Genomic DNA, 144179 nt, shown 5'->3' on the forward strand with positions numbered 1-144179 from the left:
ACCGCTGCTACGCTGCACAAGAAGTCTCCTTCAACACTTATCAAAGATACACTGTAGCAATTATCCGTGCTGCCCAAAAGAATTGATGACTTCAAACGGGGAGCTGCCAGAGTGGCGCCCTAACTGCCTTAAGCCGGGCAAAGGCATGGCAAGCCGATCTTGACCCGAAAGATTTGGCCAACGGCTGCCCCAGTGTCAAAGAAGACGGGTCTGACTTCACTGTTGACGATTTTGCAGAAATAGCAAGAGCCATGCGTCCTTTAGCAGGCAAGCTGGCTGATGAAACCAGTCTATCCTCATACCAGGCGGCTTATGACGCTAACAACAAGAGAGTTAGCGCGCCGGTTCATGAGCCAACAGATCTCATCCCGCCGACTCGTAAGCACACCTTCTCTCCTGACATTGATCCATCAAACCTCATTGATGACGAAGCTGTATTTAGAGTGTTGACCGGTATCAACTGGGCTACGCCTGACTTCCAGCTGGTGGACAACCAAGGAGCTGAAGATGAAGAAGAGGTGCAGGAAGACCAGGAGGCTTCAACCCGCCAACAATCATAAGCTAATGTTTATTAGGCAGAAATACTTTGCTGTATTGACAACTCCCAAAACACTTATTCTCATTGGGCCGTCAGATGCCTTGTAATAGGCTAGTTAAACTTTTGATCTGCCATGCCATCGTGCATGTTTTATTTTGTCTTATACTGCTAATCCACCAGTTGAAGATATGCAATTTTTGATAATATCATTATGTGATCAGTTGTGTATCCCTTTTTCCTGCACACAAACAAATCACAAGTGCCCTGGCAGTTTACCGCAGGGCGGGTGTCGGTGTCAAAACCGACAGATCTCGGGTAGGGGGTCCCGAACTGTGCATCTAAGGATCGAGGGTAACAGGAGGCAGGGGACACAACGTTTACCCAGGTTCGGGCCCTCTTGATGGAGGTAATACCTTACTTCCTGCTTGATAGACTTTGATGAGTATAGAGGTTACAAGAGTTGATCTACCACGAGATCGTAATGGCTAAACCCTAGATGTATAGCCTGTATGATTATGATTGCCTCTACGGACTAAACCCTCCGGTTTATATAGACACCGGAGGGGGCTAGGGTTGTACAGAGTCGGTTTACGGAGAAAGGAATCTTCATATCCAAACGCCAAGCTTGCCTTCCACGCCAAGGGGGGTCCCATCCGGACACGGGGGAAAGCCTTCCATCTTGTATCTTCATGGCCCACGAGTCTGGCCCACGTCACATAGCCCGGACGCCCGGGGACCCCCTAATCCAGGACTCCCTCAGTAGCCCCTGAACCAGGCTTCAATGACGATATGTCCGGCGCACAGATTGTCTTCGGCATTGCAAGGCGGGTTCCTCCTCTGAACACTTCAAAGTAGTTGATCACCAGTACTATATCCGGCTTTGTACAATAGTCACAACCCTGAATCACAAGGGCAAAATACTTTAAGCGAAAATAAGTTCTGTCTTCTCACGATTTTACTGGTGAGACGTTACACCCGGCCACTTTATTATTTCGAATCGTTTTTGTCCTCCCGTTTCGCGTTTCGAGACGCAGCCTCCGGCGACACGTCTTGTCAAAGCAGAGATTGTGCCCCCTTATTATAGGATTCTCATCAATACGGGTTTGGGAAACCTAACCGTGCCGTTTCGCACGACCCCTTGGGAATAGGCGAGCTTTAAGGCTCGTGTGGGACGCATGATATTCACTGCCTTTATAAGGAGATAAGGTTCCCCGTTTTCACCCCACGCCTTCCTCTTCCCCAACCCATCCGCCCTCAAGCTCCAGCGTCCAAGCTTCAATCCTCTCCATTCCCAGAAAGTACTCCAGCCATGTCCGGATCCGGAGCGCAGGGCAAGTGGATGGCTTCCTCCGTCATGGAGAGAAACATCAAGGAACTCCGGGAAGCGGGGTACCTGGCCAAGGAGATCGCCCACCGGCTCCCGGCCAAAAAGCAGATCATCCCCACACCAAAGCCCAACAAGAGGGTAGTATTTATCCCTCATTTCATCCACGGACTGGGGTTGCCCCTTCATCCTTTCGTCCACGGCCTCATGTTTTACTACGGGCTAGATTTCCATGATCTAGCCCCAAATTCCTTCCTCAACATTTCGACGTTTATCGTTGTATGCGAGGCATTCCTCCACATTCCCCCCCACTTCGGCCTATGGCTCAAGGTCTTCAACATGAAGCCGAAAGTGGTGGACAGCCAGCACGTGGATTGCAGAGGCGCTATGGTGAGCAAGCTTCCCAACGTCACTTGGCCCAAGGGCACCTTCGTGGAGACCGTGAAGGGATGGCAGAAGGAGTGGTTCTATGTCACGGAGCCGCATGACTCCACGTGGTCCGCTCCTACCGAGTTCAAGTCCGGACCTCCAATGCAGCTGGCATCCTGGCTCAACAAGGGCCTGGACTGGGTGTCGTCTAATGAGGTGATGATGCTGCAGAAGCATATCAAGAGCATGGTAGACAAGAATACCAGCCTCGCCAGCGTGATCCATGCGATGCTCTTCCGCCGGATTCTCCCCTGTCAGGCGCGTCAAGAGTTCATGTGGGAGTTCAACCCGGCCGGTCCCCGGACCCTGCAGCGGTTCTTCGGCACGAAGCACGAAGACATGTGGAAGCTGCTTTTCAAGACCCAGAAGTCGTGGCCGGAGACAAACGAAGAGCTCGGCTATGACTGCACCCATGCTGCGACCCCTGTAAGTTCTTTGATAACCTTACCTTGCAAGTCCAAGGAGCATACTAAACTCCCCATTTTCTTCACAGGGCCGGACGAAGAAAGCGGAACGGATTCACTGTCCGGCTGCGCTGCCCGAAGACTCAGCTATTCCTCTGTTGACGAGGATGCTGGTCCCGGCGCCGTACCAGGCGCCAAAAAAAAGGCCAAGAAGAAGGGCAAGGAGGCCAAGAGTGGCCTCCGCCGTAAAGGTGCTTCGGACGTAGTGTCCGAAGACACAGAAACTCTCTCCTCCCCTGACGAAGAGGAAGAGGAGGAGGAAGAGAGCAATCCCCCCCTAAGGGGGAGAAGAAGAAGAGGGCAGCTTTCGCCGATCTAGAGGTGGAAGCGTCCAAGAAAGGGAGAACCTCCCTTACGGATGACTCCGAGTCGGACGCCGACGAATGGTGCCCCAGGCCGAAGCCCCTGGCCGGATCGTAAGTATTCAAAGGTACCGTATATATGCGCCTTTTTGCCTTGTGGTTGTAACACGTTTTAAATTGCATACCGTAGTCCGGTTCATGACCTCCCCCAACGATTCTCATCTACTGGGAATTCGCTGGGTCCGAACATGATGGAGAGCGAGTCACCTACACCAGCCTCCTCCCCCACTGCTGCGGATAACACCGAGGTGTTGTCCCGAAGGACCCTTCCGGGACGGGGAGAGGTGCAGGATGCTGCCAAGACGGCGCTGAAGGGTGATACCCTAGCTGCCGAGAACATGGGGGAACCCACCCCCATGGAGACTAGAGACGGGGGCCATGTCCAATTTGGCCCCCAACTAAATGTCGTTCCGGAAACCCACACAGTTCCGGAGTCAGATGAGCAACCCCCTTCGCAAGAAGGAGGCGCGCCTAGCCCACCGGCGACCTCTATCAATGCGGAGGCGCCGAACACTCTAGTGAGAGCGCTTCAGAGCGCCACCATTGTGGAAGAGCATCGTACCCTTATGGGTACGGTGATTGAAAGGGTTCAGTCCGCGAAAAGCGGTTTGAACGAAGCCTACACTAGCCTTTTAAGAGGCTTTGAGGTATGTGCTTTACGATGCCTTTTAGCTGTATAAGAGGAATGCGTGTGTATGGATAGTAGCCCCTGAGACTCTGTTCGGTGTTCGAAAAGAAAGACCGAACAGAGGATCTAATAACTCATGTCGGAGGTTAACATACATATCTGTTTGAACAAACAGGCTGCGATGCAGGCGTCAGCTGCCCATGCCGCCGAAGCGTCCGAGCTAAGGCGGAAGTTAGAGGAAAAGCAAGGTATGTGATACCGAAATACGTCTAAAATGATGTCAGCTCTAATGTGTTATCTGAATGAGTTTTATAATTATGCTCATAGCTGAATCGTCTGGGGTCGAGGCCCTCAAGAACGCGCTGGCCGAAGCCAAGAAAAGGGCGGAGGAGGAACGAGCAGCCCGCCTGAAACATGAAGCAAGGGTGGAGGAAGTCCAGCAAGAGCTCAAGGATGCGATAAACAAATATGAGTCCTTAGAGCGCCAGATTTTGGAGCAAAATTCCGAACTTGCTAAGGCCCTCTAAAGTGCACAGGAGGCCCGGACTGAAGCCCAAAGCGCTATCCGGGAGATCCAAGAGGCAAAGCAGATTGCGGCGGGTAAGGCCTTTAACATGTAGAGCAAATTCATGAGGAAAAGGTATATCTTGCTAACCCAGATTTGGAGTTATCCAGGAGTGTTTGCGGACCTGCCCCGGAGTATTGCTGATGCTGCAGAGTTCTTCCAGGCCGAAGAGGGGAGCTCAATGAAGAAGCCGTTCTGGTCGCAGTACCTTGCGCCAGAGCATCTGATATGTCTCCAATGTATCTATATTTTTTGATTGTTCCATGCTATTATATTATCTATTTTGGATATTTAATGGGCTTTAATATGCTCTTTTATATGATTTTTGGGACTAACCTATTAACCGGAGGCCCAGTGCCAGTTTTTGTTTTTTGTGTGCCTATTTTAGAGTTTTTCAGAAAAGGAATACCAAACAGAATGAAACCTTCGCAATGATCTTTCTTGGACCGAAAGCAAACCAGAAGACTTGGAGATGAAGTCGGAGACGCAACGAGGCGGCCACGAGGCAGGAGGGCGCGCCCAGGGGGGTAGGCGCGCTCCCCCACCCTCGTGGGCCCCTCGTAGCTCCACCAACGTACTTCTTTCGCCTATATATACTCTTATACCCTAGAAACATCAGGGGGAGCCACGAAACCACTTTTCCACCGCCGCAACCTTCTGTACCCGTGAGATCCCATCTTGGGGCCTTTTCCGGCGATCTGCCGGAAGTGGAATCAATCACGGAGGGCTTCAACATCAACACCATAGCCTCTTCGATGAAGCGTGAGTAGTTTACCACAGACCTTCGGGTCCATAGTTATTAGCTAGATGGCTTCTTCTCTCCCTTTGATTCTCAATACAAAGTTCTCCTTGATGTTCTTAGAGATCTATTCGATGTAATACTCTTTTGCGGTGTGTTTGCCGAGATATGATGAATTGTGGATTGATGAACTTGATTATCTATGAATATTATTTGGTTCTTCTCTGAATTCTTATATGCATGATTGTGATATCTTTGCAAGTCTCTTCGAATTATCGGTTTAGTTTGGCCTACTAGATTGATCTTTCTTGCAATGGGAGAAGTTCTTAGCTTTGGGTTCAATCTTGCGGTGTCCTTTCCCAGTGACAGTAGGGGCAGCAAGGCACGTATTGTATTGTTGCCATCGAGGATAAAAAGATGGGGTTTATATCATATTGCTTGAGTTTATCCCTCTACATCATGTCATCTTGCTTAATGCGTTACTCTGTTCTTATGAACTTAATACTCTAGATGCATGCTGAATAGCGGTTGATGTGTGGAGTAATAGTAGTAGATGCAGAATCGTTTCGGTCTACTTGACACAGACGTGATGCCTATATTCATGATCATTGACTTAGATATCTTCATAACTATGCGCTTTTCTATCAATTGCTCAGCAGTAATTTGTTCACCCACCGTAATACATGCTATCTTGAGAGAAGCCACTAGTCAAACCTATGGCCAGGGGTCTCTATTTTTATATTGCATCTCTTTTATTTACATCGCATCTCATTTGCTATTTTGCAATCTTTACCTTCCAATCTATACAACAAAAATACCAAAAATATTTACTTTACTAGCTTGATTAGATCTCACTTTTGGGAGTGACCGTGAAGGGATTGACAACCCCTTTACCGCGTTGGTTGCAAGGTTCTTGATTGTTTGTGCAGGTACTAGGTGACTTGTGCATTGTCTCCTACTGGATTGATACCGTGGTTCTCAAAAACTGAGGGAAATACTTACGCTAGTTTGCTACATCACCCTTTCCCCTTTAAGGGAAAACCAACGCATGCTCAAGAGGTAGCAAGAAGGATTTCTGGCGCCGTTGCCGGGGAGATCTACGCCAAGTCAAGACATACCAAGTACCCATCGTAAACTCTTCTCCCTCGCATTACATTATTTGCCATTCGCCTCTCGTTTTCCTCTCCCCCACTTCTGAAATGATTTTCGAAAACCTTTTCCTTTTCTTTGCCCCTCTTCCGTTCGTCTCTTTTCGCTTGCTTCTTGTGTGCTTGTGTGTTGGATTGATTGTTTGTCACGATGGCTCAAGATAATACTAAATTGTGTGACTTTTCCAATACCAACAATAATGATTTTATTAGCACTCCGATTGCTCGTACTACAGATGCTGAATCTTGTGAAATTAATACCGCTTTGCTGTATCTTGTTATGAAAGATCAAATTTTGGCCTTCCTAGCGAAGATGCCGCTACCCATCTAAATAACTTTGTTGATTTGTGTGATATGCAAAAAAAGAAAGATGTGGATAATGATATTGTTAAATTGAAGCTATTTCCGTTTTCGCTTAGAGATCGTGCTAAAACTTGGTTCTTTTCTTTGCCTAAAAATTGTATTGATTCATGGAATAAGTGCAAAGATGCTTTTATCTCTAATATTTTCCTCCCGCTAAGATCATCTCTCTTAGAAACGATATTATGAATTTTGAGCAACTTGATCATGAGCATGTTGCACAAGCTTGGGAGAGGATGAAATTAATGATACGTAATTGCCCTACACATGGTTTGAATTTGTGGATGATTATACAAAAAATTTATGCCGGATTGAATTTTTCTTCTAGAAATCTTTTAGATTCGGCCGCCGGAGGCACTTTTATGGAAATCACTTTAGGACTAGCTACTAAACTCCTAGACAATATTATGGTTAATTATTCTCAATGGCACACCGAAAGATCCACTAGTAAAAAAGTTCATGCGATTGAAGAGATTAATGTTTTAAGTGGAAAGATGGATGAACTTATGAAATTGTTTGCTAATAAAAGTGTTTCTTATGATCCTAATGATATGCCTTTGTCCACTTTGATAGAGAATAATAATGAATCTATGGATGGGAATTTTGTTGGTAGGAACAATTTTGGTAACAACGCGTATGGAGGAAACTTTAATTCTAGGTCGTTTCCTAGTAATTCCTCTAATAATTATGGTAATTCCTACAACAACTCTATGGAAATTTTAATAAGATGCCCTCTGATTTTGAGACTAGTGTTAAATAATTTATGAATTCGCAAAAGAATTTCAATGCTTTGCTTGAGGAAAAATTGCCTAAGATTGATGAGTTGGTTAGGAACGTGGATAGAATTTCTCTTGATGTTGATTCTTTGAAACTTAGATCTATTCCACATAAGCATGACATCAATGAGTCTCTTAAATTCATGAGAATTTCCATTGATGAGTGCAAATAAAGAACCACTAGGATGCGTGCTAAAAAAGATTGCTTTGTGAATGCGTGTTCTTCTAGTTTTCATGATAATAATGATGAAGATCTAAAAGTGATTGATGTGACTCCTATTAAATCTTTGTTTTCCAATATGAATCTTGATAAAGATGGGACTGGAGATGAGTCAACTTTAGTTAAAAGGCGTCCCAATGATTTGGAGTTTTTAGATCTTAATGCAAAATTTGATAAAAGTGGGATTGAAGAGGTCAAAACTTTACATAGCAACGAACCCATTATTTTGGATTTCATGGAATTTAATTATGATAATTGCTCTTTGATAGATTGTATTTCCTTGTTGCAATCCGTGTTAAATTCTCCTGATGCTTATAATCAAAATAAAGCTTTTACTAAACATATCGTTGATGCTTTAATGCAATCCCGTGAAGAAAAGCTTGAACTAGAAGTTTCTATCCCTAGAAAACTTTATGATGAGTGGGAACCTACTATTAAAATTAAGATTAAAGATTATGAATGCTATGATTTATGTGATTTGGGTGCTAGTGTTTCCATGATTCCAAAAACTTTGTGTGATGTGCTCGGTTCCCATGAATTTGATGATTGTTCTTTAAATTTGCATCTTGCAGATTCCACCATTAAGAAACCTATGTGAAGGATTAATGATGTTCTTATTGTTGCAAATAGGAATTATGTGCCCGTAGATTTCATTGTTCTTGATATAGATTGCAATCCTACATGTCCTATTATTCTTGGTAGACCTTTCCTTAGAACGATTGGTGCAATTATTGACATGAAAGAAGGAGATATTAGATTCCAATTTCCGTTAAGGAAAGGCATGGAACACTTTCCTAGGAAGAAAATTAAATTGCATTATGAATCTATCATGAGATCCACTTATGGATTTCATACCAAAGATGACAATACCTAGATCTATTCTTGCTTTTATGCATAGCTAGGGGCGTTAAACGATAGCGCTTGTTGGGAGGAAACCCAATTTTATTTTTGTTCTTTGCTTTTTGCTACTGTTTACTAATAAATAATTCATCATGCTACTGTTATTATTGTGTTTTTATGTTTTAATTAGTGTTTGTGCCAAGTAGAACCTTTGGGAAGACTTGGGTGAAGTCTTTGCGATCTTGCTGTAAAAAATAGAAACTTTTGTGCTCACGAGATTAGATGCCATTTTCACCGGGGAGTGCTTTTAGGTTGATTATTTTTGCAGATGATTAATAGAAAAATTCCTCACGTCCACAAATTTATTTCAGAATTTTTGGAGTTACAGAAGTATTCAAACATTACATATTTCCACAAACTGTTCTGTTTTTGACAGATTCTGTTTTTCGTGTGTTGTTTGCTTATTTTGATGAATCTATGAGTAGTATCGGGGGGTATGAACCATAGAGAAGTTGGAATAAAGTAGGTTTAACACCAATATAAATAAAGAATGATTTCATTACAGTACCTTAAATTGGTGGTTTATTTTCTTATACTAACGGAGCTCATGAGATTTTCTGTTGAGTTTTGTGTTGTGAAGTTTTTAAGTTTTTGGGTAAAGATTTGATGGATTTTGGAATAAGGAGTGGCAAGAGCCTAAGCTTGGGGATTACCAAGGCACCCCAAGGTAAAATTCAAGGACAACCAAAAGCCTAAGCTTGGGGATGCCCCGGAAGGCATCCCCTCTTTCGTCTTCGTCTATAGGTAACTTTACTTGAGGCTATATTTTTATTCACCACATGATATGTGTTTTGCTTGGAGCGTCTTGCATGATTTGAGTCTTTGCTTTTTAGTTTACCACAATCATCCTTGGTGTACACACCTTTTGGGAGAGACACGCATGAATCGGAATTTATTAGAATACTCTATGTGCTTCACTTATATCTTTTGAGCTAGATAATTTTGCTCTAGTGCTTCACTTATATCTTTTAGAGCACGGTGGTGGTTTTATTTTATAGAAATTATTGATCTCTCATGCTTCACATATATTATTTTGAGAGTCTTTTAGAACAGCATGGTAATTTTCTTTGGCTATAAAATTAGTCCTAATATGATGGGCATCCAAGATGGGTATAATAAAAACTTTCATATAAAGTGCATTGAATACTATGAGAAGTTTGATTCTTTATGATTGTTTTGAGATATGAAGATGGTGATACTAGAGTCATGCTAGTTGAGTAGTTGTGAATTTGACAGATACTTGTGTTAAAGTTTGTGATTCCCATAGCATGCACGTATGGTGAACCGTTATGTGATGAAGTCGGAGCATGATTTATTTTTTTATTGTCTTCCTTATGAGTGGCGGTCGGGGACGAGCGATGGTCTTTTCCTACCAATCTATCCCCCTAGGAGCTTGCATGTAGTACTTTGTTTAGATAACTAATAGATTTTTGCAATAAGTATGTGAATTCTTTATGACTAATGTTGAGTCCACGGATTATACGCACTCTCACCCTTCCACCATTGCTAGCCTCTCTAGTACCGCGCAACTTTCGCCGGTACCATAAACCCACCATTACCTTCCTCAAAACAGCCACCATACCTACCTATTATGGCATTTCCATGGCCATTCCGAGATATATTGCCATTCAACTTTCCACCGTTCCGTTTATTATGACACGCTCCATCATTGTCATATTGCTTTGCATGATCATGTAGTTGACATCGTATTTGTGGCAAAGCCACCATTCACAATTTTTTCATACATGTCACTCTTGATTCATTGCATATCCCGGTACACCGCCGGAGGCATTCACATAGAGTCATATTTTGTTCTAAGTATCAAGTTGTAATTCTTGAGTTGTAAGTAAATAAAAGTGTGATGATCATCATTATTAGAGCATTGTCCCAGTGAGGAAAGGATGATGGAGACTATGATTCCCCCACAAGTTGGGATGAGACTCCGGACAAACAATAAAAAAAAATAAAAAAATAAAAAAGGAGGCCATAAAAAAAGAGGAGAGAAAAGGCCCAAATAAAAAAAATGAGAGAAAAAGAGAGAAGGGGCAATGCTACTATCCTTTTACCACACTTGTGCTTCAAAGTAGCACCATGATCTTCATGATAGAGAGTCTCCTATGTTGCCACTTTCATATACTAGTGGGAATTTTTCATTATAGAACTTGGCTTGTATATTCCAATGATGGGCTTCCTCAAATTGCCTTAGGTCTTCGTGAGCAAGCGAGTTGGATGCACACCCACTTAGTTTCTTGTTGAGCTTTCATACACTTATAGCTCTAGTGCATCCGTTGCATGGCGATCCCCACTCACTCACATTGATATCTATTGATGGGCATCTCCATAGCCCGTTGATACGCCTAGTTGATGTGAGACTATCTTCTCCTTTTTGTCTTCTCCACAACCACCATTCTATTCCACCTATAGTGCTATGTCCATGGCTCACGCTCATGTATTGCGTGAAGATTGAAAAAGTTTGAGAACATCAAAAGTATGAAACAATTGCTTGGCTTGTCATCGGGGTAGTGCATGATTTAAATATTGTGTGTGATGAAGATAGAGCATAACCAAACTATATGATTTTGTAGGGATAGCTTTCTTTGGCCATGTTATTTTGAGAAGACATGATTGCTTTATTAGTATGCTTGAAGTATTATTGTTTTTATGTCAATATTAAACTTTTGTTTTGAATCTTTCGGATCTGAACATTCATGCCACAATAAAGAAAATTACATTGATAAATATGTTAGGTAGCATTCCACATCAAAAATTCTGTTTTTATCATTTACCTCCTCGAGGACGAGCAGGAATTAAGCTTGGAGATGCTTGATACATATCCAACGTATCTATAATTTTTTATTGTTCCATGCTATTATATTATCTGTTTTGGATGTTTAATGGGCTTTAATATGCTCTTTTATATTATTTTTGGGACTAACCTATTAACCGGAGGCCCAGTGCCAGTTTATGTTTTTTTGCCTATTTTAGAGTTTTGCAGAAAAGGAATACCAAACGGAGTCCAAACGGAATGAAACCTTCGCGATGACCTTTCTTGGACCAAAAGCAAACCAGAAGACTTGGAGATGAAGTCGGAGACGCAACCAGGCGGCCACGAGGCAGGAGGGCGTGCCCAGGGGGGTAGGCGCGCCCCCACCCTCGTGGGCCCCTCGTAGCTCCACCGACGTACTTCTTTTGCCTATATATACTCTTATACCCTAGAAACATAAGGGGAGCCACGAAACCACTTTTCACCGCCGCAACCTTCTATACCCGTGAGATCCCATCTTGGGGCCTTTGCGGGCGATCTACCGGAGGGGGAATCAATCACGGAGGGCTTCTACATCAACACCATAGCCTCTCCGATGAAGCGGGAGTAGTTTACCACAGACCTTCGGGTCCATAGTTATTAGCTAGATGGCTTCTTCTCTCTCTTTGATTCTCAATACAAAGTTCTCCTCGATGTTCTTGGAGATGTATTCGATGTAATAATCTTTTGCGGTGTGTTTGCCGAGATCCGATGAATTGTGGATTTATGAACTTGATTATCTATGAATATTATTTGGTTCTTCTCTGAATTCTTATATGCATGATTTGACATCTCTGCAAGTCTCTTCGAATTATCGGTTTAGTTTGGCCTACTAGATTGATCTTTCTTGCAATGGGAAAAGTGCTTAGCTTTGGGTTCAATCTTGCGGTGTCCTTTCCCAGTGATAGTAGGGGCAGAAAGGCACGTATTGTATTGTTGCCATCGAGGATAAAAAGATGGGGTTTATATCATATTGCTTGAGTTTATCCCTCTACATCATGTCATCTTGCTTAATGCGTTACTCTGTTCTTATAAACTTAATACTCTAGATGCATGCTGGATAGTGGTCGATGTGTGGAGTAATAGTAGTAGATGCAGAATCGTTTCGGTCTATTTGACATGGACGTGATGCCTATATTCATGATCATTGCCTTAGATATCTTCATAACTATGCGCTTTTCTATCAATTGCTCGGCAGTAATTTGTTCACCCACCGTAATACATGCTATCTTAAGAGAAGCCACTAGTGAAACCTACGGCCCCCGGGTCTCTTTCTTATTATATTGCATCTCTTTTATTTACATCACATCTCGTTTACTATTTTGCAATCTTTACCTCCCAATCTATACAACAAAAATACCAAAAATATGTACTCTACTATCTTTATTAGATCTCACTTTTGCGAGTGACCGTGAAGGGATTGACAACCCCTTTATCGCGTTGGTTGCAAGGTTCTTGATTGTTTGTGCAGGTACTAGGTGACTTGTGCGTTGTCTCCTACTGGATTGATACCTTGGTTCTCAAAAACTAAGGGAAATACTTACGCTACTTTGCTGCATCATCATTTCCTCTTCACGGGAAAACCAACGCATGCTTAAGAGGTAGCAACATCTGATACGTCTCCAATGTATCTAGTTTTCCAAACACTTTTGTCCTTGTTCTGGACTCTAACTTGCATGATTTCAATGGAACTAACCCGGACTGACACTGTTTTCAGCAAAATTGCCATGGTGTTATTTTTGTGCGGAAATAAAAGTTCTCGGAATGACGTGAAACTTCATGGAGAATATTTTTGGAATTAATAAAAAATACTGGCGAAAGAATCAACACCAGGGGGCCCACACCCTGTCCATGAGGGTTGATGGCGTGCCCACCCCCCTGGGGTGCGCCCCCTGCCTCGTGGGCCCCCTGAGGCTCCACCGACCTCAACCCCAACTCTATATATTCACGTTCGGGGAGAAAAAAAATCAGAGAGAAGGATTCATCATGTTTTACGATACGGAGCCGCCGCCAAGCCCTAATCTCTCTCGGGAGGGCTGATCTGGAGTCCGTAGGGGCTCCGAAAAGAGGGGAATCCGTCGTCATCAACCTTCCTCCAGCACCAATTTCATGATGCTCACCGCCGTGCGTGAGTAATTCCATCGTAGGCATGCTGGATGGTGATGGGTTGGATGAGATTTACCATGTAATTGAGTTAGTTTTGTTAGGGTTTGATCCCTAGTATCCATTATGTTCTGAGATTGATGTTGCTATGACTTTGCTATGCTTAATGCTTGTCACTAGGGCCCGAGTGCCATGATTTCAGATCTGAACCTATTATGTTTTCATGAATATATGTGAGTTCTTGATCCTATCTTGCAAGTCAATAGTCACCTACTATGTGTTATGATCTGTTAACCCCGAAGTGACAATAATCGGGGCCATTACCGGTGATGACCGTAGTTTGAGGAGTTCATATATTCACTAAGTGTTAATGCTTTGGTCCGGTACTCTATTAAAAGGAGGCTTTAATATCCCTTAGTTTCCAATAGGACCCTGCTGCCACGGCAGGGTAGGACAAAAGATGTCATGCAAGTTCTTTTCCATAGGCACGTATGACTATATTCGGAATACATGCCTACATTACATTGATGAACTGGAGCTAGTTCTGTGTCACCCTATGTTATAACTGTTGCATGAGGAATCGCATCCGACATAATTATCCATCACCGATCCATTGCCTACGAGCTTTTCACATATTGATCTTTGCTTAGTTACTTTTCCGTTGCCATTGTTACAATTACTACAAAAACTACTACTGTTACTTTTGCCGCCGTTATTGTTACTTCCATACTACTTTGCTACTAAATACTTTGCTGCAGATATTATGTCTTACAGGTGTGGTTGAATTGACAACTCAACTGCTAATACTTGAGAATATTCTTTGGCTCCCCTTGTGTCGAACCAATAAATTTGGGTTGAATACTCTACCCTCAAAAACTGTTGCGATCCCCTATACTTGTGGGTTATCAAGACTATTTTTTGGCGCTGTTGCCGGGGAGCATAGCTCTATTCTTTGAGTCACTTGGGATTTATATTTGTTGATCACTATGAGGAACTTGAAAGACGAAAAAACCAAGATTTATCCCTCAACTACGAGGGGAGGTAAGGAACTGCCATCTAGCTCTACACTTGATTGACCTTCTGTTATGAGTAAATTTGCGACACCTACACCTGCTATTGATTCTGATATGTCGCATGTTATTGATGATGCCACTTCTGCTATGCATGATGCTTATGATGAAACTACTTCTATGCTTGATAAATACTGTGCCACTAGGTGAATTTCTTGATGAACAACTTGCTAGGGTTAGAGAGAATGAAATTATTGAAACTGATAATATTGATGAAAGTGATGATGAAGATTCTCCCCCTAGATATGAATTGCCTGATGTGCCTGAGGGTTATGTTATGGATGAAGAAACTACTAGAGACTTTTTTGCTTGCAAAGATAGATATGATCTTAAGAAACTGTTAGTTAAGCTGAAAGAATAGTCTTTGAATGCTAGAATGAAATATGACCCTGCTTTTGCTACTTCACCTATTTGTATTTCTGATAAGGATTATGATTTCTCTGTCGATCCTGAGTTAATTCCTTTGGTTGAATCTGATCCTTTTCATGGCTATGAATCTGAAACTGTTGTGGCACATCTTACTAAATTAAATGATATAGCCACCCTGTTCACTAATGAGGAAACAATTCGTTAGTACTATATCCTTAAGTTATTTCCGTTCTCATTAAAGGGTGATGCTAAAACATGGTTTAATTCTCTTGCTCCTGGTTGTGTGCGTAGTCCCCAGGATATGATTTATTACTTCTCTGCTAAATATTTCCCCGCTCATAAGAAACAAGTTGCCTTAAGGGAAATATATAATTTTGTGCAAATTGAAGAAGAGAGTCTCCCACAAGCTTGGGGTAGGCTTCTCCGTTTACTTAATGCTTTGCCTGATCATCATCTCAAGAAAAATGAAATACTTGATATCTTTTATAATGGACTAACCGATGCTTCCAGAGACCACCTGGATAGTTGTGCTGGTTGTGTTTTCAGGGAAAGAACTGTTGATCAAGCTGAATTGCTATTAAATAATATGTTGAGTAATGATAATAATTGGACACTTCCTGAACCAATTCCTAAGCCAACTCCGAAGAAAAGGGGTATTCTATTTCTCAGTCCTGAAGATATGCAAGAGGCAAAACATCTATGAAAGAAAAGGGTATTAAAGCTGAAGATGTTAAGAATTTACCACTTATTGAAGAAATACATGGTCTTGATAACCCGACACAGGTAGTAAAGGTAAATTCTCTCTATAGATTTGATGAAGGTGATATTCCTCGTTATAAGTCTGCTAGACAATGCTTAGATGAGTTTGATAATTTTATAGTTAAACAAGAAAACTTCAATGCTTATGTTGGTAGACATTTGAAACGAAATGCTTATATGATTGAACACTTGAGTGATTATATGTCTAGCGTTAAAGGTGAACTTAAACTTATTAGTAAACATGCTTCTATGGTTACCACTCAAGTAGAACAAGTGCTTAAAGCACAAGATGATTTGCTCAATGAATTAAATAATAAGAAAAATGATAATGATGTTAGAGTCATGACTAGAGGGGGTAGAATGACTCAGGAACCTTTGTATCCCGAGGGCCACCCTAAGAGAATTGAGCAAGATTATCAGAGAACTAATGTTGATGCACCTAGTCCTTCTAAAAAGAAGAAAAAGAAAAATGATAGGACTTTGCATGCTTCTAGTGAACCTATTGTTGACACACCTGAGAATCCCAATGATATTTGTATTTCTGATGCTGAAACACAATCTGGTAATGAACATGAACTTAGTGATAATATTAATGATGATGTTCATGTTGATACTCAACCTAGCAATAACAATGATGCAGAGATTGAACCTGCTGTTGATCTTGATAACCCACAATCAAAGAATCAACGTTATGATAAGAGAGACTTCGTTGCTAGGAAGCACGGTAAAGAAAGAGAACCATGGGTTCAGAAACCCATGCCCTTTCCTCCTAAACCATCCAAGAAAAAGGATGATGAGGATTTTGAGCGCTTTGCTGAAATGATTAGACCTATCTTTTTACGTATGCGTTTGACCGATATGCTTAAAATGAATCCTTATGCTAAGTATATGAAAGATATTGTTACAAATAAAAGAAAGATACCGGAAGCTGAAATTTCCACCATGCTTGCCAATTATACTTTTAAAGGTGGAATACCTAAGAATCTAGGAGATCCCGGAGTACCAACTATACCATGCTCCACTAAAAGAAACTATGTTAAAACTGCTTTATGTGATCTTGGAGCCAGTGTTAGTGTTATGCCTCTCTCTTTATATCATAGACTTGATTTGAATAAGTTGACACGTACTGAAATATCTTTGCAAATGGACGATAAATCAACTGCTATATCTGTCGGTATTTGTGAGGATGTGCCTGTTGTGGTTGCAAACGTTACTATTTTAACGGACTTTGTTATTCTTGATATTCCCGAGGACGATAGTATGTCGATTATCCTCGGTAGACCCTTTTTGAATACTGCAGGGGCTGTTATTGATTGCAACAAAGGCAATGTCACTTTTCATGTTAATGGTAATGAGCATACGGTACACTTTCCGAGGAAACAACCTCATGTCCATAGTATCAATTCTATTGGAAAAATTTCAACTATTACTATTGGAGGTTTTGAATTTCCTCTTCCTACTGTCAAGAAGAAATATGACATTCTTGTTGTTGGGGACGTGCATATCCCCGTTGAGGTATCCTAGTGTTATTCAAAATTTCCCCGATTCCATGTTATTCGAAAAGAGTTTGTTAACAAGACTTGATCAACCTTGTTAGTGGATTCCTTTTGATGAGCATGAGATGGATGAAGTCAGAAAGCACAACTCTCCGTACCCTCCTTTTACTTTCTGTTATTTAGATTAAATAAAGCAAAAATAGTATTTTCTGTCTGTTTTCTGAATTATCCTTGCAATAAAAAATACCCCAAAAATAAAAGTTCTCCAAATGTCCTGAAAATTAAATATGTTTTTTGTAGAATATTTAAGAATATCTGGCACTGAGAACACACCAGGGGGAGCCACTACCAGGCCACGATGGTCTAGGGCGCGCCCCCCTGCCTCGTGGGCCCCACGTGGCTCCCCTCCACTTATTCCTGCACCCACTCACTCCTTCTTCCTCCAGAAAAAAAAATCCTCCCATAGCTCAAACCCGTGTTCTAGCTCTTCCTGCTGCCATTTTCGATCTCCTTGCTCAAAGCTCCATTCACAAAACTGTTTTGGGGGATTGTTCTTCGTATGTAACTCCTCCAATGGTCCAATTAGTTTTTGTTCTAGTGCTTTATTTATTGCAAATTTTTGCTGCTTAGGTGACCCTGTTCTTGAGCTTGCATGTCAAATTTATATGGTCCAAAGTAGTTTTAATGCATGATATAGCCTCTAGGCACTTGTGGGAGTAGTTGCTATCAATCTTGTTGAGTTTGGTTCACTTTTATTTTGAGTCACTAAAAATTTCAGAAATTTTTCAAAGGAAGAAATATGTTTAGGAAAATATACCAAGGTGGTTCCTCAAGGAAGCAAGGACCAAGGCCCGCGATACGTGAGCCGGATGATGAACCACCAAGGGAAGCTCAAGTGCGGCCTTGTGAATGGCCGTCAAAGAAATTTATGGTCCGGGCATGCATCAAGGAAGAATTTGACGCGTATGTGCGGAATGCTGATCTTGAGGGCTTCGTGTCAGATAAGTGCCCGCAATACCACTACCTAACTAATTCCTTTGTGAGAAGGTTTAAATTTACATCCCCGCACAATTCTACACTGTTTTATTTGATCTATATGATAGATCATATACCATGGACCTAGAAGATTTTAATGCTGCTTGTAAACTCCCGCAGTGGGGTAAAGTTAGTGAACCTCGCAAATCCGAATATAAAGATTTTCTGGCTAGTATCACTGTGGGGGAATCTAGAGAAATCACATAAGCTACCATAGGGAGCATTCATTTTCCTTCCATACATTATTTTGCTCTCTTTATAGGTAGATGCATTAACGGTAAATATGAGGCTTGTTACATGTGCGTTCCAGATCTTTATGTCCTCAAAAGTGCGGTATTAGGTGATAAACAATATAACTTGGGGGCTATTGTTGCACGAAGGTTGCATCTTAATGGTTTAAGTGGAGATTTTTTTGGTGGAATTTATGCAACTCGTGTAGCTAATTATCTTGATGTACCCATACATGAAAATGATATGGAGTTACCGCCTGCTTATCTAGATTATAATGCTATGATTCGCATCAGTTTGTTGAGAGGAATGAATAGTCCCTCCAGTACCGCCTAATCTTTGACAGACGTCGCACTGTCCATATTGCTCTCCCTGCTCCTACTTTCTCTTTGATTTTCACGCAAAAAGGAGATATGTTATAACCAGGGAGGAGGCGAACGAGTACGAAAGGAGGACGGAGGCAGCTCTCCTCCAAGCTGCAGCTCTTGAGGCAGTAGCTGCTGCATCTCAGTACGACCCCAGCTACAACTTTGGATATCCGCCAGGCCAGCCGTGGCCATAGACCAACTTAGGCCAAAAGCCTAAGCTTGGGGGAGTACGTATTTCTCACCGACGTTACATCCATGTTCACACACTCATTCTAGTTGTCGATGCTCATACTTTTTCATTGCACTATCCATGCTAGTTTATTTTCTTTTCTAAGCCTTCTTCTTGTGTGTTTGGAAAAACCTTAAGAAAAACCAAAACAAAAAAATTAGTTGTAGCTTTTAGCTAGTTTACTTTCCATGCCTGTAGTAGTAGTAATTAAAAGAAAACCCAAAAGATTTCTTGTTCTTCTTTTGCTTGTTGGGAGCTTTCCCGTGTAAATAGTTTTATTTCTTTTCTTTTCTTTGGGGGTCGAGAGGAGAAGACCATGATGAAAATGTTGAGTGGCTCTCATATGCATTATTGTTAATTTAACAAAGAGCCTATATTACCTTGTCTTCTCCCTTGTATTAAATGCTTGCAGATTCCAGCTTAGTCCAATGCACGTGCACTATTATTATTATCCACACCATTCGATCGTGCGAGTGAAAGGCAATAATGACGATATATGATGGACTGATTGAGATGAGAGAAGCTGGTATGAACTCGACCTATCTTGTTTTTGTAAATATGATTAGTTCATAGTTCCTAATTCAGCCTATTATGAATGAAACATATTTGCAATGACAATTAGAGATTATAGTTGCTCATGCCATGCTTAATTAGCTAGGAGTTTATAATGGTTTACCTTGCGTGCCAACATGCTATTAAAATGGTTATGATGTGGTATGATAGGGTGGTATCCTCCTTTGAACGATTCGAGTGGCTTGACTTGGCACATTTTCACACATGTAGTTGAAACAAAATCAACATAGCCTCCATGATATTTATGTTCATGGTGAATTATATCCTACTCATGCTTGTACTCAGTGTTGATTAATTTTAATGCATGTTCATGACTGTTGTCGCTCTCTAGTTGGTCGCTTCCCAGTCTCTTTCTAGCCTTCACTTGTACTAAGCGGGAATACTGCTTGTGCATCCACTTCCATAAACCCCAAAGTTATTCCATATGAGTCCACTATACTTTCCTATATGCGGTATCTACCTGCCGTTCCAAGTAAATTTGTGTGTACCAAAGTCTAAACCTTCAAATGAAATTCTGTTTTGTATGCTCGAATAGCTCATGTATCAACTAGGGCTGTCTATATCTTCCATGCTAGGTGGGTTATTCTCACGAGGAGTGGACTCCGCTCCTCATTCACGAGAAAATGGCTGGTACCGGGATGCCCAGTCCCACGCTTAAATCAAAATAATTGCAAACAAAACTCCCCCAGGATTGTTGTTAGTTGGATGCCATGGATTGATGCTTGTTGGTGGTGGGGGAGTATAAACTTTACCATTCTGCTTGGGAACTGCCTATAATGTGTGTAGCATGGAAGATATCGAGATCTCTTGGTTGTTATGTTGACAATGAAAGTATGCCACTCAAAATATTATTTATCTCTATTTCAAAACTTGAGCTCTGGCACCTCTACAAATCCCTGCTTCCCTCTGTGAAGGGCCTATCTATTTACTTTTATGTTGAGTCATCACCCTCTTATTAAAAAGCACCAGCTGGAGAGCACCGTTGTCATTTGCGTGCATTACTATTAGTTTACATTGAGTATGACTGTGACCGGATCTCCTTTACAATGAATTACAATGTTTAGCCAGTCCTTGATCTTTAGGAGTGCTCTGCATTTATGTTTTGCGGTCTCAGAAAGGGCTAGCGAGATACCATATTGTTATATCATATTATGATTGTTTTGAGAAAGTGTTGTCATCCGAGATTTACTATTATTGCTTGCTAGTTGATTATGCCATTGATATGAGTAAACATGAGACCTAAGTGTTACTGTGAACATGGTTGGTTCATAATCTTTGCTGAAAACCTGAATGCTGGCTTTACATATTTACAATAAGAGCAAACAGAGTTTGTAAAAGTTTTTCTTTATCACTTTCTGTTTGTCAACTGAATTGCTTGAGGACAAGCAAAGGTTTAAGCTTGGGGGAGTTGATACGTCTCCAACGTGTCTACTTTTCCAAACACTTTTGCCCTTGTTTTGGACTCTAACTTGCATGATTTGAATGGAACTAACCCGGACTGACGCTGTGTTCAGCAGAATTGCCATGGTGTTATTTTTTTGCAGAAATAAAAGTTCTCGGAATGACTTGAAACTTCACGGAGAATATTTTTGGAATTAATAAAAAATATTGGCAAAAGAATCAACACCAGGGGCCCAGACCCTGTCCACGAGGGTGGAGGGCGCACCCACCCCCCTGGGGCGCGCCCCCTGCCTCGTGGGCCCCCTGAGGCTCCACCGACCTCAACTCCAACTCTATATATTCACGTTCGGGGAGAAAAAAATCAGAGAGAAGGATTCATCGCATTTTACGATACGGAGCCGCCACCAAGCCCTAATCTCCCTCGGGAGGGCTGATCTGGAGTCCGTTCGGGGCTCCGCAGAGGGGAATCCGTCGCCATCGTCATCATCAACCTTCCTCCATCACCAATTTCATGATGCTCACCACCGTGCGTGAGTAATTCCATCGTAGGCTTGCTAGACGGTGATGGGTTGGATGAGATTTACCATGTAATCGAGTTAGTTTTGTTAGGGTTTGATCCCTAGTATCCATTATGTTCTGAGATTGATGTTGCTATGACTTTGCTATGCTTAATGCTTGTCACTAGGGCCCGAGTGCCATGATTTCAGATCTGAACCTATTATGTTTTCATGAATATATGTGAGTTCTTGATCCTATCTTGCAAGTCAATAGTCACCTACTATGTGTTATGATCCGGTAACCCCGAAGTGACAATAATCGGGACCACTCCCGGTGATGACCGTAGTTTGAGGAGTTCATGTATTCACTAAGTGTCAATGCTTTGGTCCGGTACTCTATTAAAAGGAGGCCTTAATATCCCTTAGTTTCCAATAGGACCCCGCTGCCACGGGAGGGTAGGACAAAAGATGTCATGCAAGTTCTTTTCCATAAGCACGTATGACTATATTCGGAATACATGCCTACATTACATTGATGAACTGGAGCTAGTTCCGTGTCACCCTATGTTGTAACTGTTGCATGAGGAATCGCATCCGACATAATTATCCATCACTGATCCATTGCCTATGAGCTTTTCACATATTGATCTTTGCTTAGTTACTTTTCCGTTGCCATTGTTACAATTACTACAAAAACTACTACTGTTACTTTTGCCCTTCCATACTACTTTGCTACTAAATACTTTGCTGCAGATATTAAGTCTTACAGGTGTGGTTGAATTGACAACTCAACTACTAATACTTGAGAATATTCTTTGGCTCCCCTTGTGTCGAATCAATAAATTTGGGTTGAATACTCTACCCTCGGAAACTGTTGCGATCCCCTATACTTGTGGGTTATCAGCATCCCGTGCCCCTCAGCGATCAACTAAAGTAGTTGACCGAACTGCATAGGGTAGCCGAATTGGCCATGAGGGATTTTATTATCCGTCTTTGGCCCGCCGAACCCATGCCCAATAGCTACTTCGGCCTTGTGAAGCGGCTGGCCAGTGCCTGCCCTCGGCTCGATGCCGTAAAGCGGTCGGTCTGCATCGAAGGTGCACGGATGGCCTTTGCCCGTGTCAAGGTCCAGTTGGCGAAGATGAACGCCGTCAAGCTTGCAACCGAGGGGCCGCCCGCCTGCAAGGAACACCGCACGCCAGAGCGTTATTTTGACGACGTCCTCGAAGGATCCCGCATTATAGAGGGCCAGTGCTCGAAAGACATTATTTTTGAATGAATGTAACTTGACTGTCCGAACTATGTATTATATTACAAGACTTATTTATAATATGTTGCTTGTCTTACCTCAAATTTTTCCTCTTGTGCGGCCGTTTACGATATCTGAGAGTTGGCCAGTCGTCAGCTTCAGCCCCCGCGTAGGTAGTACGGGGGTGTTCGGAATAGCACCTAAACACTCTTGACCCATCAGATTTGGTCCTTAAAGGAGGTGTTAGTGCGGCGAACCAGGCAATCAGACTGTGTGGCTTTATCGCTCTCACTTAGCCATAAGATTTGACAATGAGGTTGTAGGCGCAGCCCCTGGTGTGATTCAATTATCTGAACTTGGGTGCTGTGCATGCCTGACCAGGCGAAGGCTGGTCCCTCGCGTAAAGCGGAAAAATCACAAGAGATTTGTAGTTAGTCTCCGAATAGCTAACCAGCTCTCGCCGCAACATGTCAGTCAATTTTCGGCTTTCTCTACTGAGGTGTTTATCCGGATGAGCCGGAAACACAATTGCAGTAGTTCTCCCTTTACTGCCTTAGCCGAACAAGCGAAACATAAGGCAGTAACCACAGGAGTCGGGCAACCCAACTATTGACCAAAGACATGATTCGGAGCCGATGCATATAATGCTTAATTCATGATGCCGAATTGTACTATAAAAGTGTTCGGACTTACTATTATTTATTGAAGCAATGTACGTGGTCGAATGGAGCCCCTGGCGATTTATGTCAAGCTGAGGTGTACATGGTAATAGGACGAAGAAAAAGTAATACAGATTAAGTGATAAGCCAACGCCGAGTAGGTTGGGCGAAAAAAACTGTTTCCATTATAGTCTGATTGATATGTCAAAACGTATTTTTACCAATAATTCGATACGTCGAGGCTATTTTACATGTCGAGCACGTGGGAAAGCTGCGTACGGGTCCTGAAGAAGAAAGCGGCGATCTTTAAAGATCCTTTAGATACTCTGCCACATAGCTATGCTGCTTTTTCCCTTGGTGTATTATCCTTCGAAAGGATCAGCAATCGGGTTTTCATGACGGGCTTAGAAAAAGGCCCTTGGTACCGCCAAAAAATGACGCGCGTTGTAAGGAACCTGTAAAAATAAAAATAAGAGGAAAAGAAATATCAGGGTGCAGATAGGGTCGAGCCGTATTCTGGAGTATATCTTTACTATGCCTCATCGTTGCCCATGGTATGTTTAGTGCGTAATGATGTACGCGTGGTACGTATGTCGCAAATCGGTTGGGGCTGCGACAGAGGCCGGATTGCTAGTCGAGCTCCTGACGGGCTGGACTATCATGCTGAGGGGTAGTCCGGACTCGTTTGACAGTGTCCGGGGGCTGCCGATATAGTATTCGATATGATAAGGCCGCTCTGTACTTCTGCTGCCAGGGCCGCGGTGTGCTCCTCAGTACGGAGGGAGCGCTCCATGTTTCCATTGACTGTTATAACACCGCGGGGTCCGGGCATCTTGAGTTTGAGATAGGCATAGTGTGGGACCGCATTGAAGCAAGCGAACATGGTTCATCCGAGCAGTGCATGGTAGCCACTGTGGAAGGGGACGATGTCGAAGATCAAGTCTTTGCTGCGGAAGTTGGCCGGAGAACCGAAGACGACCTCCAATGTGATTGAGCCCGTGCAGTGGGCCTCTACACAAGGTATTACTCCTTTAAAGGTAGTTTTAGTGGGCTTGATTCTTGACGGATCAATACCCATCTTGCGGACTGTGTCCTGATAGAGCAGGTTAAGGCTACTGCCGCCGTCCATGAGGACTCGCGTAAGGTGGAATCCATCGATGATTGGGTCGAGGACTAATGCGGCCGAACCTCCGTGACAGATACTGGTCGGATGGTCCCTGCGATCAAAGGTGATTGGACAGGCCGACCATGGGTTGAATTTTGGGGCGACTGGCTCTATCACATAGACGTCCCTTAGCGCGCGCTTGCACTCCCTCTTGGGGATATGAGTGACATATATCATATTCACCGTTTTGACTTCGGTAGGAAATTTCTTCTATCCCCCTGTTTTCGGTGCACGAGGTTCCTCATCGTCATCCTCGCTGGGTGACCCTTTCTCCTTATGTTCGGGATTTAACTTGCGGGCCTGTTTGAAGACCCAACAACTTCTGTTAGTGCGGTTGGCAGGCTTGTCGGGAGTGCCGTGGATCTGGCAAGGTCGATCAAGTATTCGGTCCAAGCTTGATGAACCGTCTTTGTTTCGTTTGAATGGCTTCTTCCGTTGACCGGATTTGGAGCCACTGAATCTGGCGTTGACCGTCGTATCCTCTGTATTATCATTGTTGCTCTGATGCTTATGTTTGTTGTATCGGGGCCTTCCGTTGCTGTTTTGGGCTTCGGAAGTGCCGGGGTCGCTGGTACTGTTGCCGCTACGGGCTAGCCAGCTATCTTCGCCCGCGCAAAAGCGGGTCATTAGTGCTGTAAGGGCTGCCATGGAATTTGGCTTTTCTTGGCCGAGGTGTCGGGCGAGCCATTCGTCGCGGATGCTGTGTTTAAAGGCCGCTAGGGCTTCGGCATCCGGACAGTCAACAATCTGGTTCTTTTTATTAGGAACCTGGTCCAGAACTTCCTGGCCGACTCTCAGGGCTGTTGGACTATATGACTGAGGTCATCGACATCCGGAGGCCGGATATAAGTGCCTTGGAAGTTGTCTCTAAAGGCATCTTCCAAGTCTTCCCAGCTTCCAATAAAGTTTTCTGGGAGGCTGTTTAACCAGTTCCGAGCTGGCCCCTTAAGTTTTAGGGGAACGCATTTGATGGCGTGTAGATCATCACCGCGATCCATGTGAATGTGGAGAAGAAAATCTTCAATCCATACTGGGATCTGTTGTGCCATCGTATGATTCAATGTTCACGGGTTTAAACCCTTCTGGGAACTGGTGCTCCATTACCTCATCGGTGAAGCATAGGGGGTGTGCGGCGCCTCTGTATTGGGCCATATCACGACGCAGTTCGGATGAAGTCTGTATGCGGTTTTCGGCTCGGGCGTGGTTATGCTTGTCGCGCCCGGCTTGATAGCCGTCCTCTCGCGCTGGAGCACGCCCCCGCGATCTGTAGATTGATTTGGTCTGACCTGCTCTATTTTCTAGGTCCTGTCATAGGTCATATGTGTATCCCCGAGCTGTTGTTTCTCTGCTTTTACGGTGAGTTGGTGCGGGCTGGTGTTCGACTTGAGTTGCCGTTCTGTCCTGGCCACATGGTGGTCGGTCGGGTCCGTCAGCCGCATTACGCGTGGGTGGTATAGGCTCCAGCGCCTCATCGTCGAATTTGGGTAGTAGCTTACGCTTCGGGTAACTCTTTGTTGGGTGTTCGAGGCCGTATTCTTCGGCTGTCAGGACATTGGTCCATCTGTCGTTGAGCAGATCTTGGTCAGCTTGAAGCTTCTGCTGTTTCTTTTTCAGGCTTCTTGCCGTGGCTATTAGCCGGCGCTTAAAGCACTCTAGTTCGAGGGGTTCCGCTGGCATGATAAAATCTTCGTCGCCAAGGCTCATGTCATCCTCAGAGAGTGGTAGATAGTTGCTATCCTCTGAGTCTTCGTTCCCTGCTTGCTCGTCAGGGTCGACTTGCCCGTCCTCCCGATCATCCTGTTCGGGTGTTGGTTCGATGGGGTCTTCTTGGTCTTTGGCGTTCTTCGGAGTATCATTGTTTCCGGTGCCGGTACTGCTGTCTTTTTCACGACGCGATTTAGAGCGGCGCCACTGACGTCGATGTTTTGGTGGTATCTCAGGAGGTTTATCCTCGACTGGGTCCTTCTTATCATCGCCGTCGCCTTCTTTAGGTGTGTCCACCATGTATACGTCGTATGAGGAAGTGGCCGTCCAGCGTCCGGTGAACGGCGGGTTTTTGGCCTATTCCTCTCCGGCATCGTCGTCCATACAGTCGATGTCTTCAGAGGTGTAATCAAGCACGTCGGTTAGATCCTCGACAGTGGCTATGAAGTGGGTGGTGGGTGGGAAGTAAAATCCCCTATTTTCAGCCCCTAGTCTGTGTCGAATTACGGGTTCCGGCAAAACCCTTGAGGTTCGAACTCCGGGGTGCACACAAAGATCTCTCTCCCCCTAGCTCACGCTCTCACCGCGATCTCAAGGCTCAGCTCGCCGAACCCAAAGAACAAGGGATACAAGAGTTTATACTGGTTCGGGCTACCGATGTGGTGTAATACCCTACTCCAGTGTGGTGTGGTGGATTGCCTTGAAGGCTGAGGATGAACAAGTACAAGGGAAGAACAGCCTCCCGAGGAGAGGTGTTCTTGAGCTCAGTGAGCTTGTGTGTGGCCTTGGTGGAATGGATCGATCCAAGATGATATCAGATATCTCCTACGGTGGTGGCTAGTCCTATTTATAGAGGCCCGGGTCCTCTTCCCAAATGTTTAGGCGGGAAGGGATCCCACAACGGCCAATTTGAAGGGGACAGCTAATACAAGCTATCCTGACAAAAGGTGATCTTCGCCTGCCAAAGGCTCCGGTGGTGACGCCGTCATGGGCTCCGTGGTGACCTCCATCCTGCTAGTCTTGGTCTCGTTGCACCGATATGGAAACCTTTGCCTGATGCCTCGGGACTCCTCGCCTGTGCCTACTCCTTTAGCACCAAAGAGGAAACCAGTACTCTGTGCCCGCTGGCACCCGCCTGGCCTTGGTCGTCATGGCTCACGTCACGGGAACCTCACGAGGTGCCCCTCGCCTTGATCTCTCCGCTCCTCGCGAGCCAGCCTGGTGAGGCTGCCCCTGAGCAGGTCTTGTGTCATCCGCTCTTGAGATGCAACCCTGTTGAGCCCTGGAATGTTGACGCAGATGCACAACTCGCCGTCCTCGTCGGGATGGGGGGCTGCAGCCGGTGGTGGGCGGCGGTCGCTGCGTACGGTCCTTGCTTCCTGAAGCTCCTGGATTGCCTGGGTGGTGAACACGTGAGCACCTGGCGCTCCTTGCCTGGTGCCCTCCTGAGGGAAACGTGCAGCAAAGCACGCATCCATGTGATGCCCGAGCGCCTCCCCCGTGACGCTGGCTAGGTCCGAGGCCCTCCAGAAGAGAGCCCCCGAGCCTAGACTGAGGAGGGCGACGGGCGCGCCTTCCTATGCGAGGGAGGGAGGCGCCCGGGCTGCGGGCGCAGATCCTGAAGTGGTACCGCTGGTGACACCGCTTCCCTAAGGCGCTGGGTGGAGTAGCTGCTTCTTCTTCTTGGGGATGGCCTCAGGAGGAGATCGAACCTGGGGGCAGGTTCAGGAGCCAGGAGCGAGCTCCGTCCTTGAAAGCCATGGGAAACTAGTTCGCCATGACTTTCTCGTCGCCATTGGCCGCCTCGATGCTCAGCTCGTAGAGCTGCAAGAACTCCACAGGGTCGGGGGTGCCGTCATAGCGCGGAGGTAGGTCTGGCTTGAACTTGCCTGGCCAAACGACGCTACGCAGCTCCGGAGTGAAGGCGCGGCAGCCTGCTGTGGCCGCCGGGGCCCGCCGCGGGGGAGGAACTTGGTCTTGGTGCTCCCGTGCCGCTAGCGCAAGCGGCACGCAGTCTTGACGTGGTGGCGCTAGGAGTGCGGGAGCGTCTTCTCATGGTTCGGGAACTTCTTGGCAACTTCCTTCTTCATGCGCGGGCGCCCGGTGTAGGTGTCAAAACCGGCTGATCTCGGGTAGGGGGTCCCAAACTGTGCGTCTAGGATCGATGGTAACAGGAGACGGGGGACACGATGTTTACCCAGGTTCGGGCCCTCTCTATGGAGGTAATACCCTACTTCCTGCTTGATTGATCTTGATGAATATGAGTATTACAAGAGTTGATCTACCACGAGATCGTAATGGCTAAACCCTAGAAGTCTAGCCTATGTGTATATGGTAATGAATATGTCCTATCCGGACTATGCTCTCCGGTTTATATAGACACCGGAGAGATCTAGGGTTACATGGAGTTGGTTACATAAGAAGGAATCTTCACAGCTGGTCGCCTAGCTTGCCTTCCACGCCAAGGAAAGTCCAATCTGGACACGAGTATGGTCTTCGGTCTTCACAGCCCATCAGTCCGGCCCATGGATAGCAGGCCGGACGCCCGAGGACCCTGTAGTCCAGGACTCACTCAGTAGCCCCTGAACCTGGCTTCAATGACGAGGAGTCCGACGCAGATTGTCTTCGGCATTGCAAGGCGGGTTCCCCTTTCTCCGAACTCCAAGATAGTCTTCGGACGTAGTAGATATATCCGGACCTGTATGTATAGTTGCAGAAAATATACGAGCCTAATTTATTGGCAACCGTTTATGATATCACGCCTGCCCGGTCACTATTTCCAACCGTTGGCTGGCGCGTCGCCCCACGTCTCGGGATGCGGTTTTATTGGCTTGTCTTGCCAAGGCAGAGATCGTGTTCCCTTATTCACGGGATTTTCTTTAATGCAGGCGTGGGTAACCCAACCGTCCCCCGGGTACAACTCTCTGGAGATTGGTAAGTTTCTAGACCCAGGTGGATACGCTTAGTACTTGGGGTCTTTATATAGGGTCTCAGACTCGTCTTCTTCCTTTGCGCTCGCTTCTTCCTCAACCCTAGCCACCCCGAGTTCCAACCCTCGGGTTCCTATCGCCACCAGCCCCCATCATGTCCGGATCCAGCCGTCCAGGCCGGTGGGTGGCTTCTTCTGTCACAGAGGAGGATATTGCGAAGCTCGGCGCAGCGAGGTATCTGACCCCGGAAATCCTCCATCAGCTTCCTGCACAGGGGCAGGTCATTCCTACCCCCAAATCCGGTGAGAGGGTAGTGTTTGTGTCCCACTTCCTCCATGGGTTAGGGTTCGCGCTTAACCCTTCGTCCGGGGCTCATGTTTTACTATGGGCTAGACTTCCACGATCTGGCCCCGGACTCTATTCTCCTCATCTGGACATTTATCGTCACATGCGAGGCCTTCCTCCGGACTCCTCCGCACTTTGGTTTGTGGCTCAAGACCTTCTGACGTGAGGCCGCAGGTGACAGAGGAGGAGCAGGCAGAGTGCGGCAGCGTTACAATAGGCAAGCTTGCCGGCGCGGTTTGGTTTGAAGGATCTTTCGCCAAGTCTTCCGACCTATGGCAGCAGGGGTGGTTTTATATCAATGAGCCGCGGGGCTCCAAGTGGGCAGCTACGCCTGTGTTCCGACCCGTCCCTCCAATTCAGCTTGCTTCATGGATCAATAAGGGACTAGACTGGGGATCCATCAATGAAGTGCAGACTCTGCAAGGTCGGGTCCAAAGCCTTACCGAGAAGGGCATCGGTCTTGTGAACGTCATTCAAGTAATGCTAGTCCGCCGGACCCTGCCATGTCAGCGGCGGCCTCTCCGTATGTGGGAGTTTAATCCCGAAGGACGGCGGACTCTTCAGCACTTCCTCGGCACTACGCACTAGGGAATGTGGAAATTATATTTCGGGGAACGAGAGCAATGGCCGGACATCACCGAAGATGTTGGCCTCGACTGCAATCATCCGGACACCGCGATGAGTATTCGATCTCCGCACACCCTTCATTCGAGTATCTCTTGGTAAGATATTGAATCAACCCGTCCCTTCACAGGTCTGGATAAAGAAAGCGGTGTTGGTCTGGTGTCCGGCGCCCCTTCCCGAAGACTCTGCGAACGCCCTACTAACGAGGATGCTGACTCCGACACCATACCAGGTGTCTGCGGAGGAGGGCAAAGGTGCAGAGGAAGCCCGCCATGGTAGGAAGAGGGTCGCTTCTGCAGGTCAGGAGTGGAAATCTTCCAAGAAAGGGAAAACGCCATCGACGGGCGGCTTGGGCCGGGCAAGCAATGTTGACGTGGAGCTTTATGATGAGGATAAACCTCTGGCCAAACCGTAAGTGCAGTAGGGTACTTCAATCATACCCCCTTCCTTTCTTGTTACTGAAGTAATCCTCTGACATACGTATGTCCTCGCAGGTTAACGCCTGGTGTTTCCCAATCGTCCTCCTCTTCCGGAGACCTTCTTCCAGAGATGATGGAGAGTGATATGACCTCCCCGGACCCCTCGCCCAACAGGGCAGATGATTCTGAGGTATCGTCCCGGGGGGCTCCTCCCGGTCAACAAGCAGTGCAGGAAACGAAGAGGGCATTACCCGAAGGTGGTGCCTCTGTCCCTCAGGGTTCAGGAATCAAGCATTGCGGCCCCGCCCTATCCGGTTTAGAGCCGGAGACGATCCTGGGGGCGAGTGGGCGGATTCCTTCAACGGAATACCATACTCTGGCGGCGGCTTCCGAAGACCCAGAAGTGCCAGATATGCTGACGGACATGCTGCGACGAGCGTCCGTTTTGGAGGAACACCGTGCCTTGATGGTTACGGTGGTCAAAAAGGTTCTATCCACGAAGAGCGGGTTGAACGAGGCCTTCACGAGCCTCCTAAGGGGTTTTGAGGTTTGTGATGTAGTTTTGCCAATTGAATAATATTGACAGAATGCACCTGTTGTATATGCCGTAGCCCCTGAGACTTGGATTGCCTTCCGACGGAAGCGATCAGAGGATCAAAAAGATATTCTCAGTTGCTAACCTTGATTTAACTTGGAGTACAGGCTGTCTCCCCTCCTGCGGCTACTCGAAATACGGAAGAGGCCGAACTGCAGCGAAAGCTGGATATTGCGGAAGATGACATTGCATTGATCAACAGGCGTCTTGACGACTCACAAGGTATATATGTCGAACATTCCTTACACCAATGTCCTTGTAATTTAGGCCTGACGCCGAAAAGGGTTTATATGAAATGTGCATGATTGCAGATGGTGCTGCCGCCATTGAAGCTCTTCGGGCGGAGCTAGCCCGGGCCAAGGAGCAGGCCCGGCATAGTGATGCGGCTGCCGAGAAGGCATCGGCGGATCTAAGAGCCGAACAAGCAGCTCGGCGCCAAAGTGAGGAAAAGATATCCGCACTGGCACTTGAATTGAAGAATACTGCCAGCCGCTGTGAATTCTTTGAGAAGGAGAATAAAGCCAAAATGGCTGAGCTTGATAAGGCCGTACGAGAGGCGAGTGAAGCTCGGTCTGAATCTAGGACAGCTCATGAAGAGATTTGGCAGGCTAAGGAGATAGCGGCCGGTAAGCCCTTTTTACTTCAGACCAAGTTTGGCGATCCGTACTATGCTCAGCTGAACCAGGTCTGGAGTTCTCCGGCGGAATTTTTGGACTTGCCGAAGAGTTCTTCCGACGCGGCGCAATTTTACCACGCACAAGAGGGGTATGCAACGGAGAAGCTTTTCTGGTCACAGTTCGGCGCGTCGAAGCGCCCTCTGTTGCTTAATGAACAGATGTCCCAGTGGGCCGAGCTTCATAGGATATCTGGCGACGCCATGAAGAACGTCATAGTCCGGTTGTGGCCAAGTGAGCGTATTCGGAGTAGTTATTTTGGCCTGGTGCGGCGGCTGATAACCCACAAGTATAGGGGAGCAATTGTAGCCTCTTTCGATAAGTAAGAGTGTCGAACCCAACATAAATAATGACTCTCTAAAACTTCCGGGTTGTCTCCCAGGCAGCGCTTTCTTTAAAGCCATTAAGCTAGGCATATAGTGCTCAAGTAGTGAATCCACCCGGATCCCAAGGTATATCAAAGCCAATTTTAATTAGCAATGATTTGGCATTTAGTAGTGAGCACAAAGCAACATATATCAAGCAATGACGAAGTCTAACTCTCTTCCCATGCATTGGCATGTCATAAAAGAACAATTCATGCACACATAGTAAAGGCCAATGCATAGTATAAACAGTTTCTTGCAATTTTATCATGTTGGAAACATAGAGAGGTGAAGATATAGTTCCTCTCTCATAATAATTGCAAGTTGGAGCAGCAAGCACATGCATATTATATTCATCAAAATCATCATGTGCAACGGTAAAAGGCAAGCCATCAATATAATCCTTAATAAAGGTAAACTTCTCCGATATAGTGTAGTCGGGAGAATTCAAAAAGGTAATAGGACTATCATGCGTGGGTGCAATAACAACAATTTCATGTTTAACATAAGGAACTATAGCAAGTTCATATCCATAAGCATCATTCATATTTGCATCTTGGCCACAAGCATAGCAAGCATCATCAAAAAGGGATATTTCAAGAGAATCAACGGGATCATAACAATCATCATAGCAATCATCCTTCGGTAAGCACGAAGGGAAATTAAACAATGTATGAGTTGAAGAGTTACTCTAATTAGAAGGTGGGCACGGGTAGCTAATCCGCTCTTCCTCCTTTTGTTCTTCGCTCTCCTCCTCATCTTTTTCATCCAATGAGCTCACAGTTTCGTCAATTTCTTCTTCCATAGATTCCTGCAAAATATTCGTCTCTTCTTGGACAGTGGAGATTTTCTCAATAAGTGCATTAATATCGGCATTGTATTCATAATTCTCATAACAATATTTAAGGATAGCTAAATTTTCAGGTCTATAAACCGAATCATCAAAATCTTCAAACTCTTTAAACATAGATTCAATTTCATAAGCACCCATAAAAGCAACAAATTCTTCTATTTGTTCCACATCATAATAATCATATATACCATTAGCATAAGAAGCTAAGGTTTTATTATCATTAAATTTGCATGAAAAGGGAAGGTGTGGAGCCTTCATCCTAGAGCAACAAGTATAATCATATCTCAAGCATAGTTGCCTAGCATACCACTTCAATATATGAATTTTATCCCATAATAGTTTCCCTTTTTGTGTCAAGCGATAATCCCTAAAGTATTCACGTTGATCCAACGTTACTCCCATTACATAATTGAATGGGGTTTTCTCAGGATTATTAAAGTAGTACATAATATCTTTCACATAACCAGCATCGAGGGTTTTAGGAGGTTCCCCATCTCCATGAGCAGCAAGTACACCTAATTTTTTTTTGTATCTCGTGTTCCATATCCATAACTAAAGATAAAGAACAACTTAGAACAGAAAATAAAAATTACTTAGTGATAAAGCAAACAAGCACACACGAGAATATTCACCCCACGCTATTGCTCCCCGGCAACGGCGCCAGAAAAAGGTCTTGATAACCCGCAAGTATAGGGGATCAGTTGTAGCCTCTTTCGATAAGTAAGAGTGTCGAACCCAACGAGGAGCTAAAGGTAGAACAAATATTCCCTCAAGTTCTATCGACCACTGATACAACTCTACGCATGCTTGACGTTCGCTTTACCTAGAACAAGTATGAAACTAGAAGTACTTTGTAGGTGTTTTTGGACAGGTTTGCAAGGTAATAAAGAGCACGAGAATAAAAACTAGGGGCTGTTGTAAGTAAAGAAGCAATAAAGTAAATATAGCGAGTGTGGAAAAGTGGTGGTAGGAGTTGCGAAATTGTCCCTAAGCAATTGACTACTTTACTAGACCGATAGCAAGTATTATGTGGGAGAGGCCACTGCACGCATGTCATCCCTGACTTGGAATTCTATGCACTTATGATTGGAACTATTAGCAAGCGTCCGCAACTACTAACGTTCATTAAGGTAAAACCCAACCATAGCATTAAGATATATTGGTCCCCCTTCAATCCCGTATGCATCAATTTCTATGCTAGGTTGAAGCTTCTGTCACTCTTGCCCTCCAATACATAGTCCTATCAACATACAACTAACCCTATGGTGTGATCCACGCGCGCGCTCATATGATGGGCACCAAAGGACAGCAACATAACCACAAGCAAATTAAATCAATCATAGCAATTCATCAACCACCGATAGGACAACGAAAATCTACTCAGACATCATAGGATGGCAACACATCATTGGATAATAATATGAAGCATAAAGCACCATTTTCAAGTAGAGGGTACAGCGGGTTGCGGGAGAGTGGACCACTGTAGATAGAGGGGGGAAGGTGATGGAGAGGTTGGTAAAGATGGCGGAGGTGTTGGTGTAGATCACGGTGATGATGATGGCCCCCAGCGGAGTTCCGGTGCCACCGGAAGCGAGGGGGAGAGAGCCCCCCTCCTTCTTCTTCTTCCTTGACCTTCTCCCTAGATGGGAGAAGGGTTTCCCCTCTGGTCCATGGTCTCCATGGCGTGGGAGGGGCGAGAGCCCTTCCGAGACTGGATTTGTCTCTCTGTCTCTCTCTGTTTCTGCGTTCTGGTCTGCTGCCCTTTCACCGTTTCGTATATATATGGAGATCCGTAACTCCGATTGGACTGAAACCTTCGCCGTGATTTTTTACCAAAAATTAGCTTTCTTGCGGCCGAAGAAGGGCATCAACCGCCTTACAGGTGGCCCCCGAGGGTCGGGGGTGCGCCCCCTGCCTCGTGGCCACCTCGGGCACCGTCTCGTGTGGATTTTTCTTCCGGAATTTTCCAAATATTCCAAAAATAAGCTCCGTCCGTTTTTATCCCATTTGGATTCCGTTTGATATGGATATTCTGCGAAACATAAAACATGCCATAGACAGGAAGTGGCACTGGGCACTGGATCAATATGTTAGTCCGAAAAATAATATAAAAAGTTGCCAAAGTATATGAAAGTTTTAGAATATTGGCATGGAACAATCAAAAATTATAGATACGATGGAGACATATCAGCGGCTTGTTGACGCGGTGCCACATATCGACGCTGTGAAGCGGTCGGCGTGCATTGAGGGTGCACGGATGGCCTTTGGCCGAGTCAAAACATTTTGGGGAAAGATGAAGGCCATTGATGTTGCGGCGAGGAGTCCACCCAAGCGCCAGGACCGTAATGAGCCGGAGCACTATTTTGAAGACGTCTTAGACGCTTAATAGAGGGTCAATGCTCGAAAGATATAATGTTCGAGTGATTTATATAATGATGTAATAGACAGCTTTAGAGTTAATCTATTTATATTTTGCTCAAAAGCTTGAATTCCTCCTCTATGGCCGTTTTAGTATAATATGAAAGTTTTCCAGTCGTCGGCTTCAGCCCCCTCGTAGGAAGTACGGGGGTGTTCAAAAAAGCATTAAATCACTCTTTATCCAATGTCTTGGACCATAAAGGATGTGATAATGCGGCGAACCAGGCAATCAGACTATAGGGCGTTAACACTTTTACTTAACCATAGGAGTTTTATGGTGGGGCTACGAGATAGCCCCTGGTATGTATACGGCGCATAGTGCCTTACATATGTTGATCTAAAAAAGATCCCTCGTGTGACACGGAGAATCACTAAAGATTCGAATAAGTCGTCAAGTGGTTGACTAGCTCTCGCCGCATCATGACAGTCAGTTTTCGGCTTTATCTACTGAGGTGCTCATCCGGTCTAGGCCAGGGCACAATCGCAGTAGTTCTCCCTTTACTACCCTAGACGATAGAGCGGAACATAGGGTAGCAAGCACAGGAGCCGGGCAACCCAACTATTGACCAAAGACAATGATTCGGAGCTGATGCATATAAGGCCAAACTTGCGACGCCGAAGTACGCTATAGAGCTGTTCGGACTTTTACTGGCGACTCGTTTGTTCCCATACCGGGCCCCTGGCAAGTTATGCCGAGGCGCGTCTTGTAAGGCAGCCGTTACGGCCGGACTCATTGTAGAAAGAGCATGAAATATAAGTTTGGGTAAAGTTTACTGGGAGCAATATGCCAATGATAAATATATAAAGAGTAAAAACCACAACCCAGCTATTTGATATGCTCGGGGTTGGGAACAGAGGAAAAAGGGCATGGTACATGCTCAAAAAGAAGAGTGCGGTCTACAAAAAGCTTATTTTTGGACCTCCTGTCGCACATCAGCGCCGCCCACATCCTCGGGGATGGGCATCCTTACTGGGAGTGGCCCCTTAGGTGAGTGTGCGGATCCGAACTTCGAGAGAGTCCGAAGTAGATGTTGTCCTGATGGTCACCTGCTTTTCAAAAATTATACAGAAAAAATAAGAAAGACGGCTAAAACGTTACGGGGATCTTTGCAGGGTTGTCCATATTGTGCTTCCGCCGATGCCCATGGTATCTTGAGTGCGTAGTTATGTACGCGTGGTGTAAACTTTGCCAGCACAGTAGGTGGGCGGCGGAAGCCGAACTGCTATTTCCGTTCTGGGAGTGGTCGAACTTCAGAGGGAAAGTGCTTCTGGCCCCTGGTGTTCGGCTGGCTAGCCGATCCGTCGTCTTTTTTGCCTGGTGGCCTCCTTCCCTTGTGATCGGCGTTGGGTTTGCCTGCGTGCTTAAGGACCCAACAGTTTCTATTGGTATGACTAGCTGGCCTATCAGGGTGACCGTGAATCTGACAAGGTCGGTCCAATATCCTGTCAAGGGTGGATGGTCCATCCTGGTTTGCCTTTAGTGGCTTCTTCCGTTGACCGGGCTTCGGATTGTGAAATCCGGCGTTCACCGCTGTGTTGCGGCTGTTGTGTTCGGTTTGTCGTGGCTTGCCATTGCCGTCTCGAATTTCGGAAGTGCCCGGGTCGCTGGTGTTGTTGCTTTTACGAGCGAGCCAGTTGTCTTCTCCCGCACAAAAGCGAGTCATTAGAGCGGTAAGGGCTGTCATGGACTTGGGTCCTTCCTGGCCGAGGTGACACGCTAGCCATTCATCCCGGACGCCGTGTTTGAAGGCTGCGAGGGCTTCTGCGTCCGGACAGTCGACAATTTGGTTCTTTTTGACTAAGAACCTAGTCCAGAACTCCCTGACTGACTCGCCGGGCTGCTGGACAATGTGACTTATGTCATCGGCATCTAGAGGCCGGACATATGTTCCTTGGAAGTTGTCTCGAAAGGCGTCTTCCAAGTCTTCCCAGCTACCAATAGAATTTTCTGGTAAACTGTTTAGCCAGTAGCGAGCTGGCCCCTTAAGCTTGAGAGGTATGTATTTGGTGGCGTGAAGGTCGTCTCCGCGAGCCATGTGAATATGGAGGAGGTAATCCTCGATCCATACCGCGGGATCTGTTGTTCCGTCGTTTGATTCGATGTTAATGGGTTTGAACCCATCTAGGAATTCATGCTCCATTACCTCGTCGGTGAAGCAGAGAGGGTGTGTGGCTCCTCTATGTTGGGCCACACTGTGAAGCACCTCCGGCGGACTCCGCTTACGTAGTTCGGACCGGGCATGGTTGGCTCTGTAGTGTCCGAATGGGTGACCATCATAGTCGGTCGGGGTGTATCTCCGTGATCTGTACATCGATCTTGTGCGCCCTGCTCTATCTTCTGGGTCTCGGTTGATGTCGCGGGTGTTCCCTCGAGCTGTTTTACTCTTGATTTGACAGCCGGATGGGTTGGTATGTTGCTCTGTTTGGGCTGCTGCTTTGTCTGGACCAAACTGTGGCCGGCCCGCCGCATTGTTCGATGGTGGTGTGGGCTCCAGCGCCCTGCCATCGTATTGAGGGAGCCACCTACCCTTTGGGTGGCTTTTGTCTGGGCTACGAAGGCCGTATTCCTCGGCGGCCAAGACCTCGGTCCATCTATCATTGAGCAAATCTTGGCTTGCTTGAAGTTGCAGCTACTTCTTCCTTAGGCTCCTTGCAGTGGCTATGAGCCGGTGTTTGAAACGCTCCTGCTCGAGAGGTTCCTTAGGCATGATAAAATCCACGTTGTCGAGGATCTCCTCTTCCTCGGAGGGTGGGAGATAATTGCTGTCCTCCGAGTCTCCATATGTGGCCTGTTCATCAGGGCTGTCTTGCCCGCTTTCCTGTTCCTCCTGTTTGGATTCTACCTCAACAGGGTCTTCATTGTCCAGAGTGTTATCTTTTCTGGTGCTAGCAGTGTTTTCTCTTGGGCGATGTGGCTTGGAGCGGCGCCGTGGGCGCTGGTGTTCGGACTGTGTACCAAGAGGTTTATTCGCGACTGGATCCTCCTTGTCATCGTCGAGAGCGTCGTCGGGTGTGTCTATCATACACACATCATACCAGGAAGTGGCCATCCTGTGTCTAGCGGGTAGGAGGCTCTGGCCCTGCCCCTCATCGTCGTCCATACCGGCGATGTCTTCGGAGCAGGGGTCAGGCGTGTTGGTTGGGTCCTCGACGGTGGCTATAAAGTGGGTGGCGGGATGGAAGCAAATTTCTCCATCATCCGCCGTAAGTTCGAACCGAACATAGTTCGACGATGAGCCATCTGCCAGTGATAGGTTTTTAAATGAGTTTAGTAGGTCGCCCATGGGCGAGTGTTGGAAGACATCTGCGGCGCTGAACTTGAAGATCGATAACCGATCGAGTTCGGTATCCGCGGGCTCGCAGAGTACGGAACTCGACACCAGAGAAGAGTCCGGGGTTCCGTTGATGCAGACGCCGTACGCAGCGGAATCTGCGAGCGGAATCGGTAGCCCCCGCGATGGGGTTGAGCTTCCCATCTTCGGGGGACCTGATCTGCTCCGGATCTAAGGCCAGAGTTGTTGCAGGAGCTCTCTCCTGGATGCGGCCCTATGACAGGTTTAAGCCGTGTCCATCTGGGCGGCGGGGAGCGATTGCCGCGGTCTCGAATCCGTCGAAGATCAAGTCTCCACGGATGTCCGCAACGTAGTTCAAGCTTCCGAATCTGACCTGATGGCCAGGGGCGTAGAAGTCGATCTACTCCAGGTGGCCAAGCGAGTTGGCCCGCAGTACGAAGCCGCCGAACACGAAGATCTGCCCGGGGAGAAAGGTTTCTCCCTGGACAACGTCATCATCGACGATTGAAGGGGCCATCAAACCTTTTGACGGCGGCACAGTGGAACTCTCAATGAAAGCACCAATGTCGGGGTCAAAACCGGCGGATCTCGGGTAGGGGGTCCCGAACTGTGCGTCTAGGATCGATGGTAACAGGAGACGGGGGACACGATGTTTACCCAGGTTCGGGCCCTCTCTATGGAGATAATACCCTACTTCCTGCTTGATTGTTCTTGATGAATATGAGTATTAGAAGAGTTGATCTACCACGAGATCGTAATGGCTAAACCCTAGAAGTCTAGCCTATGTGTATATGGTAATGAATGTGTCCTATCCGGACTATGCTCTCCAGTTTATATAGACACGAGAGAGATCTAGGGTTACATGGACTCAGTTACATAAGAAGGAATCTTCACAGCTGGTCGCCTAGCTTGCCTTCCACGCCAAGGAAAGTCCAATCCGGACACGAGTATGGTCTTCGGTCTTCACAGCCCATAAGTCCGGCCCATGGATAGCAGGCCGGACGCCCGAGGACCCCGTAGTCCAGGACTCCCTCACCCGGCGCGGCGGGTCGCGCCGAGGGGCCGAGCGTCTTGGTGCTAGGGTGCCATCTTGGTGCGGAGGTGGCGGAGGCGCTCCGTGAGCTACATCGCCCGCAGCTGGCGGGGGGCGAGGCAGCGAGAGGGACGGTGCGGGAGGGCCCCCAGCGGCGCTGACGAGCTCGGCGAAGCGGTCCAACCAGTCCTCGTAGAGGTCGTCGACCGGGCAGTGGCGCAGGAGCTCGCACACCATGAGCAGCGCGGCCTGCGCGTCCGTGGGTGCGCGGCGGGCGTGGGATGATGAGCCGGCCGGAGTCAGCGACGGGGTGGCGGTGCGGCCATCCCGCGGCACAGAGGGGTGCATCGAGGACGCTTGCTGCTCGTTTCCCGCGGGGCCAGTGGCGGCGTTTGCGACGGGTGACGAAGAACAATGGGGAGGCCCGTCGACAGGGGCTGTCTGAGCGACACGGGCGGCGAGGGTGGCCCGATGCTCTGCGCGGGCTCGATGCGCGTCTGCCATGGACACGGTGAAGCGGAGGAGCGTGGATCGACGGAAGGAAAGCTTCAGCGCACCCCTACCTAGCGCGCCAAATGTTGGATTACGGGTTCCAGCAAAACCCTTGAGGTTCGAACGCTGGGGTGCGCATGAAGATCTCTCTCCCCCTAGCTCACGCTCTCACCGTGATCTCAAGGCTCAGCTCGCCGAACCCAAAGAACAAGGGACACAAGAGTTTATACTGGTTCGGGCCACCGATGTGGTGTAATACCCTACTCCAGTGTGGTGTGGTGGATTGCCTTGAAGGCTGAGGATGAACAAGTACAAGGGAAGAACAGCCTCCCGAGGAGAGGTGTTCTTGAGCTCGGTGAGCTTGTCTGTGGCCTTGGTGGAATGGATCCGATCCAAGATGATATCAGATATCTCCTACGGTGGTGGCTAGTCCTATTTATAGAGGCCCGGGTCCTCTTCCCAAATGTTTAGGCGGGAAGGGATCCCACAACGGCCAATTTGAAGGGGGACAGCTAGTACAAGCTATCCTGACAAAAGGTGATCTTCGCCTGCCAAAGGCTCTGGTGGTGACGCCGTCGTGGGCTCCGTGGTGACCTCCGTCCTGCCGTCCTGCTGGTCTTCGTCTCGTTGCTCCGATATGGAAACCTTTGCCTGATGCCTCAGGACTCCTCGCCTGCGCCTGCTCCTTTAGCACCAAAGAGGAAACCAGTACTCTGCGCCCGCTGGCGCCCGCCTGGCCTTGGTCGTCATGGCTCACCTCACGGGAACCTCACGAGTTGCCCCTCGCCTTGATCTCTTTGCTCCTCGCGAGCCAGCCTGGTGAGGCTGCCCCTGAGGAGGTCTTGTGTCATCCGCCTCGCGAGGTTTGGCCCCTCGCGAGGGTATGGTGAAGATGGGCCGTACAGGGCCGCTAGTGGAGCCACGCCGTGGGCCGCAGGCAGGCAAGTCTGGGGACCCCTGTTCCCAGAACGCCGACAGTAGCCCACGGGCCCAAGGCGCACTCGGACTTGGCTTTGCGGCGAAGCCAAGGGGCAAGTGCGGGGCGCCGCGGCCCCAACCGCCTACGACCTTGATTGACGCGTGGAGACTGATGGGACGTGGGCGTCTCCACTTCCCCACGCTGCCTCAGCAACTGCCCAACTTGACGAGTCCCTGGTGCATGCAGAAAAAACCATCATTACCTGCGATCGTGGGGGTCGCCGGTTGGCCTTCTCCTGCTACAAATGTGGAAGGGGGCGGAGCCCCCGTCGCCCTTCTCTTCCTATTCCGCTTGCTTCTTCTTCCTTGCTTCACCGCTAGCAGCGTCACCCATAGCACTGATACGGAGATTCTTGACCGCTGAGAAGGGAAAAGCCCCACGCGACGAGCCGGGGCCCCTTCCGCCGAAGAAGAGGCTGGCCCGCCGCCGCGACATCGTCGTGAGGCCGGAGGTGTCGAGGCCTTGGCATGAGCGGCCTCCCGCTAGATATCCGCTGCCTTTGTACACCCAGGCCGAGGGCTCCAAAGGAGGAGGCGGCAATCAGCGTTGTCCATGCCGCGACCGTGGTCGCCGTGCCATGGTGGCACGCGCCGCCGCCACAGGAACCCACGCCGAGGGCTCCTCGTGCAAGCTGGTGGTGTGGGCGGCGATGCCTTCGCGCTCTTGGATTCGCTTCCCGCAGTTCTTCCTCGCCGAGATGCCGCCGAGGGGTCCCCTCGAGCTATGGCTACAGCACGCCGAGTGGGATGCCCCGGCAAAAGGGGCGGAGGTTGAGGTCGTCTCCCCGGGCAAGATCTTCATGACTCGCGGATGGGGTGAGGTCGCCCGGGCTTGCCGTACGGAGGGCGCCCTCGCCATCCACTTCGAATACGATGGAGCCTCCACGATGTTCTTCAAGGTCTTCGACGGGGAAGGCCACTGCCTGGAGTGCTGCCCTGGAGGGGGTCGTTGGGACGGCTCGGCGGCAGGAGCTGGGCCTGCCGTCGGCCTCGCCAGCAGTTCCTCCAGCAGTAGCGGCGGAGCTTGGGAGTCCTGCGATTCTCCCGAGCTCTATGAGACTCCGGAGACAAGCGACGACAGCTACGTGCCCCCGAGCTCTCGCTATGCCCAGAGTGCAGCAGCAGCGTCCACCCGCCGCCGTCGTTGATCTGGATGGGGTTGACGTCGGCCTCCCGTGGCCCACTGTTGATGATGGCGTCGGCGGCATCGACGCCTGTAGATAAGACTCCTAGAAACCTTCTTCTTTTGTTCCCTGTGACGAATCGAGACGAACCCCGTTGGGGCGTGTAAAGGATCTGTAGTGCCTTTTGTTAATATTGCCCTTATTATGAAGATTTACGACTGCATGTCTTGCTTAGGCTCCGTCCCCCCTTTCCAACCCCGCAGTAGCTTGGCGCTCTACGCCGACAGGTCCCGGTCCCCAGGCAGTCTGCAGCCGTCGCTGGTATGCCAGGTCGCAATGCCGTGGTCAAGGCCAGGAGTGAGCGGCTCGAGGTCCAGTGAGAGCTCCTGAGGCGCGATGCTCAGGAGGTCCCCTTTAGCATGCAAGCAGCTACCTAAGGGTAGGAAAGGAAGGCGGCGTCGCCGTAGCAAGGCTGCAAGAGATGGGAATCCTGGCCGACCCGAGTGCGAAACTTATCTTAGCGGTCCAGGGTCGACTCCTTGTGCTGCGCCAGGCTCGTGCGTCAATGGCCATAGTGTAGCCGGGTTAGGCCTGTGCGAGCTTTCCCCCTTTAACCATGCTCTTCCGTGTGCTCTACGTCCTCGGGTCCCGGCCCTCGAGCGAGCTCAGCCGCCGCTGGTATGCCATGTTGCGGTGCCATGGACAAGGCCAGGGGTGAGGGCTGGAGAGCCAGTAAGAGCTCCTGAGTCGCGATGCTCAGGACCCCACCCTTTAACGCGCAAGCGAATTGCATGGGAAAAGTGGGAGCCCGCGGTACCACCCGATGCCATCCTCGGGAGGTTCCTGCAGGTTAGATGGAGAGGGAATATAGCCTGTGATCGCGTTGGCTACCCAGCTATCGATTGTTCCATAGGAAGGCGGAGGCACTGAGGATCTGGTGAGGTGACGTGCGCGGAGCAGGCCGCGAGCCAGAGCTCGATCCCTCAGGTTTATCAGCATTGCCTGGGCTGACCCGAGCACAAGCGTGTGCCGGTGTGCGGAGCTCTCACCCCGGGGCAACAGGAGATCGGTTAGTGATGCGGGACACCATGAGATGTAATCAAACAAGTAATAGCCGCAGGGAAACCATGCAGGAAGGTAAGCTAGCTTAGGATAGATGCAAGAATGATACATGCCGCTGGGACGGATCCGAGCGGCCTAGGGATGATGCAGCCCGAGGGGCACCCCCAACAGAGTAAGCTAAAGATGCAAAAGGATACATGTCGCGGGGGCAGGCCCGTGTGACTTGGGAATGATGCAGCCCGAGGGGCGCTCCCAGCTAAGTAAACTGGAAAATGTCACCTGGTTCTGTTGTCGAAGGGGTGTTGAGGTAGCTGAAGGTGCGCTGGAGAAGTCGCTCCTCATGAGCCACCAGGGCCATGAGCCTCAGGAGGCTCTGAGGGCTCGGGTGGTTCCTTGAGGACCATCGCCCTTTCTGCCAGGACTGCGTGATGCCTGGCCTCCTGAGCCGCCAGGATGCTCAGTAGATGACGCTGGTAGGTGACAGCCGCGTTCGGCAGGCCAAACGACATGCGAACATATCTATGAGGTGGACCCTCGCACCGGCCAGCGCGCGAAGGCCAGAAGCGCTCTTGAGATGCGTCCCTGTTGAGCCCTGGAATGTGGACGCAGATGCGCAACCCACCGTCCTCGTTGGGATGGGGGGCTACAGCCGTTTGGTGGGCGGCGGTCGCCGCGTACGGTCCTTGCTTCCTGAAGCTCCTGGATTGCCTGGGTGATGAACTCGTGAGCACCTGGCGCTACTCGCCTGGTGCCCTCCTGAGGGAAACGTGCAGCAAAGCACGCCTCCATGTGATGCCCGAGCGCCTCCCTCATGACGCTGGCTAGGTCTGAGGCCCCCCCAGAAGAGAGCCCCCGAGCCCAGCCTGAGGAGGGCGTCGGGCGCGCCTTCCTATGCGAGGGAGGGAGGCGCCCCGGCTGCGGGCGCATATCCTGAAGTGGTACCGCTGGAGACACCGCTTCCCTGAGGCGCTGGGTGGAGTAGCTGCTTCTTCTTCTTGGGGATGGCCTCAGGAGGAGATCGAACCTGCGGGCAGGTTCAGGAGCCAGGAGCGAGCTCCGTCCTTGAGAGCCATGGGAAACCAGTTCGCCATGACTTTCTCGTCGCCATTGGCCGCCTCGATGCTCAGCTCGTAGAGCTGCAAGAACTCCGTAGGGTGGGGGGTACCGTCATAGCGCGGAGTCAGGTCTGGCTTTAACTTGCCTGGCCAAACGATGCTACGCAGCTCCAGAGTGAAGGCGCGGCAGCCTGCTGTGGCCGCCGAGGCCCGCCGCGGGGGAGGAACTTGGTCTTGGTGCCCCCGTGCCGCTGGCGCAAGCGGCACGCGGTCTTGACGTGGTGGCGCTGGGAGTGCGGGAGCGTCTTCTCGCGGTTGGGGAACTTCTTGGCAACTTCCTTCTTCACGCGGGGGCGCCCGGCGCGGCGGGTCGCAACGAGGGGCCGCACGTCTTGGTGCTAGGGCGTCATCTTGGTGCGGAGGTGGCGAAGGCGCTCTGTGAGCTACATCGCCCGCAGCTGGCGGGGGGCTAGGCAGCGAGAGGGACGGTGCGGGAGGGCCCCCAGCGGCGCTGACGAGCTCGGCGATGCGGTCCAGCCAATCCTCATAGAGGTCGTCAACCGGGTGGTGGCATAGGAGCTCGCGCGCCATGAGCAGTGCGACCTGCGTGTCCGTGGGCGTGCGACGGGCGTGGGACGATGAGCCGGCCGGAGTCAGCGACGGGGTGGCGGTGCGGCCGTCCCGCCGCACAGAAGGGTGCAACAAGGACGCTTGCTGCTCGTTTCCCGCCGGGCCAGTGGCAGCATTGGCGGTGGGTGACAGAGAACGATGGGGAGGCCCGCCGCAGGGGCTGTCTGAGCGACACGGGCGGCGAGGGCGGCCCGACGCTCGGCGCGGGCTCGATGCGCGTCTGCCATGGACACGGTGAAGCGGAGGAGCGTGGATTGACGGAAGGAAAGCTTTAGCGCACCCCTACCTGGCGCGCCAAATATCAGATTACGGGTTCCGACAAAACCCTTGAGGTTCGAACTCTAGGGTGCGCATGAAGATCTCTCTCCCCCTAGCTCACGCTCTCACCGTGATCTCATGGCTCAGCTCGCCGAACCCAAAGAACAAGGGACACAAGAGTTTATACTGGTTCGGGCCACCGATGTGGTGTAATACCCTACTCCAGTGTGGTGTGGTGGATTGCCTTGAAGGCTGAGGATGAACAAGTACAAGGGAAGAACAGCCTCCCGAGGAGAGGTGTTCTTGAGCTCGGTGAGCTTGTGTGTGGTCTTGGTGGAATGGATCCGATCCAAGATGATATCAGTATCTCCTACGGTGGTGGCTAGTCCTATTTATAGAGGCCCCGGTCCTCTTCCCAAATGTTTAGGCGGGAAGGGATCCCACAACGACCAACTTGAAGGGGGACTGCTAGTAGATGCTATCCTGACAAAAGGTGGTCTTCGCCTGCCAAAGGCTCTGGTGGTGACGCCGTCGTGGGCTCCGTGGTGACCTCCGTCCTGCTGTCCTGCTGGTCTTGGTCTTGTTGCACTGATATGGAAAGCTTTGCCTGATGCCTCGGGACTCCTCGCCTGCGCCTGCTCCTTTAGCACCAAAGAGGAAACCAGTACTCTGCACCTGCTGGCGCCCGCCTGGCCTTGGTCTTCATGGCTCACGTCACGGGAACCTCACGAGGTGCCCCTCGCCTTGATCTCTCCGCTCCTCACGAGCCAGCCTGGTGAGGCTGCCCCTGAGGAGGGCTTGTGTCGTCCGCCTCGCGAGGCTTGGCCCCTCTCGAGGGTCTTGAGCGTTTGCTGGTGAAGACGGGCCGTAAATGGCCGCTAGTGGAGCCATGCCGTGGGCCACAGGCAGGCAAGTCTGGGGACCCCCGTTCCCAGAACGCCGACAGTCCGGGCTGGGCGCAATTCGGAAGCGGTTCCTCTATGATGGCGAGGGATCGCATTAAGTCCAGAGCCTCGTTTAAGAGTGAGGTTTGGACCGGGACCAAAGTTCTTTGGCCGAGCTTGCATGATGCCGACTTCGAGGGTTTGGAGCTAGTGTCCCGAGAAGAGCCCGGCTTTGTGATGAATGCTGGTGGCGCTATCCTCTCCGTTTCTCCAGTGTTGAGCTCTATAGCCGCAGAGAGTCCGGCGGGCTCTAGACTCCCGTCTTCGGACCTGGTGACGCGCTCCGGATCTAAGGCCGGAGCGGTGGTTGAAGCCGCGAACCCTTGGAAGATCAAGTCTCCTCGATATCAACGACATAGTTCATATTTCCAAAACTGATCTGATGACCAGGGGCGTAGCCGTCGATCAGCTCCAGGTGGCCAACCGAGTTGGCGCGCAATGCGAACCCGCCGAATACGAAGATCTGTCCGGGGAGAAAAATCTCCTTCCTGGCAGCATTGTTATAGATGATCGATGGAGCCATCGATCCTTTCGACGACGGCACAGTGGAACTCTCAATCAAAGCACCAATGTCGGTGTCAAAACCGGCTGATCTCGGGTAGGGCGTCCCAAACTGTGCGTCTAAGGATCGAGGGTAACAGGAGGCAGGGGACACAACGTTTACCCAGGTTTGGGCCCTCTTGATGGAGGTAATACCCTACTTCGTGCTCGATAGACTTTGATGAGTATAGAGGTTACAAGAGTTGATCTACCACGAGATCGTAATGGCGAAACCCTAGATGTCTAGCCTGTATGATTATGATTGCCTTTACGGACTAAACCCTCCGGTTTATATAGACACTGGATGGGGCTAGGGTTGTACAGAGTCGGTTTACAGAGAAAGGAATCTTCATATCCAAACGCCAAGCTTGCCTTCGACACCAAGGGGAGTCCTAGCCGGACATGGGGAAAAGCCTTCCATCTTGTATCTTCATGGCCCACGAGTCCGCCCACATCACATAGCCCAGACGCCTGGGGACCCCCTAACCCAGGACTCCCTCATCGGGTTATGTGTTGGGGATCGTAGCAGAATTTTAAAATTTCCTACGCATCACCAAGATCCATCTATGGAGTATACTAGCAACGAGAGGAAAGGAGTGCATCTACATACCCTTGTAGATCGCGAGCGGAAGCGTTCCAATGAACGGGGTTGATGGAGTCGTACTCGCCGTGATCCAAATCATGGATGACCGAGTGCCGAACGGACGACACCTCCGCGTTCAACACACATACGGAGCAGCGACGTCTCCTCCTTCTTGATCCAGCAAGGGGGAAGGAGAGGTTGATGGAGATCCGACAGCACAACGGCGTGGTGGTGGAAGTAGCGGGGATCTCGGCAGGACTTCGCCAAGCTTCTGTGAGAGGGAGAGGTGTTGCAGGGGGAGAGGGAGGCGCCAGGGGCTGTGGTACTGCTGCCCTCCCTCCCCCCACTATATATAGGCCCCCCTGGGGGGGCGCCGGCCCTGGATCCCATCTACAAGGGGGGGGGCGGCCAGGGGGGAAACTTGCCCCCCAAGTCAGGTGGGGCGCCCCCACCCCTAGGGTTTCCAACCCTAGGCGCAGGGGGAGGCCCATGGGGGGCGCCCCAGCCCACTAGGGGCTGGTTCCCTTCCCACTTCAGCCCATGGGGCCCTCCGGGATAGGTGGCCCCACCCGGTGGACCCCCGGGACCCTTCCGGTGGTCCCGGTACAATACCGGTAACCCCCGAAACTTTCCCGGTGGACGAAACTTGACTTCCTATATATAATTCTTCACCTCCGGACCATTCCGGAACTCCTCGTGACGTCCGAGATCTCATCTGGGACTCCGAACAACTTTCGGGTTTCCGCATACTAATATCTCTACAACCCTAGCGTCACCAAACCTTAAGTGTGTAGACCCTACGGGTTTGGGAGACATGCAGACATGACCGAGACGCCTCTTCGGTCAATAACCAACAGCGGGATCTGGATACCCATGTTGGCTCCCACATGTTCCACGATGATCTCATCGGATGAACCACGATGTCGAGGATTCAATCAATCCCGTATACAATTCCCTTTGTCAATCGGTACGTTACTTGCCCGAGATTCGATCGTCGGTATCCCAATACCTTGTTCAATCTCGTTACCGGCAAGTCACTTTACTCGTACCGTAATGCATGATCCCGTGGCTAACTCCTTAGTCACATTGAGCTCATTTTGATGATGCATTACCGAGTGGGCCCAGAGATACCTCTCCGTCATACGGAGTGACAAATCCCAGTCTCGATCCGTGTCAACCCAACAGACACTTTCAGAGATACCCGTAGTGTACCTTTATAGTCACCCAGTTACGTTGTGACGTTTGGTACACCCAAAGCACTCCTACGGCATCCGGGAGTTACACGATCTCATGGTCTAAGGAGAAGATACTTGACATTGGAAAAGCTCTAGCAAATGAACTACACGATCTTTTGTCCTATGCTTAGGATTGGGTCTTGTCCATTACATCATTCTCCTAATGATGTGATCCCGTTATCAATGACATCCAATGTCCATAGTTAGGAAACCATGACTATCTGTTGATCAACGAGCTAGTCAACTAGAGGCTTACTAGGGACACGTTGTGGTCTGTGTATTCACACATGTATTACAATTTCCGGATAACACAATTATAGCATGAACAATAGACAATTATCATGAACAAAGAAATATAATAATAACCATTTATTATTGCCTCTAGGGCATATTTCCAACAGTCTCCCACTTGCACTAGAGTCAATAAGCTAGTTACATTGTGATGAATCGAACACCCATAGCGTTCTGGTGTTGATCATGTTTTGCTCTAGGGAGAGGTTTAGTCAACGGATCTGCTACATTCAGGTCCGTATGTACTTTACAAATATCTGTGTCTCCATTTTGAACACTTTCACGAATGGAGTTGAAGCGACGCTTGATAATGCCTGGTCTTCCTGTGAAACCTGGGTCCTTGGCAAGGGCAATGGCTCCAGTGTTGTCATAGAAGAGAGTCATCGGGCCCGACGCATTGGGAATCACCCCTAGGTCGGTAATGAACTCCTTCATCCAGACTGCTTCTTGCGCTGCCTCTGAGGCTGCCATGTACTCCGCTTCACATGCAGATCCCGCCACGACACTTTGCTTGCAACTGCACCAGCTTACTGCCCCTCCATTCAAAATATACACGTATCCGGTTTGTGACTTCGAGCCATCCAGATCTGTGTCGAAGCTAGCGTCGACGTAACCCTTTACGACGAGCTCTTCGTCACCTCCATAAACGAGAAACATATCCTTAGTCCTCTTCAGGTACCTCAGGATATTCTTGACCGCTGTCAAGTGTTCCATGCCGGGATTACTTTGGTACCTTCCTACCAAACTTACGGCAAGGTTTACATCAGGTCTGGTACACAGCATGGCATACATAATAGACCCTATGGCCGAGGCATAGGGGATGACACTCATCTTTTCTCTATCTTCTGCCGTGGTCGGGCATTGAGCCGTGCTCAATTGCACACCTTGCAATATAGGCAAGAACCCCTTCTTGGACTGATCCATATTGAACTTCTTCAATATCTTGTCAAGGTACGTACTCTGTGAAAGACCAATGAGGCGTCTTGATCTATCTCTATAGATCTTGATGCCTAATATATAAGCAGCTTCTCCAAGGTCCTTCATTGAAAAACACTTATTCAAGTAGGCCTTTATACTTTCCAAGAATTCTATATCATTTCCCATCAATAGTATGTCATCCACATATAATAAGAGACATGCTACAGAGCTCCCACTCACTTTCTTGTAAACACAAGCTTCTCCATAAGTCTGTGTAAACCCAAACGCTTTGATCATCTCATCAAAACGAATGTTCCAACTCCGAGATGCTTGCACCAGCCCATAGATGGAGCGCTGGAGCTTGCATACCTTGTTAGCATTCTTAGGATCGACAAAACCTTCTGGTTGCATCATATACAATTCTTCCTTAAGAAAGCCGTTAAGGAAGGCCGTTTTGACGTCCATTTGCCATATCTCATAATCATAGAATGCAGCAATTGCTAACATGATTCGGACGGACATCAGCTTCGCTACGGGTGAGAAAGTCTCATCGTAGTCAACCCCTTGAACTTGTCGATAACCATTAGCGACAAGTCGAGCCTTATAGATGGTCACATTACCATCCGCGTCTGTCTTCTTCTTAAAGATCCATTTATTTTCTATGGCTTGCCGATCATCGGGCAAGTCAGTCAAAGTCCATACTTCGTTTTCATACATGGATCCTATCTCGGATTTCATGGCTTCTAGCCATTTGCCGGAATCCGGGCCCGCCATCGCTTCTTCATAGTTCGAAGGTTCACCGTTGTCTAACAACATGATTTCCAGGACAGGGTTGCCGTACCACTCTGGTGCAGAACGTGTCCTTGTGGACCTACGAAGTTCAGCAGTAACTTGATCTGAAGCTTCATGATCATCATCATTAACTTCCTCCCCAGTCGGTGTAGGCACCACAGGAACATCTTCCCGCGCTGCGCTACTTTCCGGTTCGGAAGGGGTGACTATCACCTCATCAAGTTCCACTTTCCTCCCACTTAATTCTTTTGAGAGAAACTCTTTCTCCAGAAAGGACCCGTTCATGGCAACAAAGATCTTGCCTTCGGATCTGAGGTAGAAGGTATACCCAATGGTTTCCTTAGGGTATCCTATGAAGACGCATTTTTCCGACTTGGGTTCGAGCTTTTTAGGTTGAAGTTTCTTGACATAAGCATCGCATCCCCAAACATTTAGAAACGACAGCTTAGGTTTCTTCCCAAACCATAATTCATACAGTGTCGTCTCAACGGATTTCGACGGAGCCCTATTTAAAGTGAATGCGGCAGTCTCTAAAGCATAGCCCCAAAATGAGAGGGGTAGATCGGTAAGAGACATCATAGATCGCACCATATCCAATAGAGTGCGATTACGATGTTTGGACACAGCGTTTCGCTGAGGTGTTCCAGGCGGCGTGAGTTGTGAAACGATTCCACATTTCTTTAAGTGCGTACCAAATTCATGACTTAAATATTCTCCACCACGATCTGATCGTAAGAATTTTATTTTCCTGTCACGTTGATTCTCAACCTCACTCTGAAATTCCTTGAACTTTTCAAAGGTTTCAGACTTGTGTTTCATTAGTTAGACATACCCATATCTACTTAAGTCATCAGTGAGAGTGAGAACATAACGATATCCTCCGCGAGCCTCAACACTCATTGGACCGCACACATCGGTATGTATGATTTCCAATAAGTTGGTTGCTCGCTCCATTGTTCCAAAGAACGGAGTCTTGGTCATCTTACCCATGAGGCATGGTTCGCACGTGTCAAATGATTCGTAATCAAGAGACTCCAAAAGTCCATCTGCATGGAGCTTCTTCATGCGATTGACACCAATGTGACCAAGACGGCAGTGCCACAAGTATGTGGGACTATCGTTATCAACTTTACATCTTTTGGTATTCACACTATGAATATGTGTAACATCACGTTCGAGATTCATCAAGAATAAACCATTGACCAGCGGGGCATGACCATAAAACATATGTCTCATATAAATAGAACAACCATTATTCTCGGATTTAAATGAGTAGCCATCTCGAATTAAACGAGATCCAGATACAATGTTCATGCTCAAAGCTGGCACTAAATAACAATTATTGAGGTTGAAAACTAATCCCGTAGGTAAATGCAGAGGTAGCGTGCCGACGGCGATCACATCGACCTTGGAACCATTCCTGACGCACATCGTCACCTCGTCCTTTGCCAGTCTCCGCTTATTCCGCAGTTCCTGTTTTGAGTTACAAATATGAGCAACTGCACCGATATCAAATACCCAGGAGCTACTACGAGTACTGGTAAGGTACACATCAATTACATGTATATCACATATACCTTTGGTGTTGCCGGCCTTCTTGTCCGCTAAGTATTTGGGGTAGTTCCGCTTCCAGTGACCACTTCCCTTGCAATAAAAGCACTCAGTCTCAGGCTTGGGTCCATTCTTCGACTTCTTCCCGGTAACTGGCTTACCGGGCGCGGCAACTCCCTTGCCATCCTTCTTGAAGTTCTTCTTACCCTTGCCTTTCTTGAACTTAGTGGTTTTATTCACCATCAACACTTGATGTTCCTTTCTGATCTCCACCTCCGCTAATTTCAGCATTGAATATACCTCAGGAATGGTCTTTTCCATCCCCTGCATATTGAAGTTCATCACAAAGCTCTTGTAGCTCGGTGGAAGCGATTGAAGGATTCTGTCAATGACCGCGTCATCCGAGAGATTAACTCCCAGCTGAGACAAGCGGTTGTGTAACCCAGACATTCTGAGTATGTGCTCACTAACAGAACTATTTTCCTCCATTTTACAGCTGAAGAACTTGTCGGAGACTTCATATCTCTCGACCCGGGCATGAGCTTGGAAAACAATTTTCAGCTCTTCGAACATCTCATATGCTCCATGCTTCTCAAAACGCTTTTGGAGCTCCGGTTCTAAGCTGTAAAGCATGCCGCACTGAACGAGGGAGTAATCATCAGCACATGATTGCCAAGCGTTCATAACGTCTTGGTTCTCTGGGATGGGTGCTTCACCTAGCGGTGCTTCTAGGACATAATCTTTCTTGGCAGCTATGAGGATGATCCTCAGGTTCCAGACCCAGTGCGTATTGTTGCTGCCATCATCTTTCAGCTTGGTTTTCTCTAGGAACGCGTTGAAGTTGAGGACAACGTGGGCCATTTGATCTACAAGACATATTGTAAAGATTGTAGACTAAGTTCATGATAATTAAGTTCATCTAATCAAATTACTCAATGAACTCCCACTCAGATAGACATCCCTCTAGTCATCTAAGTGAAACATGATCCGAGTTAACTAGGCCGTGTCCGATCATCACGTGAGACGGACTAGTCAAGATCGGTGAACATCTCCATGTCGATCGTATCTTCTATACGACTCATGCTCGACCTTTCGGTCTTCCGTGTTCCGAGGCCATGTCTGTACATGCTAGGCTCGTCAAGTCAACCTAAATGTATTGCGTGTGTTCCGAGGCCACGTCTGTACATGCTAGGCTCGTCAACACCCGTTGTATGCGAACGTTAGAATCTATCACACCCGATCATCATGTGGTGCTTCGAAACAATGAACCTTCGCAACGGTGCACAGTTAGGGGGAACACTTTCTTGAAATTATTATAAGGGATCATCTTACTTACTACCGTCGTTCTAAGCAAATAAGATGCAAAACATGATAAACATCACATGCAATCAAATAGTGACATGATATGGCCAATATCATTCTGCTCCTTTGATCTCCATCTTCGGGGCGTCATGATCATCTTCATCACCGGCATGACAGCATGATCTCCATCATCATGATCTCCATCATTGTGTCTTCATGAAGTTATCACGCCAACGATTACTTCTACTTCTATGGCTAACACGTTTAGCAATAAAGTAAAGTAATTTACATGGCGTTCTTCAATGACACGCATGTCATACAAAAAATAAAGACAACTCCTATGGCTCCTGCCGGTTGTCATACTCATCGACATGCAAGTCGTGATTCCTATTACAAGAATATGATCAATCTCATACATCACATATATCATTCATCACATCTTCTGGCCATATCACATCACAAGGCACATGCTGCAAAAACAAGTTAGACGTCCTCTAATTGTTGTTGCAAGTTTTTACGTGGCTTGTATAGGTTTCTAGCAAGAACGTTTATTACCTACGTAAAACCACAACGTGATATGCCAATTTCTATTTACCCTTCATAAGGACCCTTTTCATCGAATCCGTTCCGATTAAAGTGGGAGAGACAGACACCCGCTAGCCACCTTATGCAACTAGTGCATGTCAGTCGGTGGAACCTGTCTCACGTAAGCGTACGTGTAAGGTCGGTCCGGGCCGCTTCATCCCACAATACCGCCGAAACAAGATAAGACTAGTAGCGGCAAGAAGAATTTGCAACATCTACGCCCACAACTGCTTTGTGTTCTACTCGTGCATAGTAACTACGCATAGGCCTGGCTCATGATGCCACTGTTGGGGATCGTAGCAGAATTTTAAAATTTCCTACGCATCACCAAGATCCATCTATGAAGTATACTAGCAACGAGGGGAAAGGAGTGCATCTACATACCCTTGTAGAAAGCGAGCGGAAGCGTTCCAATGAACGGGGTTGATGGAGTCGTACTCGCCGTGATCCAAATCACGGATGACCGAGTGCCGAACGGACGGCACCTCCGCGTTCAACACACGTACGGAGCAGCGACGTCTCCTCCTTCTTGATCCAGCAAGGGGGAAGGAGAGGTTGATGGAGATCCAACAGCACAACGGCGTGGTGGTGGAAGTAGCGGGGATCTCGGCAGGGCTTCGCCAAGCTTCTGCGAGAGGGAGAGGTGTTGCAGGGGGAGAGGGAGGCGCCAGGGGCTGTGGTACTGCTGCCCTCCCTCCCCCCCACTATATATAGGCCCCCTGGGGGGCGCCGGCCCTGGATCCCATCTACAAGGGGGGGCGGCGGCCAGGGGGAAACTTGCCCCCCAAGTCAGGTGGGGCGCCCCCCACCCCTAGGGTTTCCAACCCTAGGCGCAGGGGGAGGCCCATGGGGGGTGCCCCAGCCCACTAGGGGCTGGTTCCCTTCCCACTTCAGCCCATGGGGCCCTCAGGGATAGGTGGCCCCACCCGGTGGACCCCTGGGACCCTTCCGGTGGTCCCGGTACAATACCGGTAACCCCCGAAACTTTCCCGGTGGCCGAAACTTGACTTCCTATATATAATTCTTCACCTCCGGACAATTCCGGAACTCCTCGTGACGTCCGGGATCTCATCCGGGACTCCGAACAACTTTCTGGTTTCCGCATACTAATATCTCTACAACCCTATCGTCACCGAACCTTAAGTGTGTAGACCCTACGGGTTCGGGAGACATGCAGACATGACCTTGACGCCTCTCCGGTCAATAACCAACAGCGGGATCTGGATACCCATGTTGGCTCCCACATGTTCCACGATGATCTCATCGGATGAACCACGATGTCGAGGATTCAATCAATCCCGTATACAATTCCCTTTGTCAATCGGTACGTTACTTGCCCGAGATTCGATCGTCGGTATCCCAATACCTTGTTCAATCTCGTTACCGGCAAGTCACTTTACTCGTACCGTAATGCATGATCCCGTGGCTAACTCCTTAGTCACATTGAGCTCATTATGATGATGCATTACCGAGTGGGCCCAGAGATACCTCTCCGTCATACGGAGTGACAAATCCCAGTCTCGATCCGTGTCAACCCAACAGACACTTTCAGAGATACCCGTAGTGTACCTTTATAGTCACCCAGTTACGTTGTGACGTTTGGTACACCCAAAGCACTCCTACGGCATCCGGGAGTTACACGATCTCATGGTCTAAGGAGAAGATACTAGACATTGGAAAAGCTCTAGCAAACGAACTACACGATCTTTTGTGCTATGCTTAGGATTGGGTCTTGTCCATTACATCATTCTCCTAATGATGTGATCCCGTTATCAATGACATCCAATGTCCATAGTTAGGAAACCATGACTATCTGTTGATCAACGAGCTAGTCAACTAGAGGCTTACTAGGGACACGTTGTGGTCTATGTATTCACACATGTATTACGATTTCCGGATAACACAATTATAGCATGAACAATAGACAATTATCATGAACAAAGAAATATAATAATAACCATTTATTATTGCCTCTAGGGCATATTTCCAACATTATGGTGCCCAGCATAAGTCCACGGGTGACCATAAAAGTCCATAACCAGGGCATGGTATAATATCCCGAATATGAGACATAGTCAAGGCTGCTTGGCCCGACTTGTGAAAATTATATGGTAAGAAAAAAGGGGTGATACAAATCCAAAATGAATAAAACCCCAAAAACACGAGGCTTTGATAGGCCACCAAGCAAAAATATCTACTTCAATGAAACTAGCATGATAGCCACTGGAGTATCCGCGCTTTCTGTGAGCCGGCTCTCACATGACCCAATCGACATTTTAACTCGGATAAGTTCAGGGCCTTTAAAAGATTGACATATCGAGAGTATGCGGGGTTGGAGTAGCATCGTGCAAAACAGGCCGATTTTACCAAATTTCAAGGAAGGCGGCTTAATAGCCTGGGTTTTTCCTTGCGTTCCGTAAGCCGTCCCTCACATGACAAACCACCGTTTTAACCTTAACCAGTTCAGGGTCTTATTAAAAGATTGACTATTAAGAGTACAGTGGGTCATTCAGGATTACCTGATGGAGAAGCATCTTGCATACAGGCAGGATAACCCAGATTTTTGGTGAATACACCTGGCATCCAAGCCAATCAAAAGGGTGAATATAGCTATGTTCTTTAAACAGGGAGCCCCCAAGTGATATATTTCTGAGCTGTACTCAGCGGGTACCTATGTTTGAGCTGTGATGTGCATCCAACTCTCTTTGTTCCCTGTAACTCGGGCATTTAAGCCTCTTGAGTGATCATGTGAGATGATAATAAAGACTCAGTTTCGAAGAAATGAAACGACAGAGGCCCTGAATTATCAGGGATGCCGGCTTTATTATACTCATTATAATATATACATCGTCAAATATGTACATCAGAAGAGCCGGTGGCTCAAGTATAGTAGGGCCGAAGATGAGCAATATTCCATGACCGACGGGTCTCCTCCTCCGACGTGCGTGAGTCCTTGTGGTCTCGAACATCGATAAGATAGTATGACCCATTATTCAGATTCTTGCTGACCACAAAAGGCCCTTCCCAAGGCAGGGATAGTTTGTGCATATCAGTCTGCTCCTGGATAAGCCGGAGCACCAAGTCACCTTCTTGAAAGGTTCTGGTTTTAACCCGACGGCTGTGATAATGACGCAGATCCTACTGGTAACTCACCGAACGAGCCGCTGCGAGGTCACGCTCCTCATCGAACAGGTCAAGAGCATCCTGACGTGATTTTTCATTATCATCTTCAACATAAGCCGCCACAGGGGGCGAATCGTGACAGATGTCACTAGGGAGAACCGCCTCTGCTCTGTAAACCATGAAGAAAGGTGTGTAACTAGTAGATCTGTTGGGGGTAGTAATGATACTCCATAACACTGAGGGTAACTCCTCCACCCAACAACCCGGCGTCCTTTGCAAAGGGACCATAAGCCGGCGCTTGATGCCTCGCTGAATCTCTTGATTAGCTCGCTCAGCTTGACCATTGGACTGGGGGTGAGTCACTGAGGATACATCAAGCCGAATATGCTCTCGTTGAAAAAATTCATTCATAGCACCTTTGGATAGATTAGTGCCATTATCAGTTATAATGCTGTGGGGAAAGCCAAAACGGAAAATCACCCTTTTGATGAATTGAACCGTCGTCGCCGCGTCACACATACTAACCGGCTCTGCTTCAACCCACTTTGTAAACTTGTCAACCACCACCAGGAGGTGGGTCTTTTTATCCTTGGACCATTTGAAAGGCCCAACCATATCAAGCCCCCAGACTGCAAATGGCCAAGCAATTGGAATCATCCTCAATTCTTGAGCCGGCACATGAGCTCGTTGCGGAAACTTCTGACAACCGTCACATTTACTGACCAGATCTTCTGCATCAGCATGAGCTGTCAGCCAATAAAATCCGTGACGAAATGCCTTAGCTACGTGAGACTTAGAGCCGACATGATGACCACAATCTCCTTCATGGAATTCCCATAAAATTTCGCAGCCTTCTTCAGGAGAAACGCAACGTTGAAATGCTCCTGTGACACTGCGATGATGCAACTCTCCATTGACAATAGACATTGATTTCGACCGCCGGGTTATCTGCCTAGCCAAATTTCATCCTCAGGTAACTCGCCCCGGGTCATATAAGCCAAATAAGGAACTGTCCAATCAGGAATAGCATGAAGAGCCACCACCAGTTGTGCTTCCGGGTCAGGAATAGCAAGATCTTCCTCTGTGGGCAATTTGACCGAAGGGTTATGCAGGATATCCAAGAAAGTGTTAGGTGGCACCGGCTTACGCTGGGACCCAAACCGGCTTAAAGCATCAGCCGCCTCATTTTTCCTACGATCAACATGTTCAACTTGATAACCTTTGAAATGACCCGCGATAGCATCAACCTCTCGACGATAAGCCGCCATGAGTGGATCCTTGGAATCCCAAGTACCAGAAACTTGCTGAGCCACAATATCCGAGTCACCAAAACACCTCACCCGGCTTAAGTTCATCTCTTTGCCATCCGAAGACCATGGAGCAAGGCCTCATACTCAGCTGCATTGTTAGTACAAGGGAACATCAACCGGAGAACATAAGAAAATTTATCATCTCGTGGGGAAGTCAAGACAACTCCAGCCCCCGAGCCCTCTGATAACCCACAAGTATAGGGGATCAGGTGTAGCCTCTTTTGATAAGTAAGAGTGTCGAACCCAACGAGGAGCTAAAGGTAGAACAAACATTCCCTCAAGTTCTATCGACCACCGATACAACTCTACGCACGCATAACGTTCGCTTTACCTAAAACAAGTATGAAACTAGAAGTACTTTGTAGGTGTTGTTGGATAGGTTTGCAAGATAATAAAGAGCGCGTAAATAAAAAGTAGGGGCTGTTTAGATGAAGACACAACTAAGTTAGTTTTAGTATAGAGCTTTTTGTCACACAAGAAAGTTATTTGTCCCTAGGCAATCGATAACTGGACCGGTAATCACTATTGCAATTTTATTTGAGGGAGAGGCATAAACTAACATACTTTATCTTCTTGGATCATATGCACTTATGATTGGAACTCTAGCAAGCATCCGCAACTACTAAAGATCATTAAGGTAAAACCCAACCATAGCATTATAAAGCATCAAGTCCTCTTTACTCCCATACGCAAACAACCTACTTACTCGGGTATGTGCTTCTGTCACTCACGCCACCCACCATAAGCAAATCATGAACATATTGCAAACCCTACAGCGGGGATCCCTCACGCTTGTGCGACACGGAGAGCACCATAGGAAAGCACCAATAATAAAACATGCAACTCAAACCAATCACGATCATCAATGAACCCATAGGACAAAACGGATCTACCCAAACATCATAGGATAGCCATACATCATTCGGAAATAATATATAGCGTTGAGCACCATGTTTAAGTAGAGATTACAGCGGGTAAAAGAGGGGTTACACCGCTGCATAGAGGGGGGAGAGTTGGTGATGACGGCAGTGAAGTTGTTGGTGTAGATTGTTGTCGCGATGGTGGCCCCGGCGGCATTCCAGCGCCACCGGGAGAGAGGGGGAGAGAGCCCCCCTTCTTCTTCTTCTTCTTCTTCTTCTTCCTTGACCTTCCCCCTAGCTAGTTGGGAGAAGGGTTTCCCCTCTGGTCCATGGCCTCCATGGCGGCGGAGGGGCGAGAGCCCCTCCGAGATTGGATCTCTCTCTCTGTTTCCTTCTGTTTCTGCACTCCCTAATTCTGCCCTTTCACTGTTTCTTAAATTACACGAGATCCGTAACTCCGATTGGGCTGACATTTGGACACGATTTTTATCCCGATATTGGCTTTCTCGGGGCGAAAGATGGGCACCAACTGCCTTACGGAGTGGACACGAGGGCCCAGGGCGCGCCCCTCATCCTCGTGGGCCCCTCGGGCATCGTCTCGCGTTGATTCCACTTCCCAAAAATCACATATATTCCAAAAAATATCCAGAAATTGTTGTTGCGTTTGGACTCTGTTTGATATGGATTTCCGCGAAACAAAAAACATGCAACAAACAGGAACTGGCACTGGGCACTGGATCAATATGTTAGTCCCAAAAATAGTATAAAAAGTTGCCAAAAGTATGTAAAACTTGTAGAATATTGGCATGGAACAATCAAAAATTATAGATACGACGGAGACGTATCAGCATCCCCAAGCTTAATTCTTGCTCGTCCCCGAGTAGGTAAATGATAAAAAGATAATTTTTGATGTGGAATGCTACCTAGCATAATCTTGATCATGTAATCTAATCATGGCATGAATATTAAGACATGAGTGATTCAAAGCAATAGTCTATCATTTGACATTAAGACAATAATACTTCAAGCATACTAATAAAGTAATCATGTCTTCTCAAAATAACATGGCCAAAGAAAGTTCATCCCGACAAAATAATATAGTTTGGCTATGCTCCATCTTCGTCACACAAAATGTTCAAATCATGCACAACCCCGATGACAAGCCAAGCAATTGTTTCATACTTTAGTATTCTCAAACTTTTTCAACCTTCACGCAATACATGAGCGTGAGCCATGGACATAGCACTATAGGTGGAATAGAATATGATGGCGGAGGTTGTGTGGAGAAGACAAAAGGAAGAAAGTCTCACATCGACGCGGCTAATCAATGGGCTATGGAGATGCCCATCAATTGATGTCAATGCGAGGAGTAGGGATTGCCATGCAACTGATGCACTAGAGCTATAAGTGTATGAAAGCTCAAACTGAAACTAAGTGGGTGTGCATCCAACTTGCTTGCTCATGAAGACCTAGGGCATTTGAGGAAGCCCATCGTTGGAATATACAAGCCAAGTTCTATAATGAAAATTCCCACTAGTATATGAAAGTGATAACTCAAGATACTCTCTATATGAAGAACATGGTCCTACTCTGAAGCACAAGTGTGGTAAAAGGATAGTAACATTGCCCCTTCTCTCCTTTTCTCTCTTTTTTTGTTTTTTTGGTGGGCTTCTTTGGCCCCTTTTTTATTTGGGCTTCTTTGGCCTCTTTTATTTTGATAACCTCACATGGGACAATGTTCTAATACTTACAACTCGATACTAGAACAAAGATATGACTCTGTATGAATGCCTCCGGCGGTGTACCGGGATGTGCAATGATCTAGCGTGGCAAAGATATCAAAAAATGGACAATCCATGAAAATATCAAGCTAGCTATCTTACGATCATGCAAAGCAATATGACAATGAATGCTCAAGTCATGTATATGATGATGATGGAAGTTGCATGGCAATATATCTCGGAATGGCTATGGAAATGCCATAATAGGTAGGTATGGTGGTTGTTTTGAGGAAGATATAAGGAGGCTTATGTGTGATAGAGTGTATCATATCACGGGGTTTGGGTGCACCGGCGAAGTTTGCACAAACTCTCGAGGTGAGAAAGGGCAATGCACGGCACCGAAGAGGCTAGCAATGATGGAACGGTGAGAGTGTGTATAATCCATGGACTCAACATTAGTCATAAAGAACTCACATACTTATTGCAAAAATCTACAAGTAATCAAAACCAAGCACTACGCGCATGCTCCTAGGGGGATAGATTGGTAGGAAAAGACCATCGCTCGTCCCCGACCGCCACTCATAAGGAAGAAAATCAAAGAAACACCTCATGCTTCAAATTTGTTACACAACGGTTACCATACGTGCATGCTACGGGACTTGCAAACCTCAACACAAGTATTTCTCAAATTCACAATTACCCACTAGCATGACTCTAATATCACCATATTTATATTGCAAAACTATTGCAAGGAATCAAACATATCATATTAAGTGATCTACAAGTTTTATGTAGGATTTTATGACTAACCATGTGAATGACCAATTCTTGTCATCTCTCTAAATAGATATATGTGAAGTAAGAGAGTTTAATTATTTCTACAAAATATATGCCCACACTCTAACAAATATAAGTGAAGCAAAAGAGCATTATACAAATGGCGGTTTTCTATGTGTAGGGAAATAGACAATCCAAACTTCAAAAGATATAAGTGAAGCACATGAAGCATTCTATAAAGCCATACTCAAAAGATATAAGTGAAGTGCAAAGAGCATTCTATGAATCAACCAAGGACTATCTCATACCAGCATGGTGCATCAAAGAAAAGTGAAAACTAAATGCAAAAGACGCTCCAAGATTTGCACATATCACATGAACAAAATGAAACCGAAAACATACCGATACTTGTTGAAGAAAGATGGGATGCCTTCCGGGGCATCCCAAAGCTTAGACGCTTGAGTCTCCTTGAATATTTACTTGGGGTGCCTTGGGCATCCCCAAGCTTGAGCTCTTGCCTCTCCTCCTTCTCCTCATATCGAGATCTCCTCGATCCTTGATGACTTCATCCACACAAAACTCAACAGAAAGTTCGGTAAGATCCGTTAGTATAATAAAGCAAATCACTATTCTAAGTATTGTTGCAAACCAATTAATATTTTGTTTTTGCATTGTAGCTAATGTAATATAACTTTTCCATGGCTTAATCCATTGATAGAAATCGATAGTTTCATCAAAACAAGCAAACAATGCATCAAAAACAGAATCTGTCTTAAACAGGACAGTCTCTAGTAATCTGAACATTCACCATACTTATGGTACTCCAACAATTCTGAAACAATTAGGAAAAATAAAACATTTGTATAGAAAGACAGTACAAAACGTTTCAGAACCGTTTGATGTTCCAGTAAAAAATGTAAAATCGCGCACTACAGCCAAAGTTTCTGTTTTGCACCACACAAACCAACAAGCAATGTAAACATCCTAAAGGCAAATCTTGGCACATTATTTTATAATACAATGGAATTGTACAAGGGGATAATTATTTTTGTTGAAAAGTTTGTGTAATCAAGATTCACAAAGTTTCCGTGAGCATGAACAAAGTTCAAGGAGCTCCCCCACTTCAGCAATGCTTGTCTCTCTCACTTTCACTTTCCTTTTTGAAAAGTTTTGTGTTCCCCTCTTTTTTTTAAACTCTATAAAAGCACTCAACAGAAATAAATGACTCTCTAAAACTTCTGGGTTGTCTCCCTGGCAGCGCTTTCTTTAAAGCCATTAAGCTAGGCATATATAATGTGCTCAAGTAATGAATCCACCCGGATCCCAACGTATATCAAAGCCAAGTTGAATTAGCAATGATTTGGCATTTAGTAGTGAGCACAAAGCAACATATATCAAGCAATGACGAAGTCTAACTCTCTTCCTATGCATGGGCATGTCATACAAGAACAATTCATGCACATCAAGTAAAGGCCAATGCATAGCATAAGAAGTTTCTTGCAATTTTATCGTGTTGGAAACATAGAGAGGTGGAGATATAGTTCCTCTCTCATAATAATTGCAATTAGGAGCAGAAAGCACATTCATATTATATTCATCAAAATTATCATGTGCAACGGTAAAAGGCCACCCATCAATATAATCCTTAATATGTGCAAACTTCTCCGATATAGTGTAGTTTGGAGAATTCAAAAAGATAATAGGACTATCATGTGTGGGTCTAATAGCAACAATTTCATGTTTAACATCAGGAACAATAGCAAGTTCATCTCCATAAGCATAATTCATATTGGCATCTTGGCCAAAAGAATAGTAAGCATCAAGTTCATCAAAAAGGGATATTTGAAACGAATCAACGGGATCATAGCAATTATCATGGCATTCATCCTTCGGTAAGAATGAAGGGACATTAAATAATGTATGAGTTGGAGAGTTACTCTCATTAGAAGGTGGGCAACGGTAGCTAATCCGATCTTCCTCCTTTTGTTCTTTGCTCTCCTCATCATCTTTTTCATCCGATGAGCTCACAGTTTCATCAATTTCTTCTTCCATAGACTCCTGCAAAATATTAGTCTCTTCTCGGACAATGGAGACTTTCTCAATAAATTCATCAATATCATAATTGTATTTATAATTCTCATAGAAATATTTAAGGATAGCTAAATTTTCAGGTCTATAAACTGAATCATCAAAATCTTCAAACTCTTTAAACAAAGATTCAATTTCACATGCACCCTTAAAAGCAACAAATTCTTCTATCCGTTCCACATCATAGTAATCATATATACCATTAGCATAAGAAGCTAAGGTTTCATTATCATTAAATTTGCATGAAAAGGGAAGGTGTGGAGCCTTCATCCTAGAGCAACAAGTATAATCATGTCTCGAGCATAGATCCCGAGCATACCAACGCAACATATAAATTTGATCCCATAATAGTTTCCCTTTTGAGTCAAGCGATAATCCCTGAAGTATTCACGTTGATCCAACGTGTCTCCCATTACATAATTGAATGAGGTTTTCTCAGGATTATTAAAGTAGTGCATAATATTTTTCACATAACGAGCATCGAGGGTTTTAGGAGGTTCCCCATCTCCATGAGTAGCAAGTAAACCTAATTTTTTTGGTATTTCGTGTTCCATATCCATAACAAAAGATAGAGAACAACTTAGAATAGCAAATAAAATCCACTTAGTGATAAAGCAAATAAGCACACACGAGAATATTCACCCCACGCTATTGCTCCCCGGCAACGGCGCCAGAAAAAGGTCTTGATAACCCACAAGTATAGGGGATCAGTTGTAGCCTCTTTCGATAAGTAAGAGTGTCGAACCCAACGAGGAGCTAAAGGTAGAACAAATATTCCCTCAAGTTCTATCGACCACCGATACAACTCTACGCATGCTTAACGTTCGCTTTACCTAGAACAAGTATGAAACTAGAAGTACTTTGTAGGTGTTGTTGGATAGGTTTGCAAGATAATAAAGAGCGCGTAAATAAAAAGTAGGGGCTGTTTAGATGAAGACACAACTAAGTTAATTTTAGTAGAGAACTTTTTGTCATACAAGAAAGTTATTTGTCCCTAGGCAATCGATAACTAGACCGGTAATCACTATTGCAATTTTATTTGAGGGAGAGGCATAAGCTAACATGCTTTCTCTTCTTGGATCATATGCACTTATGATTGGAACTCTAGCAAGCATCCGCAACTACTAAAGATCATTAAGGTAAAACCCAACCATAGCATTATAAGGCATCAAGTCCTCTTTACTCCCATACGCAAACAACCTACTTACTCAGGTCCGTGCTTCTGTCACTCACGCCACTCACCATAAGCAAATCATGAACATATTGCAAACCCTACAACAGGGATCCCTCACGCTTGCGCGACACGGAGAGCACCATAGGACAGCACCAATAATAAAACATGCAACTCAAACCAATCATGATCATCAATGAACCCATAGGAAAAAAGGATCTACTCAAACATCATAGGATAGCCATACACCATTGGGAAATAATATATAGCGTTGAGCACCATGTTTAAGTAGAGATTACAACGGGTAAAAGAAGGGTTACACCGCTGCATAGAGGGGGGGGGGAGAGTTGGTGATGACGACGGTGAAGTTGTTGGTGTAGATCGTTGTCGCGATGATGGCCCCGGCGGCGTTCCGGCGCCACCGGGAGAGAGGGGGAGAGAGCCACCCCTTCTTCTTCTTCTTCTTATTCCTTGACCTTCCCCCTAGATGGGAGAAGAGTTTCCCCTCTGGTCCATGGCCTCCATGGCGGCGGAGGGGCGAGAGCCCCTCCAAGATTGGATCTCTCTCTCTCTTTGTGTCCTTCTGCTTCTGCGCTCCCTGATTATGTCCTTTCACCGTTTCTTAAATTCTTGGAGATCCGTAACTCCGATTGGGCTGAAATTTGGACACAATTTTTATTTGGATATTGGCTTTCTTGCGGTAAAAGAAGGGCACCAACCGCCTTAAGGAGTGTCCACGAGGGCCCAGGGTGCGCCCTAGCCCCTGGGGCGCGCTCCTCACCCTCGTGGGCCCCTCGGGCATCGTCTCGCGTTGATTCCACTTCCCAAAAACCACATATATTCCAAAAAAATCTCCAGAAGTTTTTATTGCGTTTGGACTCCGTTTGATATGGATTTTCTACGAAACAAAAAACATGCAAAAACAAGAACTGACACTTGGCACTGGATCAATATGTTAGTCCCAAAAATAGTATAAAAAGTTGCCAAAAGTATGTAAAACTTGTAGAATATTGGTATGGAACAATCAAAAATTATATTTACGACGGAGACGTATCATCCTCCAACTGCCTAGATCCATCAAAGTGAATAGTCCAATAAGTGTTATCCGGCTTCTCCTCAGGCATCTGCAGCTCTGTCCAATCATTTATGAAATCCACAAGCGCTTGAGACTTAATGTTGTTCGAGGCATATATTTCAAACCATGAGGTCCAAGCTCAATGGCCCACTTGGCTACCCGACCTGTGGCTTCTCTGTTCTGAATAATATCCCCTAAAGGAGCAGAACTAACCACAGTGATGGGATGACCCAGAAAATATTGCTTGAGCTTTCGACTAGCCATGAACACCCCATACACAAGCTTCTGCCAATGCGGATACCCCTGCTTGGACTAAATAAGCACCTCACTGATATAATAAACTGACCGTTGAACCAGATGCTCCTTGCCTGATTCCTTCCTTTCCACCACAATGGCTACACTAATAGCTCGGCTATTGGCAGCCACATATAACAACAAAGGTTCCTTATCAATGGGAGCAGCAAGAACCGGCGGCTCAGCCAATTGTTTCTTCAAGGCCTCAAATGCCTGATCAGCAGCATCACTCCAAACAAAGTGATCTGTCTTCTTCATCATCTGGTACAGAGGGATAGCCTTCTCACCCAACCGGCTTATGAACCGGCTCAAGGCCGCAATACCACCCGCCAAATGCTGAACATCATTGATACACGCCGGCCTAGCCAGAGAGGTGATAGCCTTTATCTTCTCCAGGTTAGCTTCAATACCCTGTTCTGAAACCAGAAACCCCAAGAGCTTGCCTGCTGATACACCAAAAACACACTTGGCCGGGTTAAGCATCATCTTATAAATCTGGAGATTGTCAAATGTCTCCTTTAAATAATCTATCAAGGTTTCCTTCTTCCTGGATTTTACCACAATATCATCCACATAGGCATAAACATTGCGCCCAATCTGATCATGAAGACAATTCTGGTAAGTCGCCTGGGCACTCTTGAGCCCAAAAGGCATAGACACATAACAGAAGGCTCCAAAGGGAGTGATGAAGGCTGTTTTCTCCTGGTCCTTAACTATACCATCTTGATCTGATGATAACCAGAATAAGCATCCAAAAAACTTAAACGCTCACAACCCGCCGTAGCATCAATAATCTGATCAATATGGGGGAGAGCAAAGGGATCGGCTGGACAAGCCTTGTTTAAGTCCGTATAATCCACACACATGCGCCAGGTGCCTTTTTCTTAAGTACCAGCACCGGTTTAGCCAGCCACTCAGGGTGAAAAACTTCAACAATGAACCCAACCGCCAAGAGCCGGGCTACCCCCTCACCAATAGCCTTCCGCCTCTCTTCATTGAAACGGCGAAGGAATTGTTTGACCGGTTTAAACTTTGGATCAATATTGAGAGTGTGCTCAGCGAGTTCTCTCGGTACACCTGGCATGTCTGAAGGCTTCCATGCAAAGATGTCCCGGTTCTCACGGATGAACCCGATGAGCGCGCTTTCCTATTTCGGATCCAAATTAGCACTGATACTGAACTGCTTGGATGAGTCGCCAGGAACGAAGTCAACTAGCTTAGTGTCGTCTGCCGACTTAAACTTCAACAAGGGGTCATGCTCTGTGGTTGGCTTCTTCAAAGGTGTCATATCCGCCGGGTCAACATTATCCTTGTAAAATTTCAACTCCTCTGTTGCACAAACAGACTCAGCGTAAGCATCATCGCCTTCTTCACACTCCAAGGCTATCTTGCGACTCCCATGCACTGTTATAGTGCCCTTGTGACCTGGCATCTTCAGCTGCAAATAAACATAACAAGGCCTTGCCATGAACTTAGCATAAGCCAGCCACCCAAACAGAGCATGATAAGGGCTCTTGATTTTAACCACTTCAAAGGTCAACGTCTCAGATATGGAATCATACTCATCTCCAAAAGCAACCTCCAAAGATATTTTACCAACTGGATATGCCGACTTACCAGGCACCACACCGTGAAAAATAGTGTTCGACGGCTTAAGGTTTTTGTCGGTCAATCCCATGCGACGGAAAGTTTCATAGTAAAGGATATTGATGCTACTGCCTCCATCCATGAGCACCTTGGTAAATTTGTATCCTCCAACCTGAGGCGCCACCACCAGCGCCAAGTGACCTGGATTATCAACCCGGGGCGGGTGTGACGCCCCCGATTCAATCGTACACTAATCATACACACAAACATGTATGATCAAAATCAGGGACTCACAGGAAGATATCACAATACAACTCTAAAATAAAATAAGTCATACAAGCATCATATTACAAGCAGTGGCCTCGAGGGCTCGAATACAAGTGCTCGATCATAGACGAGTCAGCGGAAACAACAATATCTGAGTACCGACATAAGTTAAACAAGGTGCCATAAGATGGCTAGCACAAACTGGGATACAGATCGAAAGAGGCGCATGCCTCCTGCCTGGGATCCTCCTAAACTACTCCTGATCATCGTCAGTGGTCTGCACGTAGTAGTAGGCACCTCCGGTGTAATAAGAGTCGTCATGGACGGTGGCGTCTGGCTCCTGGGCTCCAGCATCTGGTTGCGACAACCGAGAGGAAAGGAAAGGGGGAAAAGAGGGAGAAAAGCAACCGTGAGTACTCATCCAAAGTACTCACAAGCAAGGATCTACACTACGTATGCATGGGTATCTGTGTAAAGGGGCAATATCGGTGGACAGAACTGCAGAATGCCAGAATAAGAGGGGAGTAGCTAGTCTTGTCGAAGACTATGCTTCTGGCAGCCTCCATCTTGCAGCATGTAGAAGAGAGTAGATGGTAAGTTCACCAAGTAGCATCGCATCGCATAATCATACCCGACGATCCTCTCCTTGTCGCCATGTGTGATAGCGATCACCGGGTTATATCTGTCACTTGGAAGGGTGTGTTTTATTAAGTATCCGGTTCTAGTTGTCATAAGGTCAAGGTACAACTCCGGGTCATCCTGTTACCGAGGATCACGACTATTAGAATAGATAAACTTCCCTGCAGGGGTGCACCACATTACCCAACATGCTCAACCCCCTTTGGCCGGACACACTTTCGTGGGCCATGCCTGGCCTCGGAAGATCAACACGTCACAGCCCCACCTAGGCACAACAGAGAGGTCAACACACGGGTCTAAATCCTATGGCGCAGGGATCTGGGCCCATCACCCATTGCACACATGCATGTTGCGAGGGCGGCCGGTAGCAGACCTAGCCCCCTGAATACAAGCGCAGGCTTACGCTCCAATTCGGCGCGCGCCGCTCAGTCGCTGACATCAAGAAGGCTTCGGCTAATACCATGACATCGAGTGCCCATAACTGTTCCCGTGTAGTTGGTTAGTGCGTATAGGCCAGTGGCCAGACTCAGATTAAATAGCAAGATCTTGTTAAGCATGTTATTTTGAAGTAACCGTGAACACCGACCAGGGCCAGGCCCACCTCTCTCCTAGGTGGTCTCAACCTGCCCTGTCGCTCCGCCAGAAAGATCCACCTAGAGGGTCGTCGGGAGAAAGGACAAGAATGCAGGGCCACTGATGGAATACTAGCATCCTATACTAAGCATTTAGGATTGCAGGTAAGGTATCAACAGTTGTAGCAACAATGACAGGCTATGCATCAGGATAGGATTAATGGAAAGCAGTAACATGCTACACTACTCTAATGCAAGCAGTAGAGAGAAGAATAGGCGATATCTGGTGATCAGGGGGGCTTGCCTGGTTGCTCTGGCAAGGAGGGGTAGTCAACAACGTAGTCGATCGGGGCACCAGTAGCGGCGTCAGCCACGTAGTCTACCGGAGAGAAGAGGGGGAAGAAACAATGAATACAATGCAAACAGATGCATATTGATGCATGACATGACAAGTAACGGTGCCAGGTGGTGCCCTAACGTAGTACTAGGTGCTACCGGCGAAGGGGGGAAACATCCGGGAAAGTATTCCCGAGGTTTTGCGTTTTCGGACAGACGGACCGGAGTGGGAAAGTTGCATGTTCGCTATGCTAGGGGCACATGGCAGATGAACGGGCTACGCATTCGGATTCGTCTCGTCGTTCTGAGCAACTTTCATGTACAAAGTATTTTCATCCGAGCTACAGATTATTTTATATTAATTTTTAAAGATTTAATTTATTTTTAGAATTACAGAATTAATTTAATTAGAAAACGTAATTATGATGTCAGCATGATGTCAGGGTGATGTCAGCAGTCAACTAGTCAGTTGACCTAGTCAAACTGACGTGTGGGTCCCACTGTTATTGACTAAGACTAACTAAGCAGAGTTAATTAGTTTAACAAGTGTTTAGGTTAATCTTAACATAATTAATTAATTAATTAATATTTTTTAAATAACCCTTTTTTAACATTCCATGGGGTGGGGGCCCTTGTCATAGGCCCTAAGGCCTTAGCGGTTGCGGGCAATGGGCACAATGCGCGACCCGAACGGGCACACGCCCAGGTGCAGGCGGGCCCGGGAGGGCACCAGAACAGGGGAGGCCCATGGCCACGGCGTGGCCATGGCCGGAGCAGGGCGCGGCCACGACACAGGCGGCGAGCGGAAGTGGCTGGCCGAGCGGTGGCGGGCTTTGGCCAAGGAAGTCGCAGGAAGGGACGAGGGGAGTCGGGCGCGGCCGGGCGGAAGCAGACGCGGCCCGGTGGTGCACCGGCGGCCAGGGCCCGCAGGGCCGCGCGGGCGGGCGGAGGCGGAGGCAGGGCGCAGCGTGGCAATGGCGCGGAGGCAGGCAAGGGCACGACGACGGTGCGAGGCACACGGCCTGGGGCGCAGTAGAAGCAGAGCAGCTGAAGCAAGAGGGTGCGGCGCGGGCCGGATGAGGGAGCAGCGGGACGGCGCGCAGAGGAAGGTGCGGTCGTGCGGGCGGCATGCGCGTGCGGGATGGTGCGGGCGCATGTGCGGGACGAGGCTGCGGCCGTGAGCGCGTGCACGAGGGAGACAGGAGGAGGAGTGCGGGATCTCACGGGGTAGTGTAGGGTTCGGGGGCAGCGGTGCTCGGGGAGGAAGACGGGGACGGTCGCGTTGATGGAGACGACGACGACGATGGAGTCCGGCGAGGAGGAGTCGTGGAGGAGGACGGCCGGGCAGCTCTGCGAGGTGGCTCCGACGATGGCGGGGTCCAGCAGCGTCGGGGGCAGTGGGCGACGCGGTCGGCTCAGGCGAAGGGCGACGGGGTCGGGCGGTCCGGCGAGCCGGAGACGAAGCTCGGAGCGGGGCGCGGGGTCGTTGCCCGATCCAGATCTAGATCGGGAAGGGGGGAGAGACTGAACGTGGGGGAAAGTGGGGGTTGAACCGCTAGGGTTCGGTTGCCCAGGGGATAAGGTGGGGCGATGGGGGTGGTTGGGCCGGCCTGGCGGCCCAGAGGTCAGCTGGACCACGGCCCAGCAGAGGGGGTTCTTCTCTTTTTTTCTTTTTTTTCTTTTTGTATTTTCTATTATTCTGTTTTATTTTACTTTAAATTTCTTTAGCTTTGTGAAATATGACAATAGCTCCTAAATTAATGTCTCAGAATAACCCACTGCCTTAAAAAGTTTGGTGACTAAATAAACTAGTTTAACATCTGTTTATTGTTTTAAAAGCATTCAAATAATTGTATTTGCTACTATTTTGTTTAGTTTAGTGCATTTAAACTTTTTATAAAGACTTGGTTTATCCACCAATATTACTTATGAATTATTTGGCACATCCCGAACATTTTAGTTTTAAAATTTGAAAACCTTTATTGTGACTTGATTTTGAATTCGAATTTGAATCGGTTTCGAACCAACGTGAGTTTAACAATAGTAACCATGGTGACATGGCATCATTAGCAGGGAATTACTGTAGCTTAATCATCCGGGCGTCACAGCGGGTGATCCTCACGGCTCCAGAGAATGGGGTGTTCAGACCATCGCAGATAACGGGGCACCGCCGGCTCAACAACGTTCACTGCCCTTTTATGAAGCTTCTGATCCCGCTTACATAAACTTGTGGTAAAGACGTGGTACTGACCACTACTCAACTGCTTCGGGTTACTCTGATAACCAGACTACTGCTGCTGATTCCCCTGATTATTGTGTTGGTTGTAACCACCCTGATTACCTTGACCTTGAAAACCGGAACCTGAACCGCCCCCTCCATGACCCGGACCATGAGGGCCGGACCCTGAACCGCCATTCGGGCCATGGTTATGCTGGAAAAGATGAGAATCCCTGAACTCTCTCATGATATAAAAATCTTGCCACAAATGGGCCGATGGTCGCTCACGTGTTCCGTGCTTTACGGCTGATTCATCATTGCCTCAAGGTCGAATTTTGAGCCTCCAGACTGAGCCGGCCTTCCCTTGTGACGCTAGTTATTATTTCGCATACCAGTGTTGGCCACGAAGTCTAGATTCCCATCAGCTCTGCATTTACCATTGCCACCCTGACTGGCCGGGTTGTGTTGCCGCCCTTTCATGCCGCTACTCTTCTTTCCCTTTCCCGTCCTTTCATCATCAGACTCGGCGTCCTTGGTACCATCAGAGTTGGCATACTTGACAAGGGCCACCATGAGCTCCCCCATGTCACTGCAATGGCGCTTAAGCCGCCCAAGTTTCTGTTTTAGAGGGAGGAAAGAGCAATTTTTCTCCAACATTAAAACTGCTGAGCCGGCGTTGATACTATCTGATGAGTGTATGATAGTTGAGACCCGACGCACCCAGCTAGTTGTTGACTCACCCTCACCTTGAACACAAGAGACTAAATCCATGATTGACATAGGCTGCTTGAACGTATCTTTGAAATTTTGAATAAAACGGGCTTTCTGCTCCGCCCACGACCCAATGGAGTTGTCGGGCAGCCCCTTCAACAAAGTACGAGCCGGCCCTTCCAACATCATGGTGAAATACTTAGCGCATGCAGCTTCACTAACATCTAGCATCTCCATGGCCATCTCATAACTCTCCACCCAAGCTTCAGGGGGCTGATCTGCTGTGTAATTAGGCACCTTATGAGGACCCTTGAAATCCTTGGGCAGACACTCGTTACGTAGAGCCGCCACTAAACACGGCACACCTAAGGTTCTGGAGGTCATGCCTGCCTCCACCGAATTCATCGGCTAAGCCAGGGCGTGTTGATGAGCCGCTAGCTGAGCCGCCAGCTCGGCCTCCCTACGCTGTCTGCCTTGATCAACCAAAGTCTGAGCATTGGCCCCACCATGCACCGGGTCATGTCCATGGGGCTGGTTACGGCATTGTTCAGTACTTGAAACCACTGGTGAGTCAATGTGCCGGCTGTAACTCCGGCTTGGACGAGGGGTTGAGTGAATCCGCTCACGACTATAAGTATAAGACACTTGCTGCTCCAATGCCGTCTGAAGAAGTTCTCTGGCCCTCCGCGTTTCAACCCATTGGAGACTCGCCTTCAACTGGCAGAGCCGCCAATCGTGTTGCCGCAGAAATCATATTGTCCAAGGGGTTGGAATAATGACCCGGCGGCGTCAAAACATGCTGAGGCGGGGTATTGTTCACACGAGCAGAGCCCATCACTCGTGGCTGAACCAGCGATCCACCCCCAGGCGCTTCAACCGTCCGGTCTACTACTGGCGGGTCACTGGTCCCTGCGCCAGGTGTGTTGAAGAGGTTCCTCGCCTCATAAACCGGAGGTAGACGACTCCGGTGTCTCCTCCTCATAACTTCGTTTGAAGCGTTCTGATCCAACATGAGTCGGAAGGAATCAGCTTGGATCCGCTGTGCCTGAGCCTCCAAAACAGCCCGTTCTGCAGCCATCCTAGCGTTCTCAGCTGCCAGCTCTTCCTTGGCTTGAGCTATCTCACCTCACAGCTTAGCCACATCCACCTTGTGCTGTTCTAGATTGTCTTGGGTTACTTCCACCTTCATCAGGGTCGCCAGAGCTTCCAACAATTCGGTGAGAACTTGAGCCAGTGGGCATGCAGAGCCGCTAGCACCAGCCGCCGTTGCAGCCATTGAACTGGAGGTCATAGCCGCGGCGGTTGTTGAACCAAGCACCAGTTGTGTACCGGCCATGAAGATCGCAACCCTGTTAGGCGGCTTATAGGGGTCCGGAATGCTGTCACCATCGGAATAGCCGCCAAGCCGGCTGTCTTGCAGTTGATACAAGGAAGTAGTCTCGCGCGTGGACGACTCACCATCAGAGTAGATGGCTGTCTCACCGCCAGACACAGATCCATCTTCAATCTCCGTCCCATGGATGAAACCGAAGAAGGCACGCTTCACGGCGGGTTGAACTCGGGCGGGTCGGGCACGCTGAGCCGTCTCGACGATGTCGGTGCAGATGTTCGGCTCAGGGCCCGGTTCGCCGATCTTGCTGATGAAGACGTGGATTCCGTCGAAGGGGACCCGGTACCCGTACTCGATTGAGCCGGCCTCAGGGCCCCAGCCTGCATCGTCAATGTAGAGCTTGCCGCGATGACTCTTGGTCATCCGACCCACAGCATATCCCTTGATCCCTTTAAACCTGCCCTGTAAGAACTCGAAACCACCGTGCGCTGGCCCCACAGTGGGCACCAACTGTCGTGGAATTGTCACAGCAGATGTCCTAGCAGAAGGACTTAGTCATGGAGCCATCGCAACTAGGTTAGCTTAAAGGGGTTAAACGGGACAAAGGACACAGGAGTTTATACCGGTTTGGCCCCTTGCTATGAAGGTAAAGGCCTAGTCCAGTTTGAGGTGGTATTGCTTGGGTTTCGATTACCAGGGAGCGAATACGCTTGACCTAGTCCTCGATCTATTGTTTCTTGTCCCTAAACCGCCGCCATGTCGCCCCTTTATATACACAGGTTGCGCCTAGCGGCTCATGGAGTCCCGGCCGACTTATACAATGTGTCCGGCTCGGTGACTAACTATTCATGCCTTACAATACAAGTCACACATATACGACAATTTACACCTATGGGCCTTAAGTCGCGTTTGGGCTTCGGGCCCTTAGCAAATCTGTTTCATGAACTGCCATCTTCAACATATTCATGGGCTTCGTCTTGATGAACCGCCATTGGTATAACCCGGCCCCTCCTGGGCGAGTCATACCCAATAGTTATATCCCCAACAAATTTGGTATCAGGTAGCTCGGTTCCGATCTTGTCTGCACCACTGCCCACCCCACAGCTACCCATCACCACCGCACCACTGTCCCTCTCCACCGCGCCGCTGGCCCTCTCCATCGCGCCGCTGGCCCTCCCCACCGCGCCGCTGGGCTCCACCGCCGGCCTCTCCACCGGCCAGACGCCGCCGCCCTCCACCGCGCCGCCCGCCGCCGTCTACACCCCGGAGGAGGTCACCGGGGTCCTCCACGACCTCGTCACCGCCGTCCAGGGGATACGACTGTACCTGGCCTGCCCCTACGGGCCGCCGCCGCCCCTGCCGCCGGCCGCTACTACCGGGCCGGTCGCCCTGCCATGGTACTCACCGCATGCAGCGGCCCCTGTGGCGCTCGCGGGGTCTCTACAACCCCAGTGGCAGAGGCAGCCACCGCCCCACAGTGGCCGCAGCGGCCGGCCCCGGCCCTCGCAGCGCCGCCCGTGCCACCCGGGCCCTTCCAGCAGCAGCCGTCGCTGTCAGCCCCTCCACCAATCAGCACCGGGCCAGGGCTGACCATGCCGGGAGGCGTCCCGATCCAGCAGATCCGCTTCATGTCGTCGCCGTCACCGCTCCTGGCCTGGTTGTCCAGATCGTCGCCGCCACCAGTCTACACTTCGGCCGGGAAACCGCCGGCGCCCACTCTACAGTACGGTGATCCGTCCGGCTCCGCTGGTCCCTACACGGGCCGCGCCGACACTGACCGGGCGCCACCAGCCTCGCTGCTTCGCACCTCCGAGCCAGTGGGCCACGGCGCCCCTACCCAGACGCCGCCATGATTCGCCAAGATCGATTTCGCCACTTATGACGGTACGGAGGACCCCCTCAACTGGCTCAACCAGTGCGAGCAGTTCTTCCGCGGGCAGCACACACTCGCGTCGGACCGCACCTGGCTTGCCTCCTAGCACCTCCGAGGCGCAGCATAGACATGGTATTACGCCCTCGAACAGGACGAGGGCGGTATGCCCCCTTGGGAGCGCTTTCGCGAACTCTGCCTCCTTCGTTTTGGGCCACCGATCCGCGGGAGCCAACTGGCGAAGCTGGGCCGCCTTGCCTTCACCTCCACGGTGCAGGACTTCACCGACCGTTTCCAGGCTTTGGCATGCCACGCGCCGGGTGTGACGGTGAAGCAGCGGGCCGAGCTCTTTGTCAGCGGTCTTCCGGATCACATCCGCATGGACGTGGAGCTGCGGGGACCCCAGGACCTCCAGACGGCCATGTACTATGCTCGCGCCTTCGAGCGTCGTGCACATGCCTTGCAGCAGGCGACACCGGCTCAAGGGGGCTGGCAGGTCGCTCGGCCACCCCCGATATCGGTGTCAAAACCGGCGGATCTCGGTTAGGGGGGTCCCGAACTGTGCGTCTAAGGTCAATGGTAATAAGAGATAGGGGACACGATGTTTACCCAGGTTCGGGCCCTCTCTATAGAGGTAATACCCTACTTCCTGCTTGATTGATCTTGATGAATATGAGTATTACAAGAGTTGATCTACCACGAGATCGTAATGGCTAAAACCCTAGAAGTCTAGCTTGTATGATTATGATTGCCTCTACGGACTAACCCGTCCGGTTTATATAGACATCGGAGGGGACTAGGGTTGTACAAAGTCGGTTACAGAGAAAGGAATCTTCATATCCGAACGCCAAGCTTGCCATCCACTCCAAGGAGAATCCTATCCGGACACGGGAGAGAGTCTTCTGTCTTGTATCTTCATGGCCCATCAGCCCGGCCCATGTCCAACAGGTCGGACGCCCGAGGACCCCTTAATCCAGGACTCCCTCAGTAGCCCCTGAACCAGGCTTCAATGACGAGGTGTCCGATGTGCAGATTGTCTTCGGCATTGCAAGGCGGGTTCCTCCTCCGATCACTTCAAAGTACCTGACTCAAAGAGCTGTATTCGGCCTCTCATTTAATGTCGCACCCTATCGGCTTTTGTGCCTCCACACCTTTTGCTTCCACGTGTCGAGCGAATATGAGAGGTCAGGGTATCTTTGCACATAACCCCCCGGCCACGCCTGAAAGGCCTCTATTTAAAGGGATTGGATCCCAGATCCTTTCCACATCCAGCGGAAAATCCTTAGAGTCTTGCCAGGGGAAACCATTCAACATGACTAGCGTCCCCAGTTCTTCCTCCCGCCCTCACGGCTCCAAAAAAGGCGAAAGGGAGAGATGTTCGGTATCCCGCGAGAAGTTGGTTAAGCTCCAAACACAAGGATTTCTTCCCCCCGCGGATCTGGTCCCTGTCCGAGCAGGATTGACCTCCTTCATAGGTGAAGTTTTGGCAGAAAATTTCCCCAATCCAACTAGGGGCGAACGGGTGTGCTTCGTACCCTACTTGTTGAGCGGCGTCGGGTTTCCAATCCACCCTTTCCTCTGAGGACTCCTGGAGTATTACGGCCTCCAACTGCACAACCTCACGCCAGCCTCTATCCTGCACATCGCGGGTTTTGTTGGCCTTTGCGAGCTTTTCCTAGGCTGTGAAGCCCACTTTGATTTGTGGAGGAAGCTATTCTGCCTCGTCCCTCGCAACCAAGAGGGGTCGATATTCGAGGTGGGCGGCGCTGAAGTATGGTGCATAGCCAGGACCGGATACCTGTCCGGCACGCCGAAGAAGGCGCCCGAAGAATAGCCCTCAGAATGGTTCTATATTGAGGACGTCGTTCTCCCAGACCCAGTTCGAATGGGTCTTCCTGAATTTTCAAATGCTCCGTTGAAGAAACGCCACAGCTGGCGCCCACGAGGCCTGGAGGAGGGAGATAGCGCGGAACTCTGTCAATTGATGAGCAAGATAAGGTCACTTACCCAGTCCGGACTATCAATAATCGAGGTAATGGCGACTTCCATAGTGCTAGGGGTCCAGCCACTCCAATACAGAGGGCTTCCCATGTGGCACTATAATGGGGAAGATGACGCCTCACGCTGCGGTCGGAAGGTCCCGGACACCCCCGCCGCTTTGGCATAAATACTGGCCGAACTGTACAAAGGGGAGAAAGAGGAGTTCACTCGTCTTAAACGTCGAGATGGATTCTCCATGTACAATCCTCCTAGCTGGGTGAGTTCTAACTCCACCACTTTACTCAATTCTTTTCCTGAGTCGCTTTTAACGAGCATCAATCCATCCATTTGTAACAGGAATGGCGGAAGATTACCAAGGGGATCCATGGCCCCGCCCCACAGCCAGAGAATCACAACCGGGACCTGGACCACGGATTCGAAGAGGATCCGGATGTATTTGTGGAGCTTGAGGATGGAGTATTCTACAAGGCGAGCTATGATGGCACGGAAGTGGCCATTATCACCGACTATCCCGGCCTCCTCCCTGCCTCGCATGTAAGTAATCATGAGACAGCTTCTTCGAAAGAGCTTCCTCATTGCGCCTCACCCACCGCACTTTTTCGTGCTCTAAAGGGGAGGTGCCCGACGCCTCAACATGCACCAGAGGCATCTCCTAAGAGAGCGGCATCCGCGCCGAGCAAATCTTCAAAGAGGAAGGTGAACAACAACACGACAAAGCTTTCATCAAAGAGGTATGGTTTTTCAATCATGCCCCCTGGCCGTCACATCAAATTGTGACATTATCCGCTGTGTCTTATCAGAAAAAACGTTCGTCGGACTATGTCTGGGGATCCTGCCGACCGTGCCTCCACAAGTCAGGTTCCAGACCCTACCTTAAAGGTGAGGGCTGATACAAGAGCGACGCTGAATTGTCCTTCTGCAGAGGATTCGGATGATGTATCCGTCACAAACTCCGAAGTGGAAAGCACTATGAATCATCAGCGCTGGCGGGCCGCCTTTCACAACCCCGGCTATTCAAAAGAGGCATTCAACGCCTTCAGCTCGGCTGATGCATACATCCGAGCTGCTTGAGACGGGCTTACCAGAGCCACAGAACAGTATTTGAAAGATATGCGGGTAAGTACATATTTGTACAAATCTGATAATTATATACCAGTAGCCCTCGAGACTTGAAGCAGTTGATACAACTGATTTAAGGATCATTGTATAACCAAGTGGTCACAGAGAAAAACAACCAGTTGTCTCAAGAGCTGGAAAGTTGTCAGACCTAGCTAGCTGCTGTTACCGCCGAATTGGAGAAATCCAAGAAGGCATCGCCTGGTAATGTTCCCCTCCATCGAGAAAATATAATCATATACCAGCAATATTAATACTTTTTGTATTCCCCCTGGCAGGATTGTTGGATCAACTGAAGGAGGCCCTGAAAGTCACGCAAGCGGGTGAACAAGAGGCCAAAAGGCAACTAGCCGCAGGCGAGCGTGTGCTGACATGGGTCAGGGATGATAAAAATAAACTGCTGGATTCCAACACCCTGCTGGGCGAAGAACTAAAAGACGTGCGAGCCGAGTTGGCCAACTCCGTGAAGGAGAATAAGAGACTACGAGGCAGCATATTCAGTATGCTTTTCAAACTTGCCTCCCTATAATTCGGTGAGGGCAGGAACTGACAGATTTATGTCTGCAGGTATGCTGACTGGCCGTCCCGAAGAGGAAATGTCCGGATCTCAAGGCAACCTGCTACAAGAGCTGTCCCAAATGCACGAGCGAGTTCGGCAAATAATGCGGAGTGTTGCCAAGGCTTTATGGCCATCCGCCTCTCCTCCTGGAAGTATGACGGAGCTCGTGGACCTATTCAAAGGAGCACGGCGGCGTATTCGATTATGGAAGATATCAGCCTGCCTAGAAGGTGCGCGAGAGGCCTGGGCCATGGTGAAGACACGGTACACCAAGCTTGATCCGAATCATATGGCCCGGGTCGGGCCTAAAGGGTCAGATGGAAAAGAAATTCGATTTAGTTTAGTATATGACCAAGTAAAGGTAGCCGCCAAATATTCCCAACAGGATTGTAAGCTAGACAGCCTGTTAGATGGCATAGAGGAAGAAGTTTTTGAGTCCAAGTGACTATGTACTTCAATTGACATAATTGTCCCTAGCCGGATTGTAAAACGATCGTCATGGCAGACCTTTTCGCTTTGACCTCTGGACCCGAAGGTGCGGAGTGTTTCCGAATACCAAAGTGGAAATATAGACTGGGGTGTGCATGGAAACCAGGCGTAGGGGTCATAGTTGCTTGAACAGACAAGTTGTATCTGGCTAGCTATGTTATATTACATTGTAATTGTAAGCAACATCTTCCAGGGAGAATAGTTCCGTTAAGGGTTCCTTTCCCTGGGTGAACATGCGTTAGTGTGCATGTCCGAACTGTGATTGAAAAAATCGCAGTATACGTAACATCTGGGGGTTCATAGTGTAATGAGTGTAACATGTCTTTAGTCCGCCGACCGAATATTCCCTTAAGAATGCTAGCTTTCGGCTTCACCCAGTCTGAGGTACACATCCGGATGACTCGGCAGTAACAATCGCCGAGGTGCTCCCTTTATGCCCTAGCCGAACAAACGCGAACGTAGGGCATAAGCACAGGAGCCAGGCAACCCAGCTTGGCCAAAACTTAAGTCATAACGATGCATATAATGGCAAAGAAAAGATACGCATGAGGAAAAAGACACATGCGTGGTGAGATTGATGCTCGAAAATAATAATAATAAGCTTCTGTACAAGAAGCCCCCAGGTATTATGGGCGTACATATTTAAAGATGTGTACGTCATAGGTGTGTGGTTTAGCCGCACAAGAGCTTAAAGCTAGAAGAAAAGTTAAAGAGAGGAAAAAATAATGGAAACAAAGGGAGGAGAAGATGAACAAAAAGTACGGCTCTAGGCGTAGAATCTTCGGAGTCTGGCGGCATTCCACGGGTTCAGCTCTAAGCGGTTGTCTGATGCGTCACGCAAGCGGTATGCTCCTCCAGTGAGAACTTCATCTATGATGAAGGGACCCTCCCACTTGGGCTTGAGTTTGTCCTTTTTCTTCTCTAGTAAGCGTAGAACGAGTTCTCCAACGTTATAAGTCTTGGCCCGCACTTCTCTGCTTTGATACCTGCGAGCCTGCTGTTGATAAAATGCGGAACGGGCTTTTGCGACGTCGCGCTCCTCCTCCAGGGCATCTAAGTTGTCCTGCCGATCAAGCTCGGCCTCCCTCTCTTTGTACATGCGCACTCGAGGTGAGTCATGAATAATGTCGCAGGGCAACACAGCCTCTGCGCCGTACACCGTAAAGAAAGGTGTATATCTGGTAGTGCAATTGGGCGTGGTCCGCAGCCCCCAGAGTACGGAGTCGAGCTCCTCAACCCAGTGCTTGTCTGATTCTTTCAAAGACAAAACTAGTCTAGGCTTAATGCCGCTCATAATAAGACCATTGGCTCGTTTGACTTGACCGTTTGTTTGTGGATGATAGACAGAGGCGTAATCGAGCTTAATGCCTAGGTTAGCACACCAGGCTTTTACCTCATCAGCTGTAAAATTGGAGCCGTTATCAGTGATGATACTGTGTGGGACACCATAACGGTGTACAACGCCGGATATGAAGTCTATCACTGTTCCGGCTTCGGCCGTTTTAACTGGTTTGGCCTCGATCCACTTAGTGAATTTATCTACCATGACCAGTAGGTATTTTTTCTTATGACTTCCTCCTCTAAGGGGTCCGACCATATCAAGCCCCCAGACCGCAAAAGGCCAAGTAATGGGGATTGTTTGTAGAGCGGTGGGTGGTATATGGCTTTGGTTGGCTAAAAGCTGGCATCCGACACAACGTTGGACAAGGCCCTGTGCATCTGCTCGGGCCGTCGGCCAATAGAAACCTGTACGGAAGGCCTTACTTACAAGGGCCTGAGCCGCGGCGTGGTGACCAACGAGACCGGCATGAATTTTGGCCAAGAGCTGCCGTCCCTCTTCTTCGGAGATGCATCTTTGAAGTACTTCGGCAACGCTTTTCTTGTAGAGCTCTCCGTCATGGACCTTGTAGGCTTTCGAGCGCAAGACAATGCAGCGAGCCTCATTCTGATCCTCAGGGAGCTCTCGCCTATTAAGGTAGGCCAAGAAGGGTTCAGTCCATGGGGAAATTACTGCCATGATAAGATGGGCCGATGGTGTTACTTCGGTGGCTAAGCCCCCGATGATATCGTTATTGTATTCGGAATCTAGGGGTATACCTGGGTCTGGATTAGTGTTGCCGCTCTCCCCTTGCCACACCACGAATGGCCTGAAGAGCCTTTCCAGGAATATGTTAGGTGGGACGGGGTCGCGCTTGGCACCGATGCGAGCGAGGACATCCGTCGCTTGATTACTTTCTCGAGCCACATGATGAAACTCGAGCCCCTCGAACCGAGCCAACATTCTGAGAACGGCGTTACGATAGGCCGCCATCTTCGTATCTGTGGCGTCGAAATCTCCATTTATTTGGGATATTGCGAGGTTTGAATCCCCGCGCACCTCCAGGCATTGTATGCCCATGGAGACGGCCAACCGAAGACCATGCAATAAGGCCTCGTATTCGGCTGCGTTCTTGGAGTCTGTGTATAATATTTGGAGTACGTACTAAACTGTGTCTCCCGTGGGGGACGTTAAGACAACACCCGCTCCTAAGCCCGCCAGCATTTTGGAACCATCGAAGTGCATGACCCAGTTGGAATATGTGTCATAATCTTTAGGGAGTTCGGCTTCTGTCCATTCAGCGACGAAGTCGGCCAGTACTTGGGATTTAATGGCCCGGTGCGGTTTGTATGTTATGTTGAACGGAAGGAGCTCAATGGCCAACTTGGCAATCCGGCCCGTAGCATCGTGGTTGTTTAGTATGTATTGAGTGGTACTTCGGAAGCCACAATGATTGAGCACTCTTGAAAGTAGTGTCATAACTTCCCGGATGCCATGAAGACTGCGTATGCTATCTTTTGGTAATGAGGGTACCGGGATTTGCACGGTGTGAGGACAGTGGATACGTAGTATACCGGTTTCTGAAGTGGGAATTTGTGTCCGTCCTCCTCTCGCTCGACGACGAGCATCGCGCTCACCACTTGGTGTGTTGCCGAAATGTATAACAACATGGGTTCACCGATGTTTGGTGCGGCTAGGATTGGGTTGCTCGCTAAAAGAGCCTTTATCTCTTCCAGTCCGGCCGTTGCCGCATCCGTCCACTCGAAGTGGTCGGTGCGTCGGAGAAGGCGATAAAGCGGCAATGCATTTTCTCCTAGTCGGGAGATAAAGCGGTTTAAAGCTGCCACACATCCGGCTAGTTTTTGGACCTGTTTAAGGTCTGTTGGTGTAGCCAATTGTGACAAAGATCGGATTTTGGCTGGATTTGCTTCAATTCCTCTATTGGAGACGATGAAGCCCAGCAGTTTTCCAGCGGAAACGCCGAAAACACACTTTTCCGGATTGAGCTTAATGTCATATGTGCGGAGGTTGTCGAATGTGAGACGTAGATCATCTATCAATGACGCGACGTGTCTTGTTTTGATGACGACGTCGTCCACGTATGCTTCAACTGTCTTGCCGATCTGTTTCTCCAGGCATGTTTGGATCATGCGTTGGTAGGTGGCGCCGGCGTTTTTAAGTCTGAAGGGCCTAGTGTTGAAGCAGAATTGCCCATATGGGGTAATGAATGCCGTTGCAGCTTGGTCGGACTCCTTCATTTTGATTTGATGGTATCCGGAGTATGCGTCGAGGAAACACACTGAGTCGTGTCCTGCCGTGGCATTGATAATCTGATCGATGCGAGGGAGGGGGAAGGGATCCTTAGGGCAGGCCTTGTTGAGGTCTTTGAAATCGATGCATAGGCGCGAGGATTTATCCTTCTTTGGTACCATCACCAGGTTTGCTAGCCAGTCCGGGTGTTTTATTTCTCTGATGAATCCGGCCTCGAGTAACTTGGCTAGCTCCTCCCCCATGGCTTGTCGTTTGGGTTCGGAAAAGCGCCGCAGTGTTTGCTTGACCGGTTTATATCCCTTCAATATGTTGAGGCTGTGTTCGGCCAACCTTCGCGGGATTCCTGGCATATCCGAAGGGTGCCAGGCCAATATGTCCCAGTTCTCACGCAGGAACTCTCGTAGCGCGGCGTCAACCGTTGGGTCCAGCTATGTCCCGATGGATGCTGTCTTCTTGGGATCCGTCGGGTGGACTTGAAATTTGACTATTTCATCTGCTGGTTTAAAGGAGGTGGATTTGGGTCGTTTGTCCAATATTACGTCGTCCCTATCCACCGCAGAGCGTAGTGCGGTTAACTGTTCGGCCGCGAGGGCTTCGGACAGTGCCTCGAGGGCCAGTGATGCGGTTTTGTTTTCAACGTGGAGTGATATGTCCGGATCACTGGCAAGAGTGATAATGCCATTGGGCCCGGGCATCTTGAGCTTTATGTACCTGTAATGAGGTATAGCTTGGAAGCGTGTAAATGCATCTTGCCCCAATAGGGCGTGATATCCACTGTTGAAAGGGGCCACTTGGAAGGTTATCTCTTCGGACCGATAATTCTCCAGCGTGCCGAATACCACGTCGAGCGTGATTTTTCCCGCGCATTGCGCTTCTCGACTGGGAATGATTCCTCGGAAGGTCGTGCTACTTTGCTCGATGCGGCTCCTGTCTATTCCCATTTTGTTGAGTGTATCCTCGTAGATGAGGTTTAGTCCGCTGCCGCCGTCCATGAGCACTTTGGTGAGCCGAAAATCGTCCACAATTGGATTGAGGACTAGGGCGGCTGGTGCCCGGACTGTCCGGAATTTTGGTTCGTCACTGGCATTGAAAGTTATGGCCGTGTCGTTCCAGGGGTTTATTGCTGCGACTTGGCATACTTCGGCGAGGTCGCGGAAGGCCCTTTTGCGCCGATTGTTTGAAGCAAAGGTCTCAAAGACTGTCTTTACGCTGAGGTCGTCATCTTTTGGGGCGTGTTGCTCTGGGGTATTTTTGGTGAGGATATCCTCGCCGCTCTTGGCCACTTGCCGGAGTATCCAACATGCTCTAAGGCTATGGGTTGGTATGGTATCCGGTGTTGTGTGTATTTTGCATGGCCTATTGAGCCATCCCTCCAGAACGGTTCCGCGCCCCGTGATGGGCTTATATTTCTTTACTATTGGGTCGGGCGCCCCATGAGGGTGCGTCCTTTTTACCCGGACGAGGGGTTGAGTGGAAGCCGGTGGTTCCCAGCGAGCCGCCTGAGTTTTCCAGGCGCTTTCCATTGCATAGTACTTCTGTACTATGGTTGCCAAGTCAGCAAAGTGTGATACGCGACGGCGGTTGATGACGTTGAGGATTCCTTTGTCCGTGCAACTATTGCAGAATGCAGAGATCGCGTCTTCGTCGCGGCAATCTTTAACCTTATCTTTGACAAGGAGGAATCTGGCCCAATAGTGATGGAATGTTTCCTGAGACTGATGTCGTAGGTACATGAGATCGCGCATATCTGGGTGGGTGGGTGGCTTTGAATCCGAACCCTGACCCAATTTGGGATCCGGAGTTTGAGAGACTTCCGAGCTTAATAGTTCGGGCTCTGGGGTATGAACCGATTTCTCAGGTCCACCGTCCGATTCCAGGTTTGGAGGACAGGGTATGTAGTTCTGCGGACAGGTATCCGGCTCTTCGACCTCGGAAATCCGAACATAGTTCATCCTCAATATAGAGGGAGAGTCATTGTTTTGCTCCTCTACTACCGCTATCTGATGGGTGATCAGCGGAGATTTGATTTCTCTCTGATCGGGTTTAAGCCCAATCCGATCATAGTCTGTAGCGACTCCCAAGGCGGCATGCGATCCAGGGTTCGTTTAAAGACGACAATTCCGTCAGATCCATCCGTATGGAGTATCCAGAGTCAACACGGAGGCGATTTTCGATGACCCGAGAAGTCGTCGGTGGCGGCTTAATGGCCGGACGGGCGGTCATGGTAAAGCCGCCCAGCCGGAGGGTTTGGCCCGTGGCCAGGGCTCCTCCGGAGGTGATGTTGTCCTTGATAACAATGCGAGCCATCAATCCTGTCTTCGACGTCACAGTGGAACTCTCAATGAAAGCACCAATGTCGGTGTCAAAACCGGCGGATCTCGGGTAGGGGGTGCCGAACTATGCGTCTAAGGTCGATGGTAACAGGAGACAGGGGACACGATGTTTACCCAGGTTCAGGCCCTCTCTATGGAGGTAATACCCTACTTCCTGCTTGATTGCTCTTGATGAATATGAGTATTACAAGAGTTGATCTACCACAAGATCGTAATTGCTAAAACCCTAGAAGTCTAGCGTGTATGATTATGATTGCCTCTACGGACTAACCCCTCCGGTTCATATAGACACCGGAGGGGACTAGGGTTGTACAAAGTCGGTTACTGATAACCCACAAGTATAGGGGATCGCAACAGTTTTCGAGGGTAGAGTATTCAACCCAAATTTATTGATTCTACACAAGGGGAGCCAAAGAATATTCTCAAGTATTAGCAGTTGAGTTGTCAATTCAACCACACCTGGATAACTTAGTATCTGCAGCAAAGTATTTAGTAGCAAAGTAGTATGGAAGTAATGGTAACGATGGCAAAAGTAACAGTGATAGTTTTGTAGTAATTGTGACAGTGGCAACGGTAAAGTAACTAAGCAAAGAGCAATATGTGAAAAGCTCGTAGGCATTGGATCGGTGGTAGAGAATTATGCCGAATGCGATTCCTCATGCAATAGTTATAACATAGGGTGACACAGAACTAACTCCAATTCATCAATGTAATGTAGGCATGTATTCCGAATATAGTCATACGTGCTTATGGAAAAGAACTTGCATGACATCTTTTGTCCTACCCTCCCGTGGCAGCGGGGTCCTATTGGAAACTAAGGGATATTAAGGCCTCCTTTTAATAGAGTACCAGACCAAAGCATTAACACTTAGTGAATACATGAACTCCTCAAACTACGGTCATCACCGGTAATGGTCCCGATTATTGTCAATTCGGGGTTAACGGATCATAACACATAGTAGGTGACTATTGACTTGCAAGATATGATCAAGAACTCACATATATTCATGGAAACATAATAGATTCAGATCTGAAATCATGGCACGCGGGCCCTAGTGACAAGCATTAAGCATAGCAAAGTCATAGCAACATCAATCTCAGAACATAGTGGATACTAGGGATCAAACCCTAACAAAACTAACTCGATTACATGGTAAATCTCATCCAACCCATCACTGTCCAGCAAGCCTATGATGGAATTACTCACACACGGTGGTGAGCATCATGAAATTGGTGATGGAGGAAGGTTGATGATGACGATGGCGACGGATTCCCCTCTCCGAAGCCCCGAACGAACTCTAGATAAGCCCTCGCGAGAGAGTTTAGGGCTTGGCGGTGGCTCCGTATTGTAAAACGCGATGAATCCTTCTCTCTGATTTTTTTCTCCCCGAACGTGAATATATAGAGTTGGAGTTGAGGTCGATGGAGCACCAGGGGGCCCACGAGGTAGGGGGCGCGCCCAGGGGGTTAGGCGCGCCCCCACCCTCATGGACAGGGTGTGGGCCCCCTGGCCTTGATTCTTTCGCCAGTATTTTTTATTAATTCCAAAAATATTCTCCGTGAAGTTTCAGGTCATTCCGAGAACTTTTATTTCTGCACAAAAAAAACACCATGGCAATTCTGCTGAAAACAACGTCAGTCCGGGTTAGTTCCATTCAAATCATGCAAGTTAGAGTCCAAAACAAGGGCAAAAGTGTTTGGAAAAGTAGATACGATGGAGACGTATCAACTCCCCCAAGCTTAAACCTTTGCTTGTCCTCAAGCAATTCAGTTGACAAACTGAAAGTGATAAAGAAAAACTTTTACAAACTCTGTTTGCTCTTGTTGTTGTAAATATGTAAAGCCAGCATTCAAGTTTTTAGCAAAGATTATGAACTAACCATATTCACAATAACACTTAGGTCTCATATTTACTCATATCAATGGCATAATCAACTAGAGAGCAATAATAATAAATCTCGGATGACAACACTTTCTCAAAACAATCATAATATGATATAACAAGATGGTATCTCGCTAGCCCTTTCTGAGACCGCAAAACATAAATGCAGAGCACCTCTGAAGATCAAGGACTGACTAAACATTGTAATTCATGGTAAAAGAAATCCAGTCATACCCAATATAAATTAATAGTAATGGATGCAAATGACAGCGGTGCTCTCCAACTGGTGCTTTTTAATAAGAGGGTGATGACTCAACATAAAAGTAAATAGATAGGCCCTTCGCAGAGGGAAGCAGGGATTTGTAGAGGTGCCAGAGATCGGTTTTGAAATAGAGATAAATAATATTTTGAGCGGCATACTTTCATTGTCAACATAACAACCGAGAGATCTCGATATCTTCCATGCTACACATATTATAGGCGGTTCCCAAACAGAATGGTAAAGTTTATACTCCCCCACCACCAACAAGCATCAATCCATGGCTGGCTCGAAACAACGAGTGCCTCCAACTAGCTGAAGGAAATATGCCCTAGAGGCAATAATAAAGTATTATTTATTTCCTTATATCATGATAAATGTTTATTATTCATGCTAGAATTGTATTAACTGGAAACATAATACATGTGTGAATACATAGACAAACAGGGTGTCACTAGTATGCCTCTACTTGACTAGCTCGTTGATCAAAGATGGTTATGTTTCCTAGCCATAGACATGAGTTGTCATTTGATTAACGGGATCACCTCATTAGGAGAATGACGTGATTGACTTGACCCATTCCGTTAGCTTAGCACTCGATCGTTTAGTATGTTGCTATTGCTTTCTTCATGACTTATACATGTTCCTATGACTATGAGATTATGCAACTCCCGTTTACCGGAGGAACACTTTGTGTGCTACCAAACGTCACAACGTAACTGGGTGATTATAAAGGTGCTCTACAGGTGTCTCCAAAGGTACTTGTTGGGTTGGCGTATTTCGAGATTAGGATTTGTCACTCCGATTGTCGGAGAGGTATCTCTGGGCCCACTCGGTAATGCACATCACTATAAGCCTTGCAAGCATTGTAACTAATGAGTTAGTTACGGGATGATGTATTACGGAACGAGTAAAGAGACTTGCCGGTAACGAGATTGAACTAGGTATCGAGATACCGACGATCGAATCTCGGGCAAGTAACATACCGATGACAAAGGGAACAACGTATGTTGTTATGCGGTCTGACCGATAAAGATCTTCGTACAATATGTAGGAACCAATACGAGCATCCAGGTTCCGCTATTGGTTATTGACCGGAGAGGTGTCTCGGTCATGTCTACCTAGTTCTCGAACCCGTAGGGTCCGCACGCTTAACGTTACGATGACAGTTATATTATGAGTTTATATGTTTTGATGTACCGAAGGTTGTTCGGAGTCCCGGATGTGATCACGGACATGACGAGGAGTCTCGAAATGGTCGAGACATAAAGATTGATATATTGGAAGCCTATGTTTGGACATCGGAAGTGTTCCCGGTGAAATCGGGATTTTTTCGGAGTACCGGGAGGTTACCGGAACCCCCCCCCCCGGTAACTTAATGGGCCTTAGTGGGCCTAGGTGGAAGAGAGGAGAGGAGGCTAGGGCAGGGCCGCGCCCCCCTTCCCCCCAGTCCGAATAGGACATGGAGAGGGGGGCGGCGCCCCCCCCCCCTTTTCCTTCCTCCCCTCCACCTCTTCCCCCTCTCTCCTAGTCCAACATGGAAAAGGGGGGGAGTCCTACTCCCGGTAGGAGTAGGACTCCTCCCAGGCGCGCCTCTCCTCCTTGGCCGGCGGCCTCCCCCTTGCTCCTTTATATACGGGGGCAGGGGGCACCTCTCTACACACAATTGATATACGATATTTTAGCCGTGTGCGGTGCCCCCCTCCACCATATTACACCTCGATAATATCGTAGCGGAGCTTAGGCGAAGCCCTGCGTCGGTAGAACATCATCATCGTCACCACACCGTCGTGCTGACAAAACTCTCCCTCAACACTCGGCTGGATCGGAGTTCGAGGGACGTCATCGAGCTGAACGTGTGCTGAACTCGGAGGTGCCGTGCGTTCGGTACTTGATCGGTCGGATCGTGAAGACGTACGACTACATCAACCGCGTTGTGTTAACGCTTCCACTTTCGGTCTACGAGGGTACGTGGACAACACTCTCCCCTCTCGTTGCTATGCATCACCATGATCTTGCATGTGCGTAGGAAATTTTTTGAAATTACTACGTTCCCCGACAGTGGCATCCGAGCCTGGTTTTATGCGTTGATGCTATGCACGAGTAGAACACAAGTGAGTTGTGGGCGATATAAGTCATACTGCTTACCAGCATGTCATACTTTGGTTCGGCGGTATTGTGAGATGAAGCGGCCCGGACCGACATTACGCGTACGCTTACGCGAGACTGGTTTCACTGTTGCGAGCACTCATTGCTTAAAGGTGACTGGCGGGTGTCTGTCTCTCTCACTTTAGTTGAACCGAGTGTGGCTACGCCCGGTCCTTGCGAAGGTTAAAACAACACCAACTTGACAAACTATCGTTGTCGTTTTGATGCATAGGTAAGAATGGTTCTTGCTAAGCCCGTAGCAGCCACGTAAAACTTGCAACAACAAAGTAGAGGACGTCTAACTTGTTTTTGCAGGGCATGTTGTGATGTGATATGGTCAAGACATGATGCTATATTTTATTGTATGAGATGATCATGTTTTGTAACCGAGTTATCGGCAACTGGCAGGAGCCATATGGTTGTCGCTTTATTGTATGCAATGCAATCGCCATCTAATTGTTTTACTTTATCACTAAGCGGTAGCGATAGTCGTAAAAGCAATAGTTGGCGAGACGACAACGATGCTACGATGGAGATCAAGGTGTCGCGCCGGTGACGATGGTGATCATGACGGTGCTTCGGAGATGGAGATCACAAGCACAAGATGATGATGGCCATATCATATCACTTATATTGATTGCACGTGATGTTAATCTTTTATGCATCTTATCTTGCTTTGATTGACGGTAGCATTATAAGATGATCTCTCACTAAAAAATTTCAAGATAAAAGTGTTCTCCCTGAGTATGCACCGTTGCGAAAGTTCTTCGTGCTGAGACACCACGTGATGATCGGGTGTGATAGGCTCTACGTTCAAATACAACGGGTGCAAAACAGTTGCACACGCGGAATACTCAGGTTAAACTTGACGAGCCTAGCATATGCAGATATGGCCTCGGAACACGGAGACCGAAAGGTCGAGCGTGAATCATATAGTAGATATGGTGAACATAGTGATGTTCACCATTGAAACTACTCCATCTCACGTGATGATCGGACATGGTTTAGTTGATTTGGATCACGTAATCACTTAGATGATTAGAGGGATGTCTATCTAAGTGGGAGTTCTTAAGTAATATGATTAATTGAACTTGAATTTATCATGAACTTAGTACCTGATAGTATCTTGCTTGTCTATGTTAATTGTAGATAAATGGCCCGTGCTGTTGTTCCGTTGAATTTTAATGCGTTCCTTGAGAAAGCAAAGTTGAAAGATGATGGTAGCAATTACACGGATTGGGTCCGTAACTTGAGGATTATCCTCATTGCTGCACAGAAGAATTACGTCCTGGAAGCACCGCTAGGTGCCAGGCCTCCTGCAAGAGCAACACCAGAAGTTATGAACGTCTGGCAGAGCAAAGCTGATGACTACTCGATAGTTCAGTGTGCCATGCTTTACGGCTTAGAACCGGGTCTTCAACGACGTTTTGAACGTCATGGAACATATGAGATGTTCCAGGAGTTGAAGTTAATATTTCAAGCAAATGCCCGGATTGAGAGATATGAAGTCTCCAATAAGTTCTATAGCTGCAAGATGGAAGAGAATAGTTCTGTCAGTGAGCATATACTCAAAATGTCTGGGTATAATAATCACTTGATTCAACTGGGAGTTAATCTTCCGGATGATAGCGTCATTGACAGAATTCTTCAATCACTGCCACCAAGCTACAAGAGCTTCGTGATGAACTATAACATGCAAGGGATGAATAAGACAATTCCCGAGCTCTTCGCAATGCTAAAGGCAGCGGAGGTAGAAATCAAAAAGGAGCATCAAGTGTTGATGGTCAATAAGACCACTAGTTTCAAGAAAAAGGGCAAAGGGAAAAAGAAGGGGAACTTCAAGAAGAATAGCAAGCAAGTTGCTGTTCAGGAGAAGAAACCAAGTCTGGACCTAAGCCAGAAACTGAGTGCTTCTACTGCAAGCAGACTGGTCACTGGAAGCGGAACTGCCCCAAGTATTTGGCGGATAAGAAGGATGGCAAGGTTAACAAAGGTATATGTGATATACAAGTTATTGATGTGTACCTTACTAATGCTCGCAGTAGCACTAGGGTATTTGATACTGGTTCCGTTGCTAATATTTGCAACTCGAAACAGGGGCAACGGATTAAGCGAAGATTGGCTAAGGACGAGGTGACGATGCGCGTGGGAAATGGTTCCAAAGTCGATGTGATCGCAGTCGGCACGCTACCTCTACATCTACCTTCGGGATTAGTATTAGACCTAAATAATTGTTATTTGGTGCCAGCGTTGAGCATGAACATTATATCTGGATCTTGTTTGATGCGAGACGGTTATTCATTTAAATCAGAGAATAATGGTTGTTCTATTTATATGAATAATATCTTTTATGGTCATGCACCCTTGAAGAGTGGTCTATTTTTAATGAATCTCGATAGTAGTGACACACATATTCATAATGTCGAAGCCAAAAGATGCAGAGTTGATAATGATAGTGCAACTTATTTGTGGCACTGCTGTTTAGGTCATATCGGTGTAAAGCGCATGAAGAAACTCCATACTGATGGACTTTTGGAATCACTTGATTATGAATCACTTGGTACTTGCGAACCGTGCCTCATGGGCAAGATGACTAAAACACCGTTCTCCGGAACTATGGAGAGAGCAACAGATTTATTGGAAATCATACATACAGATGTATGTGGTCCGATGAATATTGAGGCTCGTGGCGGATATCGTTATTTTCTCACCTTCACAGATGATTTAAGCAGATATGGGTATATCTACTTAATGAAACATAAGTCTGAAAAGTTCAAAGAATTTCAGAGTGAAGTTGAAAATCATCGTAACAAGAAAATAAAGTTTCTACGATCAGATCGTGGAGGAGAATATTTGAGTTACGAGTTTGGCCTACATTTGAAACAATGCGGAATAGTTTCGCAACTCACGCCACCCGGAACACCACAGCGTAATGGTGTGTCCGAACGTCGTAATCATACTTTATTAGATATGGTGCGATCTATGATGTCTCTTACTGATTTACCGCTATCGTTTTGGGGTTATGCTTTAGAGACGGCTGCATTCACTCTAAATAGGACACCATCGAAATCCGTTGAGACGACGCCTTATGAACTATGGTTTGGCAAGAAACCAAAGTTGTCGTATCTTAAAGTTTGGGGTTGCGATGCTTATGTGAAGAAACTTCAACCTGATAAGCTCGAACCTAAATAGGAGAAATGTGTCTTCATAGGATACCCAAAGGAGACTGTTGGGTACACCTTCTATCACAGATCCGAAGGCAAGACATTCGTTGCTAAGAATGGATCCTTTCTAGAGAAGGAGTTTCTCTTGAAAGAAGTGAGTGGGAGGAAAGTAGAACTTGATGAGGTAACTGTACCTGCTCCCTTATTGGAAAGTAGATCATCACAGAAACCAGTTTCTGCGACACCTACACCAGTTAGTGGGGAAGTTAATGATAATGATCATGAAACTTCAGATCAAGTTATTACTGAACCTCGTAGGTCAACCAGATTAAGATCCGCACCAGAGTGGTACGGTAATCCTATTCTGGAGGTTATGTTACTAGACCATGACGAACCTACGAACTATGAAGAAGTGATGGTGAGCCCAGATTCCGCAAAATGGCTTGAAGCCATGAAATCCGAGATGGGATCCATGTATGAGAATAAAGTATGGACTTTGGTTGACTTGCCCGATGGTCGGCAAGCCATTGAAAATAAATGGATCTTCAAGAAGAAGACTGACGCTGATGGTAATGTTACTGTCTATAAAGCTCGACTTGTTGCGAAAGATTTTCGACAAGTTCAAGGGATTGACTACGATGAGACCTTCTCACCCGTAGCGATGCTTAAGTCTGTCCGAATCATGTTAGCAATTGCCGCATTTTATGATTATGAAATTTGGCAAATGGATGTAAAAACTGCATTCCTGAATGGATTTCTGGAAGAAGAGTTGTATATGATGCAACTGGAAGGTTTTGTCGATCCAAAGGGAGCTAACAAAGTGTGCAAGCTCCAGCGATCCATTTATGGACTGGTGCAAGCCTCTCGTAGTTGGAATAAACTCTTTGATAGTGTGATCAAAGCATTTGGTTTTATACAGACTTTTGGAGAAGCCTGTATTTACAAGAAAGTGAGTGGGAGCTCAGTAGCATTTCTGATATTATATGTGGATGACATATTGCTGATTGGAAATGATATAGAATTTCTGGATAGCATAAAGGGATACTTGAATAAGAGTTTTTCAATGAAAGACCTCGGTGAAGCTGCATATATATATTAGGCATTAAGATCTATAGAGATAGATCAAGACGCTTAATTGGACTTTCACAAAGCACATACCTTGACAAAGTTTTGAAGAAGTTCAAAATGGATCAAGCAAAGAAAGGGTTCTTGCCTGTACTACAAGGTGTGAGATTGAGTAAGACTCAATGCCCGACCACTGCAGAAGATAGAGAGAAGATGAAAGATGTTCCCTATGCTTCAGCCATAGGCTCTATCATGTATGCAATGCTGTGTACCAGACCTGATGTGTGCCTTGCTATAAGTTTAGCAGGGAGGTACCAAAGTAATCCCGGAGTGGATCACTAGACAGCGGTCAAGAACATCCTGAAATACCTGAAAAGGACTAAGGATATGTTTCTCATTTATGGAGGTGACAAAGAGCTCATCGTAAATGGTTACGTTGATGCAAGCTTTGACACTGATCCGGACGATTCTAAATCGCAAACCGGATACGTATTTACATTGAACGGTGGACCTGTCAGTTGGTGCAGTTCTAAGCAAAGTGTCGTGGCGGGATCTACGTGTGAAGCGGAATACATAGCTGCTTCAGAAGCAGCAAATGAAGGAGTCTGGATGAAGGAGTTCATATCCGATCTAGGTGTCATACCTAGTGCATCGGGACCAATGAAAATCTTTTGTGACAATACTGGTGCAATTGCCTTAGCAAAGGAATCCAGATTTCACAAAAGAACCAACCACATCAAAAGACGCTTCAATTCCATCCGGGATTTAGTCCAGGTGGGAGACATAGAAATTTGCAAGATACATACGGATCTGAATGATGCAGACCCGTTGACTAAGCCTCTTCCACGATCAAAACATGATCAGCACCAAGACTCCATGGGTGTAAGAATCATTACTGTGTAATCTAGATTATTGACTCTAGTGCAAGTGGGAGACTGAAGGAAATATGCCCTAGAGGCAATAATAAAGTATTATTTATTTCCTTATATCATGATAAATGTTTATTATTCATGCTAGAATTGTATTAACCGGAAACATAATACATGTGTGAATACATAGACAAACAGAGTGTCACTAGTATGCCTCTACTTGACTAGCTCGTTGATCAAAGATGGTTGTGTTTCCTAGCCATAGACATGAGTTGTCATTTGATTAACGGGATCACCTCATTAGGAGAATGACGTGATTGAGTTGACCCATTCCGTTAGCTTAGCACTCGATCGTTTAGTATGTTGCTATTGCTTTCTTCATGACTTATACATGTTCCTCTGACTATGAGATTATGCAACTCCCGTTTACCGGAGGAACACTTTGTGTGCTACCAAACGTCACAACGTAACTGGGTGATTTTAAAGGTGCTCTACAGGTGTCTCCAAAGGTACTTGTTGGGTTGGCGTATTTCGAGATTAGGATTTGTCACTCCGATTGTCGGAGAGGTATATCTGGGCCCACTCGGTAATGCACATCACTATAAGCCTTGCAAGCATTGTAACTAATGAGTTAGTTACGGGATGATGTATTACGGAATGAGTAAAGAGACTTGCCGATAACGAGATTGAACTAGGTATCGAGATACCGACGATCGAATCTCGGGCAAGTAACATGCCGATGACAAAGGGAACAACGTATGTTGTTATGCGGTCTGACAGATAAAGATCTTCGTAGAATATGTAGGAACCAATATGAGCATCCAGGTTCCGCTATTGGTTATTGACCAGAGAGGTGTCTCGGTCATGTCTACATAGTTCTCGAACCCGTAGGGTCCGCACGCTTAACGTTACGATGATAGTTATATTATGAGTTTATATGTTTTGATGTACCGAAGGTTGTTCGGAGTCCTGGATGTGATCACAGACATGACGAGGAGTCTCGAAATGGTCGAGACATAAAGATTGATATATTGGAAGCCTATGTTTGGACATCGGAAGTGTTCTGGGTGAAATCGGGATTTTTCCGGAGTACCGGGAGGTTACCGGAACCCCCCCCCCCCGGTAACTTAATGGGCCTTAGTGGGCCTAGGTGGAAGAGAGGAGAGGAGGCTAGGGCAGGGCCGCGCCCCCCTTCCCCCCAGTCCGAATAGGACAAGGAGAGGGGGCGGCGCCCCCCCCCTTTTCCTTCCTCCCCTCCACCTCTTCCCCCTCTCTCCTAGTCCAACATGGAAAAGGGGGGAGTCCTACTCCCGGTAGGAGTAGGACTCCTCCCAGGCGCGCCTCTCCTCCTTGGCCGGCGGCCTCCCCCTTGCTCCTTTATATACGGGGGCAGGTGGCACCTCTCTACACACAATTGATATACGATATTTTAGCCGTGTGCGGTGCCCCCCTCCACCATATTACACCTCGATAATATCGTAGCGGAGCTTAGGCGAAGCCCCGCGTCGGTAGAACGTCATCATCGTCACCACACCGTCGTGCTGACGAAACTCTCCCTCAACACTCGGTTGGATCGGAGTTCGAGGGACGTCATCAAGCTGAACGTGTGCTGAACTCGGAGGTGCCGTGCGTTCAGTACTTGATCGGTCGGATCGTGAAGACGTACGACTACATCAACCGCGTTGTGTTAACGCTTCCGCTTTCGGTCTACGAGGGTACGTGGACAACACTCTCCCCTCTCGTTGCTATGCATCACCATGATCTTGCGTGTGCGTAGGAAATTTTTTGAAATTACTACGTTCCCCGACACTAGCAACAACCCTGGGGGAGTTTTGTTTGCAATTATTTCGATTTGATTTGCTTAGAGCATGGGACTGGGCATCCCGGTGACCAGCCATTTTCTCATGAGTGAGGAGCGGAGTCCACTCCTCTTGAGAATAACCCGCCTAGCATGGAAGATACAGACATCCCTAGTTGATACATGAGCTATTCGAGCATGCAAAACAGAATTTCATTTGAAGGTTTAGAGTTTGGCACATACAAATTTACTTGGAACGGTAGGTAGATACCACATATAGGAAGGTATGGTGGACTCATAAGGAATAACTTTGGGGTTTATGGAAGTGGATGCACAAGCAGTATTCCCGCTTAGTACAAGTGAAGGCTAGAAAAAAGACTGGGAAGCGTCCAACTAGAGAGCGACAACAGTCATGAACATGCATTAAAATTAATGAACATTGAGTGCAAGCATGAGTAGGATATAATCCACCATGCATGAACATAAATATCATGAAGGCTATGTTGATTTGTTTCAACTACATGTGTGAACATGTGCCAAGTCGAGTCACTCGAATCGTTCAAAGGAGGATACCACCCTATCATACCACATCACAACCATTTAATAACATGTTGGCACGCAAGGTAAACTATTATAAACTCCTAGCTAATTAAGCATGGCATAAGCAACTATAATATCTAATTGTCATTGCAAACATGTTCATTCATAATAGGCTAAATCAGGAATGATGAACTAATCATATTTACAAAAACAAGAGAGGTCGAGTTCATACCAGCTTTTCTCATCTCAATCAGTCCATCATATATCGTCATTATTGCCTTTCACTTGCATGACCGAACGATGTGAATAATAATAATAGTGCACGTGCATTGGACTAAGCTAGAATCTGCAGGCATCTGACACACAGCAGAAGACAAGATAATATGGGCTCTTTGTTAAATCAACAATAATGCATATAAGAGCCACTTCAACATTTTCATTATGGTCTTCTCCTCTAGACCCCCAAAGAACAAGAAAAGAAATAGAACTATTTACACGGGAAAGCTCCCAAGAAGCAAAAGAAGAACAGGAAATCTTTTGGGGTTTTCTTTTAATTATTACTACTACTACAAGCATGGAAAGTAAACTAGCTAAAAGCTACAACTAATTTTTTTGTTTTTCTTAAGGTTTTTCAAACACACAAGAAGAAAGCGAGAAAAAGAGAATAACTAACATGGGTATTACAGTGAAAAAGTATGAGCACCGACAACTAGAATGAGTGTGTGAACATGAATGTAATGTCGGTGAGAAATACGTACTCCCCCAAGCTTAGGCTTTTGGCCTAAGTTGGTCTAGGCCCATGGATCAAAGTTGTAGTTGGGGTCGTACTGAGAAGGAGCCTCGAGTGCCACTGATTGGCGATCTCCTCCAGATCCCACTGGTAAACAGACTGACGGTGAGGATCAGGTTGTGGCTCCGGCTCTGGCTCTCTAGCTGTTGTGGGGTTCTGGTAGGCATGAAATGCCTCCGGCAGAACAAGATACTTGCTGTTCGCGCTGGTCGCGGAGGAAGTCGGTGAGGAACGCATTCTCAGCCAAAGAATAAAAATCATCATGAATCCCGGCTGCCTTCCCAAAATCATCACAAGGCCATTCACATGGCCGAACCTCCGCGGTGCGAGGGAGATTATATTTGGGCCTCTTATCCTCTTCACTTTGTTTATCCTTCGAGCTTCGGCTCGAAGAGCCCCTCAATAATCTCTTCATCATTTTCTGAAAATTTTAGTAACTTAAAATAAAAGTGAACCAAACTCAACAAAATTGATAGCAACTACTCCCACAAGTGCCTAGAGACTATATAAATTTGACATGCAAGCTCAAGAACAGGGTCACCTAGGCAGCAAAAATTTGCAAAGAATAAAGCACTAGAACAAAAATTAATTGGACCATTGGAGGAGTCACATACCGAAGAACAATCCCCCAAAGCAGTTTTGTGAGTGGAGCTTTGAGCAACGAGATCAAAAATCGCAGCAAGATGAGCTAGAACTAGTGCTTGAGCTGGTTGCTGATTTTTTTGGGAGGAAGGAGTGTGTGGTGGCTGGAATAAGTGGAGGGGAGCCACCAGGGGCCCACGAGGCACGGGGCGCGCCCAATGGGGGTGGACGCGCCCTGGACCCTCGTGGCCAGGTGCTTGCTCCCCCTGGTGTGTTCTCAGTGCCAGATATTCTCAAATATTTCAGAAAAAATCATATTTCATTTTCAGGGCATTTGGAGAACTTTTATTTTCGGGGTATTTTTAATTGCATGGATAATTCAGAAAACAGACAGAATATACTATTTTTGCTTTATTTATTCTAAATAACAGAAAGTAAAAGGAGGGTACAGGAGGCTGTGCTTTCTAATTTCATCCATCTCATGCTCATCAAAAGGAATCCACTAACAAGGCTGATCAAGTCTTGTTAACACACTCATTTCGAATAACATGGAACTGGAGAAATTTCGAATAAAACTATGTTACCTCAACAGGGATATGCACATCCCCAACAATAAGAATATCATATTTCTTCTTGATAGTAGGAAGAGGAAATTCAAAACCTCCAATAATAATTGATGGAGTTTTTCCAATAGAATTGATACTATGGACTTGAGGTTGTTTCCTCGGAAAGTGTATCGTATGCTCATTACCATTAACATGAAAAGTGACATTGCCTTTGTTGCAATCAATAACAGCCCCTGCAGTATTCAAAAAGGTCTACCGAGGATAATCGACATACTATCATCCTCAGGAATTTCGAGAATAACAAAGTCCGTTAAAATAGTAACGTTTGCAACCACAACAGGCACATCCTCACAAATACTGACAGGCATAGCAGTTGATTTATCAGCCATTTGCAAAGATATTTCAGTAGGTGTGAACTTATTCAAATCAAGTCTACGGTATAAAGAGAGAGGCATAACACTAACACTGGCTCCAAGATCACATAAAGCAGTTCTAACATAGTTTCTTTTAATGGAGCATGGTATAGTAGGTACTCCTGGATCTCCTAGTTTCTTAGGTATTCCACCCTTAAAAGTATAATTAGCAAGCATGGTGGAAATTTCAGCTTCCGGTATCTTTCTCTTATTTGTAACAATATCCTTAATATACTTAGCATAAGGATTCATTTTAAGCATACCAGTAAAACGCATACGCAAGAAGATAGGTCTAAACATTTCACCAAAGCGCTCAAAATCCTCATCATCCTTTTTCTTGGATGGTTTGGGAGGAAAAGGCATGGGTTTCTGAACCCATGGTTCTCTTTCTTTACCGTGCTTCCTAGCAACAAAGTCTCTCTTATCATAACGTTGATTCTTTGATTGTGGGTTATCAAGATCAACAGCAGGTTCAATCTCTACATCATTGTCATTACTAGGTTGAGCATGAACATCATCATTAACATTATCACTAGGTTCATGTTCATCACCAGATTGTGTTTTAGCATCAGAAATAGAAATATCATTGGGATTCTCAGGTGTGTCTACAACAGGTTCACTAGAAGCATGCAAAGTCCTATCATTTTTCTTTTTCTTCCTCTTAGAAGGACTAGGTGCATCAACATTAATTCTCTGAGAATATTGCTCAATTCTCTTAGGGTGGCATTCAGGATACAAAGGTTCCTGAGTCATTTTACCCCATCTAGTCATAACTCTAACAACATTATCATTTTTCTTATTATTTAATTCATTGAGCAAATCATTCTGAGCTTTAAGCACTTGTTCTACTTGAGTGGTAACCATAGAAGCATGTTTACTAATAAGTTTAAGTTCACCTTTAACACTAGACATATAATCACTCAAGTGTTCAATCATATAAGCATTTCGTTTCAATTGTCTACCAACATAAGCATTGAAATTTTCTTGTTTAACAATAAAATTATCAAACTCATCTAAGCATTGGCTAGCAGACTTATAACGAGGAATATCACCTTCATCAAATCTATAGAGAGAATTTACCTTTACTACCTGTGTCGGGTTATCAAGACCATGTATTTCTTCAACAGGCGGCAAATTAAGACCATGTATTTCTTCAATAGGAGGTAAATTATTAACATCTTCAGCTTTAATACCTTTTTCTTTCATAGATTTCTTTGCCTCTTGCATATCTTCAGGACTGAGAAATAGAATACCCCTTTTCTTCGGAGTTGGCTTAGGAGTTGGTTCAGGAAGTGTCCAATTATGTTCATTAGTCAACATATTATTCAATAGCAATTCAGCTTGATCAACTGTTCTTTCCCTGAAAATACAACCAACACAACTATCCAGGTGGTCTCTGGAAGCATCGGTTAGTCCATTATAAGATATCAAGTATTTCATTTTTCTTGAGAGGATGATCAGGCAGAGCATTAAGTAATTGGAGAAGCCTCCCCCAAGCTTGTGGGAGACTCTCTTCTTCAATTTGCACAAAATTATATATTTCCCTCAAGGCAGCTTGTTTCTTATGAGCGGGGAAATATTTAGCAGAGAAGTAATAAATCATATCCTTGGGACTACGCACACAACCAGGATCAAGAGAATTAAACCATATCTTAGCATCACCCTTTAATGAGAACGGAAATAATTTAAGGATATAGTAGTAGCGAGTTTTCTCATCATTAGTGAACAGGGTGGCTTTATTATTTAATTTAATAAGATGTGCCACAACAGTTTCAGATTCATAGCCATAGAAAGGATCAGATTCAACCAAAGTAATTATCTCAGTATCAACAAAGAAATCATAATCCTTATCAGTAACGCAGATAGGTGAAGTAGCAAAAGCAGGGCCTTATTTCATTCTAGCATTCAGAGATTTTTCTTTCAGCTTAGCTAATAATTTCTTAAGATCACTCCTATCATTGCAAGCAAGAAAGTCTCTAGCAGTTTCTTCATCCATAACATAACCCTCAGGCACAACATGCAATTCATATCTAGGGGGAGAATCTTCATCATCACTTTCATCAATGTTATCAGTTTCAATAATTTCATTCTCTCTAGCCCTAGCAAGTTTTTCATCAAGAAATTCACCTAATGGCACATTAGTATCAAGCATAGAAGTAGTTTCATCATAAGTATCATGCAAAGCAGAAGTGGCATCATCAATAACATGCGACATATCAGAATTAATAGCAGAAGCAGGTTTAGGTGTCGCAAGCTTACTCAAAACAGAAGGTGAATCAAGTGCAGAGCTAGATGGCAGTTCCTTACCTCCCCTCGTAGTTGAGGGAAAAATCTTAGTTCTTTCGTCTTTCAAGTTCCTCATAGTGACCAGCAGCTATAAATCCCAAGTGACTAAAAGAATAGAGCTATGCTCCCCGGCAACGGCGCCAGAAAATAGTCTTGATAACCCACAAGTATTGGGGATCGCAACAGTTTTCGAGGGTAGAGTATTCAACCCAAATTTATTGATTCGACACAAGGGGAGCCAAAGAATATTCTCAAGTATTAGCAGTTGAGTTGTCAATTCAACCACACCTGGATAACTTAGTATCTGCAGCAAAGTATTTAGTAGCAAAGTAGTATGGAAATAACGGTAACGATGGCAAAAGTAACAGTGATAGTTTTGTAGTAATTGTGACAGTGGCAACGGTAAAGTAACTAAGCAAAGAGCAATATGTGAAAAGCTCGTAGGCATTGGATCGGTGATGGAGAATTATGCCGGATGCCATTCCTCATGCAATAGTTATAACATAGGGTGACACAGAACTAGCTCCAATTCGTAAATGTAATGTAGGCATGTATTCCGAATATAGTCATACGTGCTTATGGAAAAGAACTTGCATGACACCTTTTGTCCTACCCTCCCGTGGCAGTGGTGTCCTATTGGAAACTAAGGGATATTAAGGACTCCTTTTAATAGAGTACCGGACCAAAGCATTAACACTTAGTGAATACATGAACTCCTCAAACTACGGTCATCACCGGTAATGGCCCCGATTATTGTCACTTCGGGGTTAACAGATCATAACACATAGTAGGTGACTATTGACTTGCAAGATAGGATCAAGAACTCACATATATTCATGGAAACATAATAGGTTCAGATCTGAAATCATGGCACTCGGGCCCTAGTGACAAGCATTAAGCATAGCAGAGTCATCGCAACATCAATCTCGAACATAGTGGATACTAGGGATCAAACCCTAACAAAACTAACTCGATTACATGGTAAATCTCATCCAACCCATCACTGTCCAGCAAGCCTACGATGGAATTACTCACACACGGCGGTGAGCATCATGAAATTGGTGATGGAGGAAGGTTGATGATGACGATGGTGACGGATTCCCCTCTTTGAAGCCCCGAACGGACTCCAGATCAGCCCTCCCGAGAGAGTTTAGGGCTTGGTGGCGGCTCCGTATCGTAAAACGCGATGAATCCTTCTCTCTGTTTTTTTACTCCCCGAACGTGAATATATAGAGTTGGAGTTGAGGTCGGTGGAGCACCAGGGGACCCATGAGGCAGGGGCGCACCCAGGGGGGTAGGCGCTCCCCCACCCTCGTGGACAGGGTGTGGGCCCCCTGGCCTTGATTCTTTCGCTAGTATTTTTTATTAATTCCAAAAATATTCTCCGTGAAGTTTCAGGTCATTCCGAGAACTTTTATTTTTGCACAAAAATAACACCATGGCAATTCTGCTGAAAACAGCGACAGTCCGGGTTAGTTCCATTCAAATCATGCAAGTTAGAGTCCAAAACAAGGGCAAAAGTGTTTGGAAAAGTAGATACGATGGAGACGTATCAGTTATAGAGAAAGGAATCTTCATATCCGAACACCAAGCTTGGCATCCACGCCAAGGAGAGTCCTATCCGGACACGGGAGAGAGTCTTCTGTCTTGTATCTTCACGGCCCATCAGTCTGGCCCATGTCCAATAGGTCGGACGTACGAGGACCCCTTAATCCAGGACTCCCTCACCCGACAGCACCTGTGCCAGGCCGGATGCCTCCGGCCGCTCCAGTGGCGCCCGCTCCGGCCGCGACGCGGCCTTTCCGTCGGCTCTCTCAGGCCGAGCAGATCGAGCGACGACTCCAGGGGCTTTGCTATAACTGCGATAAGCCCTGTGCATCGGGTCACATCCGCCCGCGCCTCTTCTACTTGGAGACGGCCGACTGTGTCGAGGAGGACACACCCGCCGACGGGCTCGGCGACTTGCCGCCCCCGGCTACTGCGGAGGCCGCCCCCGTGCCCGCTCCGGCAACAGCGCTCGTCGTCTCGCTCCATGCGCTTGCCGACATCCGCGACGAGCGGACTAGCTCTTACCGGTGATGATTCATGGTGAGCACCTGGTGGCCCTGCTAGATACGGGGTCCACACATAACTTCCTACCTGAGGCTACTATGCACCGCTTAGCACTTCAGCCGACGGGCAGGGAGCAACTGCGGGTCACCGTGGCTAACGCCGACCGCCTCCGGTGCCATGGGCTGGCGCAGAACGTGCCCATCACCATCAGCGACGAGCACTTCACCATCACGTGCGCCGACATCGACTTGTGCTGCTTCGACTTCATCCTCGGCATCGACTTCTTGCGGACTCTCACTCCCATCCTCTGGGACTTCGACGCCCTGACGATGACCTTCTGGCATCTCGGTCACCGCGTCCGGTGGGAGGGCGTTGGGGGCGCCGCACCAGCGACGCCGCAGCTCCAGCTGGCCGCGACCACCATCGAGGCCAAGCATCCACTGTTGGATCACCTCCTGCAGCAGCACGTCGACCTCTTCGACGAGCCGCAGGGCCTTCCTCCAGCCCGGGTGTATGATCACTGCATTCATCTCCTGCCGGGCTCGGCGCCGGTCGCAGTGCGGCCCTACCGATATCCTCAGCTGCAGAAGGACGAGCTGGAGCGGTAGTGCGCGCTCATGCTCGCCTTGGGCATCATCCGGATCTCCACATCATCGTTTTCGGCGCCGGTCCTCCTCGTCCGCAAGTTGGACGACACATGGCGCTTCTGCATCAACTTCCGTGCCCTTAATGCCCTGACCCTTAAGGACAAGTTTCCTATCCCGGTGGTCGATGAGCTCCTGGATGAGCTCCGATCGGGCTACCACCAGGTGCACATGCACCCAGATGATGTCGCCAAGATGGCGTTTCAGACTCATCATGGCCACTTCGAATTCTTGGTGATGCCGTTTGACCTCTCCAACGCACCGGCGACTTTTCAGTCTCTGATGAATGACGTCCTCCGCCCCTACTTGCGTCGGTTTGTGCTCGTTTTCTTTGATGATATTCTTATCTACATCGCCTCGTGGGTGGAGCACCTTCAGCACGTCGCCATCGTCTTCAACGAGCTTTGAGCGCACCATCTTCATCTTAAGTGCTCGAAGTGCTTGTTCGGGACGCCTTCAGTCGCCTACCTCGGCCACATCATCTCGGCCAAGGGGGTTGCCATGGACACCGACAAGGTGGCGGCCGTCGCCGCCTGGCCGATATGGCACTCGCCGCCGGCTCTCCGCGGCTTCCTGGGTCTCGCGGGGTACTACCGGAAATTTATCCGGGAGTTCGGCCTCATCGCGTCCCCGCTCACGCGCCTGCTCTGTTGCGACGCTTTTGCCTGGGATGAGGAGGCGACGGCGGCATTCGAGGCACCCAAGGGGGCCCTCACGACGGGCCCTGTTCTTCAGATGCCTGACTTCGATCGCCCGTTCGTCGTGGACTGCGACGCCTCCGGTGCGGGGTTCGGCACCGTCCTTCATCAGGGCGATGGACCCCTCGCCTTCTTCAGCAGGCCCTTCGCCGGGCGCCATCTTAAGCTCGCGGCTTATGAGTGCGAGCTCATTGGCTTGGTCCATGCGGTGCGTCATTGGCGGCCCTATCTTTCGGGTCGGTCGTTCCGGATTCGCACGGACCACTACAGCCTCAAGTTCTTGTTGGACCAGAGGCCGTCTACCGTGATGCAGCACCAGTGGATCAGTAAGCTCTTTGGCTTTGACTTCACCGTCGAGTATCGGCCGGGCCGCCTAAACACCGTGGGCGACGCCTGATACGTCTCCAACGTATCTATAATTTTTTATTGTTCCATGCTATTATCTTATCTGTTTTGGATGTTTAATGGGCTTTAATATGCTCTTTTATATTATTTTTGGTACTAACCTATTAACCGAAGGCCCAATGCAAGTTTCTGTTTTTTTGCCTATTTCAGTGTTTTGCAGAAAAGGAATACCAAACGGAATCCAAACGGAATGAAACCTTCGCGATGATCTTTCTTGGAACAAACGCAATCTAGAAGACTTGGAGTTGAAGTCTGGAACTTCGCGAGGCGGCCACGAGGCAGGAGGGCGCGCCGAGGGGGGTAGGCGCGGCCCCACCCTTGTGGGCCCCACGGAGCTCCACCAACGTACTTCTTTCTCCTATATATACTCTTATACCCTAAAAACATTAGGAGGAGCCACGAAACCACTTTTCCACCGCCGCAACCTTCTGTACTCATGAGATCCCATCTTGGGGCCTTTTCCGGCGATCTGCTGGAGGGGGAATCGATCACGGGGGGCTTCTACATCAACACCATAGCCTCTCCGATGAAGCGTGAGTAGTTTACCACAGACCTTCGGGTCCATAGTTATAGGGAAAACTTTGTTTTTGCCACTCTAGTTTTTGCCAATTTTGCTTATGCCATTCTAGAATTTGACATTTCACTTTTGCCACTCTTAGCTTTTGTCAATATATCACTTTTGCCATTCCGTGGCAAAAGCAAAAATTTCAGAGTGGCAATTGTGATACATGTCAAAAGCTAAGAGTGGCGAAAGTGAAATGAAAAATTATCGTTTTTGCCACGAAATGGCATTTGTGATGTATTGTCAAAAGCTAAGAGTGGCAAAAGTGAGATGTCAAATTCTAGAGTGGCATAAGCAAAGTTGGCAAAAACTAGAGTGGCAAAAACAAAGTTTTCCCATAGTTATTAGCTAGATGGCTTCTTCTCTCTCTTTGGTTCTCAATACAAAGTTCTCATCGATGTTCTTGGAGATCTATTCGATGTAATACTCTTTTGCGGTGTGTTTGCCGAGATCCGATGAATTGTGGATTTATGAACTTGATTATCTATGAATATTATTTGGTTCTTCTCTGAATTCTTATATGCATGATTTGATATCTTTGCAAGTCTCTTCGAATTATCTGTTTAGTTTGGCCTACTAGATTGATCTTTCTTGCAATGGGAGAAGTGTTTAGATTTGGGTTCAATCTTGCGGTGTCCTTTCCCGGTGACAGCAGGGGCAGCAAGGCACATATTGTATTGTTGCCATCGAGGATAAAAAGATGGGGTTTATATCATATTGCTTGAGTTTATCCCTCTACATCATGTCATCTTGCTTAATGTGTTACTCCGTTCTTATGAACTTAATACTCTAGATGCATGATGGATAGCGGTCGATGTGTGGAGTAATAGTAGTAGATGCAGAATCGCTTCGTTCTACTTGACACGGCCGTGATGCCTATATTCACGATCATTCCCTTAGATATCTTCATAATTATGCGCTTGTCTATCAATTGCTCGGCGGTAATTTGTTCACCCACTGTAATACATGCTATCTTTAGAGAAGCCACTAGTGAAACCTATGGCCCCCGGATCTCTTTCTTATTATATTGCTTCTCTTTTATTTACATCGCATCTCGTTTACTATTTTGCAATCTTTACTTTCCAATTTATACAACAAAAATACCAAAAATATTTATCTTATTATCTTTATCAGATCTCACTTTTGCGAGTGGCCGTGAAGGGATTGACAACCCCTTTATCACGTTGGTTGCAAGGTTCTTGATTGTTTGTGCAGGTACTAGGTGACTTGCGAGTTGTCTCCTACTGGATTGATACCTTGGTTCTCAAAAACTGAGGGAAATACTTACGCTACTTTGCTGCATCACCCTTTCCTCTTCAAGGGAAAACCAATGCATGCTCAAGAGGTAGCAAGAAGGATTTCTGGTGCCGTTGCCGGGGAGATCGACGCCAAGTCAAGACATACCAAGTACCCATCATAAACTCTTCTCCCTCGCATTACATTATTTGCCATTCGCCTCTCGTTTTCCTCTCCCCCACTTCTAAAACGATTTTCGAAAACCTTTGCCTTTTCTTCGCCTCTCTTCTGTTCGTCTCTTTTCGCTTGCTTCTTGTTTGCTTGTGTGTTGGATAGACTGTCTATCACGATGGCTCAAGATAATACTAAATTGTGCGACTTTTCCAATACCAACAATAATGATTTTACTAGCACTCCGATTGCTCCTACTACCGATGTTGAATCTTGTGAAATCAATACCGCTTTGTTGAATCTTGTTACGAAAGATCAATTTTCTGGCCTTCCTAGTGAAGATGCCGCTACCCATCTAAACAACTTCGTTGATTTGTGTGATATGCAAAAGAAGAAAGATGTGGATAATGATATTGTTAGATTGAAGTTATTTACGTTTTCGCTTAGAGATCGTGCTAAAACTTGGTTCTCTTCTTTGCCTAAAAATAGTATTGATTCATGGAATAAGTGCAAAGATGCTTTTATCTCTAAGTATTTTCCTCCCGCTAAGATCATCTCTCTTAGGAACGATATTATGAATTTTAAGCAACTTGATCATGAGCATGTTGCACAAGCTTGGGAGAGAATGAAATTAATAATACGTAATTGCCCTACACATGGTTTGAATTTATGGATGATTATACAAAAAAATTATGCTGGATTGAAGTTTGCTTCTAAAAATCTTTTAGATTCGGCCGCGGGAGGCACTTTTATGGAAATCACTTTAGGAGAAGCTACTAAACTCCTAGATAATATTATGGTTAATTATTCTCAATGGCACACTGAAAGATCCACTAGTAAAAATGTTCTTGCTATTGAAGAGATTAATGTTTTGAGTGGAAAGATGGATGAACTTATGAATTTTTTTGCTAATAAAAGTGTTTCTTCTGATCTTAATGATATGCCTTTGTCCACTTTGATTGAGAATAATAATGAATCTATGGATGTGAATTTTGTTGGTAAACAATTTTGGTAACAACGCGTATAGAGGAAATTTTAATTCTAGGCCATTTCCTCTAATTCCTCTAATAATTATGGTAATTCCTACAACAACTCTTATGGAAATTTTAATAAGATGCCCTCTGATTTTGAGACTAGTGTTAAAGAATTTATGAATTCGCAAAAGAATTTCAATGCTTTGCTCAAGGAAAAATTGCCTAAGATTGATGAGTTGGCTAGGAACGTGGATAGAATTTCTCTTGATGTTGATTCTTTGAAACTTAGATCTATTCCACCTAAGCATGAGATCAATGAGTCTCTCAAAGCCATGAGAATTTCCGTTGATGAGTGCAAAGAAAGAACCGCTAGAATGCGTGCTAAAAAGGATTGCTTTGTGAAAGCATGTTCTTCTAGTTTTTATGATGATAATAATAATGAAGATCTAAAAGTGATTGATGTGAATCCTATTAAATATTTGTTTTCCAATATGAATCTTGATAAAGATGGGACTGGAGATGAGTCAACCTTAGTTAAAAGGCGTCCCAATAGTTCGGAGTTTTTAGATCTTGATGCAAAAATTGGTAAAAGTGGGATTGAAGAGGCCAAAACTTTACATAGCAATGAACCCACTATTTTGGATTTCAAGGAATTTAATTACGATAATTTTTCTTTGATAGATTGTATTTCCTTGTTGCAATCCGTGTTAAATTCTCCTCATGCTTATAATCAAAATAAAGCTTTTACCAAACACATCGTTGATGCTTTAATGCAAACCCATGAAGAAAAACTTGAACTAGAAGTTTATATCCCTAGAAAACTTTAGATGAGTGGGAACCTACTATTAAAATTAAGATTAAAGATTATGAATGCTATGCTTTATGTGATTTGGTTGCTAGTGTTTCCACGATTCCAAAAACTTTGTGTGATGTGCTAGGTTTCCGTGAATTTGATGATTGTTCTTTAAATTTGCATCTTGCGGATTCCACCATTAAGAAACCTATGGGAAGGATTAATGATGTTCTTATTGTTGCAAATAGGAATTATGTGCTCGTAGATTTCATTGTTCTTGATATAGATTGCAATCCTACATGTCCTATTATTCTTGGTAGACCTTTTCTTAGAACGATTGGTGCAATTATTGATATGAAAGAAGGAAATATTAGATTCCAATTTCCATTAAGGAAAGGCATGGAACACTTTCCTAGGAAGAAAATTAAATTGCCTTAGGAATCTATTATGAGAGCCACTTATGGATTGCATACCAAAGATGGCAATACCTAGATCTATTCTTGTTTTTATGCCTAGCTAGGGGCGTTAAACGATAGCGCTTGTTGGGAGGCAACCCAATTTTATTATTGTTATTTACTTTTTGTTCCTGTTTAGTAATAAATAATTCATCTACCTTCTGTTTAGATGTGGTTTTAAATTTTAATTAGTGTTTATGCCAAGTAGAACCTTTGGGAAGACTTGGGTGAAGTCTTTGCGATCTTGCTGTAAAAAAACAGAAACTTTTGCGCTCACGAGAATGGCTGCCATTTTTTACTGGGGAGTGATTTTAGGTTGATTCTTCTTGCATATGATTAATAGAAAAATTCCTCACTTCCACCAATTTATTTCAGAATTTTTGGAGTTACATAAGTATTCGAACATTACAGATTGCTACAGAATGTTCTGTTTTTGACAAATTCTATTTTGTGTGTGTTGTTTGCTTATTTTGATGAATCTATAAGTAGTATTGGGGGTATGAACCATATAGAAGTTGGAATATAGTAGGTTTAACACCAATATAAACAAATAATGAGTTCATTACAGTACCTTAAAGTGGTGGTTTATTTTCTTATACTAACGGAACTCATGCGATTTTCTGTTTAAGTTTTGTGTTGTGAAGTTTTCAAGTTTTTGGGTAAAGATTTGATGGATTATGGAATAGGGAGTGGCAAGAACCTAAGCTTGGTATGCACAAGGCACCCCAAGGTAAAATTCAAGGACAACCAAAAGCCTAAGCTTGGGGATGCCCTGGAAGGCATCCCCTCTTTCGTCTTCGTCTATCGGTAACTTTACTTGAGGCTATATTTTTATTCACCGCATGATATGTGTTTTGCTTGGAGCGTCTTGTATGATTTGGGTCCTTGTTTTTTAGTTTATCACAATCATCCTTGCTGTACACACCTTTTTGGGAGAGACACGCATGAATCGTAATTTATTAGAATACTCTATGTGTTTCACTTATATCTTTTGAGCTAGATAATTTTGCTCTAGTGCTTCACTTATATCTTTTTAGAGCACGGTGGTGGTTTTATTTTTATTAATCTATCATGCTTCACTTATATTATTTTGAGAGTCTTTTAGAACAGCATGGTAATTTTCTTTGGCTATAAAACTAGTCCTAATATGATGAGCATCCAAGATGGGTAAAATAAAAACTATCATATAAAGTGCATTGAATACTATGAGAAGTTTGATTCCTTATGATTGTTTTGAGATATGAAGATGGTGATATTAGAGTCATGCTAGTTGAGTAGTTGTGAATTTGAGAGATACTTGTGTTAAAGTTTGTGATTCCCGTAGCATGCACGTATGGTGAACCGTTATGTGATGAAGTCGGAGCATGATTTATTTTTTGATTGTCTTCCTTATAAGTGGCGGTCGGAGACGAGTGATGGTATTTTCCTACCAATCTATCCCCCTAGGAGCATGCGCGTAGTACTTCGTTTTGATAACTAAGTGATTTTTGCAATAAGTATGTGAGTTCTTTATGACTAATGTTGAGTCCATGGATTATACGCACTCTCACCCTTCCACCATTGCTAGCCTCTCTAATACCGCACACCTTTCGCCGGTATCATACACCCACCATATACCTTCCTCAAAACAGCCACCATACTTACCTATTATGGCATTTCCATAGCCATTCCGAGATATATTGCCATGCAACTTTCCACCGTTCCATTTATTATGACATGCTCCATCATTGTCATATTGCTTTGCATGATCATGTAGTTGACATCGTATTTGTGGCAAAGCCACCTTCATAATTCTTTCATACATGTCACTCTTGATTTATTGCACATCCTAGTACACCGCCGAAGGCATTCACATAGAGTCATATTTTGTTCTAAGTATTGAGTTGTAATTCTTGAGTTGTAAGTAAATAAAAGTGTGATGATCATCATTATTAGAGCATTGTCCCAGTGAGGAAAGGATGATGGAGACTATGATTCCCCCACAAGTCGGGATGATACTCCGGACAAAAAAAAAGAGGCCATAAAAAAAGAGAAAGGCCCAAAGGAAAAAAATAATGATGAGAGAAAAAGAGAGAAGGGACAATGCTACTATCCTTTTACCACACTTGTGCTTCAAAGTAGCACCATGATCTTCATGATAGAGAGTCTCCTATGTTGTCACTTTTATACTAGTGGGAATTTTACATTATAGAACTTGGCTTGTATATTCCAATGATGGGCTTCCTCAAATTGCCCTAGGTCTTCGTTAGCAAGCAAGTTGGATGCACACCCACTTAGTTTCCTTTTGAGCTTTCATACACTTATAGCTCTAGTGCATCCGTTGCATGGCAATCCCTACTCACTCACATTGATATCTATTGATGGGCATCTCCATAGCCCGTTGATACGCCTAGTTGATGTGAGACTATCTTCTCCTTTTTGTCTTCTCCACAACCACCATTCTATCCCACCTATAGTTCTATGTCCATGGCTCACGCTCATGTATTGCGTGAAAATTGAAAAAGTTTGAGAACATCAAAAGTATGAAAAATTTGCTTGGCTTGTCATCGGGGTTGTGCATGATTTAAATATTTTGTGTGATGAAGATAGAGCATAGCCAGACTATATGATTTTGTAGGGATAACTTTCTTTGGCCATGTTATTTTTAGAAGACATGATTGCTTTATTAGTATGCTTGAAGTATTATTGTTTTTATGTCAATATTGAAATTTTGTTTTCAATCTTTAGGATCTGAACATTCATGCCACAACAAAGAAAATTACATTAATAAATATGCTAGGTAGCATTCCACATCAAAAATTCTGTTTTTATCATTTACCTACACGAGGACGAGAAGGAATTAAGCTTGGAGATGCTTGATACGTCTCCAATGTATCTATAGTTTTTTATTATTCCATGCTATTATATTATCTGTTATGGATGTTTAATGGGATTTAATATGCTCTTTTATATTATTTTTGGGACTAACCTATTAATCAAAGGCCCAGTGCCAGTTTCTGTTTTTTTTGCCTATTTCAGTGTTTTGCAGAAAAGGAATACCAAACAGAATCCAAACGGAATGAAACCTTCGCGATGATCTTTCTTGGATCAAATGCAATCCAGAAGACTTGGAGTTGAAGTCTGGAACTCCGCAAGGCGGCCACGAGGCAGGAGGGCGCGCCCAGGGGGTAGGCGCGCCCCCACCCTCGTGGGCCCCATTGAGCTCCACCAACGTACTTCTTTCGCCTATATATACTCTTATACCCTAAAAACATTAGGAGGAGCCACGAAAACACTTTCCACCGCCGCAACCTTCTGTACCCGTGAGATCCCATCTTGGGGCCTTTTCCGGCGATCTGCCGGAGGGGGAATCGATCACGGAGGGCTTCTACATCAACACGATAGCCTCTCCGATGAAGCGTGAGTAGTTTACCACAGACCTTCGGGTCCATAGTTGTTAGCTAGATGGCTTCTTCTCTCTCTTTGGTTCTCAATACAAACTTCTCCTCGATGTTCTTGGAGATCTATTCTATGTAATAATCTTTTGTGGTGTGTTTGCCGAGATCCGATGAATTGTGGATTTATGAACTTGATTATCTATGAATATTATTTTGTTCTTCTCTGAATTCTTATATGCATGATTTGATATCTTTGCAAGTCTCTTCGAATTATCTGTTTAGTTTGGCCTACTAGATTGATCTTTCTTGCAATGGGAGAAGTGTTTAGCTTTGGGTTCAATCTTGCGGTGTCCTTTCCCGGTGACAGCAGGGGCAGCAAGGCACGTATTGTATTGTTGCCATCAAGGATAAAAAGACGGGGTTTATATCATATTGCTTGAGTTTATCCCTCTACATCGTGCCATCTTGCTTAATGCGTTACTCCGTTCTTATGAACTTAATACTCTAGATGCATGCTGGATAGCGCTCGATGTGTGGAGTGATAGTAGTAGATGCAGAATCGTTTCGGTCTACTTGACACGGACGTGATGCCTATATTCATGATCATTTCCTTATATATCTTCATAACTATGCCCTTTTCTATCAATTGCTCGGCAATAATTTGTTCACCCACCGTAATACATGCTATCTTTAGAGAAGCCACTAGTGAAACCTATGGCCCCCGGGTCTCTTTCTTATTATATTGCATCTCTTTTATTTACATCACATCTCGTTTACTATTTTACAATCTTAACTTTCCAATCTATACAACAAAAATACGAAAAATATTTATCTTATTATCTTTATCAGATCTCACTTTTGCAAGTGGTCGTGAAGGGATTGACAACCCCTTTATCACGTTGGTTGCAAGGTTCTTGATTGTTTGTGCAGGTACTAGGTGATTTGCGCGTTGTCTCCTACTGGATTGATACCTTGGTTCTCAAAAACCGAGGGAAATACTTACGCTACTTTGCTGCATCACCCTTTCCTCTTCAAGGAAAAACCAACGCATGCTCAAGACGTAGCAACTCCCTGACTCGCCGCGACGCCGACCAGGACACCGCCGTCGGCGACTCCGAGGGGGCGGCGCTCTGCGCTCGGGGCCCTCTTTCGCCTTCTTCGCCGACATCCGTCGGGCCACCGCGGCCGCGCCGGACGCGCTGCTCCTTCAGCAGCGGCTTGCTGCGGGCGACCTGGAGGAGCCGTGGCGCCTCGCCGACGGCTTGCTCCTGCATGGGCGCCGGGTCTTCGTGCCGGCGCACGATGATCTCCGTCACCAGGTGCTGCTGCTGGCCCACCCGGCGGGCCATGAGGGTGTGCAGAAAACCCTCCATCGTCTCCGCACCGACTTCTACATTCCCGGTGATCGGGCCCTGGTTCGCGACTGGGTGAGGTCTTGTGTGACGTGCCAGTGCAACAAGGCGGAGACACTGCGGCCGGCTGGTCTACTACAGCCCTTGGAGGTGCCGTCTCATGTATGGGCTGATATTTCCATGGACTTCATTGAGGGCCTCCCCAAGGTGGGCGGCAAATCCGTCATTCTCACGATGGTCGACCGCTTCTCCAAGTATGCTCAATTCATCGCGCTCGGCCATCCCTACACTGCTGTGTTCGTGGCCCGTGCCTTCTTCGACTGCATCGTCTGCCTCCACGGGTTTCCCTCTTTGATTGTCAGCGATCGGGACCCGGTGTTCACTGGGCATGTCTGGCGCGATCTCTTCCGGATGGCGGGCGTGAAGCTCCGCCTGAGCACGGCCTTTCACTCTCAAACGGACGGCCAATCCGAGGTCATCAACAAGGTGATTGCCATGTATTTGCATGTGTCACAGGTGATCGTCCTCGCGCTTGGGTGGATTGTGTCACGTGGGCGGAGTACTTCTACAACACCTCCTATCACTCCGCTCTACGCGCCACGCCATTTGAGGTGGTTTACGGCAGACCGCCCCAGCCCATCCTGCCGGTTGACCCGGCGACGCCTCGGGCGGAGGCGGACGGCGATCTTCTTCGGAGCCGTGACGAGATGCTGGCGGAGGTACGACAACGCCTCATTCAGGCCCAGCAGCTGGCCAAGCACTACGACGACGACCACCATCGCGAGGCAGAGTTCGGGGTGGGTGATTGGGTGTGGCTGCGTCTCTTTCACCGCTCTACGCAGTCACTGGACCCGCGCGCGAAGCGCAAGCTGGGTCCTCGCTACGCCGGGCCCTTTGCTGTCTTGGCGTGCATCGGGAAGGTGGCCTACCGCCTTAAGCTTTCGGCCGGTGCTCGCATCCACGACGTTTTCCATGTGGGGCTGCTGAAGCCTTTCCGTGGGGAGCCACCTGCGGCCACTCCCGCGCTTCCTCCGACCTCCGACGGGCGCCTCCTTCCAGGACCGGAGAAGGTGTTGCAGGCCCAGCTACGTCGCGGGGTGTGGTACTTGTTGATTCAGTGGGCTGGACTTCCGGAGGAGGAGGCTACTTGGGAGCAGTGCGACGAGCTCCGCCAACACTACCCAGACTTCCAGCTCGAGGATGAGCTGTTTGTGCAGGCGGGGAGAGATGTTATGACCGGGCAGACCTATGCCCGTAGGAGGCCCACCGGGCAGGTTTAAGACTCCCACAAGTTATCTTATTTTTATTCGCATCGTGGTTATATAAACAAGCTGTAAGACTCTTTTAAAGATTAAGCAATAAGACAATTCTATTGCCCAGCTCCCAGAGGAGCCGGAACCCTAAACCCTAGCCGCGCCTCTCATTGCCGCCGCCGCCTCCTCTTCAGTGCGCCACGGCGCCCCGCCGCCGGCAGCCGCGCTCAAGCCCTCGTCAACCTCCCTCCTTCCCGTACAACCTCCACCCTAGACCCGGTAGGGCCCTAGCTCCTACCAGAGACTGAACCAGAAGCAAAATGGACAAAGCCTGAAGTCAGGTCTGTGAAAATGAATGTATATGCGGCCTTTCGTATTGGCGAGACAAATGGAGCTACAGCAGCACTTATCCGTGATCATAGGGGAAATTTTCTGGCGCCACAATGTTCATTTGTTCCATTTCTTGCAGATGCTTGTACTACAGAAGCCATGGCGAGGAGAGATGGGCTAGTTCTTGCCAACTCTCTTGGTTTCAATAGTGTTGAGGTGATTAACTTTTGCACTGGCACTAAATGGCGGGACTCGGCGGCGGCCATTTATGCCGAGTCTCTAGATACTACAAGTCTAATAGGGAATGTCAATTTTAAGCACTATAATAGGAAAGCTAATGGTGTTGGTCATGAGCTAGCTAAGCATAGTTATTTGAATAAACTGTCTTGTTCTTGGATTGAGGACCCTCCGATTTAAAGATGTAATTATCCTTTGACTTAATAAAGCTAGCCATAATGGTTTTTCCTTAAATAAAGTTTTTTTTTTGAGGGAAACACGTCCTGATCAAGTGGAGCAAAGATTTGAAAGCTAGGTGATGACACAAGCCTACCAACTGATGCCCTAAGAGCAACTCCAACGGGCCGACCCAAATGGGTAGCGCTTTTGTCCGCTTTTTGTCCGTTGGGGTCGGCCCGACGGACACAAACGTCCGGCGCTGTGTTTGGGTCGGCGCGAGCGCCCAACGCTGGCCCGACCCATTTCGTCGGCGCGCCAAAAAAAAGTATTGCAAGCATTTTGAAAATAAATGCATGCATTTAATTAAACATAAAAGCCGGCCACAAAGGCCGGCGAAAGTCCACATTACATTAATTAAAACACTAAAAACTAGACGACGCGCTGCCCTAGGCGTCCTCGTCGGCGGCGGCGTCTGCGCCGGGACCGGTGCGGTCGATCAACGTCGGCGCAGGGCCGGCCCAGGGGAACGTCGTGTTCCAGACGGCGGTGATGTCGGGCTTTGCCGCCGCTGCCTGGGCCTGGCGCGCCTCCTCTTCGGCCTCGCGCTCGAGCATCTGCAGGCACTCCTCGGCCAGCCGAACGCGGCGCCAGTGGTCGAGGTAGGCCGCCTCTGCTTCTCCGTCGCCCCGAGCCAGATCGGTGAAGCGCTGACCCACTCGCGCACTACTCCGGTCCAGGAGTAGTGCTCGAGGTAGGCCGGCTCCTCAGGCTCGGCTTTGCGCGGGGACGGCGGGGCCACCGGCGGCACGACGCAGTCGCCCGCCACGGAGAGGGCCATGGCCTCCGCCATGGCAGCCTCGAAAGCCGCCTCGTCCGCCTCCCTCCACCGCTCCTCCTCCTTGCTCTCCTTGATGGCCGCCGGTAGGCGGCCTCGGCCTCCTGGTCCTCGTCGCGGACGACGAGCGCGGGCGGCGGCAGGCTGTGGTCGACGCCGCGGACGCCGCGTCGCCTCGCCTCCTCGTGCTCGAAGGCGAACCATCGAGCCCAGTTGGGCGAGTCGACGGCGAAGTGCGGGTCGGCGCGCTGCTCCGACGTCAGCAACGCCCGCCGGCGCCGCACCTCCTCCGCATGGGCCCTCGCCATTCGCGGCGCCCCCGGCACTGGGATCCTCTCCGGATCCAAATGCCAGTCATGCGGCAGCGTCACGTCCAGGTACGGCAGAGGCACGCGGTGGTGCCAGTGCCACTCGGCCTGGTGCAACGGCACGTTGATGCGATGCCTCTGCCGGGGAGCGCGCGCCGGTGCGGGGAGGGCGGGAAGGGAGGGGGAATGGCGGGCGGGGGCTTTGCCCTTGCGGCTGCTGCCGATACCGGAGAAGAAACCCATGCTGGCGGTGGCTAGGGTTGTCGCCGGCGCGGGGGCAGGGGTGGCCAGATGGGGACGGGGGGCGAGTGGTAGTGGATGAGGACGACCCCGCCGCACGCCCGGCTTAAAAAAGGACGACCGCCGTCGCTGACGTGTGGGCCCAAGGTAGGCGGTCGTCATAAATTATGTTGACCGTCGTAGTTGGACGGCCGCCAGGTGGGGACGCGGCGGACGGCGAGGAGACGCGCGGCGCGTCCGCGCCGACGCATTCCAGACGCAATTTTGGCCGGAAATGGGTCGGCGCGGACGCCGGGCGGACACGATTTGAGTTTGGGTCGGCGCGTTGGGCCGCCACTTTTGTCCGCGCCAACCCAAACGGATGTGGGCGGACGAAATGGGTCGCCCCATTGGAGTTGCTCTAAGAGAAAAAGAAAATCTTCTGCCCCCGTGCTTGTACACCACCGTGGTTCTGCCTAGCGCCCATGCGTGTGCGTCCATGGCCACTGGCGACCGTGACCCCACACAAGGTTTTGGAAATTGAGGCCATGCTCTTTGTCGACATCGAGGTTGAAATACAGGAGGAGTTCACCCGCAAAAAAAAAAGTACAGGAGGAGTTTGGCCGTGGTTAGATCGAGGTGTCGCTTGGCCGCAGTGACATTTTAGGGAATACTGCTGGAAGGTAGGGAAGACACCGCGGTCAGGGGAGGGCATGTCTGCGTAGATATGTTTGTTACCATATCTTTAGGTGATAGCTAAATGAATCTAGTTCCTTTTATCTTTTGCAGAACTTCTTGCCAAAGACGATGACTCTCTATGCAACACATGGCTAAAGGTGTGTACCAACACAAGATGAAAAGATGTGTAGACACTTGCTTGCCCGCTAGCTAGTGCACATGATAAAGAGCATCTACAACCGGGCATCTCAAACCTGCTTCATACGCCCGGGCGGGCCGCCCGGTCACTGTCCGGTCACGTTTTTTGACCCAGGCGGCCTCCTCAAACGTCCGGGCTGACCGGCACTCCTCATATCCAGCTCAAACATGGGACGGATATGGGGCGTCCGGGCGCGCCCGGGCACGCGCGCCACGTTAGACCCGGCTCACGCTGGCCCACCCAACCCACATAAATTTCTCCCCATCCGCTCGACAGACCAAACCCTAGCCACTTCACTCCCCTCCCCTCCGCCACCCAAGCTCGTCTTCGGCTCCTTCCGACCGTCTCCGGTATGGCGGGCAGCGGATCTGAGTCCTTCACCTCCAGATCCGTCGACCCCGAACTCATCCCACACGGCCTCGAGGAGGAGATGGCCGTCCGGCTTGCGCTCCGCCGCACCCGGGAGGAGGCTAGTGCACGGCCGCGCTCGGACTCCATCCATCGGGAATCCATTGCGTCCGCCCAAATGACTCATCGATCCGGCGCTAGGCTAGCCGTAGCTGCCTTGCCAGAGGCCGTGCGGTCCGTCTGGCGTCCGAACGCGCAACCCCACCTGGCGCGTGAGGCAGCGGCAGCCCTCACGGCGGTGGACATCGGCGAGGCGGAGTCGCATTCTCCGACGCCCTGTATGGCGCATCAGTCCGGGCGCCGCAACCACATCGTGGTGGACGTCGGTGGCTCGTCCCTGGACGGATCCGTCATCGATCTGACGTCCACCGGCACCCAACGGGTTCCGGGCTTCGATGAGCAAGAGCAGAGCATGGGAGACGGCGGCGCCTTAAGTCCCATGAGCCAGCTCGTTTGCCATGCCCTACTCTACCTTGCCGGTAACCGGGCCAACACTCTGGAGAGCACAGCCGGCCGCCAGACATGGCCACGGCGACCCGACAAGCTTCGCTTAAAGATCGCTACGTTGCATGTAATAATATGGATTTGAGGTATCCGGATGTGGAATGCATTTTTTAAGGCGTGATAGGTCACTATCCGTGGACGCGCCTAGGTGCGTTCGCGGGTGTTTCAGGGGTCGGATTTGTCAAGTCTGGCTGTAGATACTCTAAAATGATTTGTGTTTGGGCGTCAACTCGGAAGGGTTAAAGATAAGTGTGTGGAAGGATGTAAATGACGCGATAAATAGACGCCACAAGTCCCGTTTAGTTACCTCGATAGTTTATTTTTTCGAGAAAAACGACCTTCTTAAACTGTTAGACTGGTAAATAGGCTTAAACGGGGCGATGTTTACATCCCTACATGTAGTACTATCTGTCGCACAATCGATTTTATTTGTTGTTGAATTCAGGACATGCACCTGCAGGCTGCAACTCTCTTGAAAACATTTGTTCGTACGTGAAGAATCTTTTCTGACATTGTTTTGATTAATCTGGTACTAGTAGATGGGGTAATGCCGTTTTCAACTTCCATTCTTATGCTTATGGGGGTCTTATAAAATAAAAACTAGAAAGAGAGCAAGATAGAGATTCTGTGTTCGAAAATGTAGGTGAACATGGTGCTACGCGAGGTCTATATCTCACCCCTCATTTCTCTAAGATTCATGTTGTATTCATACCGTAAGCAGTGTATATCACATATTGGATATTCTTCCTTGCAGTATTCATTTCGTATTATACAAAGCAATCAATGCATAAGGAGCCACACCAGCAATCTAGGTGGCCGTTCAGTGGCTAATTTGAGTTTTAAGGCTCGCATTCTTCATGCTCTCGGGTGAGCATCTCTGCACCTTGACGGAGCGATGCCTTTTGATCCAAGGCGAGAGGGTAGGGTCCCCCTTCGGTGCTAGAGAAGGAAGGTGATGAGATCCCTCCAACCCCAACGGGCTTTCTAGATCACAATTCCCCTATGGAGGTCGGTTGTGCCTTGCTTTGCTTCTACAACCATGATTTCTTTAGTGAAAATGTGTGGCGTGCAACATCTTTAGCAAGCTGTGCTATCTGTTTTTCTTTTCTTAGACTCTTGTTAAGGATGTAGTGCAATTTGCTTTCTAGTAAAGCCCTTTGTATCGGTTCGGTCATTGTAGTTTCGTGGATGTTTTGTAATTCCTTATTGGTTGATGGCTTTGTTAATTAAAAGTCAAACTCATCTGAAGCCTTTTGTCTAAAATAAATAAATAAGGATCCACATGGTTGAGAAACGTTACCCAACTCATTTACTAGGAGTATGCCTCGTTTACTAAGCACAAGTGGTAAACGTTAACTACATCTGAAGCCTGCACCCATGCCATACTTATGCCAGCTCTTTGCCTCTCTCCACCCAGGGTTTTACGACTTGGAAAGGGTGGTACTTTAGTGTCGCCATATGTTTTTTGATGTTGATTTACCACCCAGCGTTTTAAGATTTGGAAAGGTGGTATTTTAGTGTCGCCATATGTTTTTTGCTGTTGATTTACAACTGAAACCTTTACATGTATCGATTCCTACTGTTTTTTTTACATCATTCTTTATAGTTCACTCGAATAATGAAAGATACATTTTGAATTCTAAAACACAACATTAGTGAAAAATCAGTACACCAATTAATAGAACATCAAGCAAAAATTTATACGAAGTAAATATTTTTTTACACGACGTCAATAAGATTTGGTAGATAAATGTAAACAACACGCGAGCGCGCGCGCACACACACTAGTCAACAAGATTTGGTAGATTTTTGTTTTGGAAAAGAAGGATAAACCCCCGGCCTCTGCATCTGGATGATGCATGCGGCCATCTTATTAATTATTCACAGAGACCATACAAAGTAATACATCAGTGAGTCTGAAGCCACCATCTAGGCAACACCTGTTGCTACTCCTATCCCATTGATGAAGGTGTGCTGAATATCCGGGCCTAATACCAAACGGACATCGCACCAAACCCTAACATCTAAAGCTGGATGCCCCAACCCAGCCACATACCGGGACTGTGTCCCATACCGGACCGACACACTCTCAGAGGCTGCCGCCGCCATCTTCCACCAGTCCATCTCTAGAGCAGCAACTGACCCATCGACCTTGCCTGGCCTGCCGTCGACGCCACCACGATGCCAGACAACTCCACCATCCTGCACGAATCCGTCCACACACGCCCGTCACCGAACCTCCGCAGCACCATGCCATCGGGATCCGCCGTCGGCCTTGCGGTGGATGAGACATCACTCTTCCGCTTGTCCTGTCCAACTAGCACTTGCTCCAAAACGATGCCCTCAGGAGGGACAACGGCATCAAAGGTACCATCATCGTCCGATCTGGTAAGATCCAGATCTAGGGTTTCTCCCGGAGCATCACGAGTGGAGTGCCATGACCTGCAACAACGATGCCTCGAGAAGGAAACGACGTCATAGACACCACCATCGTCCGCCATGACCGAAGTCGGCGCGATTTCCACCGGAAGTCGTGTCCCTCCAACCTCGCAGCTGGCTGGAACCGAACGGAGCCTCGCCGTGGAGACGAGGGCCGCCATCGGCGCGCTGGCAGGGAGCCTCCAGCCGCCCCTCACCGGTCCTCCTCGCGCCACCGGCCGGCCAAGGCCGTATTGAGACGGATCTGGACAGGATGCCAGATCCGCAGCCATCAGAGGCACCCATGTGCCCGCGGCCGCCACACCGCCGGCCATGTAGGTTTCCACCACCACCACGCAGCAGGGGCGCCGCCCTGACTGCCGCCCCCGGCCTCCCCGCGTGAGACGCCGCCTCTGTCTCACCGGATCTGACGCGGCGATCACCCGCCCTGGATCATGCAGGGCCCGCCGCCACCGCGACCCTTGCCGGCGGCAGCGGCGGCTGGGGATGGAGGAGCGGGGAGGGGCTGGCGGCGCGGGATCGGGGGCCCATGGCGCCGCCTGAGGGAAGGCGACGCGAGGGGGAGGAGATGAAGTACGAACTGATAAAACTAATTAACCAACTCAAAATTATAAGAATACCACCTGTGCGGCCAATGCAGATGGATCAAGACCATACACAAGGCTGTGATACAAACTTTTAAAAGGGGCCAAATGTGGAGAGTAGGCACTGGTGCTAATATCAAAATTTGGGAAGATCATTGGATCCCATTCAGTCCATCGAGGAAAGTGATAACACTGAGAACAATATTCTTCTGGCCACTATAGAGCAGTTAATTAACCCACTCACTGGCGGTTGGGATGAGAAGTTGACTTCGGACATGTTCAATCCCGTGGGCTCAACAAGATCTTGAGAAAAACTGTTGTCCTGGGTACAGTAGATGACTTTGTTGCATGGAACATGACAAAAAGTGGGGCGCTCTCTATGTGATCAACGTATTATACTGAATGTCATCATCAATTTGGAGGTATAATTAGAAGGCAGGATAGGCAGAGTGGATCAATACCAAACCCAGTATGGGAGGTGATGTGTAGATTGCAGATTCCTAGCGGAGTAAAGATCTTGTGGCGTGCGCTCCATGGAACAACTCCAGATTTATCTGTACTTGTGAATCGTCACATGAACTAGTGAGTGTCGTATTTGCAAGTGGGGCAACCCAGTCCAGGATGAGGTTAAATTTGGTGAAGCTGCCGGAGTCCTACAAACTAAAAATCTCATAAGTTTGCAATTAGTCGTCTCACAAGCTGAAAGTTTGCATAGCACGTGCTTCATGTGTTGTAGTTGCAACCCATTTGGGAGTGAGACAAAACATGTGCACGTGTTTAAGCTGCACAACCCCAAGTTCCCAAGCATGCAACTGATGAGCAAGTGCTTAGATGAGCACCTACGATGCGTGCCATAGAAAATGCATCAATTAAAACGTTCTACCATAACAGAAGTCAAATTTCATCATAATATGCTAGACCCCACCGGCAGTTTACACCATCATCTAAAATGGTCTCATCAAGCTACAACCCCACCCCAACCTCGACCAGTTATTTAAAATCCACAACATCGAGTCCATCATCAACATTTACTCACTAGATCAACCAAACATTGATCTAAGGATCTCTCAAGTACACATGGAGAAGTTAATGAAGAATGGTTTGGCTGTATCCAGCTTCATTCAAGATGCCCAACAACCAACCCGTATACGCATATTTGCCGAATTGACCTACGTAGTGTTCGGGTATTCATTTAATCACTATATTAAGTGCTAATCTCACAACATACATGGAATGCTCAAATTTCATCCTCCCGTGGCACCATGTCCCAAATATCCGTGTTTCGTGTGTCATGCATTAATGGTTAGTCCGATGCATGGTTGATGTAAATGGCACCACTAATCCATGAGACGTCATGTGAAAAGAAGCAAATCAAACTGATTCATTTTCAACCGATGGAGTACTCAACAAGATATATACGCGAAGCCTGGGAAATATGTGTGCCTCCACGAGTCTCTAACCTGTAGATACTTCAATTTCTTTGGCATGTTCATCGTCCTATGTGCCATTTGTTCTCTCTCAAATAAGAAAAGGAGTTCAGGTTTAGGTTTGTGACACACTTTACTCCTAAGTTTTAGGTTTGTGACACAGTTTACCCCATTTAACAGATTCCTTTATTTTACCTAATTTAAACAAATTGTTGTCATTTTTATCTGACAATCCAACCCTGCAAATTAGTGCTTGTTTGGATTGCCCTCGTAGGTGATTTTTTGTGGCAGGCTGGATTGTCCTTCAGTTCGGTTTTGTTCTATTTTTTTGTGCACACACACCAACACAATATGTCCTGGTTTGCCCGCAAAAAACTCAAAACGAACCAAACCAAAAAATAAAAACCAGGCAGGCAAATAAACCAGTACACGTGGCAAGCCGTAATGGCAATGTCATGTGGGACCAACCCGTCATAACACTAGAACAATAAAAATAGGTTAAAAGTGACAATAGTTTGACAAAATGGGAAAAATCTGTTAATGGAAGTAAATGTGTCAAACCTGAAACTGAGGGATAAAAAAATTAACACTTAAGCAAAATGACTGCTAGTTCGTTGGCGACTACTAAGTCAACAGAATTGCACGTTGTTGTATTCAAAGTTGCGGAAATGATCACTTTGAGCGTGGAAGTGTCCAATTGCCTTGTTGAGCATTCTATAAATTAAAGTTGCACATGATTTTGAAATGTGTATGTTAGAGGTGACACTGTTGGGCTTAGTCCCACATCGGTATGGTAGGAGGCAGAGCATGACTTATAAGAGTGAGGGTCTCCCTTCCTATCAGGCTAGTCTTTTGTGGGAGAGAACTCAAGCCCTGGTATAAACTTGTGTTGCTCTTCAGTTGGGCCTGGTTGATAGTTAAGACGCTGGTGTGAGGCAGAGCATGACTTATTAGGGTGAAGGTCTTTTGAAGGGAGAGGGCTGCCCAAGTATAAGCCTGTGTTTCTCTATAGTTAGACCTAGTTGGTGGCTTAGACATTTTTGTATCGGGCCCATGACACATGTGGATCGCAAATGCTGATTAATGGACCCGGTTTGCGTAACAGGCACTAGTTTCTCTATAGATCGGTGTCTTCCTTAATAGATCCTCTGGATGACCCTCGGGAGCCGCACTGCCTAAGCAGTAGTTGAAGGTTGAACTTTGCTTCTTTTAGTACCCCCTCCGTTCCAAAATGTAGTGCATATAGATTTTTTGAAAAGTCAAACTTTGACCAAATTTATAATAAAAACTATTTATATCTAGAATATCTAATATCTAAAATATGAAACAACATCTTATGATGAGTATAATGATATATATGTTTGGCATTCTAGATGTAAATGTTTTTTTTTTCAAAAACTTAGTCATAGTTGGTGATGTTTGACTTCTTATAAAAAAAAATATATGCAATACATTATGGAATGGATGGAGTATTATCTTGTCCTAGAGATTGTAAGGTTGCAGACGCTCTTGCGACGATTGGCGCGGCTCTGAACCTGTCTCCCCAAGCCGTATGACCGGGAGAGGCTCCAGAGTTTGTGTGTTCTCTTGTCTGCTTTAATGGAATGAAGAATTCCCATTTTGAAAATAAATAAATAAATAAGATTTATGTCAAGTCAAACTTTGCAAAGTTTGACTATATTTATATTAAAAAATTATCAACATATACGATACCAAATATATCTACTATGAAATTACATTTCATAATGAATCTAACAATGTTGATTTGACATTGTGAATATTGATATTTTTTCTATAAGTTTAGTCAAAGTAGAGGTACTTTGATTTCGGACAAAACTTATATGCAAACTAAAATTGACCGGAGGGAATAGTTGACGATGGCTGGGTGGTGCTCACCCGCTCAGGCCAACTGTGTATCGTTGTGGACTCAGCATGTTAGGGGTGCTGACAGTGTTACATTCATGTCGAGTGCAAGGAGCATGAGAGGGGGTACGTGCACCCCTCCCTAAACCAATCTCTAAACTTACTCTTCTGTACATCATCTCTGTTTTTTCTTCGCGGGAAACAAGTGAGTTCATTAATTAATCAAAGATTTACAATCCTTTAGGTTGGTTCACTAGCTTCCATATGGAAATTTCTAGGCCCGCAGGTTGTGCGTTGCTGATTCTTCTACCTACGGCTGCCATACATCATCTCTGTTTGTACACGACCTAACACGAATGTAATCAATGCAGCCCATATGTACTCGCAGGACTGTACAATACACCTACGCTCAATTATCTCCGATAGAATACGACACGAAAAGTGGACTACTCCATCGGACAATCTGACTCTGTATAAGAGTGTCGGCAGTAGTACAACCATCGGACCGCTGATTGGACGGACCTCAGTTAACTACCTGAGAGATTATCAGGGCGCTCAAGAGTTGACGTTCTCTGCTCTAGGTGCAACGTTCACGCGGAGAATCAAACTAATCTATATCGATCTGTCGTGTCTTATGTGCTCGGGTGTCGATGTGCACGTACCGTGCTACAAACCGGTCCTCCAAGAGATACTACGTATCACATACAATGCATTTCTTCTCGAATTTAGGCCACGTAGGGGTCTTGGAAACTATACTACGTGGAATATGTTTAACACTGAGGATTGTGGTGAACTGAGCATATCCTCTGTGGAACTAACCTATCAGTTCTAAACTTGACACTGGTGCTCGCACTTTTTCTGAATTTATTTCTTACTTTTTGACGGTATTCGTTTAGTTCGAGAAGATGTTCGCGTCGACTACCAAGCCGTCTGAAGGTGACTTCATCAATCTCAAGATATTGTGCTGCCTTACTATGTCTGAGGTGCTCACAGGATTAGTGTATGTGCGCGTGCATTTATAGGGGGTGAGTGTAGTGCATGTATCTATCGTTAAGAAATACGAAGGATTGCGTGTCTGGTTCACTTCAATTAGTTAATCTTTGGGCAGGGAAAATTACAATAATAATAATAGTACAATTCGTACACATTTTTCCTTTTCGGTAATTAATAAATGCCCTAAACAAATGCAACGGTGAGACAGAGAGACTTCCTCTGCAAGATATGGAATAGTATATGAGGCAGACAACATAGATTCTCTTCATGCTCTTCGCGAGACCTTTTACTTTTTTTTATCATGTGGGAGTTAGAATTAATTCCTGTTTACTTACTTTTATCCGGGGGGGGGGGGGGGGGGGGGGATTGAGTCAAAAGAAAAAGCTATTTTGGAGTTTTATCAACAATTTGGAAGGTATTTGCACCATCACCGTCCTCAAATAGAGTGTTTTCTACGGTCTCCAAAGAGCAACTCTTCTCAAAATCTCAAAACAAAAGGTGCTGACCAAAAGTGAACCAACCCCTTGGACTGCTGCGAAAAACATATTTTATTCTTTCTTTTATTTTTTTGCTTCTTCCGAGAAAAAACTCCGCTCCCTTGGATCATTTGGGACTTTCGAATTGGAAAGATTTTTTTATCGACCATGAAAAACACTCAAATGCCAAAACGATGTATTCGATGATGTAACCGCACCAGTGCACTAATTTTAATCGCGAGCGCTCCGTTGTCGTGCCGGTCGACCGCGTATCCATGCACGTGCATTGCTAGGTAGTTGAAAGACATACGTGCTCTGTTCTCAGGGAGGGCTCTGTTCTCAGGGCCACTCCCCCGCTCCCACTCCGTCCGCGCGAGCCCGCACGCCAGAGCACCTCCGAGCCTGACCAGGTGGCCCAGTTTTTCTCCTTCCCTGGCGGGCGCGCCCTCTCCCCTCCGCCTCGTACCGACGTCATGCAGCTGGAGATCGAGAACGCCATGCGCGAGGCGCTCACTTCTCCGCTGGCCTTTGAAGATGGCGGCCGCTCGCCGCCCCACGCTTCGACGCACCGTGGGGCCGTTGACGGCTTCCCGGAGGACCGTGCATCGCCGACCTCGACGCCCCTCTCAGCAGCCCATGCATCTCCACCCCGGCTCCTGCTGCTGTGGATTTTCAAGTCGCCGCCACAACCCAGAAGGTCGACTGCCTCCACATCGATGCTGGGCAAGGGAGCACCAGTCAGGCGGGCGGTTCGCCGCATCTGTTCAGCCCCTCTCCGATGGCCATCCTCGACGCCCCGCCTGCTCCGCCCATCCGGCCACGCTCTTCAGCTCCTCCGAAAGTGCGGGCCACTTCTGCTCCTTCTCGCCGGAGCGCGCGTAAGGCCACGTCCGGCTGCACTGTGCCGGTGGCTCAGCGCGCGGCGCTGCGCCTCGTCCAAGAGCTCGGCGGCCTCGGCCCAAAGGATCGGATGACTCCGGCGGCGGCGGCGGCTCTGCTCAAGCGCTTTGAGGAGCCTCTGTCCCGCAGTGACATCAAAGCTCACCGGCCTGGACAGTAAGGCCCTGGAAATCGCGGCCGGGATGGCCGGCGCGGATGCTGAGGATGTAGTTTGATCATGTTAGTTTTAGCTACTAGTCTTCGTCGACGGCTGGTTTTAAACCAGTTCGAGTTAGGATTAGTCTTCACGTGTAGTCTTCGGTTAGTAGGATCAGTTTCTAGTCATCGTCGGGATTTTGGGTCTATTGGAGGCCGGCAGTGCCCCCTGGTTAGATGTAATGTGTGTTGTAACCCCTCTGTTTTAAATGTTAGTCGACGAAGCGAACACCACTGTCTCCATGTTTGACACAAATTACAGGATCATGTCGTGGAACGTTAGGGGCCTGAACGCGCCGGCTAGACGATCTGCAGTTAGAGAGGTGGCGCAGACAAATAATATTTCAATCCTAAACCTTCAAGAAACTAAATTGGAGACATGGACTCTTGAGATGGCTCGCGACGTTGGGGGAAGTCTTCTGCAGGGCTGCGTCGTGCTTCCGGCAATGGGCACGAGAGGGGGCGCGGCAATTTTCTGGGACAAGCAGATCGTCGAGATCACGGATCAGATCGTCGCTAGTTTCTCCATCACTGCAAAGGTGAAGATCATTAGTACAGGCTGCTCATTTTGGATGACTACGGTCTACGGCCCGACGGATGACCAACAGAAAGCCAACTTTCTGTCGGAATTGGCTGCGGTTGCGCCACCTGCCACAGAGCCATGGATGCTGAACGGCGATTTCAACATGATATACCAAGCTAGAGACAAAAACAACTGCAACATCAATAGAAGGATGATGGGCCGTTTCCGCAGAGCAATTGACCTCGCCGGGGTGAAAGAGGTCAAATGCAAAAACAGGAGATTCACGTGGAGCAGTGAGAGGGAAGACCCAACTCTTTGCAGTATCGACAAAGTTTTCTGTAACCTGGCATGTGAGGATATGCACCCAAGCTTTGTCCTCATGGCGGCCTCCACTTCGTTCTCTGATCATTGCCCTCTGGTGCTGGCTAATGGAGTTAGGCCTGTCACCAAGGCAAGATTCAGATTCGAGAACTTTTGGACAGTTTTCCCTCACTTTCAGGAGACAGTGCAGCACGCATGGGAGAGGCCTATCCGCCACGACTGCCCGTTCGTCAGAATGAAAAAGAAGATGGAAAGAGTAGCGGTGGATTTAAAGGTTTGGAGCAAAAGCTTGTTTGGGGCGCAAAACTTCAATTCCACATTGCAAACGAGGTTATCATGAGGCTCGACGTGGCGCAGGAGGCCAGACCGCTGTCAACTGATGAGCTGCACCTGAGGAAGCAGCTTAAACTGAAGGTTCTCGGGCTGGCAGCAATTGAAAGGGCTCGCAAGAAGCAGGCTTCCAGGATTTCTTGGCTCCGCGCGGGAGATGCCAACTCAAAGTTCTTCCATGCCCGCCTCCTCTCGCGTCGTAGAAAAAAATTACATCCACTCCATCAAAAAGGGCGACGCCATTGTCATGGAGCCGCGGGAGAAAGCTCAGTTGGCCTTCGATCACTTCGCCCGCGGCCTCAGCGAATCCCTGCAACAGAACTGCACGCTTAACTGGGACCTGCTTCAGCTTCCAGCCGTTGACCTGCAAGGCATTGATCTTCCTTTCTGTGAGCCAGAAATCTGGGCAGCCATCAAGGCATTTCCGACTGAAAAAGCTCCTGTGCCGGATGGTTACACCGGCAAGTTCTTCAGATCATGTTGGCACATTATCAAACAAGATATCATGGCGGTTTTTCAAAAGTTCTACAACCTAGCGGGTGACAACTTTGCTGATCTGAACACTGCCTTCATTGCCTTGCTGCCAAAGAAGGATGGAGCAACAGAGATGGGCCACTTCCGACTGATCAGCCTCCATTGCTAAGCTGATTGCAAAAGTTCTGTCCATGAGGTTGGCGTCTCGACTACAAGACCTGATTTCCCCTGCACAAACGGCGTTCAGAAAGGAAAATGCTTGCATGAAAGCTACCAATACGTGCAGGGCTATGTCAGGGCGCTCCATTGGCAGAAAAAAAGGCCCTTCTATTCAAGCTGGATATTGCAAAAGCTTTCGATTCTATCTCCAGGGCTTATCTCCTGGAGCTTATGCAAAAGCTGGGTTTCCCCTGAGATGGCGTGATTGGATTGCGCTAATGCTATCGTCGGCCTCTTCTTCGGTGCTGCTAAACGGGGAGCCGGGCGATCACTTCTGGCACATGCAAGGATTAAGACAGGGCGACCCCCTCTCCCCTCTGCTCTTCATCATCGCAATTGACCCGCTCCACCATCTGCTTGCTGCTGCGTCCGATCTTGGGGTCTTGGCGCCTCTGCCGGGCCGCGGTCCAAGCTTGCGGGTTAGCTTATACACCGATGACGCAGTTATCTTCGCAAATCCATCTGCTCAGGAGGTGGGCAAGTGATCTGTTGGACAGTTTCGGACAAGCCACCGGACTGAAACTGAATCAAAGAAAATCATCAGGTGTTGCAATCTGTTGTGAAGATCTGAATGTGCCGGATTTGCTATAGGGTTTTGGTGGACAAATTGTCAGTTTCCCGATAACTTACCTGGGCCTCCCAATCTCGCCAGCTCGCCTCAGAATGGTGCATTTCCAATTCCTGATCGATAGGTTGAAAGCACGGCTGGCCGGCTGGAAGGGCAAGCTCCTTAATATAGCTGGGAGAAGAGTCCTCGTCAGATGCGTCCTCTCTGCCCTACCAACTTTTGCGATGACTGCACTGAAGATACCAAAGAAAATCCTGAAGGAAATGGACAAATCGCGAAGACGCTTCCTATGGGCACAAGACGATGAGCTCTCTGGTGGAAAGTGCAAGGTCTCCTGGGAAAAGGTTTGCTCCCCTCTAGATCGTGGAGGCCTTGGTCTACTGGACCTGCACAAATTCAACCGAGCGCTGAGATTGCGATGGCAGTGGCTTGCATGGGCGCGGCTGGATAAGCCATGGGTTGCCGTGATCCCAACTCCTGATGATCATGAAAGGGCTCTGTTCGCCAAAGCGTCATCAATCCATGTTGGCAATGGAAACAAGACAAACTTCTGGAAGGATAGCTGGATCGGTGACGAGCCACTGTCCACAGCCTTCCCTGCTCTGTTCAGTCACGCTCGGCGCAAAAACAGGTCGGTTCGGGCGGCTCTAGCCAATGATCGGTGGATTTCAGATTTGCAACATGGAGATACTGCCACAATAGCACCTCAGTTTCTAGAGATGTGGCAGCTCATTGACGCAGCACGCATTGCCATGGCTCCTGACCAAGAAGATGAAATCACCTGGAAGCTCACTCGCGAAGGTTCATACACTGCCAAATCGGCTTACCAGATGCAATGTCAGCAGGCCCCCAACTCAGCTTACAACAGCTTCATCTGGAAGGTCTGGGCTCCCAACAAGCTCAAAATGTTCATGTGGCTCCTAGTCAGAGACCGCCTGTGGTGCAATGACAGATTGTAGAGAAGAGGCTGGCCCAATGGCTATTTCTGCCCTCTGTGCACCAGAAATTTGGAAACATCTACCCATCTGATTTGGGGCTGCAGCTTCTCGCAACAGGTATGGGGGAAATGTGCCAGATGGTCGGGCTGCTCTTCGCTCGCACCAGACACGAGGTCTCGGCTCAGCTCGGCACAGACTTGCCAACTCCTCATCAACAAGACTGCTACCGTAAACAGGCGCGGAATCAGAACTCTGATCATCATGATCGCCTGGGAATTATGGAGGGAAAGAAACCACTGCGTTTTCCGGACAAAAACACCTCGGGTGGAAGATATTGTCGCGGCGATCAGGACCAATATCGAGCAATGGAGATTGGCCGGAGCCAAATGCATAGAGCCTCCCTTCGGGGACACAATTAGTGAAAATTAGCCTAAAGAGGGGGGAGATAGCTGTACTTTTCTAATTTCATCCACTTGATCACTTGATCTACATGTTTCCATTGCTTTCTGCTAAATCAATGAAGCCGGTGATCTGCCGGGTCTTTCAAAAAAAAAAAAAAGACATACGTGCCCAAAGAAATTTCTTTGCCGGCCTTTTTAAGCTTACCTAGTTATTATTATTTTGACAAATGACTGACCTAATCAATTTAACTTGTTCTCGTATCTTCCTTGTATCTCGCTAGCAGGAGTATATTATCAAGGGACAGATGTTATTCCATCCGATGTCGTAGGACGTCGTCGATCGTGGTTACCGATCGAGAAATATTGAAATGGTCTACACTTTTTTTATTAACTGACGACAAATGGTTTACGCGTACGTACATGCCCAGCTAACCAGCTATAGCTGTGTACGAATGTCAAGGGAAATAAACTGTAGCTATGTACGCGCGTACGCCCGTACGCACGCCCTTATAAAAGGTACGTATATACGTGCTGTCGCTACGAACTCATTGACAAGATTGAAGAACAATTAGCTAGCTAGCACAAACTTAACTAGAAGGGGAATTAGTAGCTCCTACGAGTGTTAGCAAAGATGCAGCAGAGAGAGGCGAGAAGGGGTGATCAGGGCGCAAGCCCAAGGCGCAGCGGCGATCAGCGCCAGCCTATGCGTCGTCGTAAGTCCTAGGTACCTCCTTTTCTTACTTTCCTACGTACTCTCTTGACGTGGTTCTCTTATTCGATTTTGGAAGATATTTTTTAGAACATAGACGTCAGAGACGTCCGACTTTAAATTAATAAAACCCTCAACTCAGGCAGTGTGTATAATCAAACAACCAAACGAACAGAAGGAGACCTAGTCTCCCGGGGTCTTAGACATATCCGAAGCGAAACGAAAGGAGCATTACATGGCATGTCCAGCCAACTTAAGAGCACGCGGGCTCGAAGGAGACAACTACCAAAAGGGCCACCCATCCCTATGAGATAGCGGAAGGAGGCGTCGGGGCTCGCGACGTGGAGTAGACGGATCGCAGGCGAGCTAGAGCCAGAAGATGTAGATCAGAGTCCTGTTGCCTTCCCAGCGGGGGCCATTGCTGCAAGAACAAGATGCATTTGTAGATTACGTCAGCAGGGTGAGAGGGGAACACGCCCTCAAAGCAGGGTGAGAGGGGAACACGCCCTCAATAGTAAACTTGTTACGAATGTGCCACAAAGCCCACAACATGGCCGCCGCACTTGTCCACATAACACGACGCGAAGAACCCTGGACTGAGGACAAAGACGACACTAGCTCTGGGCGGGAGTGTGGATCCCAATCCACCCCCGCGGCCTCCCAGACCGCGCTCCAGGCAAAGCGCGCCAAGGAGCAACGGAAGAACACATGGTCAGCGTCTTCCGGAACGCCACACAATGCGCAAGGGCCAGCGGCCGGGACATTGCGTTTGACAATATTGATGGAAGTAGGAAGGCGGTCTTGACAAAGTTGCCAGAGGAACACCTTGATCTTGAGAGGGATTCGCGCCTTCCAAAGCCCCGCGGCAGCCATAGGGACATGGCCCCGGGATAACTCACTGTAAAGGGACTTGACAGTAAATTTGCCTGAGCCCGAAAGTCTCCAGGACACCGTGTCCGCGCTGTTCGACAAGCGAACGTCGGCTATCATAGCCCGAAGGCGGTCCCAATCCTCCCGCTCTGGCCCCGAGAGCTCCCGACGGAAGTGGATAAGGGGCGGGGAGGAGCAAAGAGCCGAAGCAACCAATTGGTTGGGCTGGACAACGATGGAGTATAGTTGGCGGAATTCCGACCAAAGAGGTCGTTGGCCTATCCAAGTGTCGAGCCAGAAACGCGTGGAGCGTCCGTTATTGACCGTAAACCTCGTACCCCTGGCGAAAAACGGTTTTAGGGATTGGATGGAGTTCCAGAACGGCGATCCGTGTGCCGCTGCCTCGAAGAAATTCCCCTCCGGAAAGTATTTGGCACGTAGGAGATCCATCCAGAGGCCAGTCTCTCCCTGAGACATCTTCCAAATCCACTTGCACATAAGTGCAATATTCATCAATTTAGAGTTGATGATCCCGAGGCCCCCCGGGCTTTAGGTCCACACACGGCCTGCCATTTGACCATGTGATATTTATGCTTTGGTCCTGCTCCTTCCCAAAAGAAACGGGCCCGCGGGGTGTCCATTTTGGTGTGGACCCCGTCAGCCAGCATGAACAGGCCCATGGCAAACATGGGCAGAGACGATAGGCTGGAATTAGTTAGGATGAGTCTAGCCCCAGAAGACATAAACCGACCTCTCCACGGGCAAACCCTGCCCGCCACCTTAGTGCTGAGAGGTTCCCAATCGGCAATCGAGCATTTTTTCTGAGCGATCGGGAGGCCGAGGTAGGTGAAAGGTAGTTTTCCCAATTTGCAGTTAAGCAAATTGGCTACCCGCACGCTTTCGGCCGCATCCATCCCTATGGACACCACTTCACACTTGTGAAAATTTATTTTTAGCCTGGACATGAGCTCAAAACAAAGCAGAATGGCATTTGTTGTTGCGATGCTGTGAAGGTCCGGCTCGAAGAGGAGAAGGGTGTCATCAGCGTACTGAAGGTGTGAGACGCCTCCCGGAATCAGATTACCAGCCATTCCTCTAATATGGCCCGCAATCCGAGCTTTGTCTAGCATGGTGCCCAGGGCGTTTGCCACAAAGTTAAAAAGCAGCGGCGAAGCCGGGTCCCCTTGACGCAGCCCACGCTTGTTGCGGAAGAAGTTCCCTACTTCTCCATTCACCGCAATTGCCGTTTGGCCCCCCGAGACCAATTGCATCATGCGGTGAACCCAGACCGACGAAAATCCTCTGTCCAGAAGGACTTGTCGGAGAAACTCCCAGTTCACTCTATCGTACGCCTTCTCAAAGTCTAATTTCAGAAGAATGGCAGGTTGTCGAGAGCGTTTAAGCGAGTGAATGATCTCCTGAAGGGCCAACGGCCCCTCCAGAATATTTCGACCACGAATAAAGGCCGATTGGTTCCTACTAATAATGCGTTGAGCTATCGGAGACAAACGAGTGGAACAAGCCTTAGCGCAAATTTTAAAAGGGACATTAATGAGCGCGATCGGACAAAATAAACTAATACGGTCCGCTCCCTGGACTTTGGGGATCAAAGATAGGACCCCAAAGTTTAGGCGAGAGATATCTACGGTCCCGCGCATGAACCCATTGCAGACATCGAAAATTGGCCCTTTAAGCACTTGCCAGAAGCGTTTGAACATCGCCACCGGCCACTCATCCGGACCCGGAGCAGTGTCCGATTTCATCCCAAGAGCCGCATCATCAATCTCCTGGGGGAGGAAGGCCAGCCCCAGGCCCTCATTCTCCACGTCCGTGACCCGCAACGCAGGGTCCCAAACGTCCGCTCTCAGCCGGGCACGCGACTCCTCCCTGGAGCCCATCAGCTGGATATAGAAGTCGTAAATGTGACGAACGATGTCCTATTGGCGCAAAAGGAGCCCTTGCTCGGATTGCAGACGCATGATGGCGCACTTACGGCGTCTACCGTTAGCGTACGCGTGGAAGTACTGAGTGTTCGTGTCACCCTTGAGCGTCCACTTAATGCCCCCGCGTCTACGCCAGTACTCCTCCTCGGCCCTTAGGAGGGACTCAACTTGTGCTTCAACCGCATAGCGCTGGGCCCATTCAAGTTCCGAGAAGCCCTGCGTATCCGCAACCGCGTCCATACGGGCGAGGTCCGCGGTCAGACGCACTCGGAGCCGCTTATCCTCTCGGCCTTGGTTGGCCCCCCAGCCTTTGAGGGCCGCACGCATTCCCGCCCCTGCGGCAATCCAAAGCTCCATTGGCCCGCGCGGTTGTCTGATCCGAGCTACGCATGTCTCCCATTTGGAGAGGAAAATTTGCTCAAAATCCGGGACCTCAAACCACGCCGTTTCAAAATAGAAACGAGGGCTACACTTTAACTTGTCCTCCCCTGAGGACAGGATTAAGGGAATGTGATCCGAACCAATCCTTGTTTCCGCTTGTAGGGAGCACATGGGGAAAAGTATTTCCCACTCCGCGGACATGAAAACCCGATCTAGCACAGACCGCACCGGCGTTAACTGTTTGTTGGTCCAAGTGTAGCGTGCGCCCACGCGGGCCACTTCCCTAAGGGCCATGGAAGCTATCGCGTTATTAAACAGGGACACCATTGTCCAGTTAATGATACCATTGTTCTTATCTGCTCCCGAGCGGATTAAGTTAAAATCACCACCCACCAGCACTGGTAGGTTACGCACGCTCAGGGCCGCAACCTTTGCCTGAAGCTCACCCAAAAACTCTTGCGAGTGTGAGTGGTCGGCCGGGCCATACACCACAATGACCTCCCACTCGTTTAGAGTCGCGCGCTGACGAACGTGTGCCGACAGGAAGAATCTACCGGCATCCCACGCCACCACCTCGCAGCAAACTTGGTTGATGCCAAGTAGCAGGCCCCCCGAGTGACCCACCGCAGGCACCCAGTGCCACGCAAAGCACTCGAGCGGATCGACGACTAGCAGGTCCCGATGGGAAAAATCTGTCTTGATGGTTTCCTGCAAGCCAACTACGTCGATCCCCTCCTCACGCACGAATTCTTTCAACTCGGCCCGCCTCCCAGCATGGCCGAAGCCGCGAATGTTCCAGAAGATAAAACGCATTAGATAACGCGATTGCGGAGGCAGATACCGCGAGCGGTAACCACTTTGGCCACACGCCATGTCTTAACAGGACGACGGGTTGGGGGGACTGCGCAGCCCCTGCTGCTGTATCCTCCTGGTCGGGCCGCGCAACGGCTAACAGAGAAGCCCCTGCTTCGTCTGCTGCCGGCGCAGCGTGTGCCGCCGCTGCCTGAGCGAGCGCGGCCTGCGCGATTTCCTTCGAGTGAATAAGCGACAAAAGTTCACGAGCCCCACCCACATCGGACATATCAACACCACTATCTTCTAAGATACCCCCTAGACGCGCATTAGAATAATCGTCGAAGATTGTAAAATGAGGCACGGGGTTACCTTCGATTTCCATGTTCTTTTGAGCCACCAGGAGTTGAGCGCGTTGCATCGCAGGAAGATTGCCCTTGGCGCCTCTTGGGCGCGAGCTGGCCCTCTCCTGCGACACCGGGGCCACCACCACCGCCTTGGAGCGCTTGGCCTTGGAGATGGGCACCGTCTTGGCGGCCGCCGCTCGCATCGCGTCAGAGGAAGGAGGGGGGACGGCCACCGAAGACCCGCCAGCCGAGCCCCCAGGGGAGGCCCGCGCCATCACCACCGGCCGAAGCGAGGCAGGTGTGCCCGCACGAACCGATGGAGGACTCACCGGCGCCACCGGGGTTGCCTTGCGTCCCGCCGTCTTCTTGTGGGACCGAATCCCACCGCCACCTTGACCAAGCGCTGGCGGAGGAGATCGCATCACCACGCGTGCCTCACCCACCCCTGCAGCCGCAGGGGAGACGAGCAACGAGCGCCCCTCCGAGACACAGGAAGCAGAGACGCCCTTGTGGAGGTTGAGGCCGAGCGACAGGTTGGAGCCGTATTGATCAAAGCCCGTTTCATTGCTGCCCACAACGCCTTGACGCTCCTCCTGGTCCTTTGCCGCCTCCCCGGCGGGAGGACCATTCTCGGGCTCCTTGTCCTTGATCCCCAGCTTGTCCCAAGTCGCAGTATCTATCGAGTCATCACCCATGCTCGTGTCCCGCTCCTGATCCTTGCCATCCGGGCCCTTGTCCATGCTAGCTGGTGGAGGGGGAGGGGGCGCAGCACCCTGCAGACCGTCCGCCTCGGCCTCCATCCGAATTGTGAAGCCCTCACTATTGAACCACAGTTGGACGTACCCATGGAGCTTAGCTGGGGAGCGACAAGCGAACCGCATCCGCACCGGACCGAGCCCAACCAGCGACGCCTTGTCCACCTCCATGGGGCGCCCAATCATCACAGTCCCTGCCAAGAGACGATCCTCGCGGCGGTGCTTGGGCGGCACACCCCACAGCTTGACCCAGACATCTGGCATGATCTCGGCCTTGGGCTCCTCCGGGAGGGATTCCTTTATATCCGCCAAGATGTTGTTGAGGGACAGAAACAGCTTGCCACTGCGGGTCGCCATCCGCAGCAAGGCCTTGTTGGGGAAGACGACGGAGAAAAGGTTCTCGCCGACCTCCGTCACTTGCCAGTCCCACTCCCCCTCGAAGAGATGGGGGAATTCCGCCTCCAAGATGGTGAGATGACCGCCACGTCCGCGGCCAGAGGGGTGCGCACCTCCTCGCCCTCCGTCTCCACGAATGGCAGGCAGAAGAAGCCCTCGCCAAGGATGGTGTTGCCCATAATCTGGAGCATCAGTGGCCGCCCACGCGTGGGGCAGTGAGCCGACGCGTGCCCCTCCCCGTGGCATACAACGCAGAGGGGTTTGAAGTGGCACATGTTCTGGTAATGGCCCACCCTGCCGCACTTGAAGCACTCCGTCCCGTCGGACTCCTCCACGGGGATTGGGGCATCGGCCGAACCCTTCGAGGTCGCCGGCCCGGCCACCAAAGCCAGCTGCGACGAGCTTCCCCCCTTCTGCTTCTGCTTTTTGGCGAGCGGATCCCCTGTCCGCTCCCCGCTCGGAGGGAACTGGGACTCCTTCCTCTTGAGCTCCTTCTTCTGCTCCAAACCCCGACGCCGATACTCCTCCTTCTACTTCCTCTTGCGCTCGCGCTCCTCCTGCTGCTTCCTTTCTTGCTCCGCGATCCACCAAGGAGGCGGCGGCCCCCATGGCCCCTCCTCCTCAGGGAGCGCCGGCTTCTTGGAAAGCGCCTTCGCCCGCAACTCTTGCTCCCGCTGACGCTCAGCCGCCGGCACCGGAGGCGCCATGGGGGGCTTCTCCACCCGGCGGGATCCCATCCGGACCGCGGTCGCGAACGAACAGGAGAGAGGGGGAGGGGGGCGGAGCGGCGCAGGCGGCGAGCACGGTGCCCGAATCGCCGCACTTGCGAGGGGGATGCGGGAAACCCTAGCGAGAGATCTAGGGCACCCGCTGGCAGCCACAGCCACTTATAAAGGGGCGGGGCCGTTTGCACTTCCACCCCCGCACTGGGCTCAGGCCCAGACACAGGAGCGCGCAAGGCCAACGGGCCAGAAAGGACCGGCCCAAGCACAGGGGAGCGCCCCTGCGCCCCCTCTGGCGAAGGGCTGGCCAAGTCACCCGCTGGGCCCCCCGGCCCACGCACTGGTAAACTGGGCCAATCAGCCTGGCCCAGCTGAGGCAAAGGCCCGTTCGGCGTCGACGCCTGCGAAACCCTAGCCAGACCCCGCGGCGCCCCGGCCAGGTCCTCCCCGCCGCCGCCACCGACCCCTGTCAACGACGGCGAGCTCACCGAGACCAGATCCGAAGGTATCGCCGCCGACACCAGATCCCGGTGCCCCTCCCCCATCAGGAGGCTAGAGCGACCCTCTGGCCCCGCATCCACCCCCCGGGGCAGCCGCCAGATGCGCGACGCCAGGCGGCGCCCGCCATGCCCACCGGGCGCAAAAGCACGCCGGCGACCTGCCATGAACGAGCCCCCGAGCTCCTCCGCACGGGCAACATAGTCACCCACCGAGCACACCGCACGCGGCCTCGGCGAACCACCGCTACTTACCTGGTCACTTACCTGTTCTTCCTCGGCCTCGTCGTCGTCGGAGTCGACCCCCGCCAACGCCCAGAATCTGCTGCCGGAGGGCGACGACCCGGGGAGCAGCTCACCGGACGGCCCACGCCACCTCGCCCGCCCCGCGGCTGACCTCACCGCCGACCAGCCCGCCTCCGCCGCCGCAGGTCCTCCCCCCCCCCCCCCCCCCCCCCCCCCCGCCGACGAAGCCAGCACAATCGCCTCCCGAATCGCCAGCCCGTACAGGAGACGTTGGGAAGATTTTAGCTCATCACATTTTCATGAGGTGACCAATCCAATCTATGCAAGCGATGTCTCTTCCCGATGGCATATGTACACGCGTGCTAGTTTTGTTTTTCCACTCCCGCGTACTCCTCTTTCCAAAAAATAAAAATAAAAAATTTCTTGTTTCCACATCTCCTTGCCAACTTCTTTTCCGAGTAGGGCTCGTTAGCCCAGCTCGTCAAATTCTCTCTGTTAACGATCTCAGATTAAAACTTGGCTCGACTCATTAGTCAACGAGTTTGAATTGAGTCGAGCCAAGTTATGAGCTAACCATGTTTGAACAAGGCCTAACAAGCTCTACTCGGAAAACAACCTCATGAAAATGGTTATAACTATTTGCCTGGACTAACCATGTTCATCTCATTTTTTTCCTCTAAGGAGGTTATAACCATTTGCGTAAGTTATTACCGTAATTTTGCATATGACTTTTCGCTTATCTACTTTAACTCTATTTATTGGCTTTATTGCTCTTCATACAGAGAGAAATACAATAATGGTAGGTACTCCAAGGCGACAACCTTCAACCATGGAAGAACATACTACCAACCAAGATCCCAATCGTGAGAACAACACAATAGGATGTAAGGAAGCCGATACATGGGATGGAAGTGGGAGTTCTTATTTTGTTTTCAAGGAGGCTCGCTCGCTCTTATGAAACTGATGTTAAAGGAGTTTGAATTCTCCATCTTGTATACTCGTTGTTTTGGATTTCGAGGCGCAAATTAACATGTAACACAGTACATAGAACATACTATTCATTTTGTGGTTCATATTTTCAACTAAATCCCAGGATTGCCCATTTTTTTTTAAAAAATCCCATGATTGCATCCAAATACCTTCTATCCCGACTAATTAGATACTATTCTTTGTAAGCAAGTCTATTTGACTATATATATTCACATACGCATGCAAAATTTTCAAAAGAAAGGCTTATAATTACGTTATTTTAGACAGATTTCTTTCTCTCAGATGTCTTATTTCGTTTAATTTACTTACTACTTGTTTTATATAATATAATTTATTTATTTCATGAAGGCATGAATGCTCCATCGAGGGGTGGGGTTCAGCATCCTCGCAATACATCAAGCCATCCTACCAACATAGTCTCTACTCATGGAAACACCATCACCGGTAAGTGGATATAACGATATTAACTGAAATCGTTGTATTTGAGGTCCTGGTAAAGACTTTGCTTTTAACTTTTTTATGTAAAACATTGATCCAGTCTTTGTGTGTACAAATATATGTGTCTTATTATGTAAAACATGAAATGGAACTTTATAAAATATACAATATTGTTTTACTTTTTGTGTTTGCTCCAAACACTAAATACTAAGATAGATGTATGCAAATAACCTCTATAATTTCATACACACGTACAAATTTTACAAAAGAAGCTCACAAAATTTCCGTAAGTTACTATATCTTACCTCTTCACATGTCTTCCAGTTTATCTTATTTTACTTCAAAACTGGAATTCATTTGTTTGTCTTCATGAAGGGGGGAATGCTCCATCCTGGGGTGGAGGTGGCCATCTGAGCAACCCCCAAGCTCAAGTTCATCATACCATTATAGCCCCATCCCTCCAAACCAACACAGTGGGTAAGTGGATTCAAGAAAGTTGGAATGTTATTTTTTTTGTCCTAGCATAGACTTATTTGCTCTTCTAAAATTGATAAGAAATGCAGAAGGAGTCTCTCTGGCTATAACATATGTTTTGTTCTAGCAGAGACTCATTGTCTCTTCCAAAACTTGTGCAATGTATTGTACTTATATTTATATGTTGGAATTCACTATTCTTTTCATGAAGGGTTGAATGCACCATCGTTGAGTGGAGGTGTGCGTTCTCTCATCATGCAGGGTCATCATATACACACATCATCAACTTTTGAGAACAACACAACAACTAGTAAGTTTTTTCTCTGAAAAAAGAAAGGGCGGGAGATTTTCTTTTAATGTAGTATCTATATTTTTACTTAAAAAGAATGCAAGGTTCTGTCTCACGTCAATCTTTCATCCAACATCCCCGCGTACCTTCCTATTTTGATTTTTTTTCTTTCCCATCTCTGCCCCCACCCCCCCTCCCCCCCCCCCCCCCCCCCCCCCCCAAAAAAAACCTGTTTTCCCTAAAATCCACATTAACTATCCCATGTTTTGTTCACTTGCCAAATAAAAAAGCATGTTTATTTGGTAAGCAAACAAGTGCTTACCAAGAAAATTTCTATGACAACATTTACTTAAAAAGAATGCAAGGTTCTGTCCACTACCGCAAGGGACCAAGGTTTTCTAACAGAGGTATGAATGAATGAATTAATACATGAGTCATACCACACTTAGGGGGCACACTATCAAGTTTGGGTTTTTGGGTTCCTGTCGACAAGCTGAATATCAGAGTCCATTTATGTTTTTAGTGCTGGGGAAGATCGAAGGCACGAGAAGTTTAGACCCGTCCCATTCGACCAAGCGACGTCGTAGAAATCTATCATGGAGCGATTTGCCCAAAGGGATGCCAGTAGCATCGTACTAGAGATCCTTTGTCGTCGTCATCGTCTGTTCATGGTGAGCACGCACCCAGAAACCACCTAGCATAGTTCTTTTTTCTTTTGTGGGCAGACTTTGCCTTTGCTCTTGTGAATTAACTTATGGTAAATGCCATATGGATCGTCTTTGCGGCACATAAATTATTTGCGACTTATAGCACATATTTCATTTTGTAATGCGTGTTTTGATCCGAATCCCAAGATATTTAACGAAATCCCTTTTGTCAAAATTAGATATAATTGACAAACGTTTTCCTGTGCAACATTTATATATAGTTTCATGGAAATATCTCCTCACCGGTATATAGCTATATGAGTACTGGAGTACATATTAAACCTACTTCATGTATTTTTAAATTGTTTCTGAAGTGTATGTATTTTTAAATTGTGTAGATGCACCAACCGTTGGACCAGAAAACAGAGCTATCCATGTGCCCGTTGAAAATCCGCGTGGCGAGGTACCTCCTGAAACCCCCCCTCTCTCTCCTCTGATGCATCAACCATGTGCACACTGATTGAATGTGGTCTCTCAAATCTGTTTTTCCAGCCATGAAGAGTGACCGATGAAGAAAGACACACGCAGGCACCGATGTTGACCATACGTGTAGTGCAAATAAATGCATATATGTGCTGCGCGTGGACAATATATCTATGTACTGCTCACATGCGCACAGTGAGCCAGGTTTATCTGTAATTTATACTCCCTCCGTAAACTAATATAAAAGCGTTT

At 47.9% G+C, this 144179-nt stretch overlaps 1 protein-coding gene across 1 annotated transcript; it reads left to right on the plus strand.

Moving 5' to 3' along the window:
- The first annotated feature begins 128857 nt into the window (after positions 1 to 128857).
- On the plus strand, positions 128858 to 130991 carry LOC109742238 (uncharacterized). The gene is made up of 3 exons (XM_020301325.1): positions 128858 to 129135; positions 129437 to 130292; positions 130449 to 130991. The coding sequence occupies exons 1-3, from the start codon at positions 128858 to 128860 to the stop codon at positions 130989 to 130991; spliced, it is 1677 nt and encodes a 558-aa protein (XP_020156914.1).
- Positions 130992 to 144179: the final 13188 nt, after the last annotated feature.

The sequence above is a fragment of the Aegilops tauschii genome, chromosome 7 (genome assembly GCF_002575655.3).
Source record: "Aegilops tauschii subsp. strangulata cultivar AL8/78 chromosome 7, Aet v6.0, whole genome shotgun sequence".
NCBI classification, from domain to species: domain Eukaryota; kingdom Viridiplantae; phylum Streptophyta; class Magnoliopsida; order Poales; family Poaceae; genus Aegilops; species Aegilops tauschii.

Bases quoted from the DNA above. Each gene is read 5' to 3' on its own strand.
- LOC109742238 (XM_020301325.1), top strand. From the start codon at position 128,858: ATGGCCATCCTCGACGCCCCGCCTGCTCCGCCCATCCGGCCACGCTCT. The intron at 129,136-129,436 runs GTAAGGCCCTGG...CACAAATTACAG, and splicing joins AAAGCTCACCGGCCTGGACA to GATCATGTCGTGGAACGTTA. The intron at 130,293-130,448 runs GTTTGGAGCAAA...TCGGGCTGGCAG, and splicing joins GAGTAGCGGTGGATTTAAAG to CAATTGAAAGGGCTCGCAAG.